We start from the raw sequence: 143,457 nt of genomic DNA on the forward strand, positions 1-143,457 counted from the left end.
CGCATTAAGTAATTACAACGGTCCGGGATTAGAAGGCATGAGCTAATGGGCAGGGTAGTTGCTGGAAACATAGTGTCTGTGTGTGATTTAGAAAAAGGTACCCACTCTGGGGAGAAGAAGCCCCTTGGGACAGTACAAGACTTGATGGGTGGAGAGAATGAATGAATGACCAAATGAATGAACGAGAGAAACACAGGAGGGGCCTTGCCTGGACCAGTGATGATGACGTCCCATGCAGAATGTGTGTGTTCAAAGTTCTGTTTAAGCACTATTATTTATTCTAAGATTTGGGGCTATTCTACTTCCAGAACCTGTTAGCGCGAAGCCCCGTCCCCGCTCCCCAGATATTAACACCTCCCATTGCATCACGAGGCCAAAAGGAGGCTGATGACCTGCCTGGGGTCTGAACACAGGACCAGGTCCCTGACTTGGGGGGCGGGAGACCCTCCCCAGCCCATTTCTCTCCTTCCTGGCAATCTCCACCACTAACCTTGCCTGTTGCCTGCTAGGTCCTCGCCACCCCCTGATGGCGGGCAGTGTGTGGGCATCCCTGGGACTCTCCCTTGCCTGCATCTCAGCCCTCAGCCTCTGCTCTCCCGTCTGGTTCCAGACCCCCACCTTCTCCTTTGGCGTCCTCACCTACTGCTCCTGGCCTCAGGGTAACGGCTGGAACCAGAGCTGTGGAGCCTTCAGGTCCCTGGATGACATTCCTGACTTTGCCTGGAAGGTGAGACCTGGGCTCACCAATTCACCATCCAATCCACCAGAGCAACAACAAAAAAAGCCAAGTTCTGGTTCCCACCGCCTACCCTACCCCACACTGAGCCTCTGACTCTGTAGGTGTGGGGTAGAGTCTGGCTATCTGCATTTTAGCAAACATCCAGGATGATTCTGAAAGCAGCCCCATGTCCATTTAGTACCTTAGCACAAATTAGGAAAAGGTTCCCCTTCTTTGGGACACTATACTGCCATCTGCTGGAAAACAACTGTAATCAATATGCAAATGTATGATGATCCCACTGCGTCTCCAGTTGTGCAGTGTACAACCTGCGCACACCTACGTGGCTACCCTCTAAGCGCTAAATTTAAAAACCGCAGCTAAGGTGTTGAAAGTCTCAGTTATGATGCATGGTACCAAATGGGTCAGGACTCCCAGTCCGGCACCTCTAAGGAACTTTTAATTACACTGGTGCCTCTCCTGGTGATCCTGTCATATAGCAGGTACTCAGTAAAGTGGGGCATGGTGGTTGTAAGTCTGGATTTTAATTCTGGCTCTACCACTTAATTCGCTATGTGCCCCGAGGCAAATGACTCCACCTCCTTGGACCTCGGTTTGTTTATATGTAAAATGGGGGGTGATAATAGCACAGACCTCTTGGGGTTTTGAGGATTCAGTAGCTGCCCAATAAGCAGAGACACCTGCACCTGCCCCTACCTGTCCCAGTCAACACTCTCCTTGCTCTTTCTTCCTGACAGGTCTCAGCTGCAATTCTCCTTGGAGGATGGCTCTTGTCGGCCTTCAATGCAGTTCTCCTCCTGTCCTGGGCCCTGGCCCCCAAAGGGCTGTGTCTCAGAAGGGGCAGTGGCCCAATGCCAGGGGTGCAGGCAGCTGCAGGTAAATCACTGGCACATCATAAGCATTCCAGACATGTTTGTGGAATGAATGAATCAGTGAATGAATGAACGAACCTGTGAGCAGAGTCTGGCCTCCTGTGTTGATTCTCAGAGATAAATCCTAGGATTATAGACTTCCTGGTCTGTTGGCAAGCCAGAAATGGTGGGGAGGGAACGGCATACTTAACATCACCCTCTCCTGCCTTTAGCTAAACCCAGTCCTAATAGTCTGCCCCGCCCTTTGTTTCTCTCACATCCATCCACTTTGTATCATCTTTACCAGGACCACCATACACAGTTGAGCAGGTTGTGTACTGCACAGCGGTGCCCAGCTGAGGGCTGAGAGATGCAGAAATCTAGCCTATGTGCCACTTGCTACGCTGTGGAATTGCAGGGCTGCAGCTCCCCAGAAGGGTTGCTTTTCTCTAATTCATACATAGGCTTTGGATGGTCTAGCCCAGGCCTTCACTGCAACCCTCATTCAATTAATTCTCCACCATCTCTCACCTGGATTAGAGAGATAACCACCTCACATGTCTGTCTGCTGCCACCTTTGACCCCTAGAATCTGTCTGCTATGCTGGCCAAACAGGTCCTATTAAGACTGAAATCAGATCGGGCCCCTCAGACTGGCTTGTCTACCCTCCAGTGACTTCCTGTTACACTCAGAGTAAAATCCACACTCCTCGTCATGGCCGGAGAGGCTCTGCCTGATTAAACCCTCATTCCCTCGCCAATCTCACCTCTTGCCCCTTCTGCCAGGCTCAACATGATCCAACCACATGGCTTGCTTTCTGTTGCTCAGATACACCATGCTTGTTCCCTCTGTCTGGAATTCTCGTTTCTCAGATCTTACAGGTCTTGCTCCCCTACTCTGCTCAAATATCACGGCCTCAGTGAGGTCTTCTGTGACCCTAGGTACGGGAGCTCCCCTCTCCTGAGATTCTCCTACCTCATTCTTTGTTCTCTATGCTTCACAGCACTTACCGTATCTGCCTGCTTGATTATTGTTCATCTCCGTCCATTAGAATGTCAGCTACTTGAGGGCGAGGACATGTCTGCTTTGACATCGCCAGCACCTGGGACAGTGCTTTGCACGCAATAGACGTCCGCTAAATATTTGTTGAATCAATGGACAGAGCTATAGTCCTTGTCCTAGGCTTGCACAGGGTCTAGTGCGTGTGGGGCACACCAAGTGGTTACAACTCAAGGGGTGTTTGACATAATAGGGATGAGCGCAAGACACAAGGAAAAACTCCAGGAGGGTGGGGGGGGGTGTACAGAAGTCTTCCCAGAAGAGGAATCAGTTGAGCTGAGTCTGGAAGTACGAATGGGAGTTGGTCACATATAGAAGGGGATTCCAGGTAATGGGAACATCAGAGGCAAAAGCATGGAGACAAGCAAGGCACGTTCACAGAACTGTAAATAGACCAATGTGGCTGAAGAACAGCAAAGGAAGCTGGGGTCATGTGATTCTCCTGCTTTGGAAGGGCCTTGAAAGTGAAGAGGTGTCCAGCTCGTTTCCTTAGTATCATTAGTGCCCACTATAGCACCTGCAACAGTTTCGATGCATGAATGCATGCATGGATAGGTGGGTTGGTGAATTAACAAATGAGTGAGTGGGTAGGTGAAATTATGGGTGTATCCATGGATATATCAGTGGATGGATGGATGGATGGATGATTGGGTGGGTGGATGGATGGATGGATGGATAAATGGATGGATGGTTGGGTAGATGAATGGATGGATGGTTGGGTGGATAGATGGACAGATGATTAGGTGGGTGGATGGATGGGTGGGGTGCAGGTGGCTAAGTGGGCAGATGGGTAGATGGATGGATGAGCGAATGGATAGAGGGATGGAGAGATGAGTGGACGGGTGAGTAGTAGATGGACAGTTGGGTGGAAGGCTAGTTGAGTAATGGGTGGATAAAAGGAAAGGTGATGAATCAATATATAAGTGAATAGACTGATGGATGAGTGGGTGGATCAGTGAGTCAAGGGATGGAGATTGGCCCAGAACCCCTTGACTGACACTCTGGTGTTCTTTCCTGCCATTTTAGCCACTGCCACCATTGCGGGCCTGCTGGTTTTCCCCATCAGCCTGGACTCCCCATTTGCCAAGGAAGCCTGTGGAACCTCCTCCGTGTACTGCAGTGGCCAGTGCCAGCTGGGCTGGGGCTATGTGACTGCCATCTTCAGCGCAGTCCTGGCTAGCTTTCTGCCTATGATTGGGTGGCCCCGCATGACTCAGGTCCAGGGGAGGACCATCCTCTTCTCCAGTGACACTGAGAAAAGCATCCTCATGCCAGAAATGAACAAATAAAAATTTCCCAAGAGGAGAAAAAGAAAAGAGGACCCAGGACAATTCTGAGTCCAAGCTGTCCCTCAAATACCACATCTTTCAGGGGCACCTGGCTGGCTCAGTCGGTGGAGCATGCGACTCTCGATCTGGGGGTTGTGAGTTTGAGCCCTACGTTGCGTGTAGAGATTACTTAAAATTAAAAAAAAACAAAAACCCAACTTTAAAAAATGCTACATCTTTCAATAGACAGGCCTATTCTCCTTCTCTACCCTCCATCTTTATAACTCCTTTTTTCTTGGAGAATTTGAGAATTATTTCTTTTCTAATCAAATATTTAGTAAGTGCCCATATGTATAAGAGTTTGTGCAAAAGTGTGTCCAGTGTTGGGGTGGGGATGAGGGGACGTGTCTCATCCCTCCCTGCAGACAGTCCCGCTGATAGGGAGACTTTGCTCTTACTCGGGGCACATGAAGTCCTTCAGATCCTACTCCAACCTCTCTCTTGTCAAACACCCAACACCCCCGGGCCTCTCCCTCCACCATACTGAACTCTGGGCCCGTGGAAGGCCATTCACTCTTCCATCCTTTGCACACGCTCTGTCAGGGATGCTGGAGTCGGCCTGTTGCTTCTGCCTACCATGACCCACTGCCCTTCTTTGGGAGTGGCACCCTAATCTTTCCTTGAGAGTTGACCCCCAGCAGCTCTCTGACTAGCCCATGTTTTTTGTTTGTTTTGAAATTTATTTTTATTTATTTTGGGAGAGTGTGTAAGCAGGGGAGGGGCAGAGAGAGAGAGGGAGAGAGAGAATCCCAAACAGGCTCCACACTCAGCACAGAGCCCAACTCGGGGCCCCATCCCACGGCCGTGAGATCATGACCTGAGCCCATATCAAGATCCAGATGCTCAATCAACTGAGCCATCCAGGCACCCAGCTCATGTTTTAAGGCGGATAAATGAGCCCTTCTAGCCAATAAAGCCTGGCTGGAGAAACTGGTTCACAGATGGGCATGGAACCCGTGCCAGCCTGGAGGAGAGTGGAACCATGACATGGACAAAGGTGGAGCTCTAAGGACTTCATCTGAACACCTAGATCCAGCCATGCCTGCTCCCCTACCTGCAGGAGACATGGCCACTGGAAGCTCCAGGCTGGCATCTTCCTAGCTTGGCTGCCACAGAAGGGAAGCATGAACTTCTCTCTTCTCAGGGAAGGAATCTGATTGGCCAGAAGAGGGTCATGTACCCCCTGGGGGGAGAGGCACATCAGCAGTCTCACTAGAAGGCCATGGTTGTAATCTAAGAGATACAGCTCCCCAGAGGATGGGACAAGGTGCTTGTACTGGGACAGGGGAGGGATGCTAGGCGGCCAAAAACATTCAGCGCCCAACTCCCTTTTTTTTCTAAATTTTCTTTTTTTTTAGTGTTTATTTATTTTTGAGAGACAGAGAGAGACAGAGCATGAGCAGGGGAGGGCAGAGAGAGAGAGAGGGAGACCCAGAATATGAAGCAGGCTCCAGGCTCTGAGCTGTCAGCCCAGAGCCCGACGCGGGGCTCGAACTCACAGACCGCGAGATCATGACCTGAGCCGAAGTCGGATGCTCAACTGACTGAGCCACCCAGGCGCCCCGCCCAACTCCCTTTTGAAGGGTATCTTTATTATCCCCAGTTCACAGAAGTGAAAACTAAGGCTCAGAGAGGTACAGTCACATGTCTAAGTCTGCACAGATGTCTGGGATTTGAACCTAGGTCCGTCAGACTCTATGGTGGAGGCAAAAGAACACCTGGATTTGCTCCCTTTGCCCAACCCAGCACATCTTTTTCCTTTTTTAATGTTTATTTACTTTTGAGAGACAGAGCACAAGCGGGGAAGGGCCAGAGAGAGAAAGGTAGACACAGAATCCGAAACGGGCTCCAGGCTCTGAGCTGTCAGCACAGAGCCCGACATGGGGCTCGAACTCACGACCCGAGAGATCATGACCTGAGCCGAAGTCGGACACAACCGACTGAGCCCCCCAGAGGCCACATTTTGATATCAGCAGAAACACTTCCATGCAAGTGGCTCTTGCGTGGGAAGATGCCTTCAGACCCAAGCAGCATCCCAGTGCAAAAAGCAGCAAGAAGATGCCATCAACTAGAATCTCAAACTCAGTCCCCGCCCCTGTCACCCACATCCCCTCTGTAACAACCTCACAATGGCCCCAAGTTCCTTAACGTTCCCTTTGAACTGTTTCAGCAAGGCCAAAGGGAGCAATTCTCCAGCCCCTCACGCAGAACCATTTACAGAGATTCCGTCTTTACTCGAGGCAGAGGGATCTTATTTTCTCTTGATCACAGCAAGGGACAGCCGCTATTTCAAGGAGCCCTGCATCTACAAAGGCTTGAAATCACTGTGCCCACAAGTCTGAATAAAGAAAGCCAGGAAGATACTGGAGAATTCCAGCACAATACCCTGGTGTAATGGAAAATCCCCAGGGAACTAACTGCATGGTCCCGTGGGTCATTTGAATTCCGCTAGGCAGTTTGATTCAGCAACAGGTCGGCAAGCTGGCACTTCAGAAAGATCAAATTGTGCTCCTCTGGAGTCTATACCTGTCCTGGGCTCACGCTCTCAGTGTGCCAGGCAGGGGACTTAAAAGCCAGAAAAGAGAGACCCTGTGAACCTTTTCCTGATGCAGCAAAATCAGATGCTAACTGCAGAGTCAGCTCCTGTTTTGTTCCTGCTGAGAACTGATGGCCCCACCACACCTAAGTGCTGTGTTCCTCTGTCACAGCCCGAGGGTGCTGGGAGCTCACCCTGTCCCGTGCTGTCTTCCAGGAGCCATATTCTCTTAGGCTTCAAAGATTCACCTGAGAACCTGAGCTAGGTAGATGCTGGGAACCCAGGGCTGCTGAGGTCTCAACCAGGAAATCATCCTCAGACACGCTGAGGAACAGAGGGCCCCAGTGAAAGAATGGGGCTGGGGCTGGATCTGCAATAATGGGAGACTATTGTCCCCAGTTCGCAGAAATGGAAACTAAAGCTCAGAGAGGTCCAGTCACTTGCCCAAGGCCACACAGCCAGGAAATGGCACAGCAGGGATCCGAAATCCTCACTTCCCCAAACACACGACAGAGATGTGGGACATGATTATAGTCGGCACAATGAGAGAGTCGTTCCCACTTCTATCGTTCTCTATGTCCCTTCGAGAAGAGAGGCCCCTCAAGTGAGTTGGTTTAAAAAGAACCAGTAAAGGGGCACCTGGGTGGCTCAGTCGGTTAAGTGCCCAACTTCAGCTCAGATCATGATCTCACAGTTCGTGAGTTCGAGCCCCACGTCAGGCTCTGTGCTGACAGCTCGTAGCAGGGAACCTGCTTCGGATTCTGCGTCTCCCCCTCTCTCCGCTCCTCCCCTGCTCATGCTCTGTCTCTGTCTTTTAATAACAAATAAATGTTTTTAAAAATTAAAAAAAAACCCAGAGAACCAGTAAAGGTACAAGTGTGCAGGTGGGGCACAGACATGGTCAGAATCATGAAGGTGGGCTGCAGGTGACCTGAGTTGGAAATGCTATTAGGAAACGTGGGAGAAGATTCATTGGTCGATGGGTCTGATGTCTCTCAGACTTCAGAGCATCTGCTGGGAAGGAAGGTAATCGGAAGGGCTTCTTCCCACTGTCTTGACTGCACCCCCTCCTCTCCGGGACTCCAGGGACCTGGGGCCTGGGAGGGGCATGGGGAGGGCAAGAAGGAAGGAGAAACCAGATGCAGGAATGCCTGCCAGGCACTCCAAAATGGGATGGTTAGGACCTCCCAAACCCTGTGCATGAGAAGTGCCCACGGCCTCTCCCACAAGCCGAAGGGAGAAAGCTCTAGGTAAACAGCAAATGAAGCACGGCTTTAAAAGAACGTAACAGCCAGAAGGGCCTTCACGCTGCGGGTTTGTCAGGCTTATTCTGAGGAACGGCATCATCCGGGTAGAAACTGGACGAGACACCATCCAAATGTTCTTGGCTACAAGGAAAGGAGGCAGAGGGAGGAGAGGGGGGAAAGAGAAGAGAAGGAAGGGAGGATGGCGGGAGGAGGAGGAAAAGGATGACCGGAGTCCAGCCACCCCATGTTCCATAAACACAGAAACCAAGGCCACTTCCCCATCCCGCCACGGAGTCGTTAAAATATGCCTGGTGATCCACGACTCCTCTTTTCCCATCCATGCAATGCTCAAACGCACACACTTAGGAAGGCCTCTGCAACGACAAAAAAATATTCTCGTGAGATTTCTTTTCCCGTAACATACATCGTCAGTGACCGTAAGTCGACGGTGCCTGTAACCAGACATTCGTGCGCACAGAACTGGGGCGCTGTGCTGCCTGACTCCGGTGTGGCCAGGCAGTAGCTGTGAGCCCTGGTGGGGCCCTCCGGGAGGACAGCCACATGTACCAAACTATGGCTGGAATTGGAGAAATGATACTGGGGAAGCTCTGCAGCACTGTCGGGACATCGGAACCGGTCTTTGCCCTCAAAAGCTTCTCCCCCCCGGGGTCGCCTGGGTGGCTCAGTCGGCTGAGTGTCTGACTTCGGCTCAGGTCATGGTCTGGCAGTCCGGGGGTTTGAGCCCCGCATCGGGCTCTGGGCTGGCAGCTGGGAGCCTGGAGCCTGCTTCGGATTCTGTGTCTTCCTCTCTCTCTGCCCCACCCCCTCAAAAATAAATAAACATTAAAAAAAAAAAAAAAAAAAAAAAAAGAAGCTTCCCCCAGGAAGGAGCAGACCTTCCTGCTAAGAAAGCCCCCATCCGAGCTGGCAAAGGACAAATCCCCACCCGCCCACTGCTGTGTGCCTTCAGACTTACCTCTGCTGGCAATCTTCTGAGAATGTGACGACCAGACTCACCCAGGCTGCCAATGCCACCTGCCAACTCTGTCTCTATTTTGCGGGCTTCTTTGGAAATCTAACTTTTTCTACATAAAACCTGGAATTCTCACAGGTGCTCATTAGGTTAAATCGAGTTTTGCTTCTGCAGCCGAAAGCTAGTTGTTTCCCTCTGACCCATGTTTAGAGGCTGCTGGGGGTGGACATCCATGAGAGGTCGCCATTGCCTGATGACTAAGGTTCTGAATGGTAGCCACTAGTTGGGACCGTGGAGGTCACGGGAGAGTAGTTGGGCATCTGTGGACACATTGGGGGTGAGAGCTGAGCAAGCTCAGTGGGTGTCAACTTACAGGTATGACCTCGAGTCAAATGGCTGACCATCTGGGGACCTTTCTTGTGTTGTGCCCTGGATCTGGGGGGATCAGGCAGGCCATTTGCAAAAGTGGCCTCAATTATTTCTGTGACGGTATCCATTCTCCTTTTCCATGTCCCTCTGCAAAGCCACCCACCAAATGGTGGAGTCTATTTTCCCTTCCTTTGAATCTGAGCTCAGCCATGTGACTTACCCTGAGCAACAGAACAGAGCAGAAATGACTTTATGCCAATTGCAAGCCTAGGTCTCAAAAGGCCTTGCATACTTCTGCTTGCTCTCTTGAAAAACTGCCACCATGGCCACATAAACAAGCCTGAGCTGGCCTGCCAGGGGATGAGAGACACATGGCCCGGTTTCCCCTACTCTCCTGGCCAACAGTCAGCCAACTGTTGGAAGCAGAATTGCCTCACTGGCCTTTGGCTGACCACAAACACATGAAGAAGTCCATCTCAGACCAGAAGAACCTCCCAGATGAATACGGCCCATAATGTCAACCCACAGAATTGCGAGCTAATAAATAAATGGCAGTGTGAGGCCACTAAGTGTTGGGGTGGTTTGTTACATGGCATTATTCATGGTGACAGCTAACTGATACAAGGGGGTGAGAAGTGCTTCACCTGCCTTGCACCTCCTGGGGCAAGACCAGGCAGCTATCATGAGGCTCTGTCCCCATCTGGGTATGGGCCACTGGGGTGCAGCTGGGAGGACACAGTCTCCTAAAGGAAACCATTCTTCCCTACGCATTAAAAAATTCCCGAAACACAGAAATGAAAAAATAACCCACAGTCACACATTTCTCTGTTTATATATATTTTCTCTCTCTATAGACACAACTCTTCAGTAAACAGTTACAAGATATGTTGGCAACACTGAGAGAAGGAGGAGGGCACTCCACGGACAGAATGACTCCCACGCACTCGATTCCCGGACACAAGGACGCACGATGTACGGAGACCAAAATAAACACTGTAAGCTGAACAAATAGGAGTTGTTCCAAATCACAACCACGGACACTTCTGTGGAACACCACGAGAGAAGGCGGAGAAGAGATTGTGTGCTATACTTTGGGACTAGTCTGTCGAGAAAAATAAATCAGAATCGGAAGGTCTGGGACCCGGGTCTTGCTAAAATAATGTCCTCTGTAACGAAGAGCTGAGTGGCTAGGAAAACTTTGATCTGGATGTGTTTTCCTCATCTTGGGAAGGTGGGGGACTAGAGCCAGGAGGTGCAATTTTCACGGAGCACATTCTTCAGAGGCAAGGGACACTTAGGTCTCGTCTGTCCTGCTCAGGAGGCCCCATGTGGGGGGCTGGGGGGTTGGGATGCAGTTGAAGGCACTGGGGCCCAAGGGCGAGCCTTCACAAGCACGCAGGGTAGGGGTTCCTCCCCCTCCTGGTTTGCTCAGGACAGAGGACTAATGTACCCTCTCTGTGAATGGTTCCTTGTGCTTATGAGTCTCCTCCCCTCTCCAAAATTCTACCTTCCATTCTGGGGAGAAGCCTTCCAACCTGACTCTGTTTCTCCCATGTGTGTTCTCAGAAAAGAGCTGGCAGGACTGCTCTATCAAAGGACAGGTAGGCAGGGTGAACCAGCTGACTCGGGGTCTGTTTGTGACTGGCGACCCTTTGTGTGAAGACCCGGAGGGGACCGCTTCCAGACTCAGCCATCCATGTTCCGGGGGCCAGTTCATCAGCATATTTTCCAAGGAAAACACCCATCACAGTCTACTCTGGTGGACCTCTGCCTTCCTGTTCTTCCTTTGTCCTGAGTGATCAAAGGCACCTAGGGAAAAGCCAGCTTCCCCCACCTCCCTTGAAGTGGCGGCCACTCACACACACCTTCCAAACTTCTGGAGCATCAGACCCAAAGTGCAGAAGGAGAGGCGAGATCTTCCCTAGGAGGTGAAGAAAGGGATGTGGACTCCACCCTGTCTGGAGGGCTTTGGGCGGGACCTCGGGCTAACTCACACCTACCACACTTCTCACTGTTCCGCCCTTCCGCCCTTCCCTCCCTCTCCGGGGAGCCTCTCAGGGAGAGGCTTTCTTGAAAAGAAGGAAAGAAGTCTCTCCTGGGGTCAGGTGGAGGAGAAAAAAAATGAGAGACCACAACAAACAGAATCCAAGTCCCGAGAGAGATGTGGACTCCTGTGTGCCTTTTCTAAGTGGGAGAAAGCCTCAGGAGCAGGTGGTTAAACAAAAGGGGGGGAAAGAGATACACTTGCAGCCCCTCCTCTATGCCACTGGTTCTCAAGTGGGGACATGTGGCAAGATCTGCAAACCCTTCGGGTTGTCACAGCTGGGTTGGGGAGGGGGCGCTACTGGCATCTTGCAGGCAGAGGCCAGCGATGCTGCTTACCTTTCAACAATGCACAGGACGACCCCTCTCAGAAGACGGTTCACCCAGCACCACGTCAACAGCGCCGAGGGAGGTGCAGAAACTCTGCTCCAAGCCTGCCTGCCGGCCATGTTCTGGAACATCTCCAGAGGCCCCTTTCAGAGTATAGAGGTAGCCCCACAGACCTCTCCTACACTAGTTCCCCAAGAAAAACTCCTTCCCCAAGTCTCCCCTGACTGAACAGTTTGGAGGGGTTGGGACAGAATAAGAGAGAGGCAACCATTCTGGAGACCACAAACGAAACTGTTCCCTCCATCCACTGACGTACCCCAACTCCCACAAGGGAGAAATCCCAGACTTGGACAATCTTTGGTCAAACAGGAAAACGTAAGGCTGAACTCAAGGGGCAAACCCTCGACCCCACCTGCCTGGCGGCCAAAGTTGGGGCAGTTTCTCTCTGCACAGAAGTCCATGCTCATGAACAGACACCAGGACCTCGCTCCCGGGGCAGCCGGGAGGAAAAGCGGGCTGGACAGGTGGGTGGCGGCACGGCTGACAGGGCCGGGGTGAGGTGGCCCTCACTTGTTCTCAATCAGAGTCTGCACCTTGTACACGAGGTCCCGGGCCAGCTTCAGGACGTGTTTGGTGTTGTGCCGCTCAGCCATTTCTGAAAGAGCAGAAGGCAAAAATCTCATGAGCCTCCTTCTGTGTCCATCCTTAGGTCACTTGCAGCTTCTAGAAGGGAGGAGGGGGGGTTGTCCCTGGGGCATCCTCCTCCTCTTCATCTGGCATCATCTCCAGAGGAGTTCCAGAAGCAGACACTTTGGAGAAGGCCTGCACCTCTGGGCCCTCGTTTCCTCATCTGTAAAATGGGGACTGCAATAGCATCTACTTCACAAGGCTGCCGTGAGATCAAACGACATGATGTTGGCTCACAGTGCTTGAAAAGAGTTACATCTTCCCACTCGCCTTGCCTCGTATAAACATGATGACTGGGAACCTTTTGAGAAAACGATGCTGGGCACATTGCAGGTGTTAAAAGATACAAAAGAAGGAAGCAACAGGAGAGGGGGGAGCAAAAAAAAAAATTTTTATTAAGTGCCACATAAATACCTAGGAATAAACCTAACCAAAGATGTCAAAGATCTGTATGCTGAAAACTATAGAAAGGAAACTGAAGAAGATACAAAGAAATGGAGAAACATTCCGTGCTCATGGGTTGGAAGAATAAGTATTGTTAAAATGTCAATACTACCCAAAGCAATCTACACATTGAATGCAATCCCAATCAAAATTGCACCAGCATTCTTCTCGAAGCTAGAACAAGCAATCCTAAAATTTGTATGGAACCACGAAAGACCCCAAATAGCCAAAGTAATATTTAAAAAAAAATTTTTTTTTAGTCTTTATTATTCATTTTTGAGAGAGAGAGACAGTATGAGCAGGGGAGGGGCAGAGAGAGAGGGAGACACAGAATCCGAAGCAGGATCCAGGCTCCAAGCTGGTAGCACAGAGCCCAACGCAGGGCTCGAACCCATGAACCGTGACATCATGACCTGAGCCGAAGTCGGACGCTTAACCGACTGAACCACCCAGACACCCCTAAAGTAATATTGAAGAAGAAGACCAAAGCGGGAGGCATCACAATCCCAGACTTTAGCCTCTACTACAAAGCTGTCATCATCAAGACAGTATGGTATTGGCACGAAAACAGACACATAGACCAATGGAATAGAACAGAGACTCCAGAATTGGACCCACAAATGTATGGCCAACTCATCTTTGACAAAGCAGGAAAGAATATCCAATGGAAAAAAGACAGTCTCTTTAACAAATGGTGCTGGGAGAACTGGACAGCAACATGCAGAAGAATGAAACTAGAGAACTGCCTTACACCATTCACAAAAATAAACTCAACATGGATGAAGGACCTGACTGTGAGACAGGAAACCATCAAAACCCTAGAGGAGAAAGCAGGAAAAGACCTCTTTGACCTCAGCCGCAGCAATTTCGTACTTGACACATCTCCAAAGGCAAGGGAATTAAAAGCAAAAATGAACTACTGGGACCTCATCAAGATAAAAAGCTTCTGCACTGTAAAGGAAACAATCAACAAAACTAAAAGGCAACCGATGGAATGGGAAAAGATATTTGCAAGTGACATATCAGATAAAGGGCTAGTATCCAAAATCTATAAAGAACTCACCAAACTCCACACCTGAAAAACAAATAATCCCATGAAGAAAATGGGCAGAAGTCATGAATAGACACTTTTCTAAAGAAGACATCCAGATGGCTAACAGGCACATGAAAAGATGCTCAACGCCACTCCTCATCAGGGAAATACAAATCAAACCACACTGAGATACCACTTCACACCAATCAGAGTGGCTAAAATAAACAAATCAGGAGACTATAGATGCTGGAGAGGATGTGGGGAAATGGGAATCCTCTTGCACTGTTGGTGGGAATGCAAACTGGTGCAGCCGCTCTGGAAAACAGTGTGGAGGTTCCTCAAAAAATTAAAAATAGAATTACGCTATGACCCAGCAATAGCACTGCTAGGAATTTACCCAAGGGATACAGGAGTACTGATGCATAGGGGCACTTGTACCCCAATGTTTATAGCAGCACTCTCAACAATAGCCAAATTATGGAAAGAGCCTAAATGTCCATCAACTGACGACTGGATTTATATATACAATGGAATACTACTTGGCAATGAGAAAGAATGAAATCTGGCCATTTGTAGCAACATGGATGGAACTGGAGAGGGTTATTCTAAGTGAAATAAGTCATACAGAGAAAGACAGATACCATATGTTTTCACTCATATGCGGATCCTGAGAAACTTAACAGAAGACCAGGGGGAAGGAGAAGGGGGAAAAAAAGTTACAGAGAGAGAGGGAGGCAAACCATAGAAACTTAAATACTGAGAACAAACTGAGGGTTGATGGGGGGTGTGGGAGAGGGGAGGGTGGGTGATGGGCATTGAAGAGGGCACCTGTTGTGATGAGCACTGGGTGTTTTATGGAAACCAGTTTGACAATAAATTATATATATATATATATATATATATATATATATATATACACACACACATATTTATAAAAGTGGAAATGCCTAGTGACTTTGACAATACTATACTTATACTATATTAAATATTATATATTGTATGCTAAATGCTAAATAAAAATGTAGCCAATACTAAATACTTAAATAAATAAATAAATAAATAAATAGCGAGCCACATAAAATGATCGGATCTTGAAAGCGGAATAATCCTAAACCTAGACGTTTATCATAAAGAAATCATTTATTGGATTGGGGCGCCTGGGTGGCTCAGTCAGTTGAGCGTCCAACTCTCGGTTTTGGTTCAGATCATGATCTCACAGTTCATGAGTTCAAGCCCTGCATCAGGCTCTGTGCTCACAGTGCAGACCCTGCTTGGGCTTCTCTCTCTCTTCCTCTCCTACCCCTCCCTGTGTGCACACATACACACACACACACACACACACACACACACACACACTCTCTCTCTCTCTCTCTCTCTCTCTCTTTCTCTCTCAAAATAAGCAAATAAAACTTAAAAAAAAAATTATTTACTGGATGAAAAAAAAAAGGGCCTTAAGACCATGGTTCCCAAACTGGCTACCAAGGTACCCCAGGGTGCCACTTCTATAAGTTGTGAGGGAAACATAATGATATTCCGTATCTGTTCAACACCACATAAACTGGTAGCATCAGGGAGGTCACACATTGCCCTACATGCCTATCAATGACTTCATATCTTTGTAACGCTAGGTTTTCTGCAAAGCAGTTAAGCAAGTTTGAGAAAAAGCAAAAACCATGAGAAAATCACTGTGAAACAGGAAATACATGAAGGTGAGGGTGTCTAATCTGGTTTCAGTGTTTGAGAAGCTGTGCAATGCCGAACAGGTGCACATATCCCATTAATTGTTGTGCTTATTTAAGAATGACATAAAGAGGCGCCTGGGTGGCTCAGTCGGTTGAGCATCTGACTCTTGGGTTTCTTTCGGCTCAGGTCATGATACCAGTTTCGTGAGTTTGAGCCCTGCGTCTGGCTCTGCACTGACAGCACGGAGCCTGCTTTGGAATCTCCCTCTCTCCTTGCCCCTCTCATACTCGCGGTGTCTCTGTCTCCCTCAAAAATAAATAAATAAACTTACAAAAAAAGAGAATGACATAAAGATATTATTTTCTTTGGACCAACAGGTATCATTTTTGCAAACAGCTGCTAAGTTGTTGGGATATAAATAGTTACAAGTGGTTTGGATCTAACTACTTGCTAAATGGAACTTTTGGCCTGGGGTGCTGTGAAAATTTTACAGAGGCAAAAGGGGCACTTTGTTTTCTCAATCACACCCTCAAACTGAAAACAATCTAGCTACCCAGCAATAGGGACGGTTCCTTATGTTGCAGACAGTCGCTATAGGTACGCTCTACAGCCTTAAAAAAATGATTAAATGGAAGACACTTGTTAAAGTATTAAACGAGGGGCCCCTGGGTGGCTCAGTCGGTTAAGTGCCCGACTTCTGCTCAGGTCATGATCTTGTGGTTCGTGAATTCGAGCCCTGCGTCGGGCTCTGTGCTGACAGCTTGGAGCCTGGAACCTGCTTCTGATTCTGTCTCCCTCTCTCTCTGGCCCTTCCCCTCTTGAGCTCTGTCTCTCTCTCTCTCTCTCAAAAATAAGTAAACATTAAAAAAATTTAGAAATTTAAAGTATTAAGTGGAAAAAATGGGATACAATTGGATTCTGTGATGGTAACAAATACATGACTGGAAAAGATGAGAGGGGAAAAAAAGGTTTTCTATTGAATCCACTAAATGCCATGTGGTTTCTTGGGTTGGAAAATGTTGCAGCAGAAAAAGGGCATCAGGTTAAATCAAAGTCTGTAGTTTCGTTAATAGTAATGTACCGATGTTAATTTCTTAGTTGTGAGAAAAGTTCTAGGACCAGGCAACGCAGAGACCGAGGGGTGGCTGAGTGAAGGAGGGCAGGAATTCTTTGTACTATATCTGCAACTTCTCTGTAAATCTACAGTTATTCCAAAATAAAAAGCTTATTAAAGAAAAATCATGTTTCTGGGGTAAGGTCAAAGGTGGCTTTTTTTTCCTTCCTTCTTTTGCTTTAGGTTTTAAAAAATTAAAAATTTTTTTAATCTTTAAGAAGCCTCCACGTCCAATGTGGAGCTGGGACTCATGACCCTGAGATCAAGAGTCTCATGCTCTACCGACTGAGCCAGCCAGGCGCCCTCCCTCTTTAAAAAATTTTTTTTTGTCTGAAAACATTAAAAAAATATTTTTTAATGTTTGGTTTTGAGAGAGAGAGAGAGAGAGAGAGAGAGAGAGAGATCGACCAAGCGGGGAAAGGGCAGAGAGAGAGAGAGACTCAGAATCTGAAGCAGGCTCCAAGCTGTCAGCACAGAGCCTGATGTGGGGCTCGAACTCACAAACCCCAAGATCATGACCTGAGCTGAAGTCAAATACTTAACTGACTAAGCCACCCAGGCACCCCTTATTCTTAAAAAAATTTTAAATAGTGATAACAGTAGCAATAGCTTCTAGCTATGGGGCCCCTCATATGAGCTGGGTATCATGTGATAGGCTTTATCCATGTTCTCATTTAATTGTCCGAACATCTCTGTGAGGGAGGTGTTAGTAGCATTCTACCTCAAGGAATCTGAAGCCCAGAGACATATAAAGTCAGTGGCCCAAAGTCACACAGCACCCGAGTGGCTGGGATCAGAATCCATTATCTGTCTGATTTCAATGACTGTGCCCTTCTCATGCCACTTCAAATGCCTTCCCATGCCTGCTTTTGTGCATATCAACCCTCCGAAGAAGACACTCTTATTCCATTTTACAGATGAAGAAGCAGATGGGAAACGGCTTATCTGTAGGCATAGCTGGCTGGTGGGAGAGCCAGGGTTTGCCCCTGAGCGTTATTTCAACTTCATGCTCCTTCTGCTAGATTCTTGAGAAAAATGCTTTCTCAGTGTTACAAGATGTCAACCCTCCATTTGGAAATAGACATAAGAAGTGGGCGGAACCCCCCTATATCCCCTCCGAGGCCCCACGAAGGGGCCTGTCAGAAGCCCGCACCCCTCAGATGACACCGTAGTCATGTGGGTACCGTTAAAGAATTTGATGATGTCTGTGAAATCCATATTGTTCTCCAAGATGATGTCACGGTAGACCTCCACCAGAGCCAGCGCGATGAAAAGGACGTAGTGGGCGGACGAGACGTGCTTGGCTGCCCAGATGGTCTCCCAGACAGAGAAGACGTCATCATAGACAAGTTCTGCGTGAGACACCAGGTACGCACATGCGTGGGGAGAGGGTCAGCCACAGAGCTCACGGTACTGCCCTCCCTCTGGGAAAATCCCAGGCCAGCTGTGTCCTTCCTTCACTTCTGTCCTAGCACCGCAGAGAGCAGGCAGAACTCAGGTCAGGAGGTAGGAGACCCAGACTCTGTCATTTGACCGTCGGAAGCCTCCGTTTTCCCCATCTGTAGAGGAGGTTGTGCAGACTAGGGGGGATGTAAGTTTCCAGCTTCTGGAAGGGGAGGAACCCGGCATAATCAGGTCTGATTTACACCGACCTGTCCCTGCCCTTTGACTAGCATCCCCTTTTTCTCCCTGCACCTTGTATCTCCTTAGCACCCAGGAGGGTATTCTCTTGCCCCTGTACAAATGCGGAGCTGGCTGTTGTCTCTGGGGCTAGTCAAGAAACTGGAGAGAGCAATGGTTGAGAGCAAGGCTTCCTATGTCCACTAAACTCAGTCTGAATCCAGCCCCACCACTTGCTGGCAAGGTGACCTTGGGCTACCCCAAGGCTCTACCAAGAGCCTCTCTCTCTCCTCCTCTGTACGTGGGGGGAGGCTTGCAAAGATAATACATACAAATGGCTCAGCACACACTGCCCGGCGCGTTAAAAACGCCTTCCCGCAGGGTAGATACTCTTATGAGCATCACTCTGACTCTGCACAATAGCAGTGTGCTGTGCTCCACGTCATTTCCAAGTCACATGTGCACCATGCTGCGTGAGCTTCGGGGCACCTTGTCTCTGAAAGGCGGCAGAATAGAATGGAAGGGAACTAACTGGGCTTGGGGGCTAGACAGAGGCGGCCTAAGATCCTGGCTCTGCCGGTCCTACCTCTGAATTCGATTTTCAGCCTTGGCTTCCCCATCTGTAAAATGGGGACTGTCATGTGGCGGGGTCCCCTCCCTAAGGAAGGACAAAAAAACCTCAAGGTAATCTGGCTAATGTGTGTACATGACAACATCCCTCACGACCTTGTGACATGAGATCCCTTAATCGGACCGCATGTTTGTGTGTTCCCACGTATGGGAGACACAGAGGTGAAACATATATAAAAAAAACTACGCCACGTGGCGTTCGAGGCTCGGTTCTTTGGGTAGGAACCCAACTGAGCGGTGCCGGCGGGAATAAAGCTGCTTCCTGGAAAGAAAAGCCTGGGTGTCATGACTCTCTGTGCGAGAATCCTGCTCCAGTAACAACACCTACTGTGCGGTGTCACTGCGAAAGAAGGCAGGCGAGCCAACAGTCACAGCGCGGTAAGTGGGTGTTACTCTCTTCCTCTGGCTCTGCTGCAACACCCCTGCCCTCGCCTCCTCGGTACCTGTTCCCTGAGGGTCTGCTGCCGAGACTCTGGGAACAAGACCCCAGTTTGAAGTCCGTACCTCGCTTGAAATCCAGCAGGAACCAGCGGTAGCAGAAGTAGAAGTGAGTGTAGTCCCCATTCTGATGCATCAACTCAAAGAGCTCGGAGTCCAGAATCTGCCAGCGGGAGAAAAGGTTGGCATCAGCCTCCCGGCAAGAGGCTGGGCCAGAGGGGACAGAATGAGGGCACAACCTCATACCGGACCCCACTACAGCCCCTACAACCAGGTGGAGCTAAAAAACGGGCAGAAGATTTGAAGTGAAAATCAACCCAGCTCAAGTCAACCCCAGTGACTTCTCTAAAGACCTGCAAGTAAAGATCCACAAAGCACGTGACAGATGCTCAGTGGGATGAGTCAGGAAAATGCGAATCTAAACCGTAATGAGACAGCACTGCACACGCGCTAGGATGGCAAGAACCAAAATGATGGACAACCAAGTGTCAGTGAGGAAGGAGAGAAGCTGGGTCTCTGGCACGTGGCCGGTGGGAACGTAACACGGCACAGGTGTCACCTCACTCCTGAGTGTATCACCAAGAGAAATGAAAACATCTGTCCACATAAAAACCTGTAAGCGAATCTTCCCAGCAGCACAATCCACGAGAGCCAAAAAGTGGAAACCACCCAAATGTCCACGAATGAACGACGGGATGAACAAAATGGAATGAACTGGCTTGTGCTGCATTACACGAAGTGTGGCTCTGAAGTTGATTTGGGGTCCATCAGGCTGAGCTGGAATAAGTTATACTGTTGAACGGGACTGGGTCAAACCTGGATCAGCGACCTCATGTTGGCAAAGTGCGTGTCCATGGCGCCCCCATGGGGAAAGTTCTGGTTCATCCTCTTCATGAGCTCCGTGAAGCAGCTGAAGGCCAGGGCCTCTGGGGAAAGAGCACAGCAGAAACGGCCAATGCTGCCACTGCCCAAGGAACCCCAAGCTCCCAAGGTGATCCCAAGGTCGAAGGCTCCAAGCTGGCTCTTGAAACCCACAGCTGAAGGAGAAACACAGAGACGATGGAGTGTTGGCGTACTGCACTTCAGGGGATGTTCTGCAATCTAAATACATACTTCCCTCCGTGGAGGGGTTGAAATGCCTTTCTTTTAGGAAATAGTGGTGATACCAGTTTCCAACTGGTACCATCTGCGATCTCTTTCCTTCAACTCTGCATTCTATTCCTTCTTCTAGAACTTTATGAAGGGAATAATCAAGTATGTATTTTTTATCTGTAGTGTCTTCCACTCAGTATATATACTTAAAAAAATTTTTTTTTAATGTTTATTTATTTTTAACAGAGAGAGAGAGCATGAGCAGAGGAGGGGCAGACAGGGACGGAGAAACAGAATCGGAAGCAGGCTCCAGGCTCTGAGCTGTCAGCACAGAGCCCGACGCGGGGCTTGAACTCACAGACCGCGAGATCACGACCTGAGCCGAAGTTGGACGCTCAACTGACTGAGCCACCCAGGCGCCCCAGTATATATACTTTTAGATGCTTTAGTGTATTAGTTCATGCATGTGTATTGCTGACTGGTATTCCATTGTATGACTAGAGCACAATTTATCTATTCTTTTCTTGTTGGACATTTACATTATTTAGTTTGGGGGTTTTATGGATGTTAAGTTCAATGCACATTTAATGTATAAAAAAATAAAAGAAAATAATTAAAGATCCCTAATTTGCTCTAATAAAAAGTTGATGATGTTTTCTTGGTCCCCAAACTTTTTTTTTTCTTTTTCAAAATTCTACCAGTTCATGAAATTCTCAAGTCTGGGAATCACTGGATTAAGACAGCAATTGTCAATACTGGAAAGGCGCTGACAGGCATTATGCAGAGAAAGAGTCCAATAACTCTGGGAAATGCTAGAGAGTGACTACATATATTGAAAAGTAAAGGCTCTGAGAAGTCCTGCAATAAAGAAACCTGTTTCTTATCATTTATGAGCCAGCGTTTAGAAAACTTTATTTGAAAATGATACCTTTTTTTTTCTTTTAATACCTGGTAACTCTGGAGAAAGTTACACTAGACTGGAAGGTTTCCCAAGGCACAGTAAGACCTCATTCATTTTTAAAAACACTCTATTTTTCACGGGTGCCTGGGTGGCTCAATTGGTTAGGTGTCCGAATTCGGCTCAGGTCATGATCTCATGGTTCATGGGTTTGAGCCCTGTGTCGGGCTCTATGCTGACAGCTCAGAGCCTGGAGCCTGCTTTGGATTCTGTGTCTCCCTCTCTCTCTTCCCCTCCCCTGCTCGTGCTCTCTCTCTTAAAAATAAATAAACATTAAAAAAAATTTTTTTTAATAAAAAGACTTGATTTTTTTAGAACAGTTTTAGACTTCTAGAAAAGTTGAGAAAGGAGTAGGGAAAATTTTTGTATACTACATTTGTTACAATTAACAACCCGCTGATGATACGTTATTAACTAAACTCCATAATTTTATTTGTTTATTTTCTGTTCCAAGAACCCAACCAGGATAACACATTACACACAGGTGTTATCTCTCCTGGGGCTCCTTTCGGGTATAGAAAGGCTTTCCTTGTTTGTGATGACCTTGGCAGTTGTGAGAGTGGTTGTCACATATTCTCAGGGATGCTTCTCTACTGGAATTTGTTGGATGTTGTTCTCACGATGATACTGGCTTTTGGGGTTATTGAGCGAAAGACCACGTGGGTAACGTGCCATTTTAAACACATCATGTCAAGGGCACCTGCTATCCACATGATTTATGACTGTTAATGGTGATTTCGGTCACCTGGCTGACGCAGTGTTAGGTCTCTCCACCACAGTTTCCCTCCTGCCCGCACTGCCTTCTAAGCTGAACTTTTTGGAAGGAAGTCACTGTGCACAACCCACGTCTAAGGACTAGGGAGTTATGCTGCCCATTTATTTAACAGTCTTATTGAGATGTACATCGCATAAAATCCACCATTTCAAATGTACAGCTCAGGTTTTTAGCATGTTCACAGAATTGTGCAACCATCATCTGTAAGGTGGGAACGCTTCCATCACCCCCAAAAGACACCTGCACACATCAGCAGTCATGGCCCATCTCCCTCCCCCGCCCCGCCCGCTCCCTGCCCCTGTCAACCATTAGTCTATTTTGCCTCTACAGATTTGCCTCTTCTGGACATTTCAAATAAATGGAACCATATGCTATGTGGCCTTTTGTGTCTGGCTTTTTTCACTTAGCAGAGCCTCTTTGAGGTTTCGCACTATAGCAAGTGTCAAATCGTTCTTTTTTTTGCCAAATCGTTCTTTTTTTTTTTTATCATTGCAGGGCTATACCACATTTTGGTTACGCATGCATCCACTGATGAACACTTGGGTTGTTTCCACTTTGGGGCGATTGTGAGTAACGCTGCTGTGCACATGCTCACACAGAGTGTTTGTGCGAACACTGCATTTTCATTTCTCTTGGGGATACACTTAGGAACCAAACTGCTGGGTCATCCAGTAACTCCACCTTTAACATTATGCAGAACTGCCAGTCTGCTTTGAAAATCTCAGAGACAATGTCTTCATATTGTTACTAACACTTGATATTTTCCATTGTTTTCATTCGAGCCATTTAGTGGGCGTGAAGTGGAATCTCGTTGTGGTTCTAATCTGCATTTCCCTACCGAGTAAAGATGTTGAGCATCTTTTAATATGCTTACTGGCTACATGTATGTCTTTCATTCTGTTGAGAAATATCTAGTCAAACCTTTTGCTCATTTTTAATTGGGTTATCTTTTCATTATTGAATTGTAAAAGCGCTTTACATATTTTTATTAACTGATTGATTGATTGACTGATTTATATAGCACGAGTGGGGGAGGGAGAGGGAGGCTCCACACCCAGCCCGGAGCCCGACATAGGGCTCCATTTCACGACCATGAGAGCATGACTTGAGCCAAAATCGAGACTCAGGCTTAACCGACTGAGCCACCCGGGTGCCCCCCTTTACATATTTTGGATATAAGTCCCCTGTATGATGTATGTGATTTGCAAGTATTTTCTTCCATTCTTTGGGCTCTCTTCATTTTCCTGACGGTGCCCTTTGAAGCACAACAGTTTTAAATTCTGTTCAAGTCCAATTCCGTTTTAATTTTGTCACTTTATTCTTTTGGTGTCATATCTAAGAAACCATTGCTTAAAACCCAAGGACACAAACCCAAGGTCACAAAGATGTACGCCTATGTTTTCTTATAATTTTGTAGTTTTCATTCTTATATTTAGGTCTATGATCTATTTTTTAATGTTTATTTATTTTTATGAGAGAGAGGGACGGAGTGTGAGTTGGGGAAGGGCAGAGAGAGAGGGAGACACAGAATCGGAAGCAGGCTCCAGGCTCCGAGCTGTCAGCACAGAGCCCGACGAGGGGCTTGAACTCACGAGCCATGAGATCATGACCTAAGCCAAAGTCGGTGCTCAACCGACTGAGCCACCCAGGCACTCCAGAAATGCTTATTTCTGGACTGCCAATTCTATTCTACTGGTCCACATGTCTATCCCTGTGGGACTACCACACTCTCTTTATTACTGTAACTTTGTAATAGGGTTTGAAATTGGGAACTGTGTGTCCCCTAGTACCTTCTCCTTTTTCAAAATTGGTTTTGCTACTCCTGGTCCCTTGAGTTTTAGGGTCAGCTTGCCCATTTGTGCAAAAACTGCAACTGGGATGCTGATAGGGATCACACCGAATCCAGATCAATTTGGAAAGCACTCTGCCACCTTAACAGTACTAAGTCTCCCAACTCACCAACATGAGGTGTGTTTCCATTTATTTAGATCTTCAATTTTTTTTTAAACAATGTTCTACAGTTTTGGTATACAGGCATACCTCATTTTATTGCACTTTCCAGATACTGCATTTTTTACAAATTGACGGTTTGTGGCAACCCTGCATTGAGAAAGTCCATCGGCGTCATTTTCCAAACAGTATTTGCTCACTTTGGGTCTCTGTTTCACATTTTGATAATTCTTGCAACGTTTCAAGCTTTTTCATTATTGTATTTGTTATGATGATCTGTAACCAGTGATTATGACTTGCCGAAAGCTCAGATGACGGCTACCATTTTTTAGCAATAAAGGATTTTTAAATTAAGGCATGAACATTATTTTTCTAGGCATAATGCTATTGCATACTTAACGGACTACAGGGTAGTGTAGTCGTGACTTGTACATGCACTCAGAAACCAAAAACTTCATTTGACTCGCTTTATCCAGCAGTCTGGAATTGAACCTGCAAAGCTTCCACTTCTTCTGTTCAATTTATTCGTAAGGGTCTTCCTTTAGATAGTATTACAAATGTAAATGCCTTCCTAATTTTGTTTTTGCATTGTTCAATGCAAATGTATAGACATACAAACGACTTTTGTATACATATCTTGTATCTTGCAACCTTGCTGAACTTGTTTATTAGCTCTAAGATTATTTTTTATACCTTAGGATTATCTGTTTATAAAAATCAGATCCTCTGCAAGTAGAGATAGTTTTACTTCCTTTCCAGTATGGCTACCTTTTATTTCTTTTGCTTCCCTAATTGTCCTGTCTACAACCTTCTGTGGCAAAAGTGGACATCTGTGTCTTATCTGTGACCTTGGGGGAAAGCATTCAGTTTCTCACCATTGAGTATGAACAAGCTGTAGGATTTCCTTGGGTGCCTTTTATCGTGCTCAGGAAATTTACTTCGATTCCTAGTTTGTGGAGAGTTTTTAACATGAAAGGGTGTCGGATTTGGTCAAATGCCATTTCTTTGTCAACTAAGATGATTGTGTCATTTTCGTCCTTTATTCTATTAATTTGGTGAATTATACTGATTGATTTTCATTCATTGAACCAGTCTTGTTTTCCTGGGATAAATCCCATTTGGTTATGGTATATAGTCTTTTCTAGATCTTGCTGGATTCAGTTTGCTAGTGTTTCGTTGAGGGTTTTTGTCTTTATATTCATCAAGGACATCACTCAGTAATTTTCTTTTCTTGTGATATCTTTGTCTGATATTAGTATCAAGGTACCAATGGGTCTTCATGTAAGGACTGGCCTTATAGAATGAGTTCCCTCCTATTCTGTTTTTTTGGAAGAGCTTGTGGAGAACTGGTATTCATTCTTCTTTAAGTGTTTGGTAGAATTCACCAGTGAAGACATCTGGGCGTGGGTTTTTCTTTGCTCCCCTTCATGTCTGTGCAATCAGTGGCTAGCAAAGGCCTGGCTGGCTGTCGGGCACCTGGTGATAAGTGTGGACTAACATGGAACAACAAGCCTTTCTATTTCCCTAGGACCTTGATGCATTCACCAGAGTCACAAAGTAAGGTTAAACCCCTCCTTTGCAGTGGGAGTCACAAAGTAAGGTTAAACCCCTCCTCCGCAGTGGGAAGGAAAGTGCACCCCTGGCCTTGGGGTGGCGGGGGGACATACTCACCGTCATCCAGGATGACCAGCAGTGGAGCCAGGAGGTCACACATGCCCTGGACATAGCCGATCTCAATGTGCTGCCAGATGTAGCTACAAGAGAGAGACGATGGGCCTGAGGATGGCACTTACGACCTCTCTCTCTCCAACCCCCCTGTCCTCTTCCTCCTTCCTGCCACAGCCCCCCATTACTACCTGGACCGCTCACTCCCTCGGCTCCTGCCTCCACCCCTTCCCCAGTCCCACTCTCTTCAAACATCCTATTCTCAGCCACCAGGACGGCCTTCCTAAAGCCCAGCTCCAAGAGGCCACCACATCCTCACAAGCTGCCCACTGCGAGACAACGTGCAAACGCCTTCCCTGGGCATGTAAGGCACTCACTGTCTTCACCGCATCTTCACAGCCCCACCATCGCCTCCCAGTACTTCTTCCTTTCTGGCACACACTCACACCCCGGTGCCTGACCCTAGCACTTCTGTGCCTGGAGTTCCCAACTGCCCTCGAATAACAGTAACTACTGTTTACTGGGCATGTACTGTATGCTCAGCCACTAAACATATACTGCGCCATGAAATTCTCAAAATAATCACACGCAGAAGGTCCTGGCATATCCCATTTCACAGATGAGGAGACTGAGGTACAGAGAGAGAAGCGACATGCGTAGTGTCATACACCCAAGAATACATGGCAAGGGCAGGATCTGAGCCCAGGTGGCCTTACCACAGGGTACATGTATGCCGGGTGGTTTGTTCAGTCTCTCCTAATTTTGCCAAGGGCCATCTTGCATGTCCCCGCCTCCGTGTGGGCTTCCACACTTTCTCCCAAGGCCATAACCCAGCAAAAGTCGGTCTATCCTTCCTTCTCCCCCAGCACCTTCTCATTTTAATGTAACATATATTAGAGTTAATTATATTTGTGTCTTGTGCTCGCTTAGGCAGCACATACACTGAAACTATATTTGTGTCTCCTCAACTCAATCTTGAGAGGCAGTGATTGCTTGGGAGACTGTAAGACAGAATAGTTATGAGGTAGTACTTATTAATAAAAATGAGTTAGAGCAGGGGTTGGCAAACCTTTCCTGGGAGGTCCAGATGATAATTAGTTTCATCTTTGCAGGCCTAGGTTCTGTCTCAACTACTCAACTCTGCAGAAGCAATCATAGATACTATGCAAACAAACAGGCATGGCTGAGTTCTAAGAAAACTGTATTTGCAAAAACAGGTGGTGGGGCTGGATTTGGCCTGTGGGCTGTGCTAGCAGGTCTTTTTTTTTAATGTTTATTTATTTTTGATAGAGAGAGAGAGAGAGAGAGAGAAGAGCGAGCGAGAGCCAGAGAGCCAGAGGGGAGGGGCAGAGAGAGAGGGGAACAGAGGATCTGAAGTAGGCTCTGTGCTGACAGCACAGAGCCTGACATGGGGCTCAAACCCACAAAATGTGAGATCATGACCTGAGCCAAAGTTGGACACTTAACCGACTGAGCCCCCGAGGTGCCCCCGTCCTAGTAGTTTCTGAACCCCTGAGTTAGAGTAGTATGGAAAGACACCCAGGATGCATTTTTTTTCATTTTACTTGAGAGAGAGAGAGAGAGAGAGAGAGAGAGAGAGAGAGAGAGAGAGAATCTTAAGCAGGCTCCATGCTTAGTGCAGAGCTTGATGTGGGGCTCGATCCCGCAACCCTGGGATCATGACCTGAGCTGAAAGCACAGTTGGATGCTCAACCGACTGAGCCCCCCAGGATGTATTAAGTGTAAGAAGCAAGTGGTAGAAAAATATAATATTAATCCTACATAGGTAAAATTAAGAAGACATTAAAACACGTATGCACTCATGTTATATAATACACTACCTATGATGTTATTTTACATCTATATGCGGCTCGGGAAGACACTCACTAAATCCTTAGCAGTAGTTTCTTTTAGGCGAGGGACACTGATAACTGGACAGGGAAAGCAGTCTCTCTTTATACCTTATGAACTTCTGGTTTCCTTGGTTGATCTAGGTATTTTAGAGTTACTTTCATATTTTAAGAAATAAAATATTTAGTATGTAATGAGAATAAGAAGCTCCAGATCTTGGCTGAAAGAAAAAGAAAAAAAAGCACAGATGTTTTTAGAGCCCGAGAGATGTGGGCAAGGGTTCCCGTCCAGGCACTGCCCAGCTGGGCGACTCCGAGCAGTATGGTACCCCTCGGCCTCCACTTCCTCACCTGTTAAATGGGATAATATTTACCCCATAGGCTTGTTGTGAGGACTAAGTGAAATGACGTTAGTAAAGGGCTCGGGGTGGTGCCTGGTATACAGTAAGTGCTTAACGGATGCTCTCTATTATTATCATTACTGTGATGGTCACCTCATCGTCAGGTGGGCAAGGTGCCAAGGGCAGAGGCTGCGGTCTGGCTGGGCTCTCTGCAGCCCCCGCCTCTGCCACCCCCTCCCGCTCCCCTGCAGCCCACCCCCCACCTCACCGCCCCTCCCTGCCCCCCAGCCACCTGCACATGACGTTCCGCAGCTTTTCCAGGTTGGGGGGCGTGAAGTACCAGTAGCTGCGGTCACAGCGCTGCACGTCCTTCTCGATGCGGTGCAGGTTGACGGTGTACAGGTCCAGGAGCTCCGGCTGCAGGCCCCCAGGAGGGGACGGAGAGAACAATTACACGCCAGCTCCTCACAGAGAGGTCGTGCTCCAGACGGTCTCCCGCCTCCTACCCCCCTCCTGCTGCCACTGAAAAGAACATCCTCTCCCCGGACCAGGTGGGCGTTTGATTTCATTTTTGTGGTTTTCCGAGAAAGCCTCTTTTCACTTTGTACGATGACAGTCCCTTTTTCTTTCTTTCCCTTTTATGAAACAAAACAATGCTCTAAGCTGCAAAGACGAATTCTCCTCACTGTGCACGAGGGTTGGAACTAGCTGGAGATGCACCCACCGCCCCCGCGGGACACTGGACAGGAAGACAGAGAAAGCGGACAGGAGTCCAGTTCTGGCACATGCCGGGCTTGCTGCCCTGATCCCCATCTGAGGAAAAGGTTCAGTGATATGGCAAGAAAAATGAGGAACGATTAAAGGCCACAAATTCACCACAAAGGCAAGAAATACCAAATCTGGCTTTTGCCTTGAGGAAAGCTTCCAGACTGGGAAAACTGAAGCTTGGATTTAATGGTTTGGGGATCCTTCTCCCTGAAGGTAAGGAATCTAATAAGAGATTTTCACGCATTAAGGCAGGATCCCCAAGAGCCCCATCCCCAGTAAGGGAACGGTAGAAAAAGCTACTTACATCTAGGGCCTTAAAGACAACTACCTGTCTTGAACATAGGTGTCAAATGAAGTATAAAATATACCTCCCTGGATAATTAACAGCCTCACACCAGGTTTATATCCTATGCAGGTGGATAACCTAAGAGCAGAAGTAACTTCTAGATGAAGGTGGAGAAAAAAAAAAATCTAAGACGACAGCTATTTACCAGGAGCAGAAGACTGGGGAAGGTCTGAGGCTCTCAGAGAGCATTCTTGAGGCATACAAAATGAACAGAAAACCTTGAGGTTTCTGAATGTTCTAGAAGAGATTTAGAAAACTGGCAGAGTTTGGGGGGCTGGGGGGAGCGAATTAATGATTCATATGTAGCAAACACAGGACAAGAAAACAGATGAGGAAATGAAAACACATCCAGGGAAAACAAAATTTTCTGGCAGGAAAGAAAAAATAAATAGTTTACTGCATGGTGTATATACATTGTTTTGTTACACTAGCGTGAACAACAGATAGTCATTGAACTAAAATTATTGTAACCCTAGCGGATGGATGGGGCTGGGAAGGGGTCCCTTGTGTTGGGGAGGCTGTGGGGGTGAAACGTTCATGTCTGGAACTAAAGAAAAAGGAAGAAGATCAGGAAGTAGCAATACAAGTATGTTATTTATAGACACGGGGGTAAACACCAGGTAATTTGGGCAGAACAAGTAACTGCTATTGCCTCTGGGGAGGGCTACATGGGGGCAGATGGGGGGCACTTCTGGGTTTTGTATTCAGCCTGGTCTGTTTCACTCTTTACATTATGGGCATGTATATCTTACATAGAAATAACACGCTCTTCAAAGGAAAATGGATATACACAGTGCCTGGCTCAAAAAACCTCCCATTCAGTTGACATCCTTTGGCTTGGACTTTTTGGCAACAAAGTAAACTGGAGTACTTAAAAGATGTTGGACCTGAGTGTACCCCAAGATGCTCATCATCGAGGCTGCTATTGATGGAAAGCTCACCGCACATCAGGCACAGAGGACTGGACTCCCTACTTCTGAGAACAGCTCAGGCAGGAAGGTACTCGACTGATAGAAGACTGAGACTCAGAAAGAAAAAGTGAGGTGCCTCAGCTGGGACTGAACCCGGGACGATTTGACTGCAAAGCCTGTGTTCTTTAACTACTATACTGTCTGCCCAGAAGGGCTTCTCCAGTGCAGCCTCTGTGATGGGGAAAATGTAACAGATCAGAGGTCATTCTGGGAAACTGAGGCTCGTGGGACACACCCACCGTCCCACGGCTGTTAGGTATGAAAATTAAGTGCAGGAGAATCCTGGTGACTTACAGAGTAAGTGACGCCACTGGAAGACACGGGGGACGCCTCATTGTTGGCAGAAGTGGCCACGGCCAGAGAGGCCAGGGCGGGGAAGAGACTTTCCATCTCGGGCTCCTCTGAGAGGTTGTCCTCACTGTCCACACGGCTGTGCTTCCCCACCTCACTGTCTCCCCAGCCCTCCATCGCGGCCCCCTCCTTTCCGGGCAGGGCCACATCCATGCTGCCAGTGAGGGACATGAACTCGTCCATGCTCTCGTTGGCGAGGAGGTCGCTCTCCAGGCTGTCCTGCACGGCCAGGTCCTCGCGGGGGGCCTCATCCCGGGAGGTGGTGGCCTCACTGCTCTGCCCGTCATCCACGCTGCTGTCCCCAGGTCGAAGCACCAGAGGGGCATTCCGCTGGGCGTCCATGACACTGTCCTCCGTGCTCAGGCTGGGTTCCGAGGGCTCCGAGAGGCCCGAGGAGAAGTTGTGGGATGACGGATGGCCGGAGTCCGGGGAACAGGTGCCATTCACCAGGTTCCCGTTGGGGATCTTGGGCTGTCTCTCCTCCAACCTGCCTTCTGCCTCCACCTGCTCCACTTCGTCCACAGACTCAAACACCTGAAGATGAGGTATGCACACACGGAGAGATTAGGATGCCCACTGCTTCCAGCACCAATCTAAACATCCATCAGCAGGGGGCCGGTTCAAATATGGAACATGCACGTGGAATACTATACAGTCGGGGAAAGGAGTGGGACGGACCAGGTGTAATGTACGCTCCCGCCGTGGGAAATAAAAGAGTGACCCACTGCATGGAAATGCCTAGAATAATCCAGAAAGAAGAAAGCACTGAAACTGAGGAGTATTAGGGAACCGGAGTAGCAGGAAGTGTACCTTTCATCACAAAAATTTTTTTGCATATAACTTTTTAAAGTAAGAAATGAATTTACAACATAGGAAACAGGCTAAAAACAGCATATTATATCCATGTGGTTGATTATTACAGATCAATTTTCCAAAGTAGTTAGATGTAGATGAGACACTATGGAAAAGTCTCTGGGACAAGGGCAAGGGTTTGTTTGTGGTTCTTTACGTCCTCAGGCCATATCCCATCAAGGATAGATAGTATAAGACCATGTTCCAAGGTCACATGAAACATTTCTTCTCTGTGTTTATGTCACCAATATGATCTGTTAATTTCATGTGTTTCTGGTTTAAAAATTTTTTTCTTGGTTCAATTGTTTTAAATTATGTCAATACAAAATTTGCCTAACTCCAAAGTCAGAACTAGGAAACAAGGGATATTCAGGGAAATGTGGCTTCTTTCCCTGTGTCCTCCCCTGCCTCCTGTAGGTAATAATTCTGTTTCATTTCTGGTTTTTTTATCCGTTGTTTTTGAAAACAGATATATTAACATTTCCTGTTTTAATGCCAAAGGTGTCGCAGTGTGCATGTTTTTTTGTGCTTTGCTTTTTATTTAATGTTGAGTGGGATGAGTTAACATTTCATGGAATAAAATGGAAAGCTGTGCAACAACATGTATAATAGAATTTATGTAGGAATTTCCAAAAATTACCAAACAGTGCAATGTATTGTCTTCATACTGTGTACATACTTGTGTGTATGTAAAGGCAAACAGACGGTCTGGAAGGATACACAGCAAAATGATGACATTTCTAGGGAGGGCAAGTGGGGGTTAGGAAGGGTCAAAGCCAAATTTAGCTCTCTCTGCAATATTTTAATTTTTTACAGGAGGAAGAGATTCACATATTACCTGTGTAACTAAAAACTCCTTTTTTTTAATTTAAAAATTTTTATTTTTTTAATGTTTGTTTATTTTTGAGAGAGAGAGAGAGAGAGAGTGCGAGGAGGGGAGGGACAGACAGAGGGAGACGCAGAATCTGAAGCAGGCTCCAGGCTCTGAGCTGTCAGCACAGAGCGTGACGCGAGGCTCAAACTCACAGACCGCGAGATCGTGACCTGAGGCCGAAGTCGGACGATCAACCGACTGAGCCCCCAAAACTCCATTTTTAATGCTAGCATAAAACAAGTGACCTGTAGATGATGGACATCCGATCCCTTTACTCCAAGTTGAAGGGGGGGGGAAAGGGGGGCACCTCCCCGAGGGTCACCTGTGTGCTGCTGCTGGAGTCGCTCTGCAGGCGGACGTGCTGGCGGCCTGAACTGCAGCTCTGGGAGGACTGACAGAAAAAGGGGCCAAGAGAGACAGAGACAGAGAGATTGAAAGTGTGCGTGAGGCTGCATCCCGGCTCTGGGGCCCTACACTCAGCTCAGGCAGGGATTCTGTAAGTGTGGCCTCATCTCTGTTCCTGACTTGGGCAAGTCCCCTGTCAGGGCCTCAGCTTCCTATCTGTACCACAAGAATAGGGAGGGGGGCGCCCTCTGCTCCCTGGCATCTCCTCAGGGGCCACAGCAGCCACTGGACCCCCCACCCCCCTACTCTTGCAATCAGAAAAACCCACCTTTAACTGCCCTGTCCTCTAGACCTCTGGACAAATATTTAAGATCAACTCAGAGCTCGTGGTACTAATGGCCTGATTTTTTTGTTTTTTTTTGTTTGTTTTTTTATTCCCCTCTCTGTATACATGCTTTTGTCCTATAGCTTCTAGTTCCCATCTACTCGGATGCTAGGCTTGGCCATGGGCCCTGCTTCGGCCACTGGGATGTTAGTTAGCAACCTCACCAGAGCAGAGGTTTAACAAGTACTGTGTATTTCCGCTTCATCTCTTTATGGTCTACGTTCACTATGTGAACGTGCCCAGGTCAGCCTCCTGGAGGATGGGACGTGTGGAGCAGAGCCCGGTCGCCTCAGACACGTGAGAGAACCCAGCAAAGATGAACGAGGCTTTTAGCAGACCAGGCACGGACAGCAGGCTGAAGAGTGAGCCCAGCCAGCCCTGCTCAGGGCAGAACTGCTCAGCTGAGCCAGACTCAGGAGTACACACGAAGGGCGTTAATGTTAGGAGTCACCGACTTTTGGTGGTTGCTTGCTATCCTAGGCAGTATTATTGTTGGCAATGGATGAGTATACAAGCACTGGGGAAGAGAATTAATTTTCTTCTCGGCTGCTCCTTTGGGCTGCTAAACTGGAGGTTCTGAGAGGGCAGGTATGTCTGACCTGGTCGCTGGAGTGCTCCTGGCATTCCGGACATTCCTGACTGTTGTTGGCACGTAGTAGGTACTCAGTGAGCACTGGCTGAAAAAACGGGAGCCTAGCACTGTGCTAGGCGCTTCATATGCACTACCTCATTTGAGCTGCACACAAACCTCCCCTATCCAAATGGTCACGCCCTTTTTATAGATGAAGAAACTGAGGCCCAGAAATAAGGGTGCTTACCTGAGGCCCCAGAGCTAGGAAATGGTGAGGCTAGACTCAAATGCAGGTCTCTCAAACTCCACAGTAACCTTCCACCCAAGCGCTAGGGGTGAGACTCAGTCCAAAGCTCCAGATACCCAGCCTTCACCATTCCTACAACAGCTAAATGGAGCAGATCCTGGCCTTTATTGCCCCCCCCGTGCTCCCAGATGTGTCCCGCCTGTCACCTCATTGCTGATGGTGGAGTCCCGGTGCATCATCCGGTGCAGGTGGCTGTCCAGGCTGGCCCCTGATGAGCATTTAGCCAAGGCAGCCGCGTGGGATTCCCGCTCCCTCTGCCGCACGATGGCCTCGCAGCCCAGCCATTCAGCCATGGTCTGTGCGTAGCACGCGTGAATCTGCTCGTCCACCTGCCAGGGCAGATGCAAGGTCACCCCTGGGGAGAGCCGGCCCAACCCAGAAGAGACTGCCAGCTCTGACCTGGGACCTTGAGCACTGGAGACACCCATTCATCATTCATGGACGTCCAACAGACATTGACCGGACACCTACTATGTGCAGGGCCCTGGCTAGGCCCTGGGGATACACAAACGTGCAAAGCTACTTCTTTCAATGTTCTCTTCCTCTTCTCCCTCCCTCCCTCCTTCTTTCTTACCTTCCTCCCCTCCCTTCCTTCCTTCCCTCTTCCTCCCTCCCCCTTCCTTCCTTCCTATCTTCCTCCCTCCCTCCCTCCCTCCCTTCTCTCCTTCCTTCCCTTCCTCCTGCCTGCCTACCTTCCTTCCTTCTTTCCTCCCTCCCTTCCTATACACATTCAAATACTTGCTGAGCTTCTCCTCTGCCAAGCAGTGTACTAAACCCTGGAGTCAGCTGAAGTGAGAAGACTGTTTCTTTATTACCTTCCTTCCCTTCTTCTTCATTCACTCATTCCCTTATCCTTTCAATTTGGGAAGCACCTACTCTGTGCTGGGTACCAAGCCAGGTATATGGGATACAAGAAGAGCAAGACGCTTCATGCCATCCATCTATCCACACACCCAACACATTTACTGAGTGCCTGCCATGTGCCCAACACAGGGCCAGGTGCAGAGGATACAAAGACGAAGAGAACTGACCTCTCCCTTGACTCTAGCAATGGCCTTAGAAAAGGGCTACAGGTTTCAAGCATTTTCCTTGTGGAATTTCAGCAGACAGAAGGGCAACTTGCGTTGTTTCTGTTACACAGCCCGGGTAACTGAGGTTCTGAAAGCACCAGAACTCTGGGCACAAATGGGCGTGGACAAGATCTGAGTAAGGGTGTGGAGAGGCAGGAAGGGGAAGAGAGAGGGCAGGGAGCCTGCCTCCTGGCTAGGGGGGACAGGGAATCCTTAAGCTTTCCAGGGCTTCCAGAGAGAGGCTCAGGGTCCACCCTGCCCAAATTCCTGCCCTTCCTCCCACTGACCTACCTCCAGAAGACTCATCCAAGCATAACTTCCTATTTCCACTGCCTTCCTAGGCGAGGTTCCCATGACCCTGAACCAGGAGGACCCCAGTGGGCTCCTTCCAGGTGCCTGTTTGTCCCAGCCTGGCCCCTCCTTTGCATTTACCCCTCAGCAGACTCCTCTTTGTTTCCTCCCTGGCCCCACCTCTCACTGTTGCCCCCACCTCACTATCCTGTTCCAGCCACCACGTCCACCATGTACTTGCCACCCTTCTCCCCACAAACCCTCACAGACCCACACACACACACACACACACACACACACACACACTGCATCATACACATGTGTCCTCTACCTCTAGGGCTTTGCTTTTGCTGGCCCCTCTTCTGAGAGGACCTTCCTCACCGCCCTTGCCTGGAAAGCAAGCAGGTAGCCTTCTGCATGGCATAGGTGGCCCTGGTATGCTCTTACAACCCTGGGGTTTGCCTACATCTGACTCTGCACAAACCCCCACTACACTGGCAAGGAACTCATCTAATGCACCTCTGGGTCCCCGGTCCCAAGCATAGGACCTGGCACCCGGAACTCTGTTCCTGTTTGCCAGGAGCCCATGAGACAGGGGTTGAAGCATGGGAGGGCCTCGTGCTGGTCCTGAGATGATTTTAGACAGTTCACTGGCACAGGGTCTTATCATCTGGAATCACAGTGTGATTTCCATTTTCAGTTCCCCTTCTACTTTTCGGATTACGAGGAAGGCCAGTCTGGTGCTACCGTGCCTTGAACACCTCCAATAACACTTCATAATCCCCTCTTTTAACAAAGAGAGCAGGCCTCAGGCAGGCTACAGTATCTACATGGAACTGAGTTATATCATTTGGTCGTATTCTATTTATTTTTATAGCTTTCCTTCTGTTATGCCAAGTCATGTCAGTCTTCCATTAATGGCAGGGATATGAAATACCTTTTTAAATAAGTTACATACATTTTGCAGTGAGTCAATTTACTGACAAATATTTAGTAAATAATAGCACAGGTGGGAAATGGATAAGGAACGTAAAATGCCACTAGGTATTGAAAACGGAGTATGAATAAAAGAAGTAGAATGTCGCAATACTTTTTATATTGATTACACAATGAAATGGTAACGTACTGGATATGTTGGGTTAAATAAAATATATCATTGAAATTAATTTCATCTTAAGGAAGTGATGTGGACCCACACGCACACACACCCACATGCACACACACCCACACCCACCCATCCACCCACACACACACACACACACACACACACGTGTATGCATGTGCGCGAGCCAATGCAGAAGTGACTAAAATCCTAAAGAGGTCTGTGGTGTAGCTAGTGATATTGTGCCGATGCTAACGTCCTGGTTTCGATAATGTGCTACTGCTCTAGGAGGTGTTTCCATTGCGGAAAACTGAGCAATGGGTACAACAGGACCTCTTTATTACAGTTTTTGCAACTTCTTGTGAACTGGGAATGATGTTTAAAAACAATTCAAGGCATCTGTTTCCTTCTACTTTTTAAAATGGGACTATTAAAACACTAACTAAACATTTGTTTGTTTATATTTACTTGTTTAATGTGTATTTATTTTTGAGAGAGAGAGCACAAGTAGGGGAGGGTCAGAGAGAGGGAGACAGAATCGGAAGCAGGCTCTAGGCTCTGAGCTGTCAGCAAAGAGCCCAACGCGGGGCTCAAAGCGGGGCTCAAACCCACGAACTGCGAGATCATGACCCCGGCCAAAGTCAGACCCTCAACCGACTGAGCCATCCAGGTGTCCCATAACATTAACTAAACGCTTAAAATTAACACACGGGCTCCAGTCATCAAGACAGTGTGGTATCAGCTAAAGATTTCTCATTACAGGGTGGTATTAGATGAACGGAATGGAATGGAGAATCCACGCTAATATGCCCACCTGAGTGCTGACAAGGGCGCAAAAGCCAGTCAAGAGAGGAAGGCCAGCCTTTCCACCAAACCGTGCTGGAGCAACCAGACATCATAGGCCAAAAATTGAATCTTGACCTAAACCACTCACTGGATACAAAGATGAGCTCAACACGGATCACAGACCTAAATTTAAAATGTACAACTACAGAACTTGATAAAACTTTGAGAAAAGAAACACAGGAGAAAATCTCTGGGATCTAGGGCTAAACATAAAGTTCTTCAACCTGACACCAAAAGCACAATGTATATGAGGAAAAACTGATAAAGTGAACCTCATCAAAAATTTCAACATTTGTTCTGTACAAGATCCCATTAGGAGGATGAAAGACAAGGGGCACCTGGGTGGCTCAGTCAGTTAAGCGTAGGACTTCGGCTCAGGGCATGATCTCACGTTTCGTGGGTTCGAGCCCCATGCTGGGCTCTGTGCTGATGGCGTGAGGCCTGCTTGGGATTCTCTCTCTCCCTCTCTCTGCCCCTTGCTCGCTTGCTCTCTCTTTCTCTCTCCCAAAAATAAATAAATAAACTTAAAAAAATTACTAAAATCAAAAGAGGGTGAAAAGACAAGACAGACTGGGGAGAAAATATTTGCAAACCATTCACCCAGCAAGGAATAAGTATCAAGAATATATGAAGAGCTCCCAAGTGCAACAGTAAAAACCCAAACGATTCACTTAGAAAAAAGACACAAATGGACATTTCATCAAAGATACACAGATGGCGATAAGCATACAATGCAAAGACGTGCAGTATCACCAGTCATTTGGGAGATGCAAACTAAAATCACAAGGATGCCATCATTTACCCCTTGCCTGAGTGGCTGACATAAAAAATAGTGACAGGACCAAACCTCGGTGAGGATGCAGGCGTGGGTCGCTCATATACTGCTGGTGGGAATATAAAATGGTGCAGCCACTGCAGAAGCTTGGCAGTCTCTTATAAAACTGAACAAGCACGCCATGTGCCCCAGCAACTGTCATCTTGAACGTTTAATGACACCTTATGCTCAAGGGAAAACACGAACGCTCACAGCAGCTTTATTTGTAAAGCTCAAACCGGGAAACGACCCACCTATCCATCAACAGGTGGATCGTCAAACATCCATACCATGGAACACCATAGAACACTTGGCCATGAAAAGGATAGATTGCCAGAGGATTGTGCTGAGTGAAAAAGTTCATCCCAAAACGTTATACACCATATACTATAGGATTCCATGTATACATGTTCTGGATATGACAAAACTACAGGAATGAAGAACGTTCTGGTAATGTTGTCAGGTGTTATTAGGCGGGCAGTGAGAGCGGAGAGGCTGTGGCCACAAAAGGGCAACAGGAGGACCCTGGTAACATCAGAAATGTTCAGTTTGTTGACCATGAGAGTGATACACAAACTTACTCATGTGATAAAATGTGGAGAGCTACACACACACACACACACAGACAAATGTGAATGCCCCGGTTGTGATATTATAGTTCTGTAAGATGCTACCATTGGGAGAAATCAGATAAATCCTTCTGTATTATTTCTTATAGCCGTACGTGAATCTATAATTCTCTCAAAATCAAGTTTATTTTACACAATGGCATCTGTGGCTTGTGTTGTATTTCTACCAGGCAGCATTGCCCTGGAGCTTCCTGGCTCCCTCATGTTCCCCTGTGCCATCTTGGTCCAACGTGGAACCAGAGCACCTCCATCCCCACAGTACCCAGCTCCTTTTGTTGCCAAAGACCCCACTGCCCATCAGGCGTAACCAACCTCCTTCCTTTCTGTTTCTGTCATCCCGAACTGGTAGTGGCCCAGGAGGAAGGGCCACACGGCCTTGCGGATCTCCGGCTGGATGCCTCCATAGTAGATGAGGCGTAGAAGCTCCTGTTCCTCGTAACTCTGTGGTAGGTGGGAGGAAGTAAAGGGTTTGGTCAACAGGAAAGATGGGCTCTGTGACCTGACAGTCCCACTTCTCAGACCTGGTCCTTAGAGATCATGGTGTGAATAAACAAAGCTGTATGTTCTGGGATATCTATCATGGCATCATATGAGAAAGCAAAACCCTGGAAACCCCCCAACTGCCTGCCGACGGGGGGGTGGTGGGGAACGGGGCATCCCTACACAGTAATACCAACAGAGAGTAAAAAGGGTGGAAGGTGCATCCATGAGAACTTCAACAAAAAGATGTTCGATGTATATTGTTAAGTGGAAAAAAACAAGGTGGAGAATACGTCTAGTGTGAGCCCATTTTTACAAAAAAAAAAAAAAAAAAAAAAAAGGCCAGTAAACAATGAATTAACATTTGTACTTAGCTTTTAGTCAATTTCGTGCATTGTGTTTATTTGGCCATACCATCTCAAAGTTATTAACCTTGACTCAGCTCAGAGAAAATTGTTTAAAAGCAAATCAATCCAAAATGAACATTTCCAGCTGGTTCTTCATGCACTAGTAACTTCTGTGCACATGAGGATAACTTTAACAACTGTTTGCTGTATTGTCAAATAGGTTTGCCCTCTTTTTAAAAGTCATATTCAGGCAAAGGCTTTGCAGTTATAATTAGTCACACTGAGGGGACCAGCAGGTCCCATCTGTGTGTGTGTGTGTGTGTGTGTGTGTGTATGTGTGTGTGTGTGTGTGTAAAACGCCAATGACTGATTTTTGAAAAGCCACTCTGAAGGGCAGTAAGGTCCAGTTTCCTCCCATCTCTTTACTGTACATTCTAAAATTACAAGCACATTTCACATTTTTAAGTAGGCTCTACACCCAGCATGGGGCTTAAGCTCACGACCTTGAGATCAAGAGCCCCATGCTCTACCAACTGAGCCAGACAAGTGCCCCACAGATTTCCCATCTTAATGCTAGTCTTAGATGTACCTCACCACAATGGCAAAACCAGCCACTCTTTTGTCTCTGTTGGAAATTTTAATTCACGTTCTGCCGACAGCCTTGTCAAAGCAGTTTAAAGATCAGACAACTATTTGTGGCTGAGGCTGTAAATGCTTCATTGAAAATCCACCTGCTCGGGTCCTGGGGCCCACAGCTGGACTCCATTTCCCAGCCTCCTTTGCAGTTGGATGTGGCCATGTGACTAGGTTCTGGCCAATGGGATGTGATAGGATGTGATACAAGCCATTCCCAGGCCAGAGCTTTGAAGAAGCAGGTGTATTCCCTTCAGACTATGTATTTCTGCTCCGCTGCCTGGAGGCGATGACTATGAGGCCCCCGGGAGGATGGTGGGGCCACAAGAATGAAAGACTCTTGAGCCCCTGGAGGGAGGACAGATGCCCACCCACCAGGAATGCCCACTGAGGACTGAAGAGTGAGCAAGAAATACACCGCATGATGTCAAGCAACTGAAGTAGTTACTGTATTGGTTACTGCAGCTCAGTCCACCCTAATGCAATAATGCAACCAAGAAGGGTAAAAACATGGCCAGTTTGCGAAACTGTTGCAAAAGTGTTAGACAAAAAATACTCACTTTTGACTAATCTATCTTTTCAACCAACTTGTCCTTAGACTAGCACCTCCCAAACTGGGGAGATCACTAGAAGCATTTGGGGAACTTTCAAAAAACAGAAATTCTTGGGCTCCACTCCCAGGGATGCTAAATCAGTAAAGCTGGAGTGGAGCCCAGAAGTCTACAAATCTTTTGAATTCCTCAGGAAATGTGCACTCTCCCAGGCCAGCTGGGATTATGAGCACTAGGACTTTTTGGGAAAGTACACTGGCACATCTATTTAAATTTTAAATGCATATCAATCAATTTTATTTCTAGGAATCTACTCTCGAAATAAAAGCACTAGTCGGAATTATATGTGCTTATAAAGATGTCGACTGAAGCCCTATTTGAAATAATTTTTAAGAAGAGAAAGAGCCCAGGGGCGCCTGAGTGGCTCAGTCAGTTAAACGTCCGACTTTAGCTCAGGTCATGATCTCGCGGTTCGTGGGTTTGAGCCCCGCATCGGGCTCTGTGCTGACAGCTCAGAGCGTGCTTCAGATTCTGTGTTTCCCTCTCTCTCTCTGCCCTTCCCCTGCTCACACTCTGTCTCTCAAGAATGAATAAACGTTTAAAAAAAAATTTAAAAAAATTAAAAGAGAAAGAGCCCAGCTGTCTATCATTAGGGGAAGATCTGAATAAAGTATGGTCTACTCATCAACGAAGTGCGAAGGTTCTAACGTTCAACATTTCGCCTAGAGATCTGAAAGACATCTTTGCTATAAAATGAAGCTGTTGCTTAAAATACAAACTCAATGTCACCTCATTTTTTTTGTTACCTCATTTTTAAAAAAAATAAGAATTACAGGGGCACCAGGGTGGCTCAGTCAGTGAAGTGTCTGACTCTTGGTTTTGGCTCAGGTCATGATCTCACAGTTCATTTAGGAACATTTAGAAACTGTTCCATATGCTCTCCCCCCCCCCCTCCCCCCCCCCCACCCAGTTTCTTGAGAGCCATAAGCCTATTAGCCTAGCCAAGGTTCTGGGAAGTTCTGCAGGATACAGAAAAGCTGACCCCTCTCGCTTCCCAAGCTATTTGACTGTGAAACTTTTTTCACACATAAACATCTTCCTTGCAGGGATGTTTGCCTTCTAGTAAGAAAACCTTAGAGATGCGTTTCCAGGTGAAATATCTGACGGGAGGATTCTCAGGTCGTGAGGCCAAGTGGAAGGGTTCTGCACATTGGGGGGCGGTTTTCTGAGCCCAGCTGCCTCCTCTGACTTAGCTACCATCCTCCTAAGTAGCTAAGTAGTTTCAACCTTCCTGAGGAAGAGACTTACTGCACCTCGTGCAGCACTGTGCATACGTGTGATGCTTAATAAATCCTTGGTGACAGATTCTTTACTCCTTCCAGGAGAGGACGCGCATGCTCCAGCCTCCTGGATCCTCACACCCATGGGCAGAAGGGGGCCGTGGGTTTTAGAACTCTCAAGAAGGGCGGGGCCTTCAGGTGGGGTATGCAGACCACCCCTAAGGTGTCACAGCCGCCTTGAATCCCCGCAAGCAGGTGGGTTCATTGCTCAGATGACAAGACGGTCCCCCCAAGGGCTCTGCCCCACTGCAGGCAGAGCCAGGCCAAGCCTTACTGTGCTGTCCTGAAGGTACTGCTCCCAGATCCTGGCCGTCAGCCCATGTCCGGCATCACAGGGCAAGTCTGGAGACACGATCATGTGATTGACCAGGGCTGACAGGTGGGTCCTCACAGTGGACAGGTGTCTGCAGTAGGCAAGCCCTGGCGAGGGAAGGAAGGAGGGAAAGTGCCATTATCCACCATCCAGGCTGCCTTGCCTTGTCTCATGGATCTCGAAGCGCTGCCCCACCCTGCAATCCTAGTGAACCCTCATGACGCAGAAAGTCCCATCATCCTTCTCTTCCAGATGAGGGAGGCGAGGCTCGGAGGGGTGAAGTCACTTGCTGGCTTGACTGCTTAATAGTTCTGTGAGCCTAGGGAAGTCGGTCACCTTTCTCAGCCCAGGCCAGGGTGCCATTACCGCCTCTGCCCGGAAGCCAAGGCATTTAATCCATGGGCAGGAGGCAGACAAGGGGCAGGCAGGAAGGAGGCAGGGACTCCACATGCTCTCCAGACCTCTGGGTGCCTCCGATCCGTAGCAAGAGAGAAAGAGAATGGCAGAGGTGGGCAGCTCTTGTTCACAGTGCAGCTAGATAAAGAAGGCCCTGGGAGATGCACCTGGTTTGCTTTCAAAGACAGCCCCGCACTCTCACAGAATGCCTGCCAACCTGCCACCCTTCGTCCGCTCCACCCTGGGCACCTGGAGGGCACAGTGCCTGGTACACAGGAGGCACTCAGCCAATGACAGCTTGTGTTTGCTCTGACCATGTCCCCTCCCTTTGGCTGTCCCCTATCAACTCCTGGAGAGGACCCTGGGCTTTCTGGAGCCTGAGGACTCGCCCCTCCCAGCAATGAGGAGGAGGAGGAGGAGGAGGAGAAGGATTAGAAAGAGGGGAAGGAGGGGGAGGAGGGTGAAGAGAGGCAGGAGGAGGGGGAGGAGAGGGAGGAGGAGGGGGAGGAGAGGGAGGAGGAAGGGGAGGAGGAGAGGGAGGGGAGGAAGGAGGAGGAGGGGGAGGAGGAGAGGGAGGGGAGAAAGGAGGAGAAAGAGGGGGAGGAGAAGAGGGAGGGGAGGGAGGAGGAGGAGGGGGAGGAGGAGGAGGAGGAAGGGAGGGAGGGAGAGGAGGAAGGAAGAGGAGGGGAGGAAGGAGGAGGAGGGGAGGGAGGGGAGAAATGAGGGGAGGAGGTAGGGGAAGGGGAGGAGGGGGAGGGGAAGGAGGGGCAGGGGGGAGGGGGAGGAAGGGGAGGAGGAGATGGCTAACACTGACACACACATACACTACGTGCCAGGGAGCTGCCAGAGCTCCCATAATGCAACTCATTAAATTCTCACAACAACAGTATGAGGCAGGTACTCCTATCTTCTCCATCTTACAGATGAAGAAACTGAGGCACAGACTGCTCGTGTCACCTGCCTAGGTCACATCACCGGGAAGTGCAGAGATGGAATCTGAACCCCAGCTGCCCAGCGCCAGAACTTGGGCTCTCAACCACCATCAGGGATGAGCCATGGCATGCGACAACATTGTTCAAGATCCATCTTGACCCTTGACCCCTTCTCCAGGAAGCTTTTCCATTTGGGTTCCATAAACATGTGTCCACGCTCCCCTGGCTCCCAGCCAGGCCCTGCATCAGGCACTGGGGATGGGTGATAACAGAACAGGCAAAAACCTTGATCCTGAGAGCTCACGTTCTCCCTGCCTCTCCAGGCGTGGGGGGACATGGCCTGAGCTGCTATTCTGCAGGCCATGCAGGACATAGTAACACTTTTCTGGAATCCCTGAAAATATGTGTTTTATCTCCCCCATCTAGGCTGGGAGGCTGGGGAAATAAAATGTGCTAAGAATCACAGCAGAATGAAAAACAAAAAAAATCAGGCTTTGTGGTCAGTGGGTTAGGCTTGAGCTCTGACTGTGTCATGTATTAGCAGTGTGACCTTGGACAAGTTACCTTGCCTCCCTGTGCCTTAGTTTCCTCATTTGTTAAACAGAAACCATCAGAATGCCTGTATTTAAATTTTCATTTTTAACTCCATGAAAAGGGATCAGACCACCTGACTCTTCTGCCCACAGGTGAGGGGAACCGACTTTTATTGAGCACCTAGGACGTGTCCTGCTAGGTGTTAGGGGCTCTATACATGCTTCTCATTTAATCCTGAAAACAAGCCCTCTAAGGTGGGCACTGCGGATGCGATGGTGACTAACCAGACCCCTGCCACTGAGAAGCCCCGTTGTTTGCTGTCCCCCCTCAGCACCTACAAACACAATTTATCCTCAATCTATAGATGAGGCTCAGAGAAGTGCATGTAACTACGCTAAAAAGACACATTCGGGAAATAGGGGAGCAGAGGTTCACGTGCCAGAGCCAGGCACCTTCCCTTCACACTGCTGACATACAACAGGCATTTGATAAATGCCCCCAGAGACCACAATGGCAAGTAAGGCCAATACGCACATCCATAGAAGGCTCTGGAAAGGATCTGGTACTTCATATTGTCACAGAGGAGCTTCAGGGGAGCCCTGCAGGTGGAGGAAAAGACGACACTTAGGAAAGACCACACAGAGCCCAGGTTCCCTGGGGAAGCACAGCTTTTTGCCTGTAGGGAGCAGATTAAAACCAGTCAGTTAAGGGGACTGGGGGCGGGGGAACTATTATTTCTACCCATACAGCATCACTGCCACTTCCCCTAGTCTTTGGGGTCACTGCCTCCCCAACACTCTGGACTGCAGTTTGGATGAGGCTGATTCTACCCAGTACCTGACTCAGGTTGGAATCACAGTCCTTGAATAAGAGGTGGTCACGTGATCCAACCTGAGCCAATGAGAATGAGCCCTGAGACTTTTGTTGGAACTACAGGCAAACAGACCCATTTTTCTCTGTTCAAGATCCTAAGCCAGAGGGATATAGGACAGTGGCTGCTGGGATCCATTTTTGCCACTCCATAGGAAAGGCCTGCCTGAGAATGAAACCACCACAGAGGCAACCAGAGGCAAGAGTTGAAGAAACAGAGAGATTTCTGTTTTGAGCATCTGGAGCCAACCATGCCTGAAGTCACCATGCCTCTGGACTTCTCCATCCTGTTGTGATTTCCTTTCGTATTTGAACTAGTCTGAAGTGGTTTTTCAGTGACTTGCACCAAGAGTTCTGACTTCTCAAGTGGCCCAGCTGAACCAAACTGAGCCAAACTGCGATTCAGAGTCTGGCTGATTGCAGAGGTGATGCCTCAGAGCTCCTCCTTGCGTGGGGGGTGGGTTTGGGGGCTGTTTTGGCTGAAAGAGGAGAGGGGAGTAAGGGCCAGCAGTGTTGGGGAAATCGAGGACTGCTGAAGGGAGTACTGTGCATGCTTGCAGAGAACAGGATGGAGGAATAGTTGCATATTTTTCTCAGGACCTCCTGGGGGCCACCCAGCAAAACCCAGGGAGACAGGAAGGAGGCATGGTTAATGTCCTCCAGTTACACGCAGGGAGGCATTAAACACGAAAATCACCCTCACTGTCCCCTCAGGTTGGTCGGGTGCAGACTTGCTCAGGTTACCAAAGAACAGCATCACACTGACCGTCCCACAGTGGACTTGGCTATTGAGAAAGGTAGTGAGTGCCCCATCACTACAGGTGTGCACACAGATGCCATGAGAGGGGATACTAGGCTGGAGCTGCGTTTTTCAATGGCCCGCGGACCACCACCCCAGGAATTGCTTGGAATTTCTCCAACATGTGGATTCCTGGGCCCCACAGAGACCTCCTCAATCAGGACCCCAAAGGAAACTGTCTTGGGATCAGTAGGCTTCCCTATCTCCCCCTGGTGATGCTGATGCACATAAACAGGTGAGACTCTTGTTATATTAGTGCTTCTCAAACTTAAAAGCACACACGTGATCTCAGGACCTTGTTAAATGCAGATTCTGCTTCCCTAGGTCTGGCAACATGGACTGAGAATCTGGCCCAGCGATGCTGCGGCAGGTCCGTGGACCAGGCACTGAAAGGCAGGCCTCACATGACTTCAAAGATTTGATGCCAGCTCCCATGCCAGCCCCTATGGCTTCAGACTAGACCACTCACTGGGACAGAGGCCCAGCAAGGAAAAAGGGATTCCATTGTCCCCGGCCAGGCCAGGCAAGGTCAGTGGGAAGCAAGACCAGTCACGTGAATGCACTGAGTAGCCCTGAAGACACACAAGCTCTATGGGCGAGGAAAGAGATGATCTGGGGATTTAACTTTATCCAATAAAATAAGTGTCATTTTCTCAACATTCCCATGTACTGGGTACCAGATGCTGGCCACTTTAGACCAGGGTGTGATTTGTCTTACGACAGCTATATACACCAGGCATTTGTATCCCCATTCTGTGGAGGAACAAACTGAGGCATGTGTGCTTGGCATTAAGTAATATTTGGTGTCACCAGGCCCTTTAATGGGCAGCAAGCAGAGCCCCGAGCTGACCCAGGACAGACACATAGTACGCATGATAAATAAGTCTTTGCTGTAAGAAGCCACTGAGATAGCAGGACTGTTTGTTACTGCAACATAACCTTGTTTATCCTGACCGATACATGTAAGGAAGCTCCGCTAGCTAGGACTTCACAAGGCTAGCCTTTGACCCAGACCTGAGTGATTCTGTAGCCTACATCCCTCCTCTGAATTCAGTGCTGGGCAACAAACAGGTGCCTACAAATCTTCTGCAAATGTTTCCATTCCCTCGACCCATGGTGTAAGCCCCTCATACCTCTCATGGTTGCAGCCATTGGTTGAGCCACCATCGGCGGAGCCACTCTGTGAACAGGATGAGCAGGAGGATTTCCGGGGGCTGGGTTGCCATAAGGGTGGTAGGTTGCTCACGGAGACATCCATCAGGTCCTGGGGGGCTGTGGTGGATAGAAGGGATGGGGCAAGAGCCCCAGTTAAATCTATGTGGGTCACGGAAACCTTACCCCGAAGCAAGCAGCTCGCCCCTAGGCCAGCACAGGGATAGGGAAAGACTCTGAATGTGACAGCCAGAAACAGCAACCCCAATCATTATCTGACCCAGATAATGGCCTTTGAGCCCACCTGATCCAATGAAAGCCACCAGCAAGATTTGGGGCCCTTACCAGATGGGAAGTAAAGAAAGGAAGAAAAAGGAAGAAGGTGGGGTGGGGGGGAGAGTGAGGACAGAAAGAGAGACAGAGAGAGAGAGAGCACACGCCAAGAGCCAAGAAAATAGACCCAGTGCCACAGCAGGAGGCCAAGCCTCACCATGTTGTCATTCAGCTGTCCTTATAGGAGACTGACAAGAAGGAAGAGGGGCCTGCTGGGGGTTTCTGGGCAAGGCTGATGATCCTGAGTCCCCCGGGGTAGACTCTCTGGGAGAGAGAATCTCTAGCAGGGAGGCAGAAGGGAGCCTAACTCAACAGATGAGGCAGGGCACCCAAGGGCAAGGGACCCAGCGGAGGCCCCGCTGATGAGGTTGTCTGCACTGTCCATCAGCCTGAGCCATACAGCTGTTCCATCAACGGGTCTCAAGCAGGCTGGCGACCGCCACCCAGCATCACGCTTGCTGAAAAGCCACATGCCAGTGTCCCACCCCGATCTACTGATTTAAAACCTGCTAGAGAGAGAGCCCTTAAGTCTGTATATCAAAAACAATTTTGATAACAGCAGCCACATTCGAGAACCAAGAGAGCACAACTGATCTCCTAACGCTTGGATACTGGGGTGTCCTGATCAAGTGCTCCCAGGATACAGCACTTAGATTTTCCCTCACTGCCTTCTTTCCCAGCTCCATGGAAACCGTGGCATCTGCGGGGCTGCAGGACCAACACGACAGTGACACATGCGTTACAATTTCTGTCGTTAATTTCCTGGCTTCGTGACAGCTCCAGACAGGTGCAAAAATTTTATTTTCTCAAGGACAGGGCTCGGTAAACATTTTCCGTCAAGGACCAGGCAGTCAACATTTTAGGGCTTATGAACCATTTGGCTGCGATCACAGCCACTCAACTCTGCCTTCAGAATGCAAAAATAGCCATGCTCAAGATGCAGAGACATGAGCCCGGGTGTGTTCCAACAAAACTTTATTTATGGACGTTGAAACCTGAATTTCAGATCATTTTCACATGTCACAAATATTACTCTTTTGATTTTTATCGATTAATAAAAATATGTGGAAGCCATTCTTGGCTCATGGGCTGCACAGAATGAGGCTGGCTCCGGCCTGTGGGCCCTAGTTTGCCTAGGAGATTAAGAAGGGTTCACATCGACCCCACCGGCCACGCCTCCTCAAGGATGACCGGTAATCCCTGGCCTCTTCCCTTTGGCTGCAAGGTCGGGGGGAGGGGAATGGTTGCCGAGCCCATGCTACTTGTCATCAGCGCTCAGTAGCCGACAGGGCCCAGCCCTACCCACTGACAGTGTAGACAGCTGTCTTCACAATGTCACATAGAAAGCTCTTCCCCAAGGTGACTCACAGATGAGCTGGCCAAGAAAGCATAGTGAGCCCCTGTAAAATGTTCTAGAAAAGTATCCCCAGTTCTCTGCTTCCCTGATCGATTTCAGCAAGCTGTGGCAAGGCTGCCTGCACCCCAGCCCCTCGCACTCCACAGGCATCGCCAATGGATCCCTTCACCACGGAACCCCTGACATCCCGCACCGGGGAGGCTGGACAGCGTGAGGGCATCGGTCTGTCTCCCGCTTCCCTCGTTGGGACCAAGACTCAAATGACAACATGGCAGAGGTGGCCGGCACCCAGCCCCAGGGTGGGAGTAGCCCACACGTTACTGGGGGGCTGCTGCTTCGGACCCGGCACGGGGAAGGTGGCGTCCCATCTGGCTCGTGCCCACTGACTGCCCCTGGCCACCACTAGCACCGACCGGCCAGCAGGAAACACCGTCCAGGCAGGGCTCACGGAGACCGGGGGAGTGCTGCCCAAGCGGTCGGGAGCAACTTGAGACACAAAACAGAAAGCACCAGTGAAACGGAATGTCCGCGGCGGGCAGAACACTGACACAGGCGAAGAGCCAATTCCTCAGGGCTGAACCTCTCCCCTGCCCTGCTCCACACGGCTCCGTGTTTATAAAGTGCCTACTATGTGCTGGCTGCTGTGCGGGCACAGGATTGCCCTATCGTCCTCAATCGCCCCGTGAGGGAGGCCTCTCTTCTCCCATTCTGCAGAAGGGGAAACTGAGGTTCAGAATGAGCCCCAGCCCCAGCGGGTGGTAACTGGCGTAACATTCCTTTCTGACTGAGGTCCCCCTCTCTTTCCGCCAACAACAGCTATCACCTACTGAGTGCAAGTACTACCACTATCCCCTTTTGCAGATTCGGGAACTGAGGCACGGAGCATGGGAGCAGCATGGCCAAGACCGTCCAGCTAACAAACGGTGGGGCTGGGATTCCAACCCAGGGTGTCAGACCCCGAGATCCTATTCAATACTCTCTCAACCGACATTCCCCGACACCACCCTTGCTCTAGACCAGCAGCTGTCCACTGGGGCACTTTTGGCACCTTGAGGACATCTGGCGATGTCTGGAGACATTTTTGGTTGTCACGACCTGGGAATTTGCTAGATGCTGCTGGCATCTATCTAGTGGGTAGACGACAGGGATAATGCACCAGACCCCCCACCCCCACCCCACCAAATACACAATTATTCAGCCCAAAATATCAACAGTGCCGAGGCTGAGAAACCCTGCCCTAGACCAGCTCTGTTCAACAGGAATCCAACCTGAGCCACATGCTTACTTCAGAAGTTTCTAGAAGCTGCACTAAAAGGGGGGGGGGGGACCAGATGAAATCAGTTTCAACAATAACTTCTGTTTAACTCAGTATATCTGTAATGTTACCATTTTAACGTGTAATCGATATAAAATTACTGAGGAGATATTTTATATTTCTGTTGGTTTTTCTAAGTCTTCAGAATGCAGTGTGTATTTTTTTTTAATTTTTTTTTTTTTTTTAACGTTTATCATTTTTGAGACAGAGAGAGACAGAGCATGAACGGGGAAGGGTCACAGAGAGAGGGAGACACAGAATCTGAAACAGGCTCCAGGCTCCGAGCTGTCAGCACAGAGCCCGACGTGGGGCTCGAACCCACGGACCGTGAGATCATGACCTGAGCCGAAGTCGGACGCTTAACCGACTGAGCCACCCAGGCGCCCCTGCAGTGTGTATTTGACACTTAAGGCACAGCTCCATCCGAACTAGATGCATTTCAAGCGCTCGGGAGGCGTGCGTGGCTCACACCTGCCATCACAGACAGCATAGACAATCTCAGCAACACAGGAGAATGGAAAGGCCCTCTTCTGACTCTGAAACGGGCTCCATGTTTCAGAACTGGTCTCTGCCTCCTCTGTGCACAAGGACCATGAGACAGAGGCAAGAAGACACTGAAAGGGGGTTTAGAACCATCTATGGCCACATCATCCTGCCCACAGGGCAAAACTCTTCTCCCTTATTATTGAAGGCAGGCATCTGCAAACTTTTTCTATAAAGGCTCAGACATGTAAATATTTTTGGCATTGTGGGCCTACAGTCTTGGTTACAATGATCTCACTCTGCTGCTGTGGTGTGAAAGCAGCCATGGACACGCTGTCTGTGAATGCGTGTGACCGTGTTCCAATAAAACTTTATTTACAAAAACAGGCAGTGGGCCGAATTTGGACCACAGGAAGGAGTCTGCCCATTTCTGATTTAGGCACTTCTTCAGAAAGGACTTCATTGTCCTCAAAGGTGAAAACCATAGCTCTGGGGCTCAGGCCCCTGAGAAAATCAACCAAGCAGGGGGCACCATTTCCACGTGGGCTGAATCTGACTGAGCTTGGGCACGAAGGGGGTGAAACCACAGTGTCAACCGATCCTGGTCAAAAACAATCTGCATGGAGTGGTTGTGAGAGGTACAAGCTCTGGAGCCAGGACACCTGGGTTCAAATCCCAACCACGCCGAGGATTAGCTGCGTGGCTCTGGACCAGTTTCTTAACCTTTCTGTGCTTCAGCTTCCTCTTCTGAAAAGTAGGCGATGGTGAAGACAGTGGCACATGCCTAGGAGGGCCATGGTGAGGATTAGCATTGCATTAGGTGCCTGATACATCATCACACTGACTCCTCAGAATATGACCCTGGATGGGGAGGGTCTGTAGAATGTCTCCCCATTCTACAGACAAGGAAATGAGGCCTGGAGAGGGCAAGTCACTTGGCCATGCTGCAGTGGCGGAGAGGTGAATGCAGTGATGTGTGCTTTACTCAGCCAAGGGCCCTTTTGCTCCCAGATGACACTCAGCAACGTCTGGGGACACTTCCGGTTGTCACAGCTTGGTGGTGGGGGAGGGGCAGATTTGCTGCTTGGCCATTAGTAGCGGGAGACCAGGGATGGCACTCAACATCCTACAAGGCACATGACACCCCCCCCCCCCAACCAAGAATTATTCCATCTACAACATCGGCAGTGCTATGAGTGAGAAGCTTTGTTCTAAATAAACTGAGTTCACTGGGGTTTCCTCACAGGCAGATGAGAATTCAAGTGCCGGGAGTCTATCTGGGAGATGTTTCCAAGAAGCATGGGTAGGCGAAGTGACACGAGAAGGCAGAGCAAAGGGCTGGTTACCGCTCAGGTTACCACTATGGGCAACTGGTGCTTGATCTCCTGGGGGGGAGGGGGCGCTCTGGGAGACATGCAGACACGCATGTCAGAGCTTTCTTACCGGGGTGGGGGGTGAGGGAGTCGGGGCGTTTATACACTAATTCCTGCCAGTCGTTGGCTGAAGGCTGCTCCAGGGAGGATCCTGGTTCCTGGACACCTCTACCCCACCCCCACCCACAGGCAGAAGGGACCCTCAGGCACAGAGACACTAAGGATGGGAGTCGACAGGAGAGCCCGCAAGGAGGGGTGTGGGTGGGCACTGCCAGCGTCTGTTCTGCTGGCACACGGAGAGCCCCAACACGCTAACATGGACACTTCCCAAGCAAGTAAGACCTCTGGCATCCAGCCTGGCTCCCAGCAGAGCCTACAAACTATATGTTGGATGAGCCTCTCTGGGGAGCAGAGACAGGGCTTCCCGGGAAGGCAGACAGGGGGCATCTGGCCCCTCTGATCATTCGGCTCTTGGGGGTGCTGTATGAACCTGGTACCGTTGACAGGCTGGGACGGCTCCAGACCCCGAACCGGGGTAGGAACAGATGTAGTAATGAACACTTCAGGACACTCTCAGGCTCCTAGTGATGCAGAAACACGAGGCTTTGGTCCTAACTGACCATGAAGGAATGAATATATGGGTGAAGATGAGAAACCAACCTGAGCAATATAAGACCTTACCACCAAGCCTGCCCCACATCCCCAGATCCCATTGAGCGGTGGACAAAAGCCAGCGCGTGAAGCGACCCGGCACGATAGCAAAGGCAGGCTCAGAGCCATTACCCATCAAATGGAACAACAGGACCACCAAGGGTAAAATAAAACGGGGTTGACAGAAAGCACCTACAGCTTAATACTGAGTTGTTGAAACAAGACATCCACATGGTGCTTAATAAATGCTGGGACTCTGGGGCACCTCGGTGGCTCAGTTGGTTGAATCCGACTCTTGGTTTCAGCTCAGGTGGTGATTTCATGGTTCTTGAGTTCGAGCCCTGCATCAGGCTCTGCACTGAGAGCTCAGAGCCTGGTTGGGATTCTCTCTCTCCCTCTCTGCCCCTCCCCAGCTCCCTCTCTCTCCTTCTCTCTCTCTCTCTCTCTCTGTCAATAAATAAATAAACATTAAAATTTTAATAAAATAAAATAAAATAAAATAAAATAAAAGCCAGGCCTCTGAGAACTTTCCAAATATCAGTTCATTTGATCCAAATAACACCTCCGTGGTAAAAACGACCTTAATGGTAACAGTCTCCACGAACCAAGCATCTATGTCACGGCAGTCACTGTCCCAAGTGGCAGACATATATTAGCGTCTCGTGTGCCAGGGCCTGGTGCTTTGCTTCCTGCCTTTGCTGTTTTTAACCATCATGTATTGAAGCCCTACTGTGTGTGAGACTTGATTCCAGGGACTTTACATTGATCACCTCATTATCTCACTGAATCCTGACAACGGTAGAGTGAAATAAAATACCAACAACCACATAACAGCAGCTAGCATGGACGTGTTCTGTGCCAAGGGCCTTCTCTAATTTAGTCCCCACAAGGGCCCGACGATGCAGGTGCTATGTTAACGTCCCCATCTTACAGATGAGGAGACCAAGGCACAGAAGGGTGAAGTGACTTGCCCCAATTCAACCAGGATTCCAGAGCCCACTCACTACCCCGTGGTAATTCCTGCTTCAGGTTCACCTTTGTTAAGCTCAGTAGTGCGTGGTTCTCACTGGGGGAAACTGAGATACTAACATCCTGGTTTCAAGTCCCCGCCCCCCCCCCCCCCCCCCCCCCCCCCCGCTGGCCCCAGAACCCAGACCACCTGTCCACAAGCCCCAAACACCTGGAGTTATTTTCATGTTCAACTAACAGGTTAGATTTCGGGGGCCCAGAGACTGGGAAGCTTACCGAATTCAGACTGCATGCCGGGATAGATGATCCTGAACACGTAATCTGTGGCCTCGTCATCTTCCTTGTCCGAAGACGTGGACTCGGCAGAACCCTGAGGGCTTCGCTTACGCAGTTTGGGAAATACTTTGCCCTGAAAGCACAATCCGAATGCATAGCTCTTGGGATACATCTGTCCCCACAGTCTGTGTATGGCCTGAGGGTCTCAGTGGGGTGTGCATGAGCCCACAAAGCCAGGTAAGGAGTCATGGGTAAGAACAACCACCCTGGGGCGCCTGGGTGGCTCAGTCAGTTGACCATCTGACTTTGGCTCAGGTCATGATCTTGCAGTTGGTGAGTTTGAGCCCCACATCAGGCTTGCTGCTGTCCGCGCAGGGCCTGCTTTGGATCTTCTGTCCCCCTCTCTCTCTGTCCCTCCCTTGCTCACACTCTCTCTCCAAAATAAATAAAACGTTAAAAAAATTAAAATAAAAAAAAGAATGACCACTCCCCACGGCTGACCCCCGCCCCCATCCCAGCCTCCCTGGGGCCCCCACGGTCACTCACCTTCCCCCGCTGAGACCAGAGTGGAGGGTCCAGCTGCCCATGAGGGAGCAGCCCATTTTCCAGGCACGAGAGGAACTGCAGGAGGTGCCCCCCCTTGGGGAAGCGGAACGGCGGCCTCTGGATCCCGTCCTGACTGACCAACACCACTGTGCCACCGCTGTCCACTGCCACCGCGACCCAGCCAGAGGAGACCCGGCAGAAAGTCACTATGGGGCATGGGATGGGGGTCCTCCCGGCAAACACATCGCCCTGGGCATGCCAAGTCAGACCCGTGGACCTGCTCCAAGGCTCTGGGAAAGGCCTGGGCAGAAGGTCAGGGGAAGTTTTTACCTCCCCAGAGCCCCTCCCATCCCACCGGCCACTGCTGCAGACTGGGAACTATGGGATATGGTCCAGAAGAATGTGGTCGCCTCCCCTGAAATCACCCACCAAGGGGAAACACCCCATGTCTCTCAAGTACCCTCTATGCATCAACCTGACCTATTTTTGTATGGAGGCTTTCAGACCTACCCCTTCTCAGGGCAGTAGTGACTTGCTAGCATGTATTGAGCACTTACTGTATATAAGCACAGCACATGAAAGGCAGTGTGTTATTGGAATACCCAAAATAGCCCTATGAGGTCTATCTATTATTGCCTATTTTACAAATAATGAAACTAAGGCTCAGAGAGGGTACATGACTTGCTCTGGGTCGCACAGTAGAGTCTGGATCTGAACTCAGGTCTGTCTCATTGAATAAGCTTAATGTGGGGCAGCTGGGTGACTCAGTTGGTTAAGTGTCCGACTTTGGCTCAGGGCATGATCTCATGGTTCATGACTTTGAGCCCTGCATCAGGCTCTGTGCTGACAGCTCAGAGCCTGGAGCCTGCTTCGGATTCTGTGTCTCCTTCTCTCTCTCTGCACCCACCCCTCAAAAAATAAATAAACATTAAAAAGGTTTTAAATAAGATTAATGTGTCATGCCTTGGTAGAGTCCAGATCCCTTGCTTTCTACAACAGAATAGCCCTCTGCTTGTTCTGAGTGTACCTTCTTTGAGCTCCGGGTTTGAGTCGAAACTCTGGAGCTTACAGGCTGTGTGACTTTGTGCCAACCTGCTTAGAGCCCTGCTTGGCACATCATAAGCGCTCCATTAAGTGTCAGCATCAAACACCGTGGGTTTGATGCTAAGTCCTGAACCTAGAACAATGCCATGAGTAGGTGTTGTTGTGATTCCATTTTACAGATGGGGAAACCAAGTCTCAGAGAGGTGAAATCACTTGTTTGAGGTTGCACAGGTAATGAGGAGGTGGGAGCAGGCAGGGGAGCCAGAAGGAACACCCCCACTCCGTGCTCCCCCAACAGTCCCTACCTTGCTGGTGGCAGTGCAGGTATACAATCTCCTCCAGGCGGATGGTCATGGCATAGTCCCAGTAGACGCTGGAAGGGGAGGGATGGTTAGTTCCGCAGGATGCCTGCTCACTTCATCATGGGGAAGGGCCCATGAGGCCAGAAGACCACACCCATGGGCTCCTGAACCCTTTTCACTAGGACCCATCTGTCCCCAACATCTGTATTCAAGACTTCCCAGAATCTACCTTGCCTTCTTCTGGTCCCAGTACCCCAATTTTCTGAGGAACACACTTCCCTTGCTTCCATCCATGTGGCTGAGGCTGACTCCACCCACCCTCTATGCCAGGATTCCAGGAATAGCCATCTGATCCAGGCCTGGCCGATCAGCACATTCTACTGTCCCAGCCACAGTGATTGGTTCAGGGATGGCCCCATGACCCAAGCAGAATGAATGAGACTCAGTTGTTGGATTTATGTTAGAATAAACTGGGAAAAGGATGCTCCTTTCTGCTAGGAGAGTAGGGGCAGAGATGATAAAAGTCTGGAAACATAGGGAACCATGGCAAGAAAAAGCCTGCCTGACGATGGAGTCGACAGTCAGGAAAGCAGAACCAAGAGATGGGAGAGTTCAGGCCCCCATCATTTGAGTCCCTGGATCCAGCCATGCCTGAAGCCACTGTCCAGAATTTTTCGGCTCAATGCCTAAGTCCACTTGAGTTTAGTTTTCTGTCACAGGTATCTAAGTATCTTGACTCAAACCCCAATGCCAAACCACCATGCATCCGAGGGGTTAGAAGAGCCACTCAACAGCTTTGACCCCATAGGTCCCAGCAGTGTGATGTGAAGGCTTCTATGGGCCTCAGTTTCCTCCTCTGTAAAATGGGGGATGATAATTACCACCACACAGTGCGGCTGTGACAGTTAAATGGAATCACATATTTGAAGGGCTCAACACAATGCTGATACAGAAAAAAGTACTTGGCTCATGGTCTCTGTGCTTACATACTTTATGCTTTCCCTTTTCAGATCAAAGCCTACTGCTGTATTAAAACAGATCACTTTTCCCCTCAGAACACCATGGAGGTGGGGCTCACAGGAACTGGGGCTTTGTGGCACTCAGGGGAATGCACTGCTTGGGTGTCCTTCAGATCTTGCTGTGGGGACCAGAGCTGACCAACAGCTTCAGAGGCCACCTCTCCAGATCCACCGTCATGTTTGTGCCAAGACCATGCTTCTCTTGGGCAGCTCTCAAGCAGGCCCGGGCACACGGGGGCACCAGCGTAGGCCTATTCCTGCGGGATGGGGGGCTCCTCTGATGGTCAACTTTAGCCCAGGGGCTCCCAACTGAGCTGGCTGAACATGCTAAGAACTGCAGCATATAAGACTCTCTCTTCCTTCTTTCCCCTCCCCATTCACAGGGGTCAACCAGCTTCTGAATATTCTGCCTGCCTCTTCCTGCTCTTCCCTTTCATCCTTCACAGGTTCCGCTCACGTTAAGTCTCTGCTGCATGTCTAATTCTGTTTGGGTCTGCTTCTTGGAGGACCTGAACCAACACAGGCTTCAAGGTCAAACTTCAAATCCCACTTTACCAATTATACTGACTCAGTCCTTTCTCCTCTCTGGGCCTCAGTTTCCTTAGCTGCAACATGAGGAAGTTGGAACAGAAGCTTTCTAAGGGACCTTCCTGCACTGGTCTATCTGTACCAGAGTCAGCCTCGCCAGGGTCCTTGGAGCGAACATCCTTGGAGGGCAGCTGAGTGCACAAACATTTTCAGAGCCTCTGAGCAGCCTCTGCTGAGTCCCTCACGGGCGAGTCTTGGCCAGAAGGTCCTTCCCTGGGCTTCCACATTGTACCCATCATACAGGTGGCGGTTGCCTGTTTTCTCCTGTCTCCCCCAAGAGGTGCTGAACTGGACAGCGCCTGGGTTTTCTTTACTTCTGCAAGATGCTCCGAGAATATTCAGAGTGAATGGTGAATACCCTAGGGTGCCCAGTAGACAAAGCAACTTTCCAGCTACCACCACACACCAGCAAAGAGGATCTCTGTGGCCACAGTCCCTTTGGATCTGTGTAAACTTAACACCAACAGTCCCATGACTGAGAGGCCTTTCTGGGTTCCAGTCTCCCTGCTAAGGGCATTACGTGCATTTTCTCATTGACTCCTTCCTGTACACCTATTTGGAGGTTCCATGACCACATCCCCATTTTACACCGGATGAACAAACTGAGGTTCAGGAAGGCGAAGTTGCCCAAGATCGCTCAACTGGGAAGGAGCAAGAGCTGAGCTTTTGATTTCATTTGACAGGTTTTAACAACTTCCTAGACCAGAACTGCTGTGTCACGTGGTAAGGGTAGGTCAGAAAACACTTCTAAACTAGATTGTCAAGTGGTTGGGCCATCAGCAGGGTATGGGAGTTTCAGCTGTTCCACACGGCAGGGCTGAGATCTGAGCCAAGTCCAGCCTGACTCCAGAGCCCAAATAGCCACTCTTTGGTGATATTTCCTCATGGACACGAGGAAACCTAGCAGGGGAGTTATGACCCTGGTTGTACACGAGGGGGGCACTGGCTGGGACAAGAGAAGAGGTACTGAAGCTCCTCAGACAAGGACCATACCCCTTATCTTTGTTGTCTCTTGGTCCCCAAAGAGATGCCAGAGTCCCTGGGCACCTCCACATCCTATAGGCTAACCACCATGTTTCTGACCCTTGGCTTTTTGTCTCTCACTGGATAGATGGGGGTTGAGAACCCAAGGCTGGGGAAGTTTCTAGCCCCCTCAGTAGTGACCTGGGAAGTACAGGCTCAGCTGGAAGTAAATATTGATGCGCCTATGCTATGCCTGTTCTCAGAGGAAAAGATAATGATGAAAGATGGAGTCCCACTGATCTGAGCTGGAGGGGGTGGGAGGTACTTGGCAATCATTTGGCTCCATGCCTCTCCAAAATATCAACATTAAAAGTTTTCTGCCCAGGGGCACCTGGGTGGCTCAGTAGGTTAAGCGTCCGACTTCAGCTCAAGTCATGATCTCGCGGTTTGTGAGTTTGAGCCCTGCGTCGGGCTCTGTGCTGACAGCTCGGAGCCTGGAGCCTGCTTCAGATTCTGTGTCTCCTTCTCTCTCTGCCCCTCCCCCACTTGTGCTCTGTCTCTATCAAAAATAAATAAAGGTAAAAACAAATTTTTTTTAAATTAAAGAAAAAATAGTTTTCTGCCCAGGGGTGCCTGGGTGGCTCAGTAGGTTAAGCGTCCAACTTCGGCTCAGGTCATGATCTCACTGTTCGTGGGTTCGAGCCCTGCATTGGCTTGGAGCCTGGAGCCTGCTTCAGATTCTGTGTCTCCCTCTCTCTCGGCCCCTCCCCTGTTCACACTCTGTTTCTCAGAAATGAATAAACATTAAAAAACAAGTTAAAAACAAAGTTGGGGGACCTTGGTGGCTCAGTCAGTTAAACCTCCAACTTCGGCTCAGGTCATGATCTCATGGTTCATGGGTTTGAGCCCTGCATCGGGCTCTGGGCTGACAGCTCAGAGCCTGGAGCCTGCTTTAGATTCTGTGTCTCCCTCACTCTGCCCCTCCCCTTCACACTCTGTCTATCTTAAAAATGAATAAAAGTTAAAAAAAAATTAAAAACAAAAAGGTTTCTGCCCACACAATCCTGGGTGTAAGTCCAAATAGCAAACAGGGCCTTTGGGTTGTGCTATTTGACAGAAGACACTTCTGTGTATGGAGAGCCCCTGCAAACCCTTTGAGTTCTGGGAAGATCATGTTGTCCAGGCCTCTCATTTGATAGAAGGGGAGACTGAAGCCCAGAGACAGGGAGAGACAGACACACCCCAAATCTTCCAGCAGGATGAGAACCAAGCAAGCACTTGGGCCTAAAACGTACACTTATCCATACACCTGTTTTATTGTGGTCTCCTTCAGTGTAAGGTAAATACAGTGGAAGCTCCGAGAGGGTAAAGATTTTCCTCTCCTTCTGTTCATCTGCTATGTTTCTTGTATCTAGTACAGTGCCTGGAATGTAGCGGGTGCTCTGTTCAGATCTGATGACTGAATCCGGTAACTTCCCTGCTTTGCTTCACAGAGATTATCTAAGCACCTACTTTGTGCTAGGATCTGTGGCAGCTGCCAAAGAGAAGACATGAGTAAGACAGGTGCCTTGCCTTCACGGAACTGAGGTCTAGAAGCAACAGCTGATATACAAATAGGCACAGATTTATTACGTGTCCGCGATTCTCTAAATGCTACGAAGGAGGTTCAGGGTTCCGTGTGATCCAGATTCAGCTGGGAGGGGTTGTAGAAGGCCTGAGGTTTAAGATGAGTCCGTGGAAATAATGCCCCAGGCCAAGGGCATCTCCTGGGTCCCACGTTGTTCCTCGGTGAGGGCTTCTTGATCAAAAACTCTGGAGTCTAGCTAGAGCTGAATTATATGGCTCAGCCTAGAACCAACTCTACCTCCCACTGACCGTCTCTGAAGACAGATGGCCACCTCTGCACAGGAAGTGGCTTAGAGAATGGTATTAATCACACCCAGGCCTCGTGTCACTCACACTGAAGCTTAACATGAAACAGAACACAAGAACAGTGTTCTGGTTATGTTCCTTGAAAGGAGCCCTTATTTTATATAAAGCTGCCAAGACTCCTCAAGCTGAAATAATCAGGTTGAGCCTTCCCTGTGTTTGGGCTCCTCCTAGGGCCATCCCTAATTGTGCGGGAACACACAGGATTGTAGCAGGGGACCCTTGGTTTCCGTGTGTCTTCGGCGTGTGACTCCAAAGCCTTTGCTGAGTCTTGAAAATCCCAGGGTCACAGGAGACACAACCCTGGACCAGATGCCCACCAACCAACACCTCCAGCTTTCCTCCCTTACGGAGTGATGGGAAGGACGGCAGCAGATGGGGAATATTTGCCATTTGCAGGCTCCCAAGCTCTTAATTAAGATTTTTCCCTTTGGGTGGTGTTTGACCAGGGCCTGCCTAATTCCCGTATTAGATTCTAAGATTCTTCTAGTTGGTCTCCAGATCCTCCTAATGAGTTACCCATAAGGCCATAGCTGCAGGGGGGCTGGCCCAAGTGGCCGCAACAACCAGACAGAGCAGCGGGCTGGGGCAGGACACAAAGGACAGAGCACACACTTCCCTGTGCCAAAGGGGGAGAAGGACCCGGCGCCCTACCTCTTCTCATAGTCCAGGTCCCCCATCGACCCGTTCATCAGCTGGTTAGGCGTCCATTTCAAGGTCATGACGTCAGCTGTCTGGTGTAGAGACAGGTACCCTGGCACGGCCTCCATATCATCCCTCTGCAGAGAGAGGAGGGCATAGGCTTGGTCAAAGTGCCAGAGTCACAGTGGTCATAGGCCCTGGGCCGTCTGACTCAAGGAGGCATAACCAGATCCAAGGGGTTGGGTCATGCCCTCCAAGGCTATGACCATTTGGAAGATCCTGTACCTCCTTCCAGGGGGCCATGCTAAGCAAAGCAGTCTGCAGCCAACCACCCAGGATGGGTTCTAGAGATGCAGCTCTGAGAGCTGCCCCCCTGCACTTTCACACTCCCACCCACCCCCCAACCAAGGTCCAGGAAGCCCTGCTGCAAGGGCAGAGCCGGGGACTCTTTAGAGTCAGGAAGGGGCTCTATCCCTCTTTAATACCACGCTCTCCTTTTTAAAACAATGTTTTAGGGGTACTTGGGTGGCTCAGTCGGTTGGGCGTTGGACTTCGGTTCAGTTCATGATCTCACAGTCCATGAGTTCGAGCCCCGCGTCAGGCTCTGTGCTGACAGCTCGGAGCCTGGAGCCTGCTTCAGATTCAGTGTCTCCCTCTCTCTCTCTGCCCCTGCCCCCGCTTGCACTCTGCCTCTCAAGATAAAATAAAGACATAAAAAATTAAAATAAGTAAATAAATGTCTTATTTATTTATTGTGTGTGTGAGAGAGAGAGGGAAGAAGGGTAGAAGAAGAGGGAGAGAGAGAATCCCCGGCAGGCTCCGTGCTGCCAGCGCAGAGCCCAACGCAGGGCTTGAGCTCACAAACCATGAGATCATGACCTGAGCTGGAATCAAGTCAGACGCTCACCTGACGGAGCCACCCAGGCGCCCCAACACCACCCTCTCCTTGACAGGAGTCATTTACCTGGCATCATTTTGGCCAGTCTTAAGGGAGAACAAGAGGGCAGCCAAGTTCTATGCCCCAACCACAGACGTTATCCTGAATCTCCTCCTCCCAACATCCACACCATACTCACTGCCCAGCAGCCTGACCCTCTGTGTTCCCCATGAGCCTGCAGAACTTCTCAGCGGCTCCCTCTGCTTTATCCCAGGTGGGGTGTGGGGGGGGGGTCTCTCCAAGCCTCACAAATAAAGGACGCAAATTCACCTCAACGACATGTGGAGATGGACAGCCAACATTTACCGAGCACCTAGCATGTCTCAGCTTTACCCACACTGTCTCAAGTTAGCCACTCGTGCCTGCAGCCCCATGACGGAGCACTGCTGCCCTGGGTCATGAACGTTTTCCATGTTTTCCTGTACCTGAAGTGTGGATGTATCTTACAGCAGGTGGCATCTCACCATCGTGGCACAGTGGTCATTGCCTGACCTCCTGCAAACTCGGTCCTAGTTGTTCCTATGTTGTTACTTCACATGCGGAGAACAGGTGCTATTTTAAACGTCTTCAGAAAGATTAGACGGTGAGTCATCTTCGACTTCAAAAGTTTTTGTGTATGCAGAAACACAGGCAGCAGAGCAGTAGAGCACTGATTTGATATTGGCAGAGGAGACACATTATTCACCACTACAGCCATGCCCACAATTCCAGATGGCCTTGCAGAGCAACAACCAAGGACATGCACTTGTGAGAAACGCTGGGCCTCCTACACTCCTGATCAGAGGTCAGCAAGGTTTTTGTATAAAGGGTCAGACGGGGAGTAATTTTGGTTCTGTGAGATATACAGACTCAGGTGCGACCACTCAACTCTGCTGTTACAGTGTGAAAGCAGCCATACAAGATAGGTAATGGGCACGGCTCTGTTACAATACAACTTTATTTGCAAGAACAGGTGGAGCGCTGCATTGGGCCCATGGGTTATAGTGTGTTGACCCCTTCTTTGGATGGAACAGTAAACAGTATTTGGGGGTGCTTGGGTGGCTCAGTTCAGTTAAGTGTCTGACTCTTGATTTCGGCTCAGGTCACGATCCCAGGGTCATGGGATCAAGCCGCACATCGGGCTCTGTGCTGGGCACGGAGCCTCCTTGGGATTCTCTCTCTCTCTCTCTCTCTCTCTCTCTCTCTCTGTCTCTGTGTGCAAGTGCACATGCTCTCTCTCTCTCTCACAAAGAAAAAAAAAGAAAACAGTATTTACTAGAAAAATACAAGCAGTGATGACTCTAAGTCAAAAACTGATATAGAACATTAAACCCTGAAATGTGAAGAAATTTTAGGACTGTCTTAACTAATGAATGTCAGTTATAAGTTCCCTTATGCATAGTTAAAAAAGCAATGTATGATTTAAAAAAAACCCTTTTACTTTTTTTTTTCTATTTCATATTTTTTTTTTAATATATGAAATTTACTGTCAAATTGGTTTCCATACAACACCCAGTGCTCATCCCAAAAGGTGCCCTCCTCAATACCCATCACCCACCCTGCCCTCCCTCCCACCCCCCATCAACCCTCAGTTTGTTCTCAGTTTTTAACAGTCTCTTATGCTTTGGCTCTCTCCCACTCTAACCTCTTTTTTTTTTTTTTTTCCTTCCCCTCCCCCATGGGTTTCTGTTATGTTTCTCAGGATCCACATAAGAGTGAAACCATATGGTATCTGTCTTTCTCTGTATGGCTTATTTCACTTAGCATCACACTCTCCAGTTCCACCATGTTGCTACAAAAGGCCATATTTCATTTTTTCTCATTGCCACGTAGTATTCCATTGTGTATATAAACCACAATTTCTTTATCCATTCATCAGTTGATGGACATTTAGGCTCTTTCCATAATTTGGCTATTGTTGAGAGTGCCGCTATAAACATTGGGGTACAGGTGCCCCTATGCATCAGTACTCCTGTATCCCTTGGATAAATTCCTAGCAGTGCTATTGCTGGGTCATAGGGTAGGTCTATTTTTAATTTTCTGAGGAACCTCCACACTGCTTTCCAGAGCGGCTGCACCAATTTGCATTCCCACCAACAGTGCAAGAGGGTTCCTGTTTCTCCACATCCTCTCCAGCATCTATAGTCTCCTGATTTCTTCATTTTGGCCACTCTGACTGGCGTGAGGTGGTATCTGAGTGTGGTTTTGATTTGTATTTCCCTGATAAGGAGCGACGTTGAACATCTTTTCATGTGCCTGTTGGCCATCCGGATGTCTTCTTTAGAGAAGTGTCTATTCATGTTTTCTGCCCATTTCTTCACTGGGTTATTTGTTTTTCGGGTGTGGAGTTTGGTGAGCTCTTTATAGATTTTGGATACTAGCCCTTTGTCCGATGTGTCATTTGCAAATATCTTTTCCCATTCCGTTGCTTGCCTTTTAGTTTTGTTGGTTGTTTCCTTTGCTGTGCAGAAGCTTTTTATCTTCATAAGGTCCCAGTAATTCACTTTTGCTTTTAATTCCCTTGCCTTTGGGGATGTGCCGAGTAAGAGATTGCTACGGCTGAGGTCAGAGAGGTCTTTTCCTGCTTTCTCCTCTAAGGTTTTGATGGTTTCCTGTCTCACATTCAGGTCCTTTATCCATTTTGAGTTTATTCTTGTGAATGGTGTGAGAAAGTGGTCTAGTTTCAACCTTCTGCATGTTGCTGTCCAGTTCTCCCAGCACCATTTGTTAAAGAGACTGTCTTTTTTCCATTGGATGTTCTTTCCTGCTTTGTCAAAGATGAGTTGGCCATACGTTTGTGGGTCTAGTTCTGGGGTTTCTATTCTATTCCATTCATCTATGTGTCTGTTTTTGTGCCAATACCATGCTGTCTTGATGATGACAGCTTTGTAGTAGAGGCTAAAGTCTGGGATTGTGATGCCTCCTGCTTTGGTCTTCTTCTTCAAAATTACTTTGGCTATTCGGGGCCTTTTGTGGTTCCATATGAATTTTAGGATTGCTTGTTCTAGTTTCGAGAAGAATGCTGGTGCAATTTTGATTGGGATTGCATTGAATGTGTAGATAGCTTTGGGTAGTATTGACATTTTGACAATATTTATTCTTCCAATCCATGAGCAGGGAATGTCTTTCCATTTCTTTATATCTTCTTCAATTACCTGCATAAGCTTTCTATAGTTTTCAGCATACAGATCTTTTACATCTTTGGTTAGATTTATTCCTAGGTATTTTATGCTTCTTGGTGCAATTGTGAATGGGATCAGTTTCTTCATTTGTCTTTCTGTTGCTTCATTGTTAGTGTATAAGAATGCAACTGATTTCTGCACATTGATTTTGTATCCTGCAACTTTGCTGAATTCATGTATCAGTTCTAGCAGACTTTTGGTGGAGTCTATCGGATTTTCCATGTATAATATCATGTCATCTGCAAAAAGCGAAAGCTTGACTTCATCTTTGCCAATTTTGATGCCTTTGATTTCCTTTTGTTGTCTGATTGCTGATGCTAGAACTTCCAGCACTATATTAAACAGCAGCGGTGACAGTGGGCATCCCTGTCGTGTTCCTGATCTCAGGGAAAAAGCTCTCAGTTTTTCCCCGTTGAGGATGATGTTAGCTGTGGGCTTTTCATAAATGGCCTTTATGATCTTTAAGTATGTTCCTTCTATCCCGACTTTCTCAAGGGTTTTTATTAAGAAAGGGTGCTGGATTTTGTCAAAGGCCTTTTCTGCATCGATTGACAGGATCATATGGTTCTTCTCTTTTTTTTTGTTAATGTGATGTATCACGTTGATCGATTTGCGAATGTTGAACCAGCCCTGCATCCCAGGAATGAATCCCACTTGATCATGGTGAATAATTCTTTTTTTTTTTTTTTTTTTTTAATTTTTTTTTCAACGTTTTTTATTTATTTTTGGGACAGAGAGAGACAGAGCATGAACGGGGGAGGGGCAGAGAGAGAGGGAGACACAGAATCGGAAACAGGCTCCAGGCTCCGAGCCATCAGCCCAGAGCCTGACGCGGGGCTCGAACTCACGGACCGCGAGATCGTGACCTGGCTGAAGTCGGACGCTTAACCGACTGCGCCACCCAGGCGCCCCGAATTCTTTTTATATGCTGTTGAATTCGATTTGCTAGTATCTTATTGAGAATTTTTGCATCCATATTCATCAGGGATATTGGCCTGTAGTTCTCTTTTTTTACTGGGTCTCTGTCTGGTTTAGGAATCAAAGTAATACTGGCTTCATAGAATGAGTCTGGAAGTTTTCCTTCCCTTTCTATTTCTTGGAATAGCTTGAGAAGGATAGGTATTATCTCTGCTTTAAATGTCTGGTAGAACTCCCCTGGGAAGCCATCTGGTCCTGGACTCTTATTTGTTGGGAGATTTTTGATAACCGATTCAATTTCTTCGCTGGTTATGGGTCTGTTCAAGCTTTCTATTTCCTCCTGATTGAGTTTTGGAAGAGTGTGGGTGTTTAGAAATTTGTCCATTTCTTCCAGGTTGTCCAATTTGCTGGCATATAATTTTTCATAGTATTCCCTGATAATTGTTTGTATCTCTGAGGGATTGGTTGTAATAATTCCATTTTCATTCATGATTTTATCTATTTGGGTCATCTCCCTTTTCTTTTTGAGAAGCCTGGCTAGAGGTTTGTCAATTTTGTGTATTTTTTCAAAAAACCAACTCTTGGTTTCGTTGATCTGCTCTACAGTTTTTTTAGATTCTATATTGTTTATTTCTGCTCTGATCTTTATTATTTCTCTTCTTCTGCTGGGTTTAGGCTGCCTTTGCTGTTCTGCTTCTATTTCCTTTAGGTGTGCTGTTAGATTTTGTATTTGGGATTTTTCTTGTTTCTTGAGATAGGCCTGGATTGCAATGTATTTTCCTCTCAGGACTGCCTTCGCTGCATCCCAAAGCGTTTGGATTGTTGTATTTTCATTTTCGTTTGTTTCCATATATATTTTAATTTCTTCTCTAATTGCCTGGTTGACCCACTCATTCGTTAGTAGGGTGTTCTTTAACCTCCATGCTTTTGGAGGTTTTCCAGACTTTTTCCTGTGGTTGATTTCAAGCTTCATAGCATTGTGGTCTGAAAGTATGCATGGTATAATTTCAATTCTTGTAAACTTATGAAGGGCTGTTTTGTGACCCAGTATATGATCTATCTTGGAGAATGTTCCATGTGCACTCGAGAAGAAAGTATATTCTGTTGCTTTGGGATGCAGAGTTCTAAATATATCTGTCAAGTCCATCTGATCCAATGTATCATTCAGGGCCCTTGTTTCTTTATTGACTGTGTAGTCTAGATGATCTATCCATTTCTGTAAGTGGGGTGTTAAAGTCCCCTGCAATGACCACATTCTTATCAATAAGGTTGCTTATGTTTATGAGTAATTGTTTTATATATCTGGGGGCTCGGGTATTTGGCGCATAGACATTTATAATAGTTAGCTCTTCCTGGTGGATAGACCCTGTGATTATTATATAATGCCCTTCTTCATCTCTTGTTACAGCCTTTAATTTAAAGTCTAGTTTGTCTGATATAAGTATGGCTACTCCAGCTTTCTTTTGGCTTCCAGGAGCATGATAAATAGTTCTCCATCCCCTCACTCTCAATCTAAAGGTGTCCTCAGATCTAAAATGAGTCTCTTGTAGACAGCAAATAGATGGGTCTTGTTTTTTTATCCATTCTGATACCCTATGTCTTTTAGTTGGCGCATTTAATCCATTTACATTCAGTGTTATTATAGAAAGATATGGGTTTAGAGTCATCGTGATGTCTGTATGTTTTATGCTTGTAGTGATGTCTCTGGTACTTTGTCTCACAGGATCCCCCTTAGGATCTCTTGTAGGGCTGGTTTCGTGGTGACAAATTCCTTCAGTTTTTGTTTGTTTGGGAAGACCTTTATCTCTCCTTCTATTCTAAATGACAGACTTGCTGGATAAAGGATTCTCGGCTGCATATTTTTTCTGTTTAGCACACTGTAGATATCGTGCCAAGCCTTTCTGGCCTGCCAAGTTTCAAAGGAGAGATCAGTCACGAGTCTTATAGGTCTCCCTTTATATGTGAGGGCACGTTTATCCCTTGCTGCTTTCAGACTTTTCTCTTTATCCTTGTATTTTGCCAGTTTCACTATGATATGTCGTGCAGAAGATCGATTCAAGTTACGTCTGAAGGGAGTTCTCTGTGCCTCTTGGATTTCAATGCCTTTTTCCTTCCCCAGTTCAGGGAAGTTCTCAGCTATAATTTGTTCAAGTACCCCTTCAGCACCTTTCCCTCTCTCTTCCTCCTCTGGGATACCAATTATGCGTATATTATTTTTTTTTAGTGTATCACTTAGTTCTCTAATTTTCCACTCATACTCCTGGATTTTTTTATCTCTCTTTCTTTCAGCTTCCTCTTTCTCCATAACTTTATCTTCTAGTTCACCTATTCTCTCCTCTGCCTCTTCAAGCCGAGCCATCGTGGTTTCCATTTTGTTTTGCATTTTGTTTAAAGCGTTTTTCAGCTCCTCGTGACTGTTCCTTAGTCCCTCGATCTTTGTGGTAAGAGATTCTCTGCTGTCCTGTATACTGTTTTCAAGCCCAGCGATTAATTTTATGACTATTATTCTAAATTCACTTTCTGTTATATTATTTAAATCCTTTTTGATCAGTTCATTAGCTGTTGTTATTTCCTGGAGATTCTTCTGAGGGGAATTCTTCCGTTTGGTCATTTTGGAGAGTCCCTGGCGTGGTGAGGACCTGCAGTGCACTTCCCCTGTGCTGTGGTGTATAACTGGAGTTAGTGGGCGGGTCGCAGTCCGACCCGATGTCTGCCCCCAGCCCACTGCTGGGGCCACAGTCAGACTGGTGTGTGCCTTCTCTTCCCCTCTCCTAGGGGCGGGATTCACTGTGGGGTGGCGTGTCCCGTCTGGGCTACTTGCACACTGCCAGGCTTGTGTTGCTGGGGATCTGGCGTATTAGCTGGGGTGGGTAGGCAAGGTGCACGGGGGCTGGAGGGGCAGGCTTAGCTCGCTTCTCCTTAGGTGATCCACTTCAGGAGGAGCCCTGTGGCAGCGGGAGGGAGTCAGATCCGCTGCCGGAGGTTTGGCTCCGCAGAAGCACAGAGTTGGGTGTTTGCGCGGAGCGAGCAAGTTCCCTGGCAGGAACTGGTTCCCTTTGGGATTTTGGCTGGGGGATGGGCGGGGGAGATGGCGCTGGCGCCTTTGTTCCCCGCCAAGCTGAGCTCTGCCGTCAGGGGGCTCAACAGCTCTCCCTCCCTTTGTCCTCCAGCCTTCCCGCTTTCCGAGCAGAGCTGTTAACTTATGACCTCCCAGACGCTAAGTCGCGCTTGCTGTCGGAACACAGTCCGTCCGGCCCCTCCGCTTTTGCCAGCCAGACTCGGGGGCTCTGCTTGGCCGGCGAGCCGCCCCTCCGCCCCGGCTCCCTCCCGCCAGTCCGTGGAGCGCGCACCGCCTCGCCGCCCTTCCTACCCTCTTCCGTGGGCCTCTAGTCTGCGCTTGACTCCGGAGACTCCCTTCTGCTAATCCTCTGGCGGTTTTCTGGGTTCTTTAGGCAGGTGTAGGTGGAATCTAAGTGATCGGCAGGACGCGCTGTGAGCCCCGCGTCCTCCTGCGCCGCCATCTTCCAATAAAATCCCTTTTACTTTTTTTTTTAAGTTTATTTATTTACTTCGAGAGAGAGAGAGTGAGCTGGGAGGGGGCAGAGAGAGAGAGGGAGAGACAGAATCCCAAGCAGGCTCCACATTGCCAGCCTAGAGCCTGATGCAGGGCTCGATCCCACAGACCACAAGACCATGACCTGAGCCAAAATCCAAGTCGGACACTTCAACCACCTGAGTCACCCAGGCACCCCTAAAAAAAAAACAAAACTCCTTTTATCCAAATCAAAGAGCTCAAAGAACTCTTTCAAAAAGTGTCAAAATTTCCAAGTAATGAGAAAACATCTTCTAGAACTTAGTATCGTTTTTTTACTTCCTGATGGTTATGTTTAAAAATGGAGCATCTTAAATTCATAGCTTCTTAGATGTGAGGAGGTAGGATCTTGTACCCATTGTGATGTGGACATTAAGGCTCACAGGGAGAAGTGACTCGCTCAGGGTCACCCCGTGATCACAGCTGCGACCACAGAGCTAGAGCAACTGGCAGCTTCCTCTGATTCCTCCCAGCTGAGCCCAAACACTGATCCACACAGTCTCAGGAAGGGAAAGGCAGAGGGGTATCTACTCCTTGAGGGTAGGGGTTTCGTGTGCCTGGCTCACCACCCATCTCTGGGGCTTGCACCAGCCAGGCCTAGAGGTGATTGATAAATGATTCAACTCCCACATCAGGCAGCCTGAATTCAAAGCATGACTCTGCCACTTACTCCCCCCTGTGCACATCTCAGCGTTATCATCTTGGATGACACTACTTGCATCAAATAGTTGCTGGGAGCTTTAAATGAGTTAATATAGTTAAAAGCACTTATGGTGCTTGACACAAAGAAAGCACTCCATAAATATCAACTGTGAAGGGGGGGCCGGGGTGGTTCAGTTGGTTGAGCGTCTGACTTCAGCTCAGGTTGAGATCTCACAACTCGTGAATTCAACTCTGCATTGGGCTCTCTGCTGTCACGGTGAAGCTCACTTTGGATCCTTCGTCTCCCTCTTTCTGCCCCTCCCCCATGCATGTTCGCTCTCAAAAATAAACATTTTAAAAAATATCTCAACCATGAAGATATTTATCCTGATATCCCAAGCATCCAGCACAAGGAAAGCTCAGTATAAATACTTGCTGAATGAGTGAGTGATAACAAAAGAGAATGGATGGATGGACAGCTAGGTGGACAGGTGGGTGGAGAGATGGACTGGAAAATAAATGGATAGTTAAATAGATGGATGGACAAATGGATGGATGCAGGTAAAGATGGGTGGATGGATGGATGGATGGGTAGGTGGAAGTAAACATGGGTAGGAAGATGGATGGATGGATGCGTGGATGGATGTAAAGATGAGTGGATGGATGGATGGATGATGTAAAAAAGGATGGATGAATGGATGGGTGGGTGGATGGAAGTAAACATGGGTAGGAAGATGGATGGATGGGTGGATGGATGCCTGGATGGATGTAAAGATGAGTGGATGGATGGATGGATGATGTAAAAAAGGATGGATGAATGGATGGGTGGGTGGATGGAAGTAAACATGGGTAGGAAGATGGATGGATGGGTGGATGGATGCCTGGATGGATGTAAAGATGAGTGGATGGATGGATGGATGGATGGATGATGTAAAAAAGGATGGATGAATGGATGGGTGAGTGGATGGAAGTAAACATGGGTAGGAAGATGGATGGATGGATGGATGGCTGGGTGGATGGATAAATGGATGGATGGGTAGATGGATGGATGGAAGTAAACATGGGTAGGAAGATGGATGGATGGCTGGGTGGATGGATATAAAGATGGATGGATGGCTGGGTGGATGGATATAAAGATGGATGGATGGATGGATGGATGGATGAAAACATGGGTAGGAAGATGGATGGATGGATGGATGGATGGATGGATAGATGGATGGATGGGTAGTTGGATGGATGGAAGTAAACATGGGTAGGAAGATGGATGAATGGGTGGGTGCATGGATGGATGGGTGGATGGATGGATGGATGGAATTAAACATGGGTAGGAAGATGGATGGATGGGTAGGTGGATTGATGGATGGATGGGTGGATAGATAGATGGATAGATGGGTATTTAGATGGATGGAAGTAAACATGGGTAGGAAGATGGATGGATGGGTGGATGGGTGGATGGATGGATGGATGGATGGATGGATGGATGGGTGGGTAGATATAAAGATGGATGGATGGATGGATGGATGGATGGATGGATGAAAACCTGGGTAGGAAGATGGATGAATAGGTGGGTGGATGGATGGATGGATGGGTAGAAGTAAAGATAGGTAGGTAGGTGAATGGATGGATGGATGGATAGAAGCAAATGTTGTCATATGGATGAATGGATGGAGAGATGGAGATGTGGATAGATGGATGGATGAATGGATCAGCAGCCTGGAACCAGAGGGAACTCCTCCTGTACAACCGGAAGCCAGACCCCCTGTGGAAGATCTGGGTCCCAGATATCTCTCACCGGCTGAACCAGAACGTTGTTCTTGCCATAGAGGAGCGTGGCCCGGGAGTTCTGGTGCAGGGACTCAACATAGTCACGGGCAGAAAGGGATGGTCGGTCGTCCATGCTGCCACTTGAATGTCTCTTCTGGATCTGGCAGGGTGAGGGGAGGTGGAGGGTGAGGCCTGCGGTGACCCTCAATGTCCCACTGCATTCTCACCTCCACACCAAATCTGGCACTGAGCCCAACTCCCTCCCAGGGCCCCAGAGTCCACCCCTACTCACACAGAGGGCTGGACGCTTGGTGGGTGAGTCCTGCCGCAGGTGCGAGCTGTGGATGCGGTGCCTCTGGACAAGCTCGTCGGCTGAGGGGTCAGTCCAGAAGTGATCTGCAGTCTTCATCTTGGTGTACTCCAGGGCACAGGGCCCCACTGTGGAGCATACAGGGGCTGGGAATCCATAGCCCTGAAAGTCCACCCTCCTGTCTACCCCCAGATGGGCCACCACCTTCACTGCCTCTCCCCTCCAGCCAGTGAGTATGCCCCAGGGTCCTGCTAAGGAGAGTCCAGCACAAGACCCTGAGAGCAACAGCCAGGGAACAGGTAAGTTTTGATGGAGAAGGCTAGAGGGAAACGAGAGAGGCCCTTAGGAGATGCACCAGTGAGCCAACATCAGAGATCCAGATGAAGCTCAGAGCCCTGGACCACTTACCCAACAAAGACGCAAGGATGGGGCCATCCACCGGGTCCATCAGGAGGGCTTCCTTCTCATAGTATTTACTAGTAAGAGAAAAGGACAGGCAGGTCTGGATGGTAACCAGCAGAGGGCGCACAATTGACACTGACCTGATGCTTAAGAGCAGACTGAGTTCAGCCTCCCTCTTGTTACCCAGTTAACGCTGTAAGCCTCAAATGTCCCATCTGTAAAATGGGGGTAATAAAAACATATATCCTAGGGCCATCAGAAGGACTTTAGAGGGGCACCTGCATGGTTCAGTTAAGTGTCTGACTCTTGATCTCAGCTCAGGTCTTGATCTCAGGGTCGTGAGTTCACACCTCACGTTGAGCTCCATGCTGGGTGTGAAGCTTACTTAAATTTAAAAAAAAGAAAAAGGGACTTTTGAAAGAGACAACAGATGTGGGCACTTAGTACCATGCTTGGCACTAACTGCTTAATACATGGCTGTGATACAGCCTTAATGAGAGTAACGGGAATAGTAATTAGAAGGCTGCTTCTGGCTGCTTCTATCAGCTTCTATCACATCTTCCATTTCAGGCGCCAAGTGGCTTGGGAGCTCAGATGATGTCAGCTCTTCTAATATTATTGAGGCAATAAAAGGCTTTTTAGCTGTGGCGTGTACGGAAAAGCTTTATTAACAGGACTTCCTGCGTGGATAACTATGTGGATGACGCTGGCCTGACGTGCTCGCAAGCGCCCCCTGGCTTCTGGCTCTTCAAAATAACTTGTCATATGGGCAAGACAATGTTTGTGCTGAGTGTTTTTGGGTTTTGCTTCTTTGTTTGAGTTGTTGTGTAGTGCCTCCTAATTCTCTGCAAACTCCTACAAGCTAGGAACCGAATTTTAGAGTTGGAAAGGACCTTGTTCTACCTTCCCAAGGGATGTCAGGCTCAGAGAGGGTAAGTGACTTCTTGGAGGCCACAGAGCAGGTGGATGCAAGCTATACCCAGCCAGCTTGGGTGTTCCCATCCTACAGCAGGGGTCGAAGAACACAGGATCTGCAGCGAGGCAGACTGAGTGGGAGCCCAGGTCAGCCACTCCCACTCTCACTGTGTGTCCCTGGGCATGTGACGACTACCCTCTCTGAGCTTTAGTGTCCTCAGCTATAAAATGACAAGAATGACAGAACTCACCTGCCCAGGTTGTTGGGAGGATTAAATATTGACCTGCTTTTACAGCAACAGCACAGACTCTGACACCAGGGAGTTCTTGCTAAGGGGTGGCAACATCACTGTAATTTGACCCCAGAGGAATCTTCTATCCACCAGGATATTGGCTGAAGCCGAACGGACATGCTCTGTGCATCCTCAGCAGCAAGTTTATCCATTTTGGTGTCAGATCTGAAGGTAAAACTTCAAGGCACTTTCCACTCTGCCACTCAGTCTCTATGCTGAAAACCAGCACCGTTGCATGATCATAAACCCTGGAAATAGTACCTTAAAAACTAGCAGGGGGGACTGGGGGCAAGATGTGACCATCGAGGGTAGCTCGAGGGAGCTTCTTTGGGGTGGTAGGTTTCACTGGAACAGTTCTATGTTGTGACTGTGGTGTTGGTTATACAGAATTACAGACTGTATTTATACTATGAGTATAATACATATACATATGTAATTTTTATCAAATAGTTAAATAATATATATTTAATTAAATAATACATATATGTATTTATACTGAATTTAACTATGCTAAAATTCCATAGAACTAGACAGAAAAAAATGAGTGTACATAAAGACTAGTGAAATCCAAATAAAGCATGTAGTTTAGTTAACAGTACTGTACCAATGTCAATTTCCTGTTTTGGTATTTGTACTATGGTTATGTAGGATGTGATCACTGAGGGCAGGCGAGAACTCTTTGCGCTAATGTTACAACTTCTATGTGAATCAAAAAAATAAAAAGTTTAGACAAAAAAAAAATAAAGAGATAGTTTGGCATTGCTGCTCAAATAAATTACTCATTCCTTCTACCGACTCATTCAGCAGAAAACACAAGGTCATATGCCAAAGGCAAGAGCTCCGGAGGCCTGCACCCATGCGAGGGCACGGGGCAGAGACGTATCACATTTTACTAGAAGGTGAAGAGATTAATTGGACTCCAGAGCCTGGATTTCTTCCAATTTGTCTCCTGCCTCCTGGCTTTGCACCTGCTATTCCCTTGGCTGGGAACACTCTTTTCCCTACCCACTTCACCGGGTTAATGCCTACGTGCCCTTCAAACTGATGATTAACTGCCATGTCTTCTAGGATTCTTTTCCTGACCACCCAGAGGAAGTTAAACACCACCCACCTGACTTAGAATACTCACCACATATTACCACAATTACTATTTTCCTGTTTTCCCTGCAACTATGTGAGGTTTGTGAGAGGAAGGACTCTGCTCTCTCCTTTCATATGTATTTTCCTAGCAAACAGGCAAAGAATAAAAGGTAATCATAATACCCACTGCATGTGAAGATGTGGTTAAACAGGCACTTTCATATACCGGGAGATGAGGAGATTCTCAGATATTTCCCTCATCGTGTTTTCTCCTTCCCACTCCCCCTGTCTATCTCTCTCTCCCCATCTGTCTATGGCTGGAAGGAGTGTTAGCCATGAAGGGTCTCAGGTTATACAAAAGCCCACATTCTTCACTGGCTCCTCTGTGCTCTTAGCATAATATCCAAGCTCTTAACATGACAGTTAAGACCAACGTATCTCCAACATCTCAGTTACTGCCTGGCACATGGTAGGTGCCCATTAAATATTTACTGGATGAATGAATGCATGGATGAATGCTTGCCAAGAGTACTCACAGTCTAAAACCTTTACACCAGGTTAATCTGAGCTAGAATAGAAAATGTAAAAAAAGTATCATACATTCCGAAAACACTGTGTACTCACTAACTCCCCTTCTCACCTCTTCTCCAGAATGGCAACAATCCCTGTCCCATTTATTAAAAGAGCAGCAGAGACACAGAGAAGCTACATGACTCTTCTAGGACCACAGTTAGCAAGACTGTAGGCTTAATGCATGGGAGGAAAAAGATCCCTAAGATTGCAAGATCCTTGTTCCTCAGTCCAAATTTGAAGATCCTATATTATCAGGAAGTACCTGAATAGTCCCAGGTTCTAAGCTGAGCTCATTTAGAGGCAAACATCCAGAAGGCCTTTATCTAACTGCTTTCAAATCAAGTGCACGTCAACAGGAGAGAAAAGAAAGTTGGCTTTGTGCCATAGGGTGCAGTTCCCAAAATGGCCAGAAGGTGGCGCCAGAGCACGCCACGGCGGCTGCTCTTTCTCACTCACCTGCTGTTTTCCACCAGGTAATGCACAATTTTGTCCAGGACCTTCTCAAACAAAGCAGTGCGGATCCACAGGTGCTTGATGGCAAGTGGGGACAGGCTGGGCAGCTTCGGCAGCTTCCGCACATTCTCCTGGAGGCCCTGAATCTGGTTTCGCCTTCAAGACCAGTACAGAAGGAGGAGGAATATTTGCAAAAAAGGAGATCCAACAGGACCAATGTGCAAACAGCAAAATGCCCAACCTCTCTAGGGAATGAAGGAACGGCAACTAAAACAACAACAAAAGCCCACATTGCTCCTGGCAAGTGGGTGACATGTTGAAAAAATGAGAACACCCAGTGAGTGTGAAGATGCGATAAAACAGACACCTTCATATACTGTTGATGGGCAAGCCAGATTCTCATAGCGGTACTTCTCTTCATCTCTCTCTCTCATTCCCTCTATCCCCTTCCCTCTCTCATGAATGAGCGATTGCATGAATGAAATGAATGGCTCTCCCTTACCACCTGGCATGGGTATCTCTAATTCCTCCATGAGAAAGTCATTCCCGATATTACGGAAGGCCCATGGAAATCGCTCCCTTTCGGAAGTTATCAGCAAACACTTGGGAATTTAGCATACGGACTGGAAGGCACCTTGAAGACCAAGTGGCTGAGGAGTCTGATTCCGAAAGGGAGCCGGTGACGCTAAGTCCACAGCCTTGCCCGTCCCACAGTTCTGGCCAGCAGCTCTGGGCCGGCACAGCCTGCAAGGGAGGGAAAGGACCATCTCCCACCCGCTGAGGTGGAGTGATCACCCACGGCACACACAGCATGTGCGCCTCTCTCTCCCTTCTCTTGCCCGTCACACACACGGCGAATCAATCCACACATTCTTTCCCGGGAAGCCCAATCACGGCTCCGGGATCTTTCACAACAAGGTCCTGTGGGCGGCTGCTAGCACCAACGGAAGCTGAAACCTCTTTGCCAGCCCTGACCAGGCTCCAGACCGCGGCTCTGGCGTAGAGTCAAACTGTGCGGTCGGGACTCTGGTGGGAGGTTCTCGCGTACATGCCCTCAGGCCCTGAGCCCTCCCCCCAGGAAATCAGCCCTCCAGCCGTGTGAGTGAAGTCACCGTCCCCCTTGTTGTCTCAGTGTCAGTATCTGGTCCATGCAGATGGAGACCACAGTAGTTTCATTAAACTTGGTCTTCCTGCATGTGGAATGGGTTTGGCTAACAGCAGACACTCATTCAACAATCATTTCTTGAGCATTTTACCAGGTGCTGGGCACTGTCCAGACACTGGGGACAAAATGGGGAATAACAGATTTTAGTGGCCTGTTTTCGTGGAGTTCAGAGCCAAGGAGGAGAGATAGACAACAATCAAGTAAAAAGTACACAAAGGAATGAATAATTAGAGGTGATGATAACCACAGGAGAGAAATACACAGAGTGATATGTAAGAGAAATGGGGTGAGGGTTGGAGTTTATCCTTAACTGGGGGAAAGCCTGAATGATGACAAGGCACCAGCCCTGGAAGATGAGGCGTGTGAACCGGGTGGTAAGTAGAGCATGTGCAAAGGCCCCGGGGTAGGAGAGTCTGGCGGGTTTGAGGAGCGAAAGCAGAGTGCAGACAGTGCCAGGAGGTGCGGGTTCTGGCAGAGCTCAGGGAGGAGCCTGGACTGTCCCCTGCGGGAACGCTCCAGCCCATACCCCATGCTCCGCACTCACGCGCTCTCCATCAGCTGTTCCAGGTCCTGCACCTTGCGGCTCAGCTCTTCGGCCGGTGGGAAGTTCTTGCCCACTTTCATGAAGAGAGCTGCAATCTTGTTGCTGCGCAGAAAGCCAGCCGCCCGCCGCCGCAGCCCATGCAGGACGCAGGCCTCTACAGCCGCTGCAGGGACACAATGGTCAGCAGGCCCTGCCCTACCCGTGCTCCCCAGCACCCAGCCCAGCTCAGGTCTTCAGCCACACAGAGGCGCCTTGGAGAGCGGGGCGCCCCAGAATCGTGAAATCCACGAAAGCATCAAAGGAAAATCACGTACGTCTCTCTGCCTTCCACTCCCTCAAAAGGGAGCAGGAGAGCTTAGCAGTTAACCTGTGTTTGCTGCCCGAGGTCAGACTGTGTTCATATCCTCTCCCAGACACTAACCAGCTGCGTGACCTTGGGCAATGACTTCCTCTCTCTGTGTCTCAGTATCCTCATCTGTGAAATGGGGATAGTACGAACAGGCATCTGACATGGTTGCAGCAAGCGAGGTGGGGAAAATGCATGGCAAGCGCTTCACATAGTTGGGCACAGAGTGAGCGCTTTAGGGATGTTAGCTATTACTCCTGTCAGTGAGGGAGGGGAGGCTGACCACAGGACTGGTGGGCTTTATCTGGGCTGAAGAATCACATGATCGTCACCACTATTGTGATTCCAGGAACAGCTAACATTATGGATGCCATTCCATCTCTGCCACAGCCAAGGAAGAAAGGAACGCCATCTCCATTTCTCAGATGTGGAAACTGAGGCCCTAAGAGGGGAACTGAATTGCCCAGGGCCACCCAGACGAGCTGGGATCCAAACCCAGGTCTGAGCCCAAAGTGTGCTCACAACACTTGTGCCGCCACAACGGATCTGAAGAGAGAGGACTGTCATCATCTTCCCATGTCTGTGTTTCCCCTGGACACCCCGCCCAGCCCTGCTCAGAGCAGGAGACCTGGGCAGTAGCCTGGGCTCTATCACTAACTTGCTATGTGACCTCAGGCAAATCGCTTTCCCTCTCTGGGCCTTAGTGTCTTCCCCCCACCCCCCTCCCCCCGGGAAACAGTCCCTGTGCAGGCCATTCTGATGGCCCCAGTCTTATTTCTGGTACTTTCAGCAGCACTTTATTGAGTATTTTCTTATCTTCTGTCTTACACAGCAGACTGGGAGGGAGCTCACTCTGGTATATCATAGGAGCATAATCGATGTTGATGGAAAAACTAAGCATATTATAAGAGCTACTCCTTATTGGGTATCTGCTGGGTGTGAGACCAGTGTTAAGGTTTACCTTACCTAATCCTTGTGGAAAAAACCCAAGAAGTGAGCGTTCTAGTTACTGTGACTCCACAGAAGGAATACTCCAGCAGTCTGAGGGTTAAGAGCCTGGCCAAGGTTATGTTGCACACAAGGAGAAATACTGAGAGGTTTGGTGCAATTGCTTGTCTTGGTTTATTTTTGTTGGCAATTATTTGACTTTTTTCAAAATGTTATGATTATAGTTTTTCTTTTAAGGACGGTCCACGCCCAACGTGGGGCTTGAACTCACAACGTTGAGCTCCAGAGTCACGTGCTCTACTGAATGAGCCAGCCAGGTGCCCCAGCGATTACTTGGCTTTGAACGGATGCCCACCCTACTGCCTAATCTGCCCATGGGTTTAATATATTCTGGGTGAGCCTCTCTGAAATATCTTCATTTTTGCTTGCACACACTACACTTTTGTTTAGACTGCAATAAGTTAATTAACTGTTCAAGCACTGGAGACATGCCTTGAGTCTTTCTGACAATGGCTCGTAAGGCACAATGGAGCAGAGACACCACAGGGAGCCCCTGCAGGCCTCACCCTGCAGTAACATCACCCTTCCTCCCTCATCCAAACACTGGGGTTGGAGTTAGAGAATCATGATTTTTATCCCGTTCTATTCCTCTAAATCTTCAACAGGTGAGCATGGTCGCACACTCTGAAGTATGCCTACTATTTTCTTTGCAAATAAAGATGTCCAGGATAAAAAAAAAATTAGCATATATACATTCTCATGTTAACATTTATGCGTATATACACATGTACACATACAGACTTATATATATATATATACACCTATATATACACATACAAGTATATACACACACACACACACACATATATATGTAATTTAAATAAACATATCTCACTTTAAAAAGAAATTTGGGGGCGCCTGGGTGGCTCAGTCGGTTAAGCGTCCGACTTCAGCTCAGGTCATGATCTCATGGTTCGTGGGTTCGGGGCCCGCATCAGACTCTGTGCTCACAGCGTAGAGCCTGCTTGAGATTCTCTCTGTCTCTCTTCCTCTCTCTCTGCCCTCTCTCTGCCCACACATTCTCTCTCCAAATAAACTTAATTTTTCTTTTTTTTTTTCTTTTTTGCCAAGGTCACCCAACAAACAAATGGCAGAGGAGGGATTTGAACCCAGGTCTGCCTGGCTGCAAAGGGGCTAAACTGATAGCAGTGGGCTCCCAGGTCACAGCATGTGCTCCCATGGGTAGTGCCTCCAGCCATCTGGATGAAGCTGAGGGCCGACCAGGTCTCCTCGCTCTGGCCTCTCCTCGGAGCCAAGAGCGTGAGAGGGGAGATACAGCACGTCCTCCATTGCGAGACACTCCAGTCATGGAATGAAAAGGTTTTCAGGCAGAAAGAAACATTCCTGCTTATACATACACATGGATTAGAAGCTGAACCCTGACTGTGGGGACACGTAAAACATGTGTCTGTAGCCATTGTGGAAGGACAGTTAAGAACCTGGCAGCACGGTTATTTATTTCTGGAATCTTGTGAGCACAGCTGGTTCAAGGATACAAGTTAAGCTCCGAGCCCTAGGCCTGCCTCCTCTGCTGAGCCAGCTGGACATGATCCCTTAGGATGGATCAATGGCTCCCGATTCCCTATGTCTTTAAAGCCCATCCATCCTCCCCCTTCATTTGGCAACAGCCACAGGCAGGGTGAGGAAAGGGTGCAGAGTCTGTCGTCAGATGCGAGACCAACGTCACTAGGGGGATGGGTAGCCGTGAACTGAGCCCACATGAGGGGAAGGCAGTCCCTCCAGCGTCAGCAGTGACTAACTCTTGCTGGGTACACAGGCCATTCTTCCTTTCTTCTCTCGACTTCTCCGTGGTTCCAAATTCCCTCACAGAGACCCCCGGGAATCCAAAAATAACTTCAGAGTCACAAAGTCAAAACACAGTGTGAGAATCCTTGCACAAAGACACCACTCCCCCAAGGCAGCCCACAGAGAAAAAAGCCCCTTTCCAGGTCAGGGTCCACGGACTCACCACAGAAGGAGATGATGTGGCTGCTGTCCTCGTGGACGAACTTCCGTGTGACTGCCTCCTCCATGATCTGCTTCACCTGCAAGGGCAGAGGCAGTTGGACGAGGAGACCCAAACGCGACCCAGGGTGCGGTCATCCCCAAGGGCCGTGTCGTCCTTCCTGGCCCTCTGAGGCCATCTGGGGTGCTTTGATAACTTCTCTCCTTCCATGCCCTCCTCATGGAGCCTTCTGTAAGTCTGAGGCCTGGGGCCTGTGAGAGCATCATGTTTTACTGAATTATTTCTTCAGGCCCTCTGCCTGGCTGGTTCTTCTCAGGTGTCACACGAAATGTCATCTTCCTTGAGCCCCTTATCTGACACAGCCCTCCCCTGACACCACTCACACCTCGTTACAGTCCCTTCTGGGTACATATGCTATTCCTGTCCTGTTTACTTGCTTACTATTACCTTCTTCTAAGATATAAATTCCCTGAGGCCAGGGCCTCACCTATCTTGTTCACTTCTGTATCCATGGAGACCAAAACAGTGCCTGGCACATAGCAGGTGCTCAATAAATATTTTTGGAAGCAGGGAAAGAAAGAAAGAAAGAAAGAAAGAAAGAAAGAAAGAAAGAAAGAAAGAAAGAAAGGGAGGGAGGAAGGAAGAAAGAAAAAAAGAAAGAAAGAAAGAAAGAAAGAAAGAAAGAAAGAAAGAAAAAGAAGGAAGGAAGGAAGGAAGGAAGGAAGGAAGGAAGGAAGGAAGGAAGGGGAAACAAGTATATAAAAGAATCGGGAAGGTATAGTGATAAATCAGGCCTGGAATCTAGCAGCTCTGGGTTCCAATCCCTGCTCAGGCACCTACCAGTTGGGTCTGTGATCTCAATTTGGGAAACCGAGGCTCAGCAAAGTGAAGCAAACTTGCCCAGAGAAGTAAAGCTGGCCCAGAGCAGACACCAAATTCCAGGCTGTCTGACTCCCTGGGGGTGTGTTTTCCTACTATCCTCACACGCTCAACAAATCTTTTTTGAGCGCCCCTGATGCACCAAGAGTGAGGGACACAAGTGCTGAAAGGGCAGCTGTGCCTCTGCTCACAGAGATGACTCTCCAGTGGCCTGAACACCCTTCTGCTTTGCTGGATTCTGGCCCCCAGTCTGCCCAGCGTCACCATGGGGCTTTAGCCATGCATTTCTCCTCTCTAGAGGCTCAGTTTCCCCACCTTGAGGTTGAGGAGGCCAAGAGAGATGACCTCAAAGGCCGGTCCCAGCTCTGCATCGCCAGGGCTGCGACATGGGGTAACAGGAGCAGTTCTGAATCCAACCCCCTCCATGAGCAGCCGCTCCCTTCCTGGCTGCCCCGTGGCCTACTCGGCCTCAGCCAGGCCAGCTCAGCAGTGCACCCACCGGAGAGCGATCGCAGGCTCTCCATGCCCCTCTCCCCTTCCTTGCAGTTGCCTCCTGGAGGGGAAAACAGAACTCAGAGCATCCTGGCCATGCCCTGCAGTGTCTGCCCCACACAACCGAGTCAGCACTCACCCCGTGAACAGCGCTGACCTCTGAGCTAAGTGAGCTCTAAGCTGGGCTTCGCCAGCAGCATTTCCAAGTCTGAAAACTACCTAGCCAAACCCCTGGAATCAGCCCTGTTTACAGGTGTGGAAACTTGAGGGTCGGGAGGCAAACTGGCCTACTGAAGGCCACAAAGCTAGGAAGCCATGGCTGGACTTTTGGCTTAGGACTTATTTTTCCCCCCATCTCAGCTCCAGCTGCCATATCCTGGCCACTGTGGCTACTGATTGTGTTTCCACAGTCAAATCACATCACCTCTCTGAACCTTAGTTTTCTCACTGGGTGAAGGGCGTATAGGAACAGCACCTGCCTCATGGGGCTGCAGGAAGACTGAACAAGGTAATGCACACCATGTGCTGAGCACAGAGCCTGGCACACAGGGTGCCTGCAGTGTTACTTGCCTAAAACCTCACCTGGTCTCTCTATTCTGGCTGAAACAGTAACCTGTTCAGGAGAATAAAATTCCCCTACTTCCAGCGTCCCCACAGTGGCTGCTCTCGAACACCCATCAAATTGATAAGCACAGAGCCTGACGCGGGGCTTGAACCCACGACTGTGAGATCATGACCTGAACCTTAAGACACTCTTTTTTTTTTTTTTTAAACGCTTATATATTTTTGGAGAGACAGAGCATGAGTGGGGGAGGGACAGGGAAAGAGGGAGGCACAGAATCTGAAGCAGGTTCCAGGCTCCAAGCTGTCAGCACAAAGCCCAATGTGGGGCTCGAACTCACGAACCGTGAGATCATGACGTGAGCCGAAGTCAGTCCCTCGACTGACTGAGCCACCCAGGTGCCCCCATAAGAGACTCTTATATTCAGAGAACAAACTGAAGGTTGCTGGAGGGGAGGTGGGTGGGGGGATGGGCTAAATGGGTGATGGGCATTAAGGAGGGCGCTTGTTGGGATGAGCACTGGGTGTTGTATGTAAGCCAGTTTGGCAATAAATTATATTTAAAAAAAAAAAGAGAGAGACACTCAACTGACTGAGCCACCCAGGTGCCCCAAACCATACACAGCCTCCAACAACCAACGGGTCAAAGAAGAAATCACAAGAGAAATCAGCAAGTATCTTGAGACAAATGGAAAGGAAAAGGCAACGTATCAAAATCCAGGGGATGTAAAGAAAGCAGGGTACAAGGGGCATTTACAGCTGGAAGTGCTTATGTTCAAACAACAAGGAAGGTCTCCAATCAACAGTCTAACTTGACACCTCGAGGAACTACAGAGGAACAAACAAAACCCAAAGCTAGCAGAAGGAAGGTCATCGCAATGTCACAGCAGAGATAAACAAAAGAAAGAGAAGAAATACAAGGGTAGGTTTTAACAAAACCAAGAGTTGAGTCTTCCAAAAGATCAGCAGAATTGACAAACCTTTAAGCCAGACTGACTAAGAGCAAAAAATAAAAGAGAGAGAGAGAGAAAGAAAGACTCGACAAAAATCAGAATTAACACCAATCCTCCTCAAATTCTTCTAAAATAATAATAATAATGGAAGAGGAGGGAATACTTACATTGCATGAGGCCGACATTACCTTGGAAAGCAAAGCCAAGCAAGTCATGACACGAACACTGGAGACCAATGTCTCCAAAGAGTGACTCCGTCAGAAGGCTCAACAAAACACTGGCAAACAGAATTCGGCAGGATCCGGAGAGCTCCACAAGCGCCATGACCAAGTAGGATTTACTGCTAAGATGCAGCGAGGGTTCAAGGCACAAAAACTGACCAACGCAAGACACCAGCATTAACATAACGAAGAGAAAAGTACCACATGGACATCGCGGCTGATACAGAAAAAGAATGTGGCAAAATTCAACACCCGTTCATCATAAAAACTCTCACCAAACTAGGAACAGGAAGAAACTACCGGTCACGTATGAAAGTCATGTATGAAAAACCCAGAGTTACCATCCCATGCGATGGTGGAAGACTGAAAGTTTTTCCTTCAAAGTCAAGAGCAAGACAAAGACACCTCTGCTCGTCTCTTTTACTTCACGTAGCATTGGAAGCTCTAGCCAGATGAATTAGGACAAGGAAAAGAAGCCAAAGGTATGCAAATCAGAAAGAAAGAAGTAAAATGATCTCGGTTGATCTTATGCCCGGAAAACCCCAGAAACTCCACAAGAAAACTGTTAGCAGCCATAAATAAATTCAGCAATGTTGCAGGATACAAAACCCAAACGTGAAAATTAGCTGTATTTCTAAACACTACTGATGAACAATCCTAAAACAAAATGTTAAATATTCTGTTTACAATAGCATCAAAAACAGGGGTGCCTGGGTGGCTCAGTCAGTTAAGCGTCCAACTTCAGTGGAGGTCGTGAGCTCGCGGTTTCTGAGTTCGAGCCCCATGTCGGGCTCTGTGCTGATAGTATGGAGCCTGCTTCGGATTCTCTCTCTCTGCCCCTCCCCTGCTCATGCTCTCTCTCTCTGTCTCAAAAATAAAGAAACACTAAAAAAAAAAAAGTAGCATCCAAAAGAATAAAATACTTAGGGATAAACTTAACCAAGGAGGTGAAAGACCTGTATATTGAAAGCTACAGTAAACCTGCTGAGAGAACTTTATTATTATTATTATTATTGTTGTTGTTATTTTTAATGTTTATTCACTTTTGAAGGACAAAGAGACAAAGCATGAGCAGGGGAGGGGCACAGAGAGAGAGGCAGGCTCCAGGCTCTGGACTGTCAGCACAGAGCCCGATGCAGGGCTCGAACCCACAAGCTGTGAGATCACGACCTGAGCCGAAGTTGGATGCACAACCGACTAAGCCACCCAGGAACCCCGAGAGAACTTTTTAAAGATGCAAATAAATGGAAAGGCTTCCCATGTGTTCAGAGATCGAAAGACTTAATATTGTTGTCAATAAAACCCAAAGCAATCTACGTGTAATCGCCATCAAAATCCCAATGGCATTTTGTTGATGTTGTTTTGGCGTGGTGTTTTTGTTTTTTGTTTTTGGTTTTGGGTTTTTTTTTGCAGAAAAAGGAAAATCTATCCTAAAAGTCATAAGGACTCCCATGAATAGGCAAAGCAATCTTGAAAAGGAAGAACAAAGCTAGAAGTTTGGCATTTCCTGACTTCAAACTTCATTATAAAACTATGGTAATAAAAATACTAGCATAGTTTGAGGTACCAGCATAAATACAAGTGGTGAAGAACAGAGAGCCCAGAAATAAACCCTCACGTCTATCAGTACGTATGAAACGATTTTGACAAAGATGCCAAGACCATTCAGTGTTGAGGGGGGAGCAGTCTCCTACAAATGCTCTTGAGAAAACTGGATGTCCCCATGGAAAAGAATGAAGTGAGACCCTCACCTGTACCATACACAAAAATCAACTCAATTTGGATCAAAGGCCTAAATACCAGAGCGAACACTACAGAATTCCTCAAAGAAAGCATAGCAGAGAAGCGCCATGATTTGGCAACGATTTCTTGGCTGTGACACCAAAAGCAGAGCAGGCAAAAGTAACATGAAATAAACTGGACCACGTCAAAGTAAACAAACAAACTTCCGTACATCAAAGGACACAATAAACAGAGTGAAAAGGCAACACCCATGGAATGGGTGAAAATACCTGCAAATCGTGTATCTGATAAGGAGCTAATGTCTAGACTGTATGATGCGTTCCTACAACTCAACAACAAAAAACAACCTGATTCCCAAATGGGCAAAGGACCTGGACAGACACGTCTCCAGAGAAGATAAACAGACGGTCAAGAAGCACACGCAAAGATGCTCAACATCATTCATCATCAGGGAAGTGCAAATCAAAACCGTGATGAGATACTGACTGCCTCACACCTATTAGGATGGCTCCTATTGAAAAATGGAAAATAACAAGTGTGAGTGCACATATGGAGAAATCGGAACTCTCGTGCATTGCTGATGGGCACGTAGAATCGTGCGGTTCCTAAGGAAAAGAGGATGGCAGGTCCTCAAAAAATTAAACAGAAAATCAGCATCTGATCCAGCAGTTCTCTTCTGGGTATATACCCCAAAGGACTGAAAGCAGAGTGTTGAAGAGAGATTTGCACACCCGTGTTCACGGCAGCACTATCCACAACAGCCAAGGGCAGAAACAACCCAAGTGTCCATTGATGGACAAATGGATAAACAAAATGTAGCAGACACATTCAAGGGAATATAACTCAGCCTTAAAAGGGAGGAAGTTCTGGGGCACCTGGGTGGCTCAGTTGGTTGAGTGTCCGACCCTGGATCTTGGCTTGGGGCGTGGTCTCATGGTTTGTGGGATAGAGCCCTGTGTCGGGCTCTGCACTGATGGTGTGGAGCCTGCTTAGGATTCTTTCTCTCTCTCTCTCTCTCTCTCTCTCTCTCTCTCTCTCTCTCTCCCTCTGCCTGTCCATCCCTCTCTCTCTCTCAAAATATACACATAAAGTTAAAAAAGAAAAAAAAAAAAGGAAGGGAATTCTGACACCTGCCACTACATGCGTGAACCTTGAACATGTCACGCTAAGTGAAATAAGCCAGTCACAAAGAGACAAAATACTTATAAGCAGTGCCTAGAGGAGGCAAGTTCATAGAGACAGAAAACAGAATGGTGGTTGCCAGGGGCTGGGGGGAGGAGAGAAAGGGAAATTATTACTTAGCGGGTACAGAGCTGTAGTTTTGTGAGACGAAGAGAGACTGACCACACAACAATGTGAATTACTCAGCACTACCAAACTTAAAAATGATGAAGGCAAAATTTTATGTTATGTATTTTACCACAATTTTTACAAGTGTGGATACTATGTGTTAATATAATGTAAATAAATATTTTGCAGTTGACTTTTTTTTAATTTTGTTTATTTTTGAGAGAGAGAGAGAGAGAGAGAGAGAGAGAGAGAGAGAGAAAGAGAAAGGGTCAGAGAGGGGGAAGCAGGCTCCAGGCTCCATGCTGCCCGCACAGCAAGGTGGAGGCTATCAGCAGGTAGAATGGAGAGAATAAGTCCCGAGAGTGTGGCACTTTGTGAAGTTCTCTCCTGCCTGCCTTGCCCCATGGGATCATCCCAACAATTCAGGGTAACAGTCTCCCCATTTACAGAGGGGGAAAACTGAGGCTCTGAGGAGGACACTCCTTGCAATGGACTGAATGTTTCAGTTCCCCCCAAATTCCTATGTTGAAATTCTAATCCCCAGTGTGATGGGGGTATTACGAGGCGGGGCCTGTGGGAGGTGATGAGGTCATGGGTAGGATTGGTGACCTCATGAAAGAGACCCTGGAGAGCTCCCTTCCCTCTTCTGTCATGTGAGGACATAGAGAGAAGACAGCTGTCTGTGAACCAGGAAGCGGGTTCTCAGCAGACACTGTTGTTCTCAGCACAACAAGGAAGTTCCAGGGGTGAACCTGGTACCTAGAACTATAGACACAGAAGCACAAAAACAAGGGTCTGCAAACCGTTTCTGTAGAGATCTACGGAGTAAGCATTCTTGGCTTTGCTGGCCATCTGGTCTCTGTCTCAAGTATTTAACTTCACCCTTGGATCCGGAGAGCAGCCGTATGCCAATGAATGAGCGTGGCTGTGTTCCAATAAAACTTTATTTACAAAACCAAGTGGAGAGCCGGGTTTGTCCTTTGGGCAACAGTTTGCTGACCGCGAAATAATAAAAAAACATATACCTGTTGGTCTTGGCCCCCAGTTCCCCGCACAGAGCTCCTAAAACCCTGGTAATTTCCTAAGTGATCACAGCGCTAGGGGCATCTTCTAGTCTACCATTTGACCTTTGACCTCAGTTCCTGACACACAATTTCTAAATCCCTTGGACTCTCCTGGGTGAGAGGAATGTGCTTTGTTCTAATGAGGTGATGCCTGGCGGGCGCCTGGATCGCTTCGGGATGGGGACTGGTCACCAGAAAGACCAAGCTATGATGAGAAGCTTGGAACTTTCAGCGCCATGCCTCATTCTCGCGGACGGGGACAGGGAGGCAGACTGAGTTCACTCTTCACCATGTCTGTGTTAATGAAGCCTCCATAAAAATCCCCAAGTATGAGGCTTGGAGAGCAGGCTGCCGAACATGGAGGTGACGGAAGGGCGTCACAAGACGACACGGAGGCTCTGCGCCCTTCCCCCAGACCTTGCCCTACGCACCTCTTCCATCTGGATGTTCATCTGCGTCCTGTATCGTACCTTTTTGTCATAAACTGGTGAACCTAAGTGTTTCCCTGACTCCTATGAGCAAATGATCAAACCTAAGGAGGGGGCTAGGGGAACCCCAGTATGTGGCTATCAAGAAGTACAGGGGGTGGGGCAGCTGGGTGGCTCAGTCGGTTAAGCGTCCGACTTTAGCTCAGGTCATGATCTTGCAGTTCGTGAGCCACATTGGGTTCTGTGCTGACAGCTGAGCGCCTGGAGCCTGCTCTGGATTCTGTGTCTCCCTCTCTCTCTGCCCCTCCCCATATTTGTGCACACGCGCTCTCTGTCTCTCTCAAAAATAAATAAACAAAACCAACAAAGAAGTACAGGTGACAATCTGAGACTTGCACCTCAAGTGGGAGACAGTCTTGCAGGACTGGGGCCCCTAACCTGTGGGACCTGACACTGACTCCAGGCAGCTAGCGTCAGAATTCGGTTAAGGGGCGGCCACCCAGCTGGTGTCAGAGAACTGCCTGAGGTGTAGCAAACCCACACACCTCTGGTGTCTGCGGTATCGTCCAGGAATAGTGTGGGATCAAGGAGAAACACACAGGAGTGTGTTTCTCCAACTCATTGATCCTGCGTGAGAATGTCTGGTACCACTGGCCTGGCCCAGGCTGCCCGCCCTGGTGTCACACAAGGGGACAGCACGGGGGGGAGCGCTAACGCAGCTGACCACCCCACACACAGGGCCAGCCCCAGCTCTTCGAAGGGGCCAGCCCTCTCTCAGGCAGCTTGTAGCCCTCCTGCCAATGTCCGCCTGCCCCTCGGAGGGGGCCATCTGCCTGTCGCCTGCCAGAGTGACTGTGACGCAGGGGCCCTGCCGTCTGCCCGCGTCCCCCCCCCCCGTGGCTAGTGCAGTCACCGCCAGGACCCACCTGCTCCGTCCACAAAAGGTTGCCGGGATGGAAAATCCCTAAGCTCTAAGTTCTGGCTGTGCTACCAACCAGTAGGTGTGCTCAGGTTGGCACTGCCCTGAGGGGCCTCAGTTTACCCCTCTGGCCTCAAAGACCTACCCAACTCCCACTTTCCAGGATGCCTTCACCTCCCCAACTGTGATGGGCTGAACCGTGTCCCTGCCCTCCAATCACATGCTTAACCCCTAGGACCTCAGGATGTGATCTATTTGGAGCCAAGATCTTTACAGAGGTAATTATGTTACAATGAGGTCATGAGGGTGGGGCCTCATCTGGTGTGACTGGTGTCCTTATAAGAGGAAATTGGGACGCAGACCACTACAGAGGGAAGGCCACATGAAGACACGGGGAGAAGAGGGCCATCCACAAGGAACGCCGGGAACAGAGCCTTCCCTCGTGGCCCGCAGAAGCCAACCCTGCTGACATCATGACCTTGGACTTCCAGCCTCCAGCACTGTGAGAAAATACATTTCTGTTGTTTAAGCCACTCAGTGTGTGGTACCTTGTTATGGCGGCCAGGGCAGACTGATACTCCCACCATCCGTATCCTCACTATCCGTATCCCTCTGAATGAGCTCTTCTGTGCCAGCGAATGAATGAATGAATGAATGAATGAATGAGTGATGAATTAGTTCTAGGGTTACCTATGTTATTAACTCACTATACCCTCTCCACAGCTCTGTGAGGCTTGGTTCTATTTTTATTTAAAAAAAAAACTTTTTAAGTTTGTTTATTTTTGAGAGAGATACAGAGACAAAACACAAGCAGGGGAGGGGCAGAGACAGAGGGGGACAGAGGATCTGAAACGGGCTCCATGCTGAGCGTAGTGGAGAGCCCGACACAGGGCTTGAACCCACGAACCATGAGATCACGACCTGAACCGAGGTTGGACGCTTAACTCATTGAGCCGCCCAGGCACCCCATGGTTCTACTTTTATACCGATTTCTCACACCATGAGAATTAAGATCAGAGAGATTAAGCCACAAACCCGAGGTCACACAGTGAACAGGAGGCCGAAGCAGAGTGTCAACCCAGGCTCTTGATGCTATTCTAGAAGCTTCAGCCAATGGCTTGTCTTTGAAAATAATAATAATGCTCCAACTTGCTAAATGCACAGCACTGGGCTAAGCATACACGGTGTCATGGACTGGATGCTTGTGTCCCCAAAGATTCACGTGCTGAAGCCCTAACCCAGCCTCCGTGTGATGGTATTTGCAGGTGGGGCCCTTGGGGGGAAATTAGGGTTGGATGAGGTCATGAAGGTGAGGCCCTCAGGATGGGATTGGGGTCCTTAAAAAAAGAGGAAGAGGAGAAGAGCACAGGGAAAAGGTCATCTACACGCCAGGAAGACAGCCCTCGCCAGGAACTGAATGGGCTAGCACCTTGGCCTTGGACTTCTCAGCCTCCAAACTGCAAGAAATCAATGTCTGTTTAGGCCACTCCATCTGTGGTGTTCTGCTTTGGCTGCCTGAGCTGAGACATGGGGCCGGCCCCCCATAATCCTCACAACACAGTTCCCAGGTGGCCACCGCCACCCCGCTTGACAGACAAGTTCAGAGGTATTGGTTACTACCTAGCCAAGGGCATCAGAAAATCCAAGGTCACCTTGCTGAGGTTTATATGCTGGTCAATCTGACTCCAAAGGGAGCCTCTACCCACCACACTCTGCCCCAGAAACAGGAGTCAGATGTACTCCCTGGGACTGCCGGCCTCAGGGACATGACAGAAGACACAATCCCTTCCTTTTCCTCTCCCTCTCTCCAGAAGGCCTGGAGGACTCTGTAATCACCACAAGTGGTGGATAACAGCACTGATGCGTTTATTCCACATCTCAGCACGAGCCAGGACAGGGTCTGGGGGACTTCTGCTTGTCCGTGTCACAGGATGGCTGGGCCCAACAAAACTAAGATTCGGAACTCAGCTGTAGGCAAAACCATGGGCAGGGGTCTTCGCTGGGGGTTCTGTGTACTTGAGGGATCCAAGAGGGTTTCTTGGCCGGGGGTCGAGGGGTCACAGGACTCAGGGATAGGGAAGGAAGGGCAGTGGCGGCCACGAGAAAGCCTCTGTCCCCTCCCTGGCTCCGTGGGCAGGTTCTGATGATGTGGCAGGTGCCACAATGTGCCACACAGACCGCTTCAGGACTGGAGGCTGCTAGGAGGGCTCCTGGAGAGCCCTCAGCTGCCAGTCCCATAAAGGACAGGGATCCCTTCAGCCCCAGGGAGAGCCTCCTCCAAGGTCTCACTGCTTCCCCGGAGGCCACCATCCGGTGATGGGAACGTGTAGGCTGTGAAGGTCTGGCATCCTTGCCCCCAACTTGGGACAGTGTGAAGGGCCAAGCCAGCAAGCTGGCAACTCCCCACGGGGCTTCCATGAAAGCCTCGTGACCCATCTTCTCCCTTGGCCCACCGCCGCTCGCTTCACTTGGCTCCGCTGGGTGTTAATCCCAAAGGCACACCCTAATAAACCTGCATGCTGACCTCCATCTCGGCGACAGCTGCCACTTAGGGACCGCCAAGATACAGCATGGGTGCATCTGGGCGATAGTCAACAGGGACAAGTTGCAAACCATTCAAACACCGGTGAATTCAGCGGGACAAAGGCCCAGATACACGGGGTGCACAGAGCAGCAGGGATGGAGTCTGACAGTCCTGCCCTGGAAGACCTTTCGGTCCAAAGAGCCAAAAGGTAGGACAAGCTAGGACAGGTACAGGGCAAGCGTGGTGCTGACACAGGGCCCAGCAGCCCCAGCACCAGCACCAGAACCAGCTGAGAACCGGCTGGAGATACAGATGCTCGGAAGCCACGGAGGCAGCAACTCTGGGGTGTTGATCAAGCTTTCCAAGCTACTCTCAGGCATGCTCACATTGCAGTGGGGCATTTCAGAGGAGACAGAAAACTAGCAGCCAAAGTCCTTAGGAAGACACTCAGCAGTCACGGCTCCTGTCTGGGGACCTTCCTCACACAGCCAGTCCCTTCTGGCCACCTCTCCTTGCTTCCCATATCAGACTGGGGCAGGCAACAGTTCCCGGCTCCCCACTATTACAACCGCGGGGTGCTGCACCCTTCTCCCCACCCACCCCACCCTGCCTTGGTCAATAGCACCCTTATTAAATTCATCTTCATGTGCTCAGTTTGGAGGAATCATCTGTTTCCTATTGTTACCCGGACTGTATACACATGTTGTCTCAAGTCCAAACCCCACAGAATGAAGGTTGTCTGTTTGTAGCTATGGACCCTGAAACCCAGACAGCGTAATCCCCAGGGAAGGCAGGCTCCTGGGATGGATCTGGGGCGGGGTGGGTAGTGGAGGTGGGGACACAGCACCAAGGGCGTAGTTCTCAGCCTGAGGGAGGGGTTCTCACAAGGGTTCTGTCTGCTGGCTCCTGACTTCCCCAGAACTTAATAATGCGCTGACAGCCTGAGGCCAGAAGAGGAAATTAAAAAGGCAGGGGGGGAAAGCCTCCCCCGGAAGATCAGTCCCTACAGCCTCACGGGAGAGGGCACTGTCTCACTGCAGGAAGAGGCTATGGCCCAAACTGGCCAGGGGAGGACCCATCCCCGGGGGAACCGACCGCACCTTTGGGCACGGGGTAGAGGGCCACAGAAGGCCTTTGAAATGCAGCTCAACCACCTTTCCCCTCTCAGGCTTCCAGGCATGAGCTTGGAATTGATCTGCTGTGGAGGTCAACAGCTTTAAGGAACCTCGGGTGGTCTGGGGATGGTGGTGGCAGTGTGGCATCCTGGCTCCTTGCAAAAGCCCATGTGATTTTCTAAGCTTTGGCCCCAGAATCATGCCTGAGGCAGCACAGAGGCAGTGGCTATGGGTGGTGCGACTGCAGCCACAGAGACCTGTGTTTGCATCCAGCTCAGCCCTTCATGTCCAGGGGTGAGGATTCAATGGGGTGTTATTTGCAAAAGAGGAGGCCTGGCTAGCACATAGTAGGAGTTTTATGATGCTAAAAGCTCACTGTTTTTCTTTTCTTTCGTTTTTTTTGAGCACTCATGGTGTTCCTGGGACTGTTTATGGCATGACAACCCAAGACAGATTACCGACATAGTCCCATTTTACAGATAGAAGAAACTGAGGCAGAGAGCTATTAGATAACCCACCCAAGGTCATGCAGAGGAGGCAGGATTCAGACCCAGGGTCTTTATTCTAACAAAGGCCTCAAAGCAGAAGCTGGAGACCATTTGAAATAGTTTTGTTACTGCCCAGCTTAAGAGTAAGAGAGTATGTTTACTGAGCACCTACTATGTGCCATGTACTTTGTACAGAATATCTTATTTAATCCTCGCAAAAATATTATCATCCCCATTTTATATATCTATTTAAAAAATTTTTTTAACGTTTATTTATTTTTGAGACAGAGAGAGATAGAGCATGAACGGGAGAGGGTCAGAGAGAGAGGGAGACACAGAATCTGAAACAGGCTCCAGGCTCTGAGCGGTCAGCACAGAGCCCGACGCGGGGCTCAAACTCACGGACGGCGAGATCATGACCTGAGCTGAAGTCGGATGCTTAACCGACTAAGCTACCCAGGCGCCCCTCATCCCCATTTTAAAGTTTTTTTTTCCAGAGAGAGAGAGAGAGAGAGCGAGCGAGCACACATGTGTGCATGTGAGTGGGGGAGGGGCAGAAAGGCAGGAGAGAGAGAGAGAATCCCAAGCAGGCTCTGTGCTGTCAGCACGGAGCCCGATGCAAGGCTTGAACTCACAAACCATGAGACCATGACCTGAGCTGAAATCAAGAGTCAGATGCCTAACTGACTGAGCCATCCAGGTGCCCCTCTCCTCCCCGTTTTAAAGACGGGTAAACTGAATTGATGCGATTTGCCCTAAGGCACACAACCAGGAAAGTCCGAAGCCAGGACTTGAACTCAAGGTCTGACAGTCAGCTCTGTCTCCAACCTGCCCAGAAATGGGTCAGGCCCTGTGAAATCCCAAAGTGCTAAAAAACCTATGAGAAGGGGTTCCTCAGTCTTGCCCAACGTGGGGACCAAAACAGCACTGAACTGGGAGTCAGGAGACCTGGGTCACCCGGATATGACTGTTACAACCATGTCCTGTGGGGGTCCTTTGGGCAGGGAGAGCCAACTTCAAAGGTCAAAGTGGTCAGAAAGATTTCGTCTCTGCCCAGCATCCATTCGGAGTCCTCCAACATCTGCCTGCATTCCTCCAAATGATGGGGAGCTCACTTCTTTCGAAACCAGCTTATTAGCTCTAACGACAGGATGTTAGGAGGCAGTTGAGAGGCTAGGAGCCAGAACGTGGGGTCACTGAACTGGTGTTGAATCCTTGACCACTCATGATGCTGGACAAGTCTCCCCACCTGTACCATGGGGTGTTGGATAATAGTACCCCACGTCATCGGCAAATGAGACAGCACCTGGCACGTAGTAGGAATTGTACAGGCAGGAGCCACTCTTAGAGGGCAGTGACCGTAGGGTTCACGGCCTGGCCCACAGTGGATGCTCATGAGTGTGAGTTAGGTGAACAGGCAATTGCGAAGGGGCTCTTAGGCTCTGTTCACCCACCCCAGCTTCTCATCCACAGGTTATTTAGGACCTAGGTGGCCTCTGGGGCTGTGACCCCACCCCTCCACGTGCCACCAGTGAGCACAGGCCCCAGCACACTTCCAGCCCCACCCTGCAACCACTCAGAAACCAGCCCCGCCCTCCCACCCTCCACCTGCAAATATTGAAACAACATATAGGAGGTGTAATCTCAGGAGGGAATCAGGCAGGGAAATCCGGACCAACCCGCAAAGCCAGAAGAGAGGGCTCCCGGGCCTCTGGGGCCTGCCTTGTCTTCTCTCCTCACTCCCACCACCTGCCCACCCACACCAAGGTACCCTCGTGCTGCCCACCTTGAACCCTGCCAGGTTTCAGATCAGCCGCTACTCCCCCCTGCCTCTCGGCAGGGTTCTGTGCTCACCCCTCCTGTGCCTGGAGAGGAATAATACAGCCCAGGGTGCAGGGCTGTCATAAGGATTATGGAAAATCTGGGCAGAGGGCCTCACAGCACGCAGCTGGCACCATGTAAAGGAAGGCGCCTGAGGGAAGTGAGCAAAAACTTGAGTTTAGGGAGCCACTAGGCCCAGGTCAACTCCAATTCTGCCATTAGCGAGGTGACCTCAGGCCTCAGTTTCCTCATTCGTGAAATGGAGATGACACTCACACCACCCATCTGGGCTGCCATGTGCGGACTTCATAAAAACACACGCACAGCGCTCAGAATGGGGGCAGGGGCTCAGACCCACCCTGTGTAAAAGAGAGCTCCACTCCCGACCCCCTTCTGCTGCGGTAGACATTTCCTTAGAATTTATCACGGCCTGACTTCCACTATACATCTGAGGGCGTTTAGTGTCCATCTCTAGGACGCTGACTAGGCAAACAAACAGCATGTGCTCAGTATATGTTTGGTGATCACTCTGATTATATTAGTAGCACTAACACCAGCAGCTAAAGCTCACTGAGTTTTGATCCAGGCAGTGTCTTTAAGTCCCTTGGATGTCTGATCTCATCTGCTGTGTGTTTAAGGCCAGGGTGGGCAGTATCTTCTGGAGAGGGTCAGACAGCAAACACTTCAGGTTCTGGAATAGGACTGCCAGATAAAATACAGGCTGCCCAGCGATACCTAAACTTCAGATACACAAGGAATTTCTTTTTTGTGCAAGTATGTACAAAATATTGCATGGACCATACCTATGCTAAAAGATTACTTGTTTTCCTGAAATTCAGATTCAACCAGGCAATCTGAACTTTAAAAAAAAAATTAAGTTTATTTATTTATTTAGAGAGCGGAGGCAGAGAGGGAGAGAGAATCCCAAGCATGCTCCGCCATGTTAGTACAGAGCCCTATGCAGGGCTCAACCTCACAATCCCCAAGACCGTGACCTGAGCTGAAATCAAGAGCCTGAAGCTTAAATGACTGAGCCAGCCAGGTGCCCCGCACCACCACCACCACCCTCCGACCCCAGCAATCTGAATTTTCACTTACTCCATCTGTCAAACCTATTTTCAGGCCACACAGAGTCTCTGTCCCACTGTCTCTTGTTTTTATAACCCTCTTTTAGGATGTAAAAACCATTCTTCTCTGCTCAAGAGCAGTTTCACAAAAAGGCTGGACTTGGCCCAGGGGACCCCCTGGTATAAAGCCCCCAGCACTGTGCCTGGGGCGCATATGAGGCCAAAATAAAAACCAGCCCGGTTGCCATCTGCTCCTCTGAGGCCTGCTGCCTCAGTCCTGACTCAGGGAGTACCTCACCCCAGCTGGGGTCTCAGGTGGTCGGCGCCTGGCAGTGCAGGTGGGCGAGTAACACTGACCCAGCAGTACCTAAAGAGACGGAGGCCCCTTGACTCTGGTCTGCCAGAAACTCACAGCAGAGAGGCTGGTTAATGCAGGGTATCTGGAGGGTGTCAGGGTGGCTTTAAAAATCATTCTCGGCATTTGGGCAAAGTGAAGAGGAGAGGGGAAGAGCAGAGGGCAGGTTTTGCTGCTCTGCCTCCCCTGCGAGCGCCCTGGGTGCTGAGGACCTAGCAGGCAGCGTCTCCTGCTGTGCCTTGGACCACGGACCCTCAGATGCTGCTCCCCAAAGGCGGCGCCATGGGCTCCGCTCTGTGCCCTCGCTCACCTGTGCCTCCGGCCAGGTGCCCCTCCCTACATGCTCCAGCCAGCTAAGAGCAATTCAGGCTTCAGCCCAGATGTCCCCTCCTCCCGGGAGCCTTCCTGGACTCTCCCTACCCGAGCAGGGATCAGTGTACCTCTTCCATGTTCTGTGAATGCTTGCCTTGCCAGCATTTATCACAGGAGCCAAAACTGTCACCTATTCACTCAACATTTATGGAGCATCTCCTATGAGTTTGGTACTGGGAGCCAAGCAGACAGAATTCCTGTCCTTGTGCAGGCACCAGTCCATCAAGATAGACATTAGCCAAGTCCCACGAATGGGTACGTTAGGACCAAGTGAGGCCAGTTCTCTGCAGCAAAAGAATCTGGTTCTATGAGGACAAGTAACAAAGAAACTTGACCTGAGGAGGTAGGTCAGGAGGTCAGGGAGGGCTTCCTGGAGGAGGTGATACCATCCCCTACAACTGCCTCTACAGAGCCACCCTGGAGCTCAAAGGAAGGAACAGATGTAAGGACAAAGTGGCAGGGAAGAGCCCTACATGGAAATAGCTGGTAGCTTTTACTTTTTAATTTGTTATAGGTGGGGTGCACAGGAGGTGGGTTGGCAAGGGCTGGGGCAGGGCTGCAAGCTGTGACCGTTTCCACCGTGTGGCCCGACCTTCCTGTGTGGTCCTGCCAAGTCTTGTTCCCCCTCCCCGTTTCCCGCACGCACCCAGCTCCAGTCACACGTGCTGTTCCTTCTGTGTGACTCACATGATTGCCACTCCCTGCCTTTGCTTAGTGCGGTCGCCTCCACTGAATCAGTAGAATGGGTAATATTAGCCTCACAGGCATAATACATCAAAAGCATTTAACACAGTAGCCGGCACACAATCAGTGCTTTATACATTTATTTATAAAGTGTTCCCTAGCCTGGCGGCTTGGTTAGGGGCATGATTCCATCTCATCCACAGGGTAATTAGGAGAGATGGGTATTGGCAATCATTTTACAGATGAGGAAGCTGAGTCTTGGTGAGGTTAATGCTTGCCCAAGGGCACACAGCTTTTGAATGGCAGAGTGGGAACTTAAACCCATGACTATCTGCCCTGCACCGAGGTGGGCACACAGTGGGTTCATTCATTCATTCAACAGACACCTACTGGTGCTTCCCACCAAAGATTCATAACAAGGGCGCCTGGGTGGCTGAGTCGGTTGAGCGTCTGACTTTGGCTCAGGTCATGATCTCACGGTCTGTGAGTTCAAGCCCCGTCAGGCTCTGTGCTGACGGCTCGGAGCCTGGAAGCTGCTTCAGATTCTGTGTCTCCCTCTCTCTCTGCCCCTCCCCTGCTCATGCTCTGTCTCAAAAATAAATAAACGTTAAAAAAAATTTAAAAAACACATATATTAAAAAAGACTCACAACAAGTGTGCGATGTGGGTGTCACTGCTATTATTCTGTTCTCCCAATGATGCAGCTGACCTAGGAGGGACAGAGACCATCTGGTCCGTGAAGAGGCTGGGATGTGAATCCAGGTCTCCTGCTCTGGAGTCCCGGTGGCCAACGCACCTGCTCCCTGAGCCTAGGGCACAGTCACAGTCACAGCCACGGCCAACTGCCTGCTCCCGGAGCCTGGGTCCCACAGCACCAGCCGGCTGCCCCACCTGTGCCCCGCTATCACTTTTCACCCCTCACCTCCCCGCTCCACACTGCTTCCGGCTCCCGATGCTGCACGTCGGTCTCCGAAGGACAATCACCGCGACAAAAGGAAAATGTCTGACCTGAAATGCTATTACTGGATGAAGAGGCCGAAAAGGCCACGTGCTGTACCATTCCAGCTGTAGGACGTTCTGGAAAAAGCAACACTATGGAGACGGTAAAAAGATCACTGGTTGCCAGGGATTGCGGGGGAGGGAGGGATGAACAGGCAGAGCACAGAGGAGTTTTAGGGCAGATAAAGAGATGTATGAGAAAGGTCTGTACTCTGCCCTCAATCTTTACTGTGAGCCTCACACTGCTTTAAAAACATAAACAAAGTCTATTAAAAAGAAAGGAAAATGGAAATATCCTTTCTGTGCTCTGCTGCTGATGTAGGATGTCAGTAGGGATCCCAACGTTCCAGCACATGGGCGAAGCCCTCCTTCCAGAGGGGTTCCTCTGCATCCTCAGCCCATTGGGGCCTGCAATGCGCTGCAAAGAAGGGGCCTGAAGGCGTCTGGCACACAGTAGGAGCTCAGCAGACACTGCTCAACGGATCAAAGCTCTCCTTCCTACACTCTCTCTCACACGCAGTTCCAGAACAGACCTGCCCCACCCTCCCGCCCACACACATCCACCCTGCCCTCCACATCCACACAGATGGATGCTGAAAGCAGAGACACAGGAGGGTCATTCCACAGTCCCATCTGTGTGGGGGAGAGCACGGGGGGGGGGGGGGGAAGGGGAGACAGAAGTGATAAAGCCGTGGCACATGGATCTTCTGAGTGCTAGAAAAGTCCTCCCTCTAGCATGACCTTCTTAACCTGCCCTAAATGTGGCTGTTGGCCTTGCAAGGGAAGCAAAAGCCTCTCTCATTTGGCTGCTGCTAGCCTGGCCCCGGTTAATCGTTCACTGGGATGCTATAAATAGGCACCAGGCATCGTTCCGGCACAGGATAGTGCTTGCCAACCCGCCCTGACCTGGAAGGGGGGGTATTGTAGGGTTCGAGAATGGGTTTCCCACACACAGGACTCCCGTCGCTGCCCTGCACAGGTGTTCACATGGCCCCTGACAAGGAGGTCCCCCCAGTGCCTGGTTCTGGAGCATTCGCCTGGGGGCACCTTGGCAAAAAGGTCCTTCCAGCAACACTCCCGCACACAGCCACCCCTGGAGATGATGCAGTTGTGAAGACAGTCCCCACCGCCACCCCTCCGTTCCCAAAGAAAATGGCCTGCGTGTCTCACGTTCTCAGCCCACAGCCTGGAGACCGGCCAGCTTTCTTCTGGGTGCTTCTGCCTGCTGCATGAGGCGGCTCCCCGGCAATGCGCCCCACTTCCACAGACCCACATGGGCCTCACAGATGAGGAAGGCACGCACGGGGTCTGGAGCGTGCCTACATTCTCTCTGGGGGTCTGGGCCACTGTAGGAGGTAAGAAACAAAATTCCCTGACGGTTGCTTCAAACACACCCAGGGCGAACCAGAGAACATACTAACCACCTTTAGCCTACGTTAGGGGGAAACGCAGTCAAGTGTTGCATCTGAGGGCTGGGTTAGAATCCTGGCTCTCCCCCTCGGCAGCTGTGTGACCTTGGGCAAGTCACTTTACTTCCTCTATGCTTCAATTTACTCAGCGATAAAATGGGGTAAAATAGGACCTACCCTTTGGGGTTTTTTTTAAAGGTTAAATATGTTAAAGGATGTAAAGCACTTTGCACCAATGTCTAGAACACAACAGAATTTTTGGAAATGCTCTATTCCTGTACATTTGTCCAAAACAGGATCTCTAGCCACACGCTCTTGTGCCCTTGAAATCTGGCTAATGTGACTCAGGAACAGTATCTTTTATTCAATTTAGTTTTGCTTAATTTAAACGTAAATCAGCACATGTGACTAGTGGCTCCCATTGGACAGCGAGGGTCTGAGGCACAGTGGGTGCCCAATAAACACAAATTATGATTATTATCAGGGGTTGTTGTTATTATAGGGCTCACCAGGTTAGAAGTTAGGGTGCATTTAATCTCTGAGCACGCCGAAGTCAGAGAAACCGTATTTATCTTGGTATCCCAGCATCTTCAGGGTGGTTCTGAACCATATTAGGGTTTTGGGGTTGTGGACCCTTCACGGTACTGAGGATATGCTCTCCCTACAGCAAGTACAAAGCGTCTGCACAATTTCAGGGTTCTACACACCCCTAGAGTCGAATCTGTGGCCCGGCAGAGACACCTGGCACACAGCAGGTCCCCAGGCAGCACTTGGGACAGCAGCCAAGCACTTCCACACTTAGGGGCTGGGTTCCAGATGCTGGCAGCCTCACCCTGTCACACTGGACATCTGTGGCTTGTCTGCCTAGTTCCCATGTCCCTGTCTGGTCATTTCACCTTGACTCTCCGCTGGGTCCCCTCCCTCACTCTCACTGGGCTGAAGCCATACTGCCCTTTCAGGCTTGATCAATCTGAGCAACGAGTCCCACAGTGAAAGGGGCAAAAGCTGCATGTGACCCGGGCTGGTCTGATGAAATCTACTCCTACATCTTCCCCCAAAACCAAGGGGGAGGGGAAACTCTCTGTCTGCTGATGCCAAGCTGGCAGGCTGGACCCCAAGAGCGGCCGGGCAACTCTCCCCCCCCCGCAGAGACAGGCGAAGCATAAAGCCAACGCACAGGAAATCCGCACAGAGATAAGAAAGCAGAGAAGGTCCTGATGACATCATTGGGACCCCTGGACAGAACTGCACCTGAAGCTGGCAGTCTGCACACCAACTTCCCATACCCTTGAACCAATAAAATCAGTTTTTTGAGCCTCTTTCCCTTTTGGCTTTGTGTTTCTAGATTTCTTTATTGTTCTAGCTAGCTCTGCAAGGGATTCCCCACAGTGAAATGGGTGAAGCTGGCTACAGCACCCTGCTGTGCTGCTTCTCAAGTTGTGTGACCTCAGTCCAGCCTCTTAACCTCTCTGAGCTTCGGTTTCCTTCATCAGTAAAGAGGAGTTGCTACTTGTACCTACTCGACAGGAAGCCTGCTTTGTGGATTGGTGATTTAGAGCAGTGGTTAATACGTGGGGGTTGTAAAATGTCTTTATTTCTCAAAAAAGGGAGAAAAAAACAAAAGAAGGAAAAAATGAATGATAGTTGCTATAATCTGAATTTACTAATGAAACATACCTTACTAAATAATACAAACTAAAGCACCATTCATTCAAGGTCCCAGGCATCACTCAAAGCCCTTGAACTCTTGGGGTTTCAGCTATCTGACTGTTTTTAATTTAAGGTTTTATTTATTTTGAGGGAGGGGGAGGGGGAGAGAGAGGAAGAGAGAGAGGGAGAGAGAGAACAAGCCAGGAAGGGGCAGAGAGAGAGAGAGAGAGAGAGAGAGAGAAAGAGAGAATCCCAAGCAGGCTCCCTGCTGTCAGCACAGGCCTGACCCCAGGACTGAGAAATCATGACCCAAACTGAAATCAAGAGCCAGACGCTTAACTGACTGAGCCACCAGGCGCCTCTCAGCTACCTGATTTTTAAAGGGAGGCTCACTGCAAAGGGAGCTGTTCCCATCCTTTATAAACCTGAGTTCCTTCCAGATTCTGTGAGAAAAAAAAGTGTAAGAATCTATTCACTTGTCTTCCTGTACCTACTAGAAGAAAAACACACCGCCTCCCACTGGAGTTCAGCACTCTTAGCTGCTGACCCCCGGGCGCACAGAGTGCTTAAGTGGCAGGGCCAGGAGGCTCACGAGGGTGTTGGACCTTCTTTGGCTGAGGGATTACTTCCATGGGGCCAGTGACCCACCAGACCCAGAGGGGAGATCCAGCTGCCCACCTCAGGATGGCGAGGCAGTCAGGCGAGACTCAGCCTTCCTGACCTCCATTTGAGGGCTCATTCCTTTGGACCCCAAGAAATACCCCCTTCCAGGTCTACAACACCCCGCCCCCCAGCCCAGGGCTTACCCAGGGGGAGCAAGATCCTGTGCTAAAACATCTGCAAGTTCGGATGTGACCAGACAGGGCAGCAAAACATCCTTCTGCAACTGAGTTCTTTTTATTTTATTTATTTTAGAGAGCAAGAGAGAGCGTGCAAGTGGGGGAGAGGGGTGGGCGGGGGTGAGACAGGAGGAGAGAGAGAGAGAATCGTAAGCAGCCTCCATGCTCAGTGTGGAGCCCAATGCAGGGCTCAATCTCACGACTGTGAGATCATGACCTGAGCTGAAATTAGGAGTTGGACACTTAACCAACTGAGCCACCCAGGTGCCCCTCAACTCTCAAAGGGTAAGCCAAACACAGTGCCTGGTCCCTTCATAATACTGGTGAATCTTCAGCAGCGATAGCACAATGCAGTGCCATGTTGGTACGTGACCGCCCCCCCCCGCCCCGCCATCCCATACATGAGGAAACGGAAGCCAAAAAGTTTCGTGAATCTGCCAATTGGCAGGGCTGGAACTTGAACTCAAGGCTGTCCAGCTGCAAAGGCGGGACCTTTCCCCAACTCCACATTCTCAGAGTAGCTCATAACCATATGCAGGTCACTGGCTTTGGCTCCAGGGTAATGCAGAGCAGGGTTCTAGAGCCAGAACCCCAAGCCGTACCACTGACAATGTCCATGACCTTTGGCAAGGCATTTGCCATCTGTGTGTATCGATTTCATTAGCTATAAGGGATAGTGGTTTATCCGTGTCGTGGCAAGGGGACAATTAAACGAGCTCATCTGTATGAAGTGCTCAATAAGTGCTGTTTAAAAAGTAAAAGATGGGGCGCCTGGGTGGCTCAGTCGGTTGGGCGTCCGACTTCAGCTCAGGTCATGATCTTGTGGTCCGTGAGTTCGAGTCCCGCGTCGGGCTCTGGGCTGATGGCTCAGAGCCTGGAGCCTGCTTCCGATTCTGTGTCTCCCTCTCTCTCTGCCCCTCCCCCGTTCATGCTCTGTCTCTCTCTGTCTCAAAAATAAAAAATAAAACGTTAAAAAAATAAAATAAAATAAAAATAAAAAGTAAAAGACTCTTTATCCTCAAGAAAGCCTTCAGTTGAGCCCTTGTTTTTCCTGAGTGGAATGGACACTCCAAAATAGTCTTAGCAGCTACTGAGTTTTAATGGGTCTTAAGTATGGGCTTGGCAAATGTGGAGCTGAGAAAACGTGGAAGACTTGGCTCTCAGAGAGTGATGCTGGCCAAATCTGATGGCTTGAGGCTCTTAGAACACTAGAGCTGTCCACCCTCATCCATGTAGAAAGCAGAACGACACAGGGAGGAGGGGCGTGGTTAGGGGCAGAACTGGGACACGGTCTCTGGGGTCCTCAGTTCCCATCCTGGGACCTGCGGCCAGGAACTGCAGGCCCACTGGGGTGACAAAAATGTCCTTTTCTACCTGCCAACCGGCAACAAACGCTACCGCCATTTCCCGGAGCCCCTCATGCGGTGACCTCAGGGGAGACGCAGCCACACTGCACAGGAGACATCACCCACACAGAAAGCCAGGGCCCCTCCTGCCACTCTCTTCGCATCGAACCAAGGTGCTGAAGCCCAAGCGCTGCACTAGCAAAAGCTCCCGGAAGCCGCACTGCCAGAGACCTGAGAAAAGCATCAAAACGCAGTGCGCACGGATGTGGCTGCATTATTCACGAAGAGCATTTCTGCCGTCTTAAGCCTGAAAACACGACACATGTGAACTGATCTGAGTCAACCCTAGAACCATCAGAGAGCCCCAAAATATCTGCACCCAGTATTCCTGCATTCAACTGGCAAGCATTTTTGGAACCCCTACTTGGCCAGGCCAGTGGGGAAGTGGGAAGAGTGGGGGGGCTGTGCTTTCTAGCCCAAGAATTGAAAGCTCAGAAAACAAGTTTCCTCTCTTGCCTTGGTGTCCCCCACAGTTTTTGCCAGTCCTGCAGCCTGAGCAGTCCACAACATGGATGAGTCCATGTTTCTTCCCTTGTGCCAAGTCCTCCCATGGCTCCCATCTCACTTCTGAGGGTCACAAGACCCTGTGACCTTGTCTCTCCTCCTCCTCCATTCTTGTTCACTCCACTCCAGGCTCCTTAGCCTCTTCCCTACTCACTGTTCCCCACTCAGGGCCTTTGCACATGCTGTTCCCTCTGTCAGGAACACCCTTCTTGCAGATGTCAGTATGGTCCCCTCCTTCCCTTTAGGTCTCAGTCCAAATGTCACCCAACCCTGACCACCGCCTCTGGAGAGCCCTTCTCACACCTCTCTACCCACTTTCCAGCTTTATTTTCCTCACAGTACTTGGGACTTCTAATAGTAGACACTGCCTTTTTTTAAAAAATAAATTGAAGGTTTGTGGCAAGCCTGCATCGAGCAAGTCTAGATCAGCACATTTTCCCAACAGCAATTGCTCACTTTGTGTCCCTGGGTCACATTTTGGTAATTCTCACAATATTTCAAACCTTTTCATTATTATTATATTTGTTGTGGTGATCTGTGATCAATGATTATGACTCACTGAAAACTCAGATGATGGTTAGCGTTTTTAACAGTAAGGTGTTTTTTAGGGAAGCTTCCACTTCTCACTCCCTTTTAAAAAACTTATATAATAGGAGTGCCTGGGTGGCTCAGTCGGTTAAGCATCTGACTCTTGATTTTGGCTCAGGTTATGATCTCATGGCTTGTAAGTTCGAGCCCCACATCGGGCTCTGCGCTGACAGAGCTGAGCCTGCTTGGGATTCTCATTCTCTCTCTCTCTCTCTCTCTCTCTCTCAGCCCTTCCCCTGCTCATGCTGTCTCTCTCAAAATAAATAAGTAAACTTAAGAAAATTATGAAAAAACTTGAAAAATTTACACATCATATACAATAAAATAAAAATAAAGTTAATATAATTATACGACATAACATAGTAGTAAAATTTTTTTTTAATGTTTATTTTTGAGAGAGACACAGAATCTGAAACAGGTGCCAGGCTCTGAGCTGTCAGCACAGAACCTGATGTGGGGCTCGAACCCACCAACTGTGAGATCATGACCTGAGCCCAAGTCAGACGCTTAACTGACAGAGCCAACCAGGTGCCCCTTAAGATGCATACATTGTTTTTTAGACAAAATGCTACAGCATAGTATAAACATAACTTTTTTAAAAAAGTGTTTATTTACTTATTTTGAAAGAGACAGAGAGAGAGGGAAAGCACAAGGGAGGGGCAGAGAGAGACAATCCCGAGTAGGCTCCACACCATCAACGCAGAGCCCGACCACAGGCTCGATCCCATGAACCACAAGATTATGACCTGAGCCGAAATCAAGAGTCGTATGCTCAACCAACTGAACCACCCAGGTGCCCCTAAACATAACTCTTATATGCACTGGAAAACCAAAAAATTCCTTTTGACTTGATTTATCACAATATTTGCTCTCTTGCAGTGGCCTGGAACCAAACCTACAATGTCTCCGAGATGTGCCTGCGCATATTTAAAATGTGTTTATCTATCTGTCCCCCAACTACATTCTATGCTTGAGAGCATGTGAACAGGATGCTGCTTTGTTCCTTCTTTACAGTTCCTAAGCTATACCTGGTACATAGTAGATGTTCAGTAAATATTTGTGGAAGAAAGGAAGGAAGGAATAGAGGGAGGGAGATAGAGAGGGAGTAGAGAAGAAGGTAGGAAGGAAGGAAAGGAAGAAGTTTTCTTCTAAGAAATGGCAGAAAGGGTCAATCCTGGCCCCTACTATCAGCTGAAACTTTCTGAAGTTCAAGTCTAAGCAAGACCCTCCTTGCTCTGAAGTCTTCCATAGCTCCCCACTACCTGACAGAGCAAAGGCTGCAGCCTGGCATTCACAGCCCCAAAGTAAGCTGTAACTAATGACTTTCCTGCCTCATCTATCTGCCCCCACCCCCACACCTGACCCCAAGCCATGTTTCCAGGGTCTCTGATGAACCTCCATGAGGCCACTCTTCAGAGCCTGAGAAAGCAGGATTTGAATCCTAGCTTCTCCACGGACAGGCTGTGTGAACTTAACGTGAGCTGCTTAACATCTCTGTACCTCCAGCTCCTCCTCTATCGAGTCAAGGAAATAATTATCCTCCCTCTCAGGGCTGTCATGAAGAGCGAAAGAAGGAACGCTTGGCATGCACTCAGCACAGTGCCTAGCACAGAGGTTTCTTAACCTCCACAGCAGTGCCATTCCAGGCTGCACACTTCTCCGTGGTGGGGGCTGTCCTCGGCATTACAGGAAGTTGAACAGCATCCCTGGACACTACCCACTCAATGCCAGCAGCACTCTCATTTCTCACCATGAGAAATATCCCCAGACGTTGCCAAACGTCCCCCTGGAGTAGGGCTGCCAGATTTAGCAATGCATACTGACACTCCAAAAGTACTTGCTGTTTATCTGGAATTCAAACTTAATTCTGTGACCTCTATGTTACCTGGCAACCCTACCCGGGGGCAACATTGCCACCCCTCGTTCATGAAGTACCACTGGGTTAGACTGGAAGCACCATGGGGTTGACTCTCTTTCCTCCTATCTTCTTAGGAGGTAGAAACACTGGTTGACTCTCTTTCCTCCTGTCTTCTTAGCATGGGATGCCCTCCTCCCCCCATCCCATCACCCCACACCCAGGGGCTGGGAGGTGCAGCTCCCCAAACACACCCAGCTCAGTGGCAGTGACAAAGGCTCCAGTTTGCAGAGGTACACGTGGCCTGCCCTCTAGCACTCCCCTCATCCCCACTCCCCCTCCAGGGGGTCGGCCCTCAAGCACCTGCCTTCCTTCCAATTAAGAGGCCTGCCAGGCCCAGCTCAAGGCAAGAAAACAAGGCGGCTAGTCACTTGGCTTCCCTGATCAATTTGTGTCATGGGCAGGCTCCTTTAATGGCAGTCGTCATGGCAACGAGAAGCCAGTCCCTGCTGCTCTGGGAACCAAAACAAAATTAAGGGGTGGAGGCGGGGAGAGGAAAGGAGGGGAGGGCAAAGCGGGCCTGGCAGGAGCCATGATGAGAGTGGGCTGGATCTCAACTGGAAGAAATCATGCTGCGGCCACCCTGTCTCCAGCTTTCCCTGGGCGACACTGAGGAGACAGACAAAATTAGATACCTGCTCAGAAGCAGCTCAGGCTAATGCGGTGGCTGTTTGCCCATGGCTCATCCTGATAGGTGAATAATTTTCCTCCTGATCATGGATAAACCGAAACCCAGACCCTCATGAACAGAAAGACAGATGCTTGCCTGAGACTGCGCAATTTACAAGCAATCAATTTTAGCTCCACTCTCTCCTTCCGCATAGCTCATGTCCTCCCCATTCCTTTCCTCGTGCTTTTAGGATAGGACCACATGCTCTGCCCCTCTGTGTTTGGCACCATTCTCCTTTTCTCTGTACTCCAGCCACTTCCGAGCCCTCTCTCTTCCTCAAGTTCATTGTGCTCCCTCCAGCCACAAAGTCCTTGTAGACGCAGCTCCCTCTGCCAGAACGGTGTTCCTCTCTTTCCACCTCCTCCCTTTACCTTATCTTCTCAAACATCACTACCTCCAGGAAACCTTCCTGGGCCCCCTGCATGAGGTTACTTCACCCTGTCACACATTCTTGTGGGGCCAAGTGCCTCTCCTTCACACTGTGGTGCAAAAAGCCTGTAATGATCCTTTTAATCACACTCAGAAGGTCTATCAGGGTGTGCTTACCATACTGGGATGTCAGCCTCAAGGGGGCAGGACTATCTTGTTCACTGCTGTGTCCGCAGAGCCCAGCCTAATGTCTGGCACACAGACTCCCCTCAGTAAATACGCACACCAGAATTTGAACCACCAGAATTTCGAACCTCACCCAGAGCTCCTTCTTCACCTGTTTCACGGTGCTAGGTCATACTGGCTCCCCAAATCAGCACTGGACAGAGCTTCCAGCCCCACAGCCTCTGCTGACCTTTGTGGCTTCAGTGGCTTATCCCAAGCTTGCACACCTTGCCTAAAGAAACTGATTGTTGGGGCACCTGGGGGCCTCAGTCAGTTGAGCATCTGGCTTCAGCTCAGGTCATGATCTCACAGTTTCTGGGTTTGAGCCCTGCATCGGGCTCTGTGCTGACAGCTTAGAGCCTGGAGCCTGCTTTGAATTCTGGGTCTCCCTCTCTCTCTGCTCCTCCCCCCCTCATGCTCTGTCTCTCTTTCTCCTTCAAAAATAAAGAAAAACATTAAAAAAAATTTTTTAAATAGAAAAAATAAAAAAGCAACTGACTGTTCAGCCAACAGTTCCAGAAAGAAGGGTGGGAGGTGTCTCTGGGCAAGGCTGTGACAGGCAGGGATGTGGCTCTTCTGAACCCAGAAAATGGGGAGAAGGAAGAGTTGACTTGACTCCTGGATTTCTAGGCAAAGAGCTTCCCTATGCCACTCCACTGGAGCCTGGCTCTCTGATACTGGGGGGGATGCTCCCCAAAGAGGTGGGCAGAGAAAGGGAAGGAGAGAGGAAGTCGGCTTTGGTGGGACGGGGGCTTGTCGCCATGCCCTCAGGGGTCACCCGTGCTGAACAAAGGGCTCACAAACAGAAGACCTGAACTTGTCCTTTACTGGTTCTGTGCCCTTGGGACATCATTTATTCTCTCTGGGCCAGTTTTCACATCCGTGTGATGGAAATCATGGCACCACACGTGCTGACATTGCAGTGCTGCGTAGATGTGGATGGACACATTTGGGTTATGACAGGTAAAAGCCTGGCTCTGATGTCAGACAGACCTGGGGGTGAAGACCCTGGCTCCACACCCGTCGGCTGTGTGCTCTTGAGCAACTCACGCCTCCCCTCCAAGCTCGGGTTCTCTGTGTGTAAAGTGGGACCATCGCACTCACCTCAGAAAGTTACCTGTACACACAGGGTACGGCACAGAGTAGCCCCCAGGAAATGGACGTTCTGATTCCTGAAACGATGTGCCCCAAGAAATACAGAATTCAGAATCAGCCGCCAACTCACTACTGTAAGCTGTGCCTTCTGACTGCAGATCCGGAGTCAATGGGCGCTAGAGGCCTTTTGCCCAAATTTGCAAGGTTCTGTCCCTGCCCCACTGAGGCACCAAGTGGGATGCCACACAGGTCCCTCTGATCAGGCGATGGCCTTGGCCTCCTGTCAGGCAGAAAGCTCATTCGATGCCCCAAACTCGGCTGCTCCCAGGAGAGAGGATGCAGGCCCACACCTCTGGTCACCAGGGGCAAAGTATACCCACCCCACCACCCCAGTCCCCCACCCCTCGGCCAATAATCCAAACTAGACTGACATGGGTGGGACCTCCAAGGACGCTCCTTCTCCACATGTGGAAACTGAGTCCTCGAGAGGGGAAAGGACTTGTCCAGGGCATCGAGGGAGCTGCTGGCAGAGCTGGGGCCAGGGTCCCAGCTGGAGCCCTGCCCAGAGGCAGATGCCTTGTTCACACATTCTTCTGCCTGTGGCCCCCACTCCCAGTTGAACAGCCAACCATTTCCTTGAAAACACAGCCATTCCAGTTGCAAACATCTGCAGAGCACATATTGCAGCTAGGTTGGTTAAACAATGAACAAAGAGTCTGCAGGTTTTTAACCCGAAGGCTTTTGGGGGAGGTGCTAGAGACACCCTCCCCTAACACAGTCATCAGAATACTGTAGGTCTGTATGTTTTGTTGGAAGGTGGTCTATCTACATAGACCTTTCTTCAGGTCCCCACAGGGCCTCTGAGAGGGCTAAACTGAAAACATCTGGGCCTTTCTGAGGAATTCCACACATCCCACCTTATTCAGAAATGCTAGAATGAGGGGTGCCTGGGTAGCTCAGTTGGTTAAGCGTCTGACTGTGGCTCAGGTCATGATCTCACGGTCTGTGAGTTCCAGCCTCGCGTTGGGCTCTGTGCTGACGTCTCAGAGCCTAGAGCCTGCTTCAGATTCTATGTCTCCCTCTCTCTCTGACCCTCTCCCATTTGTTCTGTCCCTCTCTGTCTCAAAACTAAATAAACGTTTAAAAAAAATAAAGAAATGCTAGAATGTACAGTCAGCCCTGGAGCTGATTCTTTCAACAACGTGGGACATGCCACACCTAGAGACCTATACGCAGACATGCCCGAGCTTTCTGAGCAGGGAGGGACAGCAACAGGTCTAGGCTTCAAGCCTGTCCTTTGGTGGCTGTCTGCCACCAGGCGGGGAGGGGCTTCTTGGTGCTCAGTGCTGACACCACATGCGGACACCCTCAACACACATACACAGGCACAGATATGAGGCCAGCCCCCAAGGTCTGAGGGCATTTATGGTCTCAGGCTGAGGACTCAAGATACAGGAGTGAGGGAGCTCAGCATTGACAGGGACCCAGATGTGAAGTGACATAAGGAAGGCGACAGACACACATACAATCACACATACATGGTCACGGCCTCACCCATGTACACAGAGACTCATGCATCACACAGATACACCTCATACTCACAAAAACACATAAACACACAGACCCATGTACACGCAATAAGAAGATATACTTGGATATCTCCAGACCGATGCACAGACATGCTCAGAGGCACTCACAGCCACATGTCCTCGCCCACATAGGCGTGTGCATGCTTTACACACACGCACACACACAGTCCAAGCATCTAAACGCTTCCCGGGAACCAACCACTATGGATTCTCCCCTCTGCGGGCAGTCCAGGGCTACAAACTAAAGGCTGGACTGGGTTCCCAGTTGGCCCCAAGGAGAGGGAAGGAGCAGAGGGACAGTTGAACCTTGCTTGCTCCTCACTCTACTGCATGTGGGGGCAGGGTAGGGGGTAAGGGAAACCCACCTGCCAAAACAGCAGGGGACAAGCCCACAAATGGAGTCACCCACTTGCCAGGGGCTTTCAGGGATGGGGGGCAGGGGGAGTCTCTTGGCTCCTGGGGGTGGCTCCAAGCACTGAGAATTTGCAGGAAAGGGGAGATCTGGGACGAGGGGCATTTTTCCACAGTGAACCTTTCCCCCCTTCCGAAGTCTGGTCTTCCTTCTGCAGCTCCATTCAGCCCCCCACCACCCAATACACCCAATCAGCACCCCCAGGCGCTTGCCTCACCTTCCTGAGATGCAACCACCGGCTCCTCCACAAAGGAGGTCCTACCCAGACATATCCAGGGGTGCCCCACACCCGGGGGAGGGGGGAGGGGGGAGGGGGGAGGGGGGAGGGGGGAGGGCCCTCCCGCTGCACCCGCCCCTGCACACAGCATAAAAACATCCAGAGTCCCCTATACTCCAACCCCCAAACTCACCGCCTCCAGTTCCGCGGGAGGTAAATACCCAGCCAGGTGAGCCCCAAACCGGAAATGGCCGTCCCCGCAGCCGCCGCGGGCCACCGGCCACCTCTTCGTCGGGGACCCTTCCCCGGGTGCTTGAAAGCCCCCTCCCCCAGGATCGCGCCCCCCCCCCCCCCCCCCCCCGCACCCACCTCCTTCTTGACGGTGCGCAGCAGCCTCTGTCGAGTGTCCGCCTCTGTGGGACCAGACGGGGGGCAGCCGGTCAGCCGAGCGCTGGGGGCGGGGGCCTGGGGTTGCCCTCCCGCCGCCCCCGCGCCCTGCGCCCGCTTACCCACGGCTACGGAGGCCATGGCCGCGCGCGCTGCGTTCCCAGCCCAGGCAGCGGCGGTGCCGGCTCTCTGGCTCTGCAGCTGCAGCCGCGGGGGGGCGGGGCCGAGCGCCTGGTGACGTCAGGCCCCGCCGCGCAGCCGCCGCGCAGCCACCGCCCCCCCCCCCCCACGCGCGAGCCGCCGCCGCGGCGCAGCCTGGCCCCTGGCGGGAAGGTCCTCGGGCAGACGCACGCTCTGGGCCCCTACCACCAGCAGCCCCGCCTCCGTGGGAAGCCCCGCCTCCCATGCCCGGCGCCCCAGGTCCCACTCCCCCTCTATTGGGCAGGGCGGAAATGCATCGTTCATTCCCAGATCCACTCCTTGCCAGGCTGCAGGGAAGTGGCCTGAGGCGGTGGGGCCTGTTACTGACACGCTGCAAGCCTCAGGGTTCTCATCTTTAAAATGGATGTAATAGGGGCGCCTGGGTGGCTCAGTCGGGTGAGTGAGTGTCGGACTTTGGCTCAGGTCATGATCTCCTGGTTCATGGGTTCGAGCCCCGCATCGGGCCCCGTGCTGACTGCTCAGAGCCTGGAACCTGTTTCCGATTCTGTCTCCCTCTGTCTCTGCCCCGACTCTGCTTGTGCTCTGTCTCTAAAATAAATAAACATTAAAATATATGTATATGTATAAAATGGGTGTAATAGGACCACCTCATCGGAACGATATCAGACGTAAAAGAGATAGTGAATGTAAAGCACTTAACAGAGACCTAAGAAAAAAGACCAGCAACCATAAAAGCTGCCATTTTCATTATTATTATTATTATTATTATTATTATTATTATTAAGTCTTCCAAGATACAGTGGCTCTCCACCCAGATTGGCCAGGCCTTACGTGACTCCCTCCCCCACACGCAGGTCACTGGGAGAGTGGCAGAGTGGGATCCTTCCAGGACCCCAATAGGGCACTTGTCAGCCAGGATCTCCAACACTCTTTGGGACCAACGCTTATTCCACCAAGTTCCTGACCGCGTCCACCCAGACTGCAACACCGGTTTACAAACGTTTATCGAGCACCTACTACATGCCAGGTTACTGTGGATACAGAAGTGAGCAAGATGGGCAAAAGCCTGCCCTCACGGGGCGTAGGACGTAGACAGAAAAATAAATAAGCAGATGACGTGGTATGTTGGAAGTTTCTGGAGAAAAATGAAGTAGGCAAAGGAGACAGTTGGGGTTTGTATTTTTGAAGTAGGCTCCTCATGGAGGCCCCATGAGGAGATGCCATTTGAGCAAAGAAGAGAAGAGTACATTGGGGGATTTCTAGAGGAAGAGCAGTCCAGGCAAAGGGAACAGCAAGTGCAAAGGCCCTGAGGTAGGAGTGTGCCACTGGGTGTGACAAATAGCTAGGAGGCCAGTAGGGCTGGAGTGGCATGAACAAGAAGGGTTGGCAGTCTTCCAAGGCCTGTTAAGGCCTTGAAGTCCACTTAAAGGACTTGCATCCTGCCCTCAAGCGCCCCCCGGGTTTCAGCCCTCCTGTCACAGCTCAGAGCACACCCTCTTGCTGAGGGGATTCAGAGTCCCCTTTTCTCCATTTGTCAGTGCCATAAGCCAGAGAAGATGATTTTGACTAGCTTAGGGAAAAGAAAATAAGCTGGAAGGATAATGGGCATTCCCAGAGTCCAAGGGGGGCCTGGAGGACTGGGTTGAAAGCAAGGTAGCTCCAGAAAGAGAACCCATGGGAATAGTCGCCTGGCAAGGACAGAGTGGTTAGGGTGCCACCACTCAGGTGGAAGGAGCTCCAGCTGTTGGAGGTTCCCGTTCCAAGGAGGGAGCATCCTATTGGCGTGGCCTGAGACCTATGCCTGCTTCTTGCTGGGCAAGGGGAGTCTCAATCACAACCCACCGCCCCACTATTTCCAGTGAGAGTCCCCGGGGAGCCCAGAGAATATGAAATGGTTGCTTGGTAGCCAACCCCCCCACCCTCCTATATATTAGAACCATATATTGAGGACCTGCTGTGTGCCAGCCACTGCATTAAGGGCTTTAGGGTTTGGATTGCCTGCTTTCAACACAACACGGACATAAGCCCAAGCTTCACTTTTGGCCTCTTAATATTATCTTCTTCAATATATTACATTGTGAAAGGTGAAATGAAATAGTCACTTATGTCAACAGGTTTTCAAATGGAGCCAGAGGCCAGTAAGGAGATGGGCCTTATGCACATCCTCACCGGTAGGAGAACCACGAATGTTGGAACCAGACCAAACTGCAACCCTTCCCAGGACTAGGCCAAAACACCTGCAGCTTGCTATAGTAAGAGACCCCGCTTAGTGATAGCCTTAGAAACCAGTTACGGTCACCAAGTTTAGTTTCCTGCCACCAACACCAATCTTGGTCATCAGAATTCTTGGTAAATGACATATACAAGCATTCCCTTTTGTCTTCAAAAACCTTTTCCTTTTATTCCCTGGATGGGGGTGGGGAGGGTAGAGGCACTACTTTGGTTGCTGCCCAAATGTGTCTTTCCCAAACTGCAATTCTGAGACCCCAAATAATTTTGTTTTTATTTCAGCTCTGCCTCTTCTTTCAGTTGACAGAGTTACATTGTGCATCGCTAAGTAGGAATGCACAAATGCTTTCTTCACAGCTTCTAGGCTTCTTCATTTTGATACAATTTGAAACCTGTGGGGGTGGTGGGCGGAGGAATTCAAGCACAGCACAAAGCATCTTGATATATTGATCAACTGAATTCATCAGTTGTTAACTGAGATTCATCAACTGTTAACATTTGCTGCATTACCTTTATGTTCTCTGTCTCCCTCTTTTTTACAACAAATTGCACACATTGATTGTATACATCTTGATGAATTTTCTCCTATGCACTCACCTGTAACACCATCACTATAACAAAGGTACTAAACATATTCATCACCTCCAGAAATGGATGTGTGTTCTTTCGTGGTTGTTTATTTCTTTGGGTAGGAACGTGTAGCATGTGATCTATCTCCTGGAAGCAGAGGCGTGGGAACAAGGTGTGGGAGGGAAACATGAAGGAAGCAGAGAGGGAGCAATTGATGTGATTTTATGCAAGGTGGTGTAGACAACCATCCCTTTTACCCAGGTTTCTCCATTACTTTGCAGAGGCCTGCTAATTATTCCTCTTCTCATCCTTTCCCTCTCTGTGATCATTTCTTCATTATCTTTGCAAAGATTCTCCGTGCTTTCTTTTTGTCTTCATTAGGCTTCTTGGTGGTTTAGCCGCTTAGCTGCTATCTTGATTTCTTAAAGAACCACCTTAGTTTTTCACCTTCCATTTTGTCAGCCTCTTCCATTAGGTTTATTTTCGTGTGTGATTGTGTCTTCTCATTTCAGGTGTAAATAAATACATACATACGTAAGTTCATGCAAGAATGTGTGTGTAGGTCCAGTATATGTACAAACTGTATATCCAAATTGCATTTAGTTGTCTACCGCTTTTTGACTGTGTATCCCCAGTTTTCCAACTTAAATACCACCTTCTCTCCCACTGCCCTCCACTCCTTTTTTTTTTTTTTTTTTTTTTTTTTTTTGGCCCAGAAAGAACCTGGCAGATTCCTGCATGTCATCAGGAAGGTAATGACAATCAGATCAACTCTGGCAATTGGGGTTGTCTATAAGAGTTATAAGTCAGGGGCGCCTGGGTGGCTCAGTCAGTTGAGCGTCCGACCACCAGCTCTTAGATGAACACTGGCAAGACCATCCTCTGCCCAGTTGATTTGCCCATAATAAATGGGAGCCTGTTGCTTTGCCTCAGCCCACCTATGCAGTAAAGATTCAAGAGTTATGGGGGTGCCTGGGTGGCTCAGTTGGTTGAGCGTCCGACTTCAGCTCAGGTCATGATCTCGTGGTTCCTGCGTTCAAGCTCCACATGGAGCTCACTGCTGTTAGCGAGGAGCCTGCCTCAGATCCTCTAAGGATTGCTCTCTGCCCCTCCCCCACTTGCACTCTCCCAAAACTAAATATAAGGAAAAAAGAGTTTTGTATTCCAAGAGGACAGTGGAAAATCTCCCCTCTGATTCAAATGCTAGTGTAAGCAACTAAGCCCCCACACCAGGCTCGAGTTTCTTTCCTTTTTTTTTTAAGTTTATTTATTTATTTAGAGAGAGAGAGAGGGAGCTCTCCAAACTGTCATCACAGAGCCTGATGCGGGGCTTGAACCCACAAACCATGAGATCATGACCTGAGCTGCAGTCAGATGTTTAACTGACTGAGCCACCCAGACACCACCAGGCTGGAGTTTCTGAGAGAATTCTGTGCAGCTCTCTCAGATGACAGCTGCATTTTTGGATTAGAATACTTCCTGATTCCAAGGATGGAGGCAACCCCTTAGGCATGGTTGCTACTGGCATAAAGGACCTCACATTATACTGAGGCATAAAGTCATTCTTAGGTCTCGAGTGGTATTGAAAGGTCATCCTAGAAATATCTGTGAGACAGAACACATCCATAAAATGACATATGCTAAGAGTGGAGGGTATTTCTGCGAGGATGCAAGCAGATCAAGTCTCTGCCTCGAGGACTGGTAGTAGGGCAACCTGAGCACCTGCCCCCATTGTAGAGCCGAATGTTCTGGACTTTGTATCCCCCCACTCCGCTGAACTAAAGCAAGAGGCTTAGCTCTCTGAGGGAGTTCTCACATGGCAGGACTTTCATGACGTGGCTCCAGAAGCTACACCATGGCTCGTGAAACACAACCAGATTGTAATGTACTTGTCAAGGCCACCCCTCCTCACTGGCAATGACTTTCACCCACAGCCTCAGACTCTGAATCTCTCTCATGCTGGGAGGAAGGAAGTGTGTGTTCTGGGGGGTATCCTTCATCTCAAACCAGCTGCACTGTCCATAAACACTGGGAAAGGCAGCACAGCGGGATCCTCCTTCCCATGAGATCATGTGACCACAGACCTCGGATCTGTAGGCATCTTGATTGGTGATGTTCAAAATCAAATTCATGGGGAGCACTGTGTGATGTACGGGATTGCTGAATCATTATGTCGTATACCTGAAACACAGCATTGTATGCCGACTCTACCTCAATTAAAAAAAAATAACAACAAAACGAAATCTGGAGTACATTTGGAGATCTAATTCACTATATTAAGCAGTCCACAAATCCGGCAGCATTGCAGCTAGCAAGCAGAGAGATGCTCCAAGGAGTTGTACCAAATGGGAAGTTTCCATAAGGATAGGAGGAGGGTGAGGTCGCAGGCTAGGACATCTTCTTTGGTGGGGGTGGGGGGGACAGGAATGGCAGCGTTTTCATCATGCATATGACCTCACTAGTAATGATCAGGAAATTTCAGAATGACTTTTTAGGAGGTCACATTATAGAACTGTAAACATTTGCCCATCACTCACGTACTTGACTGTGGTCTCTGGGCAGCTGTATCGCCCATGCCGGATGGGCTCTGCAGAACAGTTCAGAGGAATAAATCGATATAGATGCGGAAGAGAAAAGACAGGAAGAAGCTGAGGATGGTCCTGAAGAAAATACTATCCGGTTCACAATTGGTTTTCATGGTGGGACTCTGTGTGCCTGGCTTGGGGTGTGTCTTTCAATGTCACCAAATTCAGCCTCTGAGAAAAACGATTAAATTTTGTTTAATGTTTGTTTATTTTTGAGAGAGAGAGAGACAGGGCACGAGTGGGGTAGGGGTAGAGAGAGAGGGAGACACAGAATCTGAAGCAGGCTCCAGGCTCTGAGCTGTCACTACAGAGCTCAATGCGGGGCTTGAACCCACAAACTGTGAGATCATGACCCGAGCCAAAGTCGGAAGCTTAACCTACTGACCCACCCAGGTGCTCCCAAAATCTGTTAGATTTATGGCTAAGTGACCTTCATAATTTTACCTTCCCAACAAGTTGTCAAAGATGAAATCCATCCCCTCATCTGTGTGTCTATGAGTCTGTCTGTCCATCCATCATCAATCCCATGGATCTGTGTGTCAGCTGTTGGGCTGACAGTTCCAAACACTCCTTCCATAGCCACCGTGTTCAAAAAATCAATTTTGTTTGATTGTGATTAAACAATCATATCTTCTCCTCCTATCTTTTTTTTTTTTAAGTAGGCTCAACATGGGACTTGAACTCACAACCCTGAGTTCAAGACCTGAGGCAAGATCAAGAGTGGGACGCTTAACCGCATGAGCCACCCAGGCACCCCATCTTCTCCTCCTATCTTATTTCTATATGCCCCTAATACATCCTCTGTTCCAGCCAGGCAGGTTTCTTCACTTTTACCCACATATACCAAGCTCCCCACACATGCAATACCATATTTCTCCTTCCTTGTGGAGAGAAAACAAAGACTGCTTTTTAAAGACATTTCTAAAACAGTTATTTCTTTTATTTTTTATTTTTATTTTTTTCAGTTTTTAGAGAGCGAGAGAGAGAGACAGAGGGAGAGAGAATCTCAAGCAGCTTCCATGCTCAGCACAGAGCCTGACGCAGGTCTCTATCCCACACCCTGTGATCAGGACCTGAGCTAAAATCAAGAGCGAGATGCTCAACGGACGCTCAACTGACTGAGCCACCCAGGTGCCCCTGAAACGGTTCTTTTTTTTTTTTTTTTTTTTCAGATTTTAATTTTTTTATTTTTTTTTTAACTTACATCCAAGTTAGTTAGCATATAGTGCAATAATGATGACGAGTAGATTCCTTAATGCCCCTTACCCATTTAGCCCATCCCCCCACAAGCCCTCCAGTAACCCTCTGTTTGTTCTCCATATTTAAGAATCTCTTATGTTTTGTCCCCCTGCCTGTTTTTATATTATTTTTGCATTCCTTCCTTTGTGTTCATTGTTCTGTGTCGTAAAGTCCTCGTATGAGTGAAGTCATATGATATTTGTCTTTCTCTGACTAATTTCATTTAGCATAATACCCTCCAGTTCCATCCACATAGTTGCAAATGGCAAGATTTCATTCTTTTTGATTGCCGAGTAATGCTCCGTTGTGTGTGTGTGTGTGTGTGTGTGTGTGTGTGTGTGTGTATACCACATTTTCTTTATCCATTCATCCATCAATGGACATTTGGGCTCTTCCCATACTTTGGCTATTGTTGATAGCACTGCTACAAACATCGGGGTGCATGTGCCCCTTCGAAACAGCGTACCTGTATCCCTTGGATAAATACCTAGTAGTGCAATTGCTGGGTCGTAAGGTAGTTCTATTTTTAACTTTTTGAGGCACCTCCATACTGTTTTGCAGAGTGGCTGCACCAGTTTACATTCCCACCAGCAGTGCAAAAGAGATCCTCCTTTTCTGCATCCTCACCAACATCCGTTGTTGCCTGCGTTGTTAATTGAAATGGTTATTTCCTATCCTACTTCCTTCATGAGAATTTCTCCAGCAGCCGTCCCCCACCGCAGTCTTTGTTTATCTAATATTTTTAAAGGCATTAACAGTTTTTAGCACTTCAGGGTATGTTTTCTTCAACCATACACTAAATTGGTTTGGTTTGGGTTGCGTTAGGTTCTTTGACTTGAAGACTGGGTCAATGTCTTCTCCTCCTGTTTCTTTTGTCTATCAGTGATCCACAGGAAGCCTGGCCTATAGTTATTCTTTCTTCTACTTAGTTTTTGTCTGATTTTGGTATTAAGATCACAGTGTTCTCATCGAATTGTTTGGAAAGTAGCCCTTTTCACTATTTCATGGAACTATTGGAATAAGATTAGAATGACATCTCCAATGAAATTTTGGTATTTAGCCAATAATACCAATGAGGACTGGTGTGTGTGTGTGTGTGTCTGGGAGTGTGTGTCTGTGTGTGTGTGTGTGTGTGTGTGTGTGTGTGTGTGTGTGTGTGTGTCTGGGAGTGTGTGTGTGTCTGGGTGTGTGTGTGTGAGAGAGAAAGAGAGAGGGAGAAAGAGAGAGAGAAACAGACAGGAAAAAAAAGCTTTTAAACTATGATTACATTTATTCAATGGCTATAAGACTATTTAGAGGTCACATTTCTCTAAGTATCAGTTTTGGGGGCGCCTGGGTGGCACAGTGGGTTAAGCCTCCGACTTCGGGTCAGGTCATGATCTCACAGTCTGTGAGTTCGAGCCCCATGTCAGGCTCTGTGCTGACAGCTCAGAACCTGGAGCCTGCTTCAGATTCTGGGTCTCCCTCTCTCTCTGTCTGCCCCTCCCCCCCCCCTGTCAAAAATAAACGTTATAAAAAAAGAATCCATTTGGGAATTTGTGTTTTTCAAAGACTTCGTACATTTGGTACACATTTTTCAAATGTATTGGCATAAATGTGTTCATAAGATCCATTTGTTGTCTTTTCTATCTCTGCTGTACCTATAATGATGTCTTCTTTTTAATTCTTAATTTTTTAACGTTTATTTATTATTGAGAGACACATTGGTATCAGTTATGTACTATTATCAATAATACTGAATGGGACATAAGCTATATATTCATTGGTTGTTACATAAGCTATATTTTTTTCTTCAATGATTGATCTTAGAATACGAAGGAAAAGATGTGGATATTTAATATTTTGGTAAAAATGAAAGATTGGCATTCCAAAAAGAAATCACCAATTTAGGGTACCACCATCAGTATATGAGAATTCCTATTTACCCACAGCCTTGATTGCAGAGAATATGATCAATCATAATTAGTCAATTTGGTGATTGAGAAATAATTTTTCCTCTTAACTTCTTTTTCTCAAATTATTAGTGAGATTGCATATATTTGCATATATTTAATAGCCATTTGTATTTTATTCTTCTGTCACTTGATCTTTAATCATTTCCTATTTATAGAGAAATGTTATTTATATAGTCTGTGGGCTTATTTGCATATGAGTCACAAATGTTTTTTCTTAAAGTCTGTGTCTTAACTTTTAACTTTGTGTTGTCTTTTGTGGTACTGCTGCGTTCATTTTTTAAATTGTGCTAAAATACACATAATATGAAATTTACCGTCTTAATCCTTTTTAAAATTTATTTATTTATTTTGGTGGGGGGAGCTGCCAGTGGGGGGGCGGGGCAGAGAGACAGAGAAAGAGGGGGAGAGAGAGAGAGAGAGAGAGAGAGAGAGAGAGAGGGAGAGAATCCCAAGCAGGCTCCGTGCTGTGTGGGGCTGATGACCTGAGCCAAAATCAAGAGTCGGATGTTTAATCCACTGAGCCACCCAGGCGCCCCTGAAGTAACTTCTGCCTTGAGTGTGAGTGTGAGGTCCAACTTCATTCCGGATTCCGTGAACATTTATAGCCTTTCCCTCTGCTTGGGCCTCAGCCTTGGCGGATGCACAAGGTTCCCACTCATTTTTGCTGCGCAGGAGTGGCCTGTCTGAAGCCTGAATGAAAGGACACTGAGTGGCACTGTTGGCCCGTAAATGACAACAAAGGCAACTACCAGCTGCAGTAGTTTAAGCTTGTGGCTGATTAGATTGCTTCATCCTCCCAAGGACCTGGAGCAGGCAGTGAGGCACAGAGAGGCCAGGTTACTTACCCAAGGTCACACAGCTAGGAGGTAATGGAACAAGACTGAAATCCATAAACCAGTGTTACAAGTTACCAACTGTCCCTGCCTGGAAAGGGCTATGGTTCATTTTTTCTAAAGTTATGTCCTTCTTACTCTGTGTATTAGGATAGCCTCCCTTTTAGGAAATGATGGAGAAAATGGATATGTAGTGTGTGTGTGTGTGTGTGTGTGTGTGTGTGTGTGTGTGTCCTTAATCACCAAGGGAAAACATTTCCTATCCAATACCTTTTTGCCACAGTTTTCAGGCCCCAAATACTCAGGATTGAACTTTTTCCTTAATGAACAAGTTGGAGTGCTCAGTTAGGACATACTGAGCCAACAGAATTATGCTGGTATCCATTCCTACTGGAGTAAACTCAATAGTGCAGCATATATCGTTACAAATGCACCAAGCAATGAGGATTCTAACACAAAGTTTTCATATCAAAAGTCACCATTCATGAAGAGGAAGAGATAAATTTCAAACAGAATCAAAGATTAGGCTCTTGGATTATTTGATAGTCAACTTAAGAAAGTGGAGTAAATCTTAACCTATTGAAGGAATAGAAAAAGTTCTGACTGACTGGTTTCACACAAAATCAAGATAATAGAAAACTCTTTACAAATTTACATTGATGACCAATTAGTTACTGAATGTGATTACCTCAAAGAGTATTAACAGTTAATCAGTTCACAAGGAACACTCAAAATGCTCAGATCATGGACATTATCACATAATGATAGAAGTTCAGGAAAGTCCTTCCCAAATTTGGCAACAATCTCAAAATTTTAGATGGTGTTACAAATGATGATCTGCGACACTGACATTGTTTGTTTTTCAGTTTATTTATTTTCAGAGAGTCAGAGCACTAGCAGGGGAGGCAGAGAGAGAGAGAGAGAGAGAGAGAGAGGGAATCCCAAGCAGTCTCCGCAGGGTCAGCACAGAGCCCAACATGGGGCTCGATCTGACAAAACTGTGAGATCATGACCTGAGCCGAAATCAGGAGTCGAATGCTTAACTGACTGAGCCACCCAGGCACCCCAACACTGACATTGCTTTCTAAACTAAGAAAGAACAAGTTGGTATCTTCTATGTTAGAAGAAAGACTGCAATCCTAGCTTACTTGTTCTTTTGAACATATTAGAAACAGCATTGCCCTATGGAGAAGCGATCAAAGACCATGACATCAAAGTAAATTTTTTTTTTAATTAAAAAAAACACGAGAAGTGTTATACGTTTGGCAGGCAATACAGGAAAGCATTGTTTTCTGGGTTTTGTAATGCCGCCAATATTTTGACTTTTTCTTAATGCCGCAGTTTGCCACTTTTGAACTGAAATTTGTTTTTGCAGTTTTAATTTTTTCCTCAAAGCGGTCTTCAAAATTCTGGCAGTTTCAGACCCTATGATATGTAGATTGGCACTGTAGCCAGGCATCAACTCATCCTGTCCCCACCCCTACCCCTCAGCCACCTGGGCACCTGGGATCTTATTCACCCCATAGTCCCAGGTGCCCCCAAAGGGGCAATACACATGTGCCCAATGAATGGCTAAATCTTTTGTTATTATTGGTGGTTGTCATGATTATTGTTAGCAACAAAAAGGAGAGGAAGAGGTTCCTGACATTTTGTTGAGGAAGTTAGGATGAGGGTGGCTTTGAACTTGTAACACTAAGTTGGCAGCTGAACTTGCACACCTGTGAGATATACTCTGGAGCAGAAGCACTAAAGACAGTGCCTACATTCAGAATCGTCCACCTTCATCTTTGGATAAGCTAATGGAGAGGGACCAGGAGGTAGAAAAGTCACAGGCGCCTCAGGGATGTGGGAATCTATGGAAGCCACTGGAGGCCACTCTGTAGGCGTGGCCTGGGATCCCAGAGGCTGCTGACTGGATTCCTGCTTCCCAGGAGCTGCCTCCTGACTCCCCTGGATGCTGCAGCTGTCCCCTGAGGTCCCCGGAACCCATCATGATACACAGCGCATGGTGGGAATTTGATACGAATTTGCTGATTGAATCCATGGCACCCTTTGAGATGCAGTTCTGTTGGTTTTGAATGTCGGTGGTCTTCAAGATCCTCTACAACTGAGATTCTTAACTTAGGGTCTAGGAAGCCCCTGAAACTGGATGTAAACTACAGGCTCACGTGTGCTTTTCAGGGGGAGGCATCTACAGAACTCACCATATTCTCTATACTGTTTAAGGCCCCCAAGAAATCGAGAAACACTGGGAAAAACGAAGAAGCATGTGCCACTGGAAAAGTCATCCTAAACCTCTGTTTTACAGAGAGCGGCACTCCAGGAGCGGGAGGAGCCTTTGGGATGGTCCAGTGGGGCTAAGCCGACAGACCCAAACAGATGCCTGAGGACCCAGACAGATGCCTGGATGGGAAAAACGTGAGGTCCCAGGACATCGTCTGTCCTGCACTTTCCCTGGGATGGACCATAAAAAGTCTTCAGACTTGAGTGCTTAATGTATAACCAATACCTGTTCATTTATCCGTCACTGACTGAGGCCTCAGTCTGTGCCAAGCTCTGTGCTAGATGCTGGGGACATGTGGGGGCTAGGTTCCCAGGAGAGGGGACATAGTGAACCTGTCTTATTTATCTCCGTTCTCTAAGCTTTGGCTGCTGTCCAGCACATAGAAGGCACTCAATCATTAGCCACTGCCTTAGACAATGGGACAGAAAAGTGGTTCAGTCTCTGGTGTTTGGAACCTAGGAACCTCGGTGCGAATCACAGCCTGTCCACTCACGTGCCGTGTGACTCTGGGCAGGTCGTGTCACCTCTCTGAGGTTCGGTTTCCTGGAAATGTAGGGCAGGAACTAACTTCAAGGGGCCTGGGCGTGGTTAAGAAGCTGACAGGTGAAAAGAGCCTGACTCAGGCTGAGTGCCTTTCCAGCTCTAGCTCTGGGAGTTAATATTGTCACCATAATATCAAGGAGCCCAGGTAAACACTTGGATCTCCACTCACCTTCCAGGGAATGGGGAGGACTCCCCAGATCACCTCCATGCCTTGTCCACACGAGGACGTAGGAATCAGAAATGGGGGTGTTTTAAGGGACGATAGAGCAGCATCTAGTGGAAGGGAAGGACATTTGGAAGAGAAAGTTTCAGAGGCTGGGACAGACGTTGGCACAGAAACCAGGAATGTGACCCGCATGAGCTGGTGGCCTCAGCACAGGAGGTTAGACAAGGTCCCCTTAACAGGACCCAAGACTCAGGACCAGTGCCGGAACAGCCTTCTCCCTGCCTCCCGCCCTCCTGGCCTCCCCAGGTGCTGGGTCTCTGGGTCCGCGGGCTCAGAGGCCCATCTGCCCTGTTCTGCTCCATCTGTACTGTGTCCAGCTAAGGGCACTGCCTCCACTGCCCCCAAGTCCCCAGCGCTCAGGATGCCCGGGCAGGAGAGGGCTCTGTGCAGGGCACAGCTGGGCATCTCCATGGCTCTGGGCCGCCCATCAGCAGCTGGGCCTGCGTCCCTCTGGACACCAGGTCCTTCCTTGGGTTTCTGGCTCTGCTGGTCTCTGCAGGAATGTTCAAGGATGCTGTCCCTTCCCCTTTCCCCACCACCCCCCTGCCCTCCCTCACACCCCTGCCCACAGCCCTTCCCCTCTGCCTTCTGCCAAAAGAATCCAGAACAAAGCAGCGTTCTCTCCTGGCCTTGTCTGCCTGGGAGAGTGGTGAGAAGGGACAGTGCTTTCAGGTTCATGAAATAAACATTTGGTAGCAGAGGTCGTGAGGGTCTGGGGATCCTTCGGAAAATCCTGGAGTGGGGTCACAGGCTGTGGGAAAGGAGTGGACCGTCTAAGAGGAGATGGGACTCTGTCCCCTGTCCCTGAAGGGTCTAGGGATGGATGAGGAGTCCTACAGCCTGGATTTTGGAGAGAAAGGAAGGAGCAGGGAAGGTGCCCTCTCAGAGCCAGTACAACCCCTCCCTGCTGTCAGGCGGGCCTTAGCCCAGACTGCTTGGACGGTTACTCAGACCAACAGTCAGTGAAACACTGAGAGTCCCAGACTTCATTCAATAAACCACCAAAGCACCAGCCCAACAGGCCACGTTCCCAGTTGGTTCACATTAGCTGCTCAGCCAGGGTTGGCCAGTTGAAGGGAACCTAATTCTTGGTAGAGCCATCATGTGACGGTTGGTTTGGGACGTCCTGGCTTCTGAGTCAGCTTGGGAGCCGAGCAGACGCCTGGCCACTGACGGTGCTCAACTGGCCATTGGGGAAGGCGCCACACGAGGCGGCTGATGGTGTGAAGGTGTGGGGGCAGGATGTGCACGGCTGGGCTTCCCCTGCTCCTTCAGTGGGGCTTGGTTTGGGGAAAACAGTGTCATGTTTTGGGTCAGGGATTGGTAGACACAGAGAAGAGGCTGAGCTCCGATTCAGGCCGCTTTTTTGGCTCAGACGCCTCCTCCAGGAGGAACGTTGGGGCAGGAGGAGTTGAGGATTGAAGGGAGGGAAGCCCTTGGTTCAGGAGTCAAGGGCATGATCCAAAGGACTTGCTTGGGGGTTCAGGGATCTCTGTCCCCGGGAACCCGTTACATTCCTGTCCCAGATCCATCGCTCATCGGTGTTGAGAATCTGTGAAGGTCTCTAAGGTTCCATGCCGGCAACTATAAGATAGGGGTCCCTGGGCCCTGCTCTGAAGCAGGCTACAGGCTCTGAGCTGTCAGCCCAGAGCCTGACACGGGGCTCAAACCTAGGCATTGTGAGATCACGACCTGAGCTGAAGTCAGGACACTTAACCGACTGAGCCACCCAGGCACCCATATCTGCTGTTTTTTTTATTTATTTATTTATCTATTTTTGAGACAGAGAGAGACAGAGAATGAACGGGGGAGGGGCAGAGAGAGAGGGAGACACAGAATCGGAAGCAGGCTCCAGGCTCTGAGCCATCAGCCCAGAGCCCGACGCGGGGCTCGAACTCACGGACCATGAGATGGTGACCTGAGCTGAAGTCGGCCGCTTAACCGACTGAGCCACCCAGGCGCCCCTCTGCTGGGTTTTTTAAGTGCACACAGCAAGATCCTGGAGCGCAGGATCAGCTCGTGCACAGGAGATCAAAAGTTTGAACTGTGAATAAGTCATTACTACTTTCGCTGTGATCTTCTGCCGGCCAGGTGCCCACTAGCTCTCATTGTGTGAATGCATTCCCCAGAATGGTATGAGATGGATATGGAAAGACAATGTGTTCCTCATTTAAGAAGACACACACCTCACCCCCAGCAGCGGGTAACAAAAACTGCATCCTGCCGCACCCCAGGGTGCACCCCGCAAACAAACCAATGGAAGGTACTGTGGAAATTCAATCATTAAGCAAATTCAATACTGATGGAAGTTTATTCAGTGTACCCATATAATGAAAAAGTGTAAGATGCTACACCATACGCTCTTTTATTCCACGTGTGAAAAGTTCTCATGGACGGCGTCAGACAGACAGTAACGCTATGACCACGGAAGTAAACATGGGTTAACAACGCAGCCTTGTTGACATTGCATGGGAAACAATGTCTCAAGCTAATGTTTGCATATTAACTGGTTGCTGAACATTAGTGGAGCTAGATCTCTCCCTGAAACAGGGCTGCCAGATTATTTTCAAATTAATAAACCAGGTGTTTTAAAAGCAATTTTTGCTCTTCAGATTAACATAAAAATGGAGCAGATAACAGAGAAAGTTCTCCTATGCCCTATCCTCTCCCCCCATCCTATTTCTTTTATTACTCACCCCTAATTGTTTTGTGCTATACCTGTCACTATTAGGGAACCAATATTGATGGATACTTGACATTGACGTTCACTCCTTGTGTTGTATGTTTCTATGTTGTTGAAAGATTTATTTTGGAAAGAGAGCGTGCACACGTGCAAGTGGGGGAGGGGCAGAGAGAGAGGGGGAGAGAGAGTCCCAAGCTGTCAGTGCAGAGCCTGACGCAGGGATCCAAGCCACGCACTGTGAGGTCATGACCTGAGCCGAAATCAAGAGTCGGATGCTTCATAATCAACTAAGCCACCCAGGTGCCCCAATTTCTATGTCCTTTTTTTGGAAAAATATTGAACATTTGCTATCAACCAACCAGAAGAGTCTCACTGCTCTAATGATCCCCTGGTTTCACCTGTTCACCCCTTCCTCTTTCCTTGAAACCCCTGGTCTTTTTAGTGTCTCTCCAGATCTGCCCTTTCCAAAATGTCATACAGTTGTAATCATGAACATTTCACGGTGACTTAGCCTTTACTGGAAAGTCAAAAGGCTCTGTTTCTCATTTCTCTTCTGCTTCTTCCCATTGCCTTCCTTTTCCACCAAGGAAAACCCTGGTCATGGTTATTAACTAACCGGCTCCATAAGCCCCCTTCCGTGCCCAGTCGACCAAAGCTGCCTAAGTGCCAAGTAGCACCACTCATGACTGGCACGTCGTTCTAGATCCCCCCCAGGGCCTATAGAAGAAATTCCTCCTGACACAGCAGACGAAGAGGCTCCATCTAATGCCAAGGTAAAGTCTCCTGTCTTTGTCTGAGATCGATACGTTGCTTTGGCGGTTTATTTCAGGTTTGATGGATTTCACGCAGGACGATCTGACAATGTATATTACGGATGGCATATGCAGTTTCCATGGTGGGGAGAGTGTCAGTTGGGAGTTTCTTACCAACAGATACCTGAGTCAAGAGGGCACTCCAAAATGACAGCATCCATTCCAAACTGGACAGCAGTGAACATCTTGGCATTTCTCTTCCTTGGAAAAGAATTTTATAATTGCCAATCAAAATGGACCTGAGACCTACTGTCCAGGAAAAGTTGGTGCCTTTTGGCATAAGTACACTTGCTCTGCTCTTGCTTTTGGGTTCCCTTGAGTCAACTGCTTTTTCCCATCTGGTTTTCTAGACTCACCAAGAGAACAAAAGCCCCATGCAAGCAGAATACAGTATGACCTGACTCTCACTGTGTTTTCATTTCTGTGATTGCAGGGGGACTCAAGGCCCCGTGAAAATGGTATGTGTTTTAGAATCATTTACCTATGGAGGAAAAATCCTTAAGAAAGGAAAGGTGGGGCTTTCTTGCTGGTTTTAGTCTGGAAGGTTACCCTGTTTCCAGCTTCCTGTTGGGAAAGGGGACATTTCTGTAAGGACCGGTTTTCCAGATAAGAACCATGGCCAGTGCTACAGTCCCTGGGAACAGCCACACTCCCTTACACAGTGTGGGTCTGTGTGTATGGGCTTTAGGGGCAGGGTCTCTGTGTGCGTCTGCGTGGTGTGAACGTGTGGTGCGGGCAGTGCCTGTGGGTAAGAGCATGTGTTTCCCCAGTAGATATATGCCCCATGTAGACGTCACAACGCTGGGTCCTTTTTCTCAGAAAGAACCCCATCACCCCGCACGCTTTGCATACGTTGTCTTGTTCACCCCTCGCCACAGCTGTGCTGGCGTTGGCTTTCTCTCCCCACCCCTCGGAGAGAGGGGCTGAGGTGCAGAGATGAAGGGCCCAAGCTCAGGAGCTACCATGTGGCCCCCAGGCACGTGGCTGCGGCTCTGGACTCTGACCTGCACTCCTCACGCGCACTCGACGTGGGGCGAGGGAGTTACGGCATCTGGGAACATGCCTGGAGCACCAGAGTCCACCCAGGTCCCAGATCCTGCCAGCCTTACAAGGTGGCCTCATCGGTCACGCAGCCCCCCCGCATTCAGCTGACTTCGGCACGGTCATGAGTGTGAAATGCGCGTAGCAAGCCCTGTGCTCCCGGTCGACCCACAGTTTCTGAGAAGTGTGAGGCCACCTCGGACAATGTAGGTCAACACCTGTCAGTGCTGGGCTCACTCCTCAGCCTCTGGCCCAAAGCAGATAAGACTCAGGGAGATACTTTAGGGCATTTAATAAGAGGATCACCACAAGCCCTGGAATCGTCGGGTTGTGTGAGCCTAACGGCCGGGGACAATGACAAACAGGAACTCAATATGCGCTTTATCAGCCCGGACTCTGCCTCTCTCTCCCTTCCCGCCCCTCTCTTTTGCCTCCTTCCTTCACCAAGACAGGTGGCCCGGAACAGCTCAGTTCTTGCTTGTTAACCCGTTGCTGCCAGGCAGCCTGGGCCCGTGTCATGTCAAGCAGAACCCCCTACGTGAGCACAGCAGCACCACCATTGAATGATAGTTACCCTGTGTCCTCCTGGCTGCCCCCCGAGGGCCTGGCGGAGCAGCATCCTGGGACAGGAACGAGGCAAAGGGCCCGTCCAATGCCACGGTGAGCTGACCTGCCTTTGTCTGAGACACAAACCCTGCTTTCTAGGTTTCTTTCAGTTGAATTCATGTGTGAAAATGTGGGCATGCTCATCAGAGACGATATTTATCAGTTCCTTGTTGGGGTTGGGTGTCCAGTCCTACCAGTGACATCTGGTTCATGCGGCTGTTTGCGAAGGGTTGCACCGGCTCCTAGACTGTGGGGGGGGGGGGGTTGAGGGGGGCAGGGCTTTCCTTAGCAGAAATCCCCCCTCATCGGATTAAGAATTTCATGATTGGCAACCGACACGGACTTGACAGGACGTGATCCAGGAATTTTCAGCACCGTTCTCTACTCTGGCCATTGGGGCTTCTACTGGATGGTCTCCCGGCTAGGTCTCTAAAGTCACCCAGAGGACACATGGGAGCGATCTGATCCTCATGCTTTTCTGCCATTGCAGGTGGTCTCGGGATTAAGTGAAAATAGTAAGTTCTGCGGAGTCCCACACTTGCTGGGGAAAGATCTAGGTGGTGAGAGACGCGGGGCTTTCCTGCTGGCTTTCATTGGGAGTGCCACCCCGATTCTGGGTGCCTGCTGGGAACGGGGGCTGGGGATGTGGGGAACGAGGCTGACACTATAGGGAAAGAACCATGGCCATTTCTTCACAAGCACTTTTGCTCCCTTTGGGTGGTGAGGGTTTGTGTATGGTGGTGGGCTCTTCCCTGTGTGAATCTAGGTGGTGTGGCTCTGAGTGTGTGTGTGTGTGTGTATCTCCCTAGACTGGTGTCCCCTCCAAAAACACAGTTGACAACATCAGCTTCTAAGTGAAAATTCCCATCACCATTGTTTCCTGCAATTCATGTACTTCAAACATGATCAAATTCTGCACTTTGAGTGTGCACAGTTCGTTGTATGCTAATAAACTTGGGGGAAAATCCCATTGCCAGCTAGGAAGGGTTCCCAGCATTCTAAGTGGACAAAACTGTTTCAGAATCACCATTATTGGGTCAATAACCACTTCATTTAATGATAGATCTCACCTCTGAGCAGGCTGTTTCCTTAACCCCATGGCAGGTGGATCAATCCTAATTTAAGAGAAGGAGCCCTAATGGTATCTAATTGGCTTCTGAGAAAAGGGAGGCCAGAGAGGGTGATGGATTATGGGGACTAGCACAGCCTGTGGATGGGGAGCCAGGCACTGCGACGAGACCCTCGGCCCTAAGCCCCATGGACTGTCTCTCACCCATCCCCTGCCTGGGTACCACTTATGAGCAGGGATGAGGCAGGACGAGCCGGGGTGCCGGGTGAGAGCACCGCATGGACATCGTCCTAAAAGCCCGGGGAGAGGGCCTTCCTTCCTGTCCCCGCCTCTTCTCCATCTACCAGACTCTTTCCTTCATTGACACTGGGGAGGGGCAGACAGTGGAGTCAGGTCTCCTGTTCTCCCACCCAGGACACATCACAGAGATGGAACCAGAGCCAGGCCAGACACAAGGAGGTTCCCAGGCCTGATCTACTGGGGGCCGGGGGGGACCAGTTTGTACTTTTCACCTGCTTCTGGGGGTCACCTGACAACCAGTCCTTGTCTACACACTGTTGGCCAAGACATGTTTGGCTGGAAACACATTCATACACAAGGGATCTCACCCCACGTGACCAGGGCAGCTGTAGAACATTCTAGTTGCAGAGGAGGTAAGAGGGGCACAGGCTCCAGTGCACAGGGAGTTCAGCAAAGTGGTGGGGGCTGATCCCAGGGTTAAGGTAGTCCTGGCTGTACCTTTCCCTGGCTCCGAGGACATCAGTTGGAGAGTTTGTCTGACAGGTATTGGAATTCTCGGTTCTAAACCCCATCCGTTCTAACCCTTCCTTCCACTCGTGGACACAGGAGCCCTAGCCCTGGTGGTCACTACAAGGGCACTGACAGCATCTCCCTCACTTTTGTCTCACACAGTGCTCAGCACTGGGAAGCGCCTCTTGTAAAACCTCTGGGCTGGGATCTAGTTCAGGAGTGGAAAGGTCCCTCCTCAGCTTGTCCCAGCCTGTTGGGCCCCACACTAAGTTGGGGATCTGCCCCGGCTCTAGTCCAGATCCGAGAGAGGGGGGTGGTTTCCTGAGGACAGTGAGGTGCCCCCCCCTGCTGCTCTGATTACATCCAGCACAGGTGTGGGGGGTCATGCTCTTCACTCTGCTTACAAGTGGGCCCCTGCTGGGATTCCTCTAGGGCTTGGGTGGTGGCCATCCTCTCTGAGCATCCCCAGGGACCCATGGAGTGCCTGGCACATGTGTATGAGCCCTGAGAACCTATTAATGAAAGATCGTGTCAGGCCAGCAAATCCTCTGCAGGCACCCCCAGGGCAGGCACGTCACGTCTTCTGCATCTTTGGATCCGACAGCTGCACTATCCAGGGGGGAAGCCACTAGCCAGATGTGCCGGCCCATGTTTACATTAATTAAAGTAAATGAAGTTAAACATTCCATCCCTCATCACACTAGCCACAGTTCAGGTACCCAGCAGGTGCATGTTTACAACACAGAGCATTTCCATCCTGACAGACGGCTCTCCTGGGCAGCTGCTCTGAGCCTGGCCCAGGGTGTGCTCATGGAACCCACCTAACCCAACATGTGTCCGTCACAGTGGGAAGGTCAGGTTGGTTCGTGCCCAGGTGAGAGCTATCACGATCCAGTGCAGCTGGGGAAGTGCCAGGTGAAGGTGGATCCTTTCTCTCATTTGAAGGTTTGCAAGTGTGGTCAATGTCTCGTTGAAGGACTCTGACGCCACCGAGCCCAGGGAAGGACATGATGCCGGGTGGGCCAGCATGGCCTCAGCTGGAGCAGCAGGAACAGGGGAGACCCTGTCTCTAGTACCCTGCTTGCTCATGCTTGTGTCTGTAAAGATTGGAGTGTCCACTGATGCTACGATTCGAGCAGCGAGGATGAAGAAGCCCTAGGTAGGGAACAGCCCTCAGGTGTATCAGGAAATGGTTTCTGGGAGCTGTCATGTTCTACCTGCAGCTTTGGAGACTGAGGGAGGTGGGTATGAAATCAGAGAGAAAAGGAAATGTGCATCCTTCTCATATTTTAATGCTGTAGGAATAAGAGCTGTTATGTCTGTTGGCTTAGGGTGTACTGTTCGCAATCTTTTCTTGCTTTGTTATTTAAAGTCTCTCTTTCCGCTAAGACCTGCTCTCTTCTGCTCTGCCTCTGCCAAGCATCAAAGCCTTGGTTACGGTAGGTTCCCACGTCTTGGGACTTGAGCAGGGGCAGTTTACTGGGTCGGATTTGGTGTGATCTGTGACAGAGGTGGTCTGATGAGGCATATTCTGGCATGCACACTTGAAACGGAGACAAAGTGCTTCCATGTGAGCTGGGTGCTGGGGACCCGGGGACCCTCTCCCTCTGCACCTTCAGGTCATGGAGCAGCACCTGTATGGGCTACCTTCAGCTTTGCCCCTGGGTGAAAGGGTGCTCCCTGGGTGGGCATCACAGAGAATGTTTCCTCTCCAGCTCCTGCAAGTGCTCCTGGGACTGTCTGAAGAAGTGAGGTGGGAGGTGCTCCCTGGAGCAAGTTCTCCTCCTCTCCTCACCCAAATCCTGGGTCCCTGGAGCCGAATAAATCTTGTACTTGCCTCCACGTGGGAGGGACCTCTGTGCAGCTCCCCCCCCCCCCCAACACCCGCTGATACACTCCCTGGTGGCAGGATTTCTAGAGGCCTGTGTGAATGCTGCTGGGCCCTCGCACACACTGGGTCTCCAGGCCCCACCGAGCTGTCTCCTGGGAGTGAACAGCCCCAGGAAAGAGGCTCTTGGCAGTGGGGCTGGGGTTCCTGCCCCTGTCAGATCCCACTCCTCCAGCCACACAGCAATGGGCCTGCACCCCACACCACGGTTACAGCCCTCCGTGTGATCTTTCTTGTGCCTGCCTGGGTCCTCCCCCACTCCTTCCAGTGCTCAGGGCAGAGGCTGGCAGGCACAGGTGTCTCTATGGCTGCACCTGTTGATGTTTTCCCCTCGCTTCACCTATAGACTGGGGGACTTTGGGCAAGTTATGTTACCTCTAATGTCATGGTCACTGTCCCTAAGGGGCTGGGACTTATGTGGAGGAAAGGGCTGTGGGAACGTCCAGTGTCCCCCAGGTACCTAAGGTCAGAGCAGGCACAGGCCAGCCACACGGTATGGGGAATGGATTGTCGTCTTCAACGGCCCAGCACAACCATGAAGGTGACCCTGGATTTGGCTGGATTGATTAATGGATGGATCGATTGGTTAGGGAAGTGGCAGTACAGCCATGGCATGCACACTTGGGTTCCACTGTCCCCATATTGGAGAAAAATACAAAGGTGGAGGCTGACTAGGAGATGGGAAATGGACAGGAATCTGGAGGCAGGAAGGAGTCCAGGTGGTCACTGGGGAGGGAACTTGGGAGGCGGGCAGTGTATTGCACACAAAGTCCTAGGGACAGTGACTGCCTCTTGGAGGGACGGGGTGGCTCAGGTGCTGCTTCCTGGTCCCAGGTATGGAATCTGAGGACTAGGAAGGGCCTGGAGTCCCTGGACCTGCTCCTCATCACATTGGAGAAAGGTGGGAAGAGGGCCCCAGGGGGATTGTAGTGTGAGGCCACAGTTGCCATCTGGGGTCAGGGATGTAATCCCAGAAGCAGCAGCCTGAGTTCTCACCTCCCCTGACCTCATCCTCTCTTTCCCACGGCCACCCCATCACTGTCGCTGCCCTTGTGCAAGCAGAAGTCTGTTTTACAGATCCTGAGGATTAGGATTCAGACACTAGCCATCTGCATATAATTTACTTCCTACTTCTGGTTCTTTTCTATTTATTTCTGGCGCTTAAGTCTCCTGTGTGACCCTTCCCTGCTCCCTCTTTGGTTGATTCCCATCCTGAAGGACCCAGTCCCATCCAGGCCCAGGAGGGCCTAGCATCTCCAGTATCTATATAATCTCCCCAGCATCCCGTCACCAGCTTTCCCAGCAGCACCCTTTTTCCAGGGCTGAGCAGCCCTGTGTGGTGGGTTGGGCACCAGGCTGGAATGAGGAGGGCTGGGATCGCTCTGCTGGAGGGCCCCCCTGGGAGCCTGTGTCTGCCCTGGCCGAACCCGTCTTGGTGCTCTCCTGCCCCAGAGACGGGGATGGGGGCCTCTGCAATCACATGACTGTCTTCTGCCTTTCAGCTACCAAGATTACACAATTTTAAAACAAGAATTATTCCATCAGGAATCTGATTCCAGAAATCCTCCTGTCGTGGATGAAAGAGAATGCGTCAAGAACGAAGGGGCATGGAGTGGAACAGGAGGAGGAAATGGAGTGCAGAGAGGCAGGAGGAAGTGCAGAATTCTGGCAAACAAGTGCCCTTCAGGGAACCTTAACACCCAGGAGCTAGCTGGGGCAGCCCACAATGCACGTGACCTTGCAGGAGGACATGAAGGTTATGGCCACGTGCCACAAGTGAAGGGTGTACTGACAACATATCCCAGGGAGCAGATAGCCATGCCCTGCCCAGCCCTAACTTTGTTGGGCCACTGACTCCTGACTCCACTGACTCCTGCATTTGGGCGATGGGGCTGGAGGCCCCTGCAGGGCCACATGGAGCAGGTCACATTGTGTTCTTTGGGAAAGGTGTCCCTGGAGGGTTCAGCATCTCAGTCCTGCAGGACCCTATGCTGCCCAGCCCTCTCAAGGTAAACAGGGAGCACATCAGCCACTCAACAAGGTGAGATAGTGCAGGGTGGGCTGGGTTTTTCCCAGTTCAGGCTCCTGGGGAAAGAGGGAGGAGGACAGAGGCCGGGGGTCTCCCTGTGAATCAAGTAAGGTGGTTCCCCTGGCTCAGCTCCGCATCCTCATGGGCATAGAGCAGCCTGTCTTTAAGTAGGGGCCACAGCAGCCTCCAGTGCGGGCTGGGAGTTGCCGAAGGCCAGTCGTCCCCTCAAACCCTTCAGAGTCCTCTGGACGCCCTGGGTCACCTTGTGGCACCATTTCTCAGGCTGGGATTCCACAGATTTGTCATATATACAGAAAAACCAAAGAGAGCAGACAATTTTGAAGCAAATTCAATGCGGTGCTAACTTTGAATATGTTAAGGAGTAAGGTTCTCCAGTTACTTACATTTCTCTTTCCAATTTTGTAAATATATATAAGAAATAGAACTTGTATTATATTTTAAAAATCAGTGTCTTCTGTGACCTTACCTTCCTGGAATATGCTAAAGACATATAATTCATGATTTCAATAGGACGCGTACGGATTGTGTTTTAATTGAAAGCTGTAGGCAAAGTTTGACGGGTGTTAGGAAGAAGGATTATGAGTGAGGAAAAGAAGGGAGAGTTTCACAGTCCATTGTGACTGTGCAGGTGTCATGATAGGCTGTATTGCATGTGGGGTGGGGAGCAGGGTCACCACTATCACCACCCTGTATCATTAGACCTCTTGTTCCTCACAGGGCCCAGAGGGTGGGACTTGGGCTTTTCCTCTTGTGACTGTTTCCGTTAGCTTCCCCAATTGCAGCTTTGTGTAGAGAGGAGCTTGTCTGCTTCCCCCTGGGAGAGTGGTAAAGCTTTCCTTGCCCATAGGAAAGGATCCGGTCTATAAGGGCCACCTATGTTTGCTTGGACCTTGTGTTTCAACATCTAACTTAGCCAAGGCCGATTCCTACCTCCTGTCCCCGGACGTGAGTCAGAGGACCTGGGACAGGACAGATGCCTCACCTTGGTATTTCAGCATCCTTCTGTGAAAAGGATGAGGATAGTTCTCCAAGGCCACTCCAGGTCCTCAATCTCGGACACCAGCTTCCCCAGCTGACCACCTGTCTTGATCTTATCTTTCTGAGTGACCACAGACAAAATGGGCACAACAAAACATCCTCACAGGGCTCCTTCTGGCATGAATTGACACACTGGAGGCAGTGGACATCACCACATTTTAGGAACATGGGTTTTTCAAGATAACTGAGGCAGACGAGACATCTCCTTCCTTCTTTAAAATGTTCAGCCATACCCACTCTCTGTGGAAAAATGAGCGTGATATTAGAGTTTCCTAAGGACCTACAGGAACAGGACTGCGTGGGGTTTTATCCTCTTTGCTTACGTAACCCGAAAACTAGTTCCGGGTGCAGACGGGAGTCCCACCACCAACCAGGCTCAGATAGATGCCTCCTTCCCCTTAACTCGGCCCCAGTGGGATTTCAACACGGCAGAAGGTAAGGAGAGGCTCCGGGTCTACCGCCAGACTCTAATGGGGGGGTCTCCGAATGGCTGCTAGAAAGCCAACCAATTTGGCCAAGGTAGGAAATATACAACAGGGAAAAGATGAATCTCCGGCTGCCTTTTTAGAACGGATCATGGAGGCATTCCGTACCTATACCCCCATGGATCCAGAGGCTCCAGAAAGCAAGGCAGCTGTTATCATGGCCTTTGTAAACCAATCGGCCATAGACATTAGGAGAAAATTACAGAAAATAGATAGACTAGGAGAAAAAAGTCTGCAGGACTTACTGGTGGTAGCCGAAGAGGTATATAATAACTGGGAGCCTCCTGAGGACAAGCAGGCTCGCGCCATGGCAGCTGCCAGCAGTAAGCAGACTCGAGACCTGGCCAGAATACTACTAGCTACCACTGCTGACTCCCCTGAGGAACGAGACCGCCGTCTCCGGCAGCTGGCAGACGACGCAAGAAAAGGTAAAGGAACCACCAAGGGCTGGGGGTGGGGGTGGGGGGGAAGCAGAGGCTGCAGAAGGATCAGTGCGCACACTGCAAGGAGATAGGGCATTGGGCCCGAGATTGTCCAAAAAGGGCCGGCAGGAAGGGAAGCGAGACCGATCGAGTAAAAGTCCTAGAGCTAGATGAACTAAGTGATTAGGGGAGTTGGGGTTCGGACCCTCTCCCTGGACCCAGGGTAACTCTTAAGGTGGAGGGGACCCCTGTTGCCTTCCTTGTCGACACCGGAGCACAACATTCGGTCCTCCGCACCCCACAAGGAAAACTAGCCAGCAAGAAGTCCTGGGTACAAGGGGCAACTGGTATGAGCCAGTATTCATGGACTACCCGAAGAACAGTAGATTTGGGAACGGGCCGGGTATCCCACTCCTTTATGGTAATACCAGAATGCCCCTACCCGCTGTTAGGACGGGACTTACTGACCAAGATTGGAGCCCAGATAACTTTCAGACAAGGGGGGCCTCAGGTCACCGATGGCAAGGGCCACCCCATCCAGGTACTGACCATGAAACTGGAGGATGAATACCGCCTCCACCAGGAGGCGCTCCCGAGAGAGGATAATATAGACAGATGGCTACAAGAATTCCCCTCGGTTTGGGCAGCGACGGGGGCGCGGGTGGGGGGGTGGGGGGGATGGGACTAGCCGCTCACAGGACCCCAGTCCTGGTAGAGCTCAAGCCAGGAGAGAGTCCGGTAAGGATCAAACAATACCCCATGTCTCAGGAGGCCCGGAAGGGGATCCAGCCACACATCCGGAGACTACGAAGCCTAGGGGTAATAGTTCCTTGCCAGTCTGCCTGGAACACCCCCCTACTGCCGGTCAAAAAGCCTCACACAAATGACTACCGACCGGTACAAGACCTCCGGGAAGTAAATAAGAGGGTCGCGGACATACACCCAACTGTTCCCAACCCATATACTCTCTTGAGCTCCTTGGCGCCCTCCAGGGTCTGGTATACTGTACTAGATTTAAAGGACGCCTTCTTCAGTCTGCCGCTGGCACCCCAGAGCCAACCCCTGTTCGCCTTCGAGTGGCATGATCCGGAGGAGGGCTACAGTGGGCAACTCACCTGGACACGGCTACCTCAGGGATTCAAAAATTCACCCACCATCTTCGACGAGGCACTACACGAGGACCTGGGTGAGTACAGAAGGGAGCACCCTGGCCTCACCCTTCTACAGTACGTAGATGACATCCTGATTGCTGCCCACACGGCCAAAGACTGTGAGCGAGGGACCCAGGACCTGCTGGCTACCCTGGGGGCCTTAGGGTACCGGGCATCCGCGAAGAAGGCTCAGATATGCAGGGAGAGGGTAAGTTACCTGGGATATATCCTGGAGGGCGGACAGCGGCGGTTATCAGATGCCAGAAAAGAAACTGTCCTAAAGATCCCTACTCCCACCTCCCGAAGAGAAGTGAGGGAATTCCTAGGATCAGCTGGCTACTGCCACCTCTGGGTTCCAGGTTTTGCTGAGATCGCTAGGCCCCTATATGAAGCTACCAAAGAGGGGAAAATATTTAAATGGGCTGAAAAAGAAGAAACTGCCTTTAATCAGTTAAAAAAGGCCCTCCTAAGTGCCCCAGCCCTGGGCCTACCAGACATTACGAAGCCCTTCCACCTCTTTGTAGACGAACATAAGGGAATAGCAAAAGGGGTTCTAACTCAAGCCTTAGGCCCCTGGAACCGCCCGGTGGCTTACCTGTCTAAGAAACTAGACCCAGTGACTGCCGGCTGGCCGCCATGCCTAAGAATTATTGCGGCGACAGCACTCCTAGTCAAGGATGCAGACAAACTGACCCTAGGACAGGAGATCTGGATCACGACCCCACACGCCATTGAAGGGGTCCTGAAACAGCCTCCTGATAGATGGATGAGCAACACACGTGTGACTCATTACCAGAGCCTCCTACTCAACCCTCCACGAGTGCGGTTCCACCCCAGTGCAGCCCTCAATCCTGCAACCCTGCTGCCCGACCCTGACCTAGGTGCTCCATTACATGACTGTGCGGGAATCCTGGAACAAGTACATGGATTCCAGACGGACCTGACCGACCGGCCCCTCCCCGATGTCGAGGCTACTTGGTTCACTGATGGCAGCAGCTTTGTGCGAGACGGACACAGGTATGCGGGTGCAGCGGTGGTCACCGAAACGGACACCGTATGGGCAGAGGCTCTACCCTCCGGAACGTCAGCCCAGTGAGCAGAGCTCAGAGCCCTCACCAAGGCGCTGATGCTGGGAGCTAGAAAACGGCTTAACATCTACACAGACAGCTGTTATGCATTTGCCACAGCTCATATTCATGGGGCAATTTATCAGGAGAGGGGGTTACCGACGGCAGAAGGATGGACTATAAAAAATAAGCAGGAGATACTTAACCTGCTTACGGCCTTATGGCTTCCTGCCAAGCTAGCCATTATCCACTGCCAAGGGCACCAAAAAGCTGATAACCCAGTAGCTAGAGGTAATCGAAAGGCTGACCAGGCAGCCAAGGCAGTACCCCTTACTTCAGTCCCCACCATGACCATACAACTACCGGACCCGGGAGACCCAGTTTTACCAGACCAGCCCAAATACTCCCAGGAGGAGTTACAGTGGATCAAGAAACTCCCCATGGCCCAGGAGATAAAGGGATGGTGGTATGCACCTGACAAGGAGCTCGTGCTGCCAGACCGGCTCGGAGTCTCAATATTAGAGCACATGCATCGGTCTACTCACACGGGGGCCCGAAAATTAAAAGACTTAATCCGACATGCCGGAATCAAGATTCACCAACAGGACACCAAAACAGAGCAAGTTGTATCTGCCTGCAAGACCTGCCAACTCACCAACGCGAGAGCCACGTCAAATAAGAAAGAAACCAGGCTCAGAGGCACCAGACCGGGAGCCCAATGGGAAGTCGACTTCACTGAAGTCAAACCAGGAAAGTATTTACAGACACCTTCTCTGGCTGGGTGGAGGCATACCCAACCAAGCATGAAACGGCTCGGACGGTGGCTAAGAAGCTACTAGAAGACATCTTACCCAGGTATGGTTTTCCTGCCATGGTAGGATCAGACAATGGACCAGCTCTTATCTCACAGGTAACACAGGAAGTAGCCAAGGCGGTGGGGGCAAGCTGGAAATTACATTGTGCTTATAGGCCCCAGAGCTCAGGACAGGTAGAAAGAATGAATAGAACCCTGAAAGAGACCCTTTTACCAAATTAACCATGGAGACTGGCGGGGACTGGGTGACTCTCCTACCGTACGCCCTTTACCGGGTTAGAAACACTCCTTACACTCTGGGTTTTACTCCCTACGAGATCATGTTTGGCAGGCCACCCCCTGTTATTCCCAGCCTTCGAGCTGAACTTATTGCTGAGTTTAAAGATCAAGAACTTTTTCTTTCCTTGAGAGGGCTCCAGAGGGCACACGAGGACATTTGGCCGCGCCTCCGTGCCATCTACGAGGCTGGCCCGACCCCGACACCTCATCAGTACAGGCCGGGAGACTGGGTCTACGTCAAGAGGCACCACCGAGAGACCCTCGAGCCGCGCTGGAAGGGACCCTACATCGTGGTGCTGACAACCCCCACCGCTCTCAAAGTAGACGGCATCGTGACCTGGGTCCATCACACCCACGTTCGGCCAGCGGACCCCTCCTCGATCCGGAAGGACTTCGTCACGCGATGGGCCATCAGTCGGGACCGACACAACCCGCTCAAGCTCAAGCTCCAGCGCATTTGACCCACCTAATATTGGTAACTCTGTTAACTCTGCTTGTCATTGCTCATGCTGCCGGGAGTTCCCACGCCCCCCAAAACATGACCTGGCAGATCATAGACACCAGCTCGGGGACAATACTTAATCAGACCTCCCAGAGCCACCCCAGGGACACTTGCTTCCCAGAACTTTGCGTAAACCTCCAAACTCCGTTCTCCTTGTCACCATAAATGCAGCCGGTCCCAAGATTGGGCCCCTAAGCTATATGACAAGGGGGGAATGAAAGGGCGGGCCTACGCCGGCCGACTCCATCTTGTTCTGTGTCCTCCACCTTGAGTGACTATGTCCCCGACATGACCCCTTTTCCCGGGAAAATCGCAGAAACCTCAGACCGCGCCTCCTCCCCTTGAGTAACCCCCTGCTCACCCATTCAAACTTCCTGATCAAAACACGCCCAGCGACCTGCCTAACAGGACTCCGACCCTTCCTCAGCCAATCGGCCGAGGCCAAGACCCTTCCCCAGCCAATCGGCTGAGGCCATAGCCGTTACCTCACCAACTGCCCCTAGGCCCCTATAAAACCTTTGTGCTTTTGAAACTCGCTCTCTCTCCCTGGTATCTCACCGCTGCATGGGTGCAGGTAGGGGACTGAGCTCAGGCTAGCTCAAATAAAGGCTCTTTTGCTTTTACGTCGGACTCGGCTCCCTGGCAGTATTTGGGGATCACAAATTCTGGGCATAACACATGTAATTTATTTTCAACACAGAGAATGACAATGTGTGAGACCAGGGTTCAACTTTTGAAACAAAAGCACTTAATCTCCAATGGTGCCCCTGTCTCTGAAGAGACGCACCTGTCCACACAGCAGAAGTTGGACGGTGTGCAACTGCATTCCCCATGAAAGCTCTGTTGCCATGGCGACGAAATGAGGTAAGATGCCCTTTTTTCCAACTGCCAGTCTCTGAGCTGAGCAGTTCAAATCTGATAGCGAGTGGGTTCTCAGATCTGTACCTAGAGTCTTCGAAGATGGGCAATCTGAATTGTTGCTGCGGTGGTATGTTCATAAAGATCTTCTTAACACTGTCTGCTACTAACTGGACAGTTAGCTGTTGCTCAAAATATTTTTCCGTGGTTTAAAATCTCCTCTCCCTATCTGGTCGTACAGAGTTATGAATGTTTTATAGTTTTGTTTTATCTCTTGATTTTCGGTTATTCTATCAAGATAGCTCCCTTGGTATTTTTTCTCCATTGAGAAAAATGGACTATATCCTGCACCCCTTTCTTGTCACCACGAGGTATTCCTAGGGGAAGACATACGGCAATGTCTGTTGTAATGTAAGATCTTTTAAAACTCCAGAAGTATGTATTCAAATTATTCATTACAGAAATGTAGAGTGAATCCAGAATGGTTGATATGGAAGGTATCCATCATTGTTTTTAATACGCTTTCTCTATACTCCTTATACCAAAAAGGGGTATTGGGTTCAGTATTTGGGGAGATGTGCTCCTTCATTCACATAAAGAGTTGTCCAAAAGAGATCCTAACAATATGAGAGTTTCAACAATTTGTGGCCCCCAAACACACATTTACTTTTATCCTTTGGGTGTTACCCAGAATTACACTGTATACAATGAGTGATCCAACGATCACTCTGGAGAACAATCATGAGTATTTCTGGTCAAGGGCCACAGAGAGTAGGATCCAGGGGTCACCAACAGCTTTTTCTTTTTTCTTTTCTTTTGTGTTCCTTTATTATTATTTTTTTTGATGCCTCTGATTCTGTCAAAACTAAAGTGTGTTGAGGTAAAATGATAGTTTTTCGGCAAAGCAAAGCAGCTGTGTGTCATAGAACAACGGTTTGGGAACTCAGACTCCCAGGTTTGAAGCCACCTCCGGAACTTGCAAAATTGTAAGGTCTCATTTAATATCTATACCCTCTAATGAGTCTTTCTGACCACTTGTCATACACCGCACACTTTACATGCAATAATTCATTCAATGCTATCACAAACATATGTGATGGTTTGTTACTCTTCCTACTTCTAAGGAGGAGAAACTGAGGCACAGAGATTCTTGTGTCCAGGAGAATGAACTCCTAAGAGTCAGGATGTGAACCCAGACCTGTAGTCCCAATGCTCATGCTTCTTGGTAGCAGTACTATAAATCAGACATTTGAGACCATGAGTCACTCAAACTAAATGAACAGAAGTTAAAAATATTCATGCCTAGAACTAACTGAGCATAGTACGAAGGTATATTACATCAAAATGACCAACACATAAGTGAAGAAAGATATTCTCACATTAGAAGAAATAGATATAAATATCCTTGTAATATAACAATGACTTTGTCACAACACTGACACAAAAGATCAACTCCCTAGTGTGCTTCTAGGTTCTCTTTCCTTTGAGAAACCAGACTTGTCAATGCTAATCCAGGGCCAAAACTAGTTGTTCTATATGGAGCTAATAGTTAGCCCATTCCAAGTGCATGGCTCCCAACCTCT

The 143,457-nt window shown here is 49.2% G+C and overlaps 2 protein-coding genes across 5 annotated transcripts; one reads left to right on the forward strand and one right to left on the reverse strand.

Annotated features, from left to right (window-relative positions):
* The first annotated feature begins 410 nt into the window (after positions 1-410).
* Positions 411-3,938, forward strand: TMEM211 (transmembrane protein 211). The gene is made up of 3 exons (XM_042911320.1): positions 411-727; positions 1,477-1,615; positions 3,676-3,938. Exons 1-3 carry the CDS (start codon positions 527-529, stop codon positions 3,936-3,938), a joined length of 603 nt encoding a protein of 200 aa, XP_042767254.1. The 5' UTR covers positions 411-526.
* Positions 3,939-9,929: 5,991 nt separating this feature from the next.
* On the reverse strand, positions 9,930-111,939 carry SGSM1 (small G protein signaling modulator 1). 4 transcript variants are annotated; one of them, XM_042910445.1, is made up of 26 exons: positions 111,856-111,939; positions 111,716-111,759; positions 80,487-80,562; positions 77,164-77,326; positions 75,458-75,610; positions 72,147-72,214; positions 71,721-71,866; positions 71,457-71,588; positions 60,427-60,551; positions 55,277-55,344; positions 53,928-54,091; positions 53,382-53,514; positions 48,636-48,800; positions 46,606-46,744; positions 44,338-44,402; positions 41,903-42,048; positions 38,590-38,718; positions 33,672-33,854; positions 32,240-32,308; positions 30,135-30,725; positions 28,048-28,172; positions 25,571-25,653; positions 19,941-20,050; positions 19,191-19,287; positions 17,621-17,788; positions 9,930-12,130 (listed from the first exon to the last, which is right to left on the reverse strand). In XM_042910445.1, the coding sequence occupies exons 1-26, from the start codon at positions 111,872-111,874 to the stop codon at positions 12,042-12,044; spliced, it is 3,450 nt and encodes a 1,149-aa protein (XP_042766379.1). In that variant the 5' UTR covers positions 111,875-111,939; the 3' UTR covers positions 9,930-12,041. The 4 variants fall into 4 exon arrangements, with proteins under 4 accessions (XP_042766379.1, XP_042766376.1, XP_042766377.1 ...); XM_042910442.1 differs by lacking the exon at positions 48,636-48,800; XM_042910443.1 differs by lacking the exons at positions 48,636-48,800; positions 111,856-111,939 and adding an exon at positions 109,138-109,205.
* Positions 111,940-143,457: the final 31,518 nt, after the last annotated feature.

The sequence above is a fragment of the Panthera leo genome, chromosome D3 (assembly GCF_018350215.1).
Source record: "Panthera leo isolate Ple1 chromosome D3, P.leo_Ple1_pat1.1, whole genome shotgun sequence".
NCBI classification, from domain to species: Eukaryota; Metazoa; Chordata; class Mammalia; order Carnivora; family Felidae; genus Panthera; species Panthera leo.

What these genes read in the sequence shown, in the direction of transcription:
- TMEM211 (XM_042911320.1), top strand. Translation starts at nt 527, where the DNA reads ATGGCGGGCAGTGTGTGGGCATCCCTGGGACTCTCCCTTGCCTGCATC. An exon ending in TTCCTGACTTTGCCTGGAAG is followed by an intron (nt 728 to 1,476) that starts GTGAGACCTGGG and finishes TCTTCCTGACAG; the next exon opens with GTCTCAGCTGCAATTCTCCT. An exon ending in AGGGGTGCAGGCAGCTGCAG is followed by an intron (nt 1,616 to 3,675) that starts GTAAATCACTGG and finishes CTGCCATTTTAG; the next exon opens with CCACTGCCACCATTGCGGGC.
- SGSM1 (XM_042910445.1), bottom strand. An exon ending in ACATGAGGTCGCTGATCCAG is followed by an intron (nt 19,288 to 19,940) that starts GTTTGACCCAGT and finishes TCCCGCTGGCAG; the next exon opens with ATTCTGGACTCCGAGCTCTT. An exon ending in CATCATCAAATTCTTTAACG is followed by an intron (nt 12,131 to 17,620) that starts GTACCCACATGA and finishes CTGCTCTTTCAG; the next exon opens with AAATGGCTGAGCGGCACAAC.